This window comes from Hemitrygon akajei, chromosome 11, assembly GCF_048418815.1.
Source record: "Hemitrygon akajei chromosome 11, sHemAka1.3, whole genome shotgun sequence".
NCBI classification, from domain to species: Eukaryota; Metazoa; Chordata; class Chondrichthyes; order Myliobatiformes; family Dasyatidae; genus Hemitrygon; species Hemitrygon akajei.
The window spans coordinates 51,185,622-51,328,733 of NC_133134.1; the positions used below are offsets into that span (position 1 = coordinate 51,185,622).

General features: G+C 41.1%; 3 protein-coding genes across 6 annotated transcripts; 1 reads left to right on the forward strand and 2 right to left on the reverse strand.

Moving 5' to 3' along the window:
* The first annotated feature begins 5,097 nt into the window (after positions 1–5,097).
* Positions 5,098–31,209, forward strand: alg1 (ALG1 chitobiosyldiphosphodolichol beta-mannosyltransferase). 4 transcript variants are annotated; one of them, XR_012100783.1, is made up of 13 exons: positions 5,098–5,714; positions 6,962–7,042; positions 7,603–7,706; positions 7,810–7,958; positions 11,379–11,468; positions 13,490–13,600; positions 13,839–13,960; positions 16,081–16,119; positions 25,797–25,856; positions 26,015–26,125; positions 26,842–26,967; positions 27,732–27,807; positions 30,898–30,929. XR_012100783.1 is itself a non-coding variant. In XM_073060843.1 (13 exons), exons 1-13 carry the CDS (start codon positions 5,174–5,176, stop codon positions 31,027–31,029), a joined length of 1,731 nt encoding a protein of 576 aa, XP_072916944.1. In that variant the 5' UTR covers positions 5,103–5,173; the 3' UTR covers positions 31,030–31,209. The 4 variants fall into 4 exon arrangements, 3 of the variants coding, with proteins under 3 accessions (XP_072916944.1, XP_072916946.1, XP_072916945.1); XM_073060843.1 differs by having other exon boundaries at positions 5,103–5,714; positions 26,842–26,956; positions 30,898–31,209; XM_073060845.1 differs by having other exon boundaries at positions 5,407–5,458; positions 26,842–26,956; positions 30,898–31,209.
* A 149-nt stretch (positions 31,210–31,358) lies between these two features.
* Positions 31,359–71,506, reverse strand: eef2kmt (eukaryotic elongation factor 2 lysine methyltransferase). Its single transcript, XM_073060847.1, has 8 exons — positions 71,337–71,506; positions 61,012–61,074; positions 49,256–49,336; positions 48,800–48,901; positions 45,314–45,447; positions 44,531–44,841; positions 41,564–41,722; positions 31,359–31,513 (listed from the first exon to the last, which is right to left on the reverse strand). The coding sequence occupies exons 1-8, from the start codon at positions 71,472–71,474 to the stop codon at positions 31,407–31,409; spliced, it is 1,095 nt and encodes a 364-aa protein (XP_072916948.1). The 5' UTR covers positions 71,475–71,506; the 3' UTR covers positions 31,359–31,406.
* Positions 71,507–83,779: 12,273 nt separating this feature from the next.
* Positions 83,780–118,123, reverse strand: LOC140735113 (ectonucleotide pyrophosphatase/phosphodiesterase family member 7). Its single transcript, XM_073059906.1, has 6 exons — positions 117,754–118,123; positions 106,641–106,786; positions 95,014–95,637; positions 92,729–92,984; positions 88,416–88,541; positions 83,780–84,199 (listed from the first exon to the last, which is right to left on the reverse strand). The coding sequence occupies exons 1-6, from the start codon at positions 118,019–118,021 to the stop codon at positions 84,150–84,152; spliced, it is 1,470 nt and encodes a 489-aa protein (XP_072916007.1). The 5' UTR covers positions 118,022–118,123; the 3' UTR covers positions 83,780–84,149.
* Between the last annotated feature and the right edge of the window lie 24,989 nt (positions 118,124–143,112).

Genomic DNA, 143,112 nt, shown 5'->3' on the forward strand with positions numbered 1-143,112 from the left:
TTCTTCAAAGAATTCCAAAGATTTGTCTAGCAAGATTATCTCCCAAGGAAACCAAGGTAATTTTGGACTATTTTATCATGAGCCTTCAAGTACCCTGAGACCTCATCCTTTATAAACAACTCCAACATCTTCCCAACTACTGAGGTCAGATTAACTGGCCTATAGTTTTCTCTTTTCTGCCTCTCTCCCGTCTTGAAGAGTGGAGTGACATTTGCAATTTTCCAGTCTTCTGGAACCATTCCGGAAATCCCTCCACAATCTCTTCAGCCACCTCTTCCAGAACCCTGGGGTGTACACCATCTGATTCAGGTGACTTACCTACCTTCAGACCTTTCAGTTTCCCAAGAACCTTCCCTTTAGTAACCGTAACTTCACACACTTCATGGCCTCTGACACCTGGAACTTCCACCATATTGCTGGTGTCTTCCATGGTGAAGACTGATGCAAAATACTTAATCAGTTTGTCTGCAAATTCCTTGTTCCCCCATCACTACCTTTCTAACATCATTTTCCAGTGGTCTGATATCAACTCTTGCATCTCTTTTACACATCATGTAAATGAAGAAACTTTTGGTATCCTCTAATATTATTGGCTAGCTTACTATCCCATCTGCCTGCATATGTTGCATACCCCTCCATTCCCTGAATATTCAGGTGCCTGTTGCTTTTGGATCTCCTTCCACCTCTACCCATTGCAGCACACCCACCACTCTCTATGCAACACCAAAATTTCTCTTGTTACTCTCATTCAAAATTTCTCCCTCTCATCTTAAAGCTATGTCCCCTAGTATTCAAGATTTCCACCCTCAGCCAAAGGCTATATCTACCCTATCTATGCCTCTCATAATTGTATATCTTTCAAAAAGGTCACCCTCAAGTTTCTGATGCTCCAGAGAAAACAATCCAAGATTTACTCCTCCCCACTAAGGAAGTTGACAAGTTGCACTTTTAAACACAAGAGATTCTGAAGATGCTGGAATCCCAAAGCAACGCACACAAAGTGCTGGAGGAACTCAGCAGGTCAGGCAGCATCTATGGAAATAAATAAACAGTCAGCGTTTCAGGCCAAGACCCTTTTTCGGGACTGGGAAGGTGGGGAAAGTTGCTGGAATGAAAAAATGGGGGAGGGGAAGGGGGATAAGCTAGAAAGTGATAGGTGAAGTCAGGTAGATGGGAAAGGTGGAGAACAAGGAATCTGATGGGAGAAGAGATTGGACCATGGGAGAAAGGGAAGAAGGGGCAGCAGGGGCAGGTGAAGAGAAAAGAGGCCAGAATGGGGAATAGAAGAGGGAAGGGGGAGGGATTTTTTTTTAATTACTGGAAGAGAAATCAATGTTTATGCCATCAAGTCAGAGGCTACCTAGATGGAATATGAGGTGGTGATCCTCCATCCTGAGAGTGGTCTCATCATGGCAGAAGAGGAGGCCATGGACCGACATGTTAGAATGGGCATGGGGATAGGAATTTAAAAGGTTGGCAACAAGGAAATTCCACTTTTGACGGACAAAGCGGTCCCCTTATTTATGTTGTATCTTACCAATGTAGAGGAAGCTGCATCAGGAGTACCAGATGCAATAGATGACCCTAACAGATTTGCTGGTGAAGTGTTGCCTCAACTGGAAGGAATGTTTGGGGCCCTGAATGGAGATGAATGGACAAGTGTAGCGCTTCAGTTGCTTGCAGGGAACCTTCCAGGAGGAAGGTTAGTTGGATGGGATGAATGGACAAGGGAATAATGTTGGAAAGACCCCTGCAAAGAGGAAAGTTGGAGGAGGTAAAGATGTGCTTGATGATGCGATCTTGTTGATGGCACCTTTGTAACCTGAATAACTTCTGTATTTCAGAAACATTATCAATGGGAATATAGAACAATATAAAGATTAAATTCAGCGAGTGAGGAGTTATTGCATGAGGCCACACTGCCATCTGCTGCTGACAACCTTATTGGTGCTTATTTTTTAATTGGGTGTCTATGTACTTCATCCATCTGCAATTAAGCAAAAATAAATATTAATAAAACTATGTTTGCTAATAAAAATAAAATAAATATTTAAATATTCACTTTTATTCCTCATTTAATGATAAACATTATAGGCGAAATGATTCACGGGATTAGTAAGAACTGTTGTTCCTGAAAAGTAAGTAAAATGAAAACAGTATGAAAGTATCTGAGTGAGAGGCATATTTTTCATTGTTATTTTCATGTTGGCTAATGAAATGTTCAAATATAAATGTAACTCTAAAAGTTATGGAGATAAGGAGGCTTTTTTTTAGCCAGAGCGTGGTGAATCTGTGGTATTTACTGCCACAGACCACTGTATTTTTTTTTAATAATTTTTTTATTAGTTTTTCAAAACATTTTACAAATTAAAAACCCCAAATCCCAATGAGGAGCATTAATACAGTGCAAAATTAAGCATACAGTAACAATATGCTACAAAGGAAGAGAATTTAACAAAAAAGCACCTAAATTAAAGACAAGTAAGGTTAGTGTCCTCCCCAAGCCCCACAACACAAGAAAAAAAACAACTCCAGACCGACCACACCACAGTATAAAGAGTATAGGTCAGGACAGTCAAACTCCCAGACTGTGAATACAATTAGCAACAGAGGATAGTAATGCCTACTACCAGAAAAAAAAGGGAGCTGAAAGCAAGAAAAGAAGAAAAAAAAGAAAAAGAAAAACCCTAGTCAAGAGGAAGGTTATGAAAGTACTCGATAAAAGGTCCCCAGACCTTATGGAACTTTAGATCCGAATTAAGAACTGAATAATGAATTTTTTCGAGGTCCAAACAGGCCATAATGTCGTTAAGCCATTGTGCATGAGTGGGCGGGGCAACATCTCTCCATCTAAGGAGGATCAAGCGTCTCGCCAGGAGAGAGGCAAAGGATAGTATTCAGCATTTGGTCGGACCCAGACATAGATCTGTCTCGCCCCAAAAACCGAACAGAGCAATTAAGGGGTTTGGTTCTAGGTGTTGATTCAGAATACCCGATAATGTAGTGAAGACATCTTTCCAGAATTTCTCCAAGCTAGGACAGAGCCAGTACATATGGATGAGAGAGGCCACGCCCCTCTTGCATTTATCACAGAGCGGACTAATGCCAGGGTAGAATCGAGATAGTTTAGATTTAGACATATGGGCTCTATGAACAATCTTAAACTGTAAAAGGCAATGGCGAGCACAAAGAGAGGTTGAGTTAACCGATTTGAGAACTGAGTCCCAGCTCTCCTCGGATAAGGAGATATTTAAATCCTGCTCCCAGGCCATTTTAATTTTATCCACAGGGGCCCGTCGTAAGGCTGCTAGTTTATCTCGGATAATTGATATTAAACCTTTACCTAGTGGATTAATGGAAAGAAATAGGTCCATAGCATTTTTCGCAGGCATTTCAGGAAAGTTGGAATTAAAGGAGCAATAAAGTGTCGGATTTGGAGATATCTCAAAAAGTGAGCGTTAGGCAGGTTGAACTTAACAGAGAGCTGCTGAAAAGAAGCGAAGCGATTATCAATGAAAAGATCTTCAAAATGTCTAATGCCCTTCCTATACCAAACATGGAATGCTGAATCGTACGTAGTAGGTAAAAAAAGGTGATTATGTGCGACAGGGCTAGAAACGGAAAACCCCTGGAAACCATAGCATTTCCTAAACTGAGCCCATATACGCAAGGTGTGTCTAACAAGAGGATTAGCTATTGATCTGGGCAGACTGCTAGGGAGTGCAGAGCCAAGAAGTGCAGATATAGATAATTCTTTAGTGGAGCTCAACTCCATTGCCACCCAGTTAGGACACTCGGGTTGGCCGTGGAAGAAAGAGCCACAGACCACTGTAGAGGCCAAGTCATTGGGTATATGTGCTTTAAAGAAGCTGATTGGTACTCAATTAGTAGGGGCATCAAAGGTTATGGGGAGAAAGCAGGAGAATGGGGTTGAGCAGGAAAATAATTCAGCCATGATCAAATGGTGGAGCAGATTTGACAATCTTATGGCTTAATTCTGCTTCAATGTCTTATGGTCCTATGGTTAATCAGATGGTTTATGTGAATTAGCAACACACACAAAATGCTGGAGACTCAGCCGACCAGGCAGGATCTATGGAAAAAAATGCAGTGGACATTTTGTGTATGTTGCTTGGATTTCCAGCATCTGCAGATTTTCTCATTTGTGTTTTATGAGAATTAGTTGTTGCCAAGGTCCTTGTTTGGGGTAATGTAACTCGGAGAAATGTACATCATTCACAACCATAAACATCAAGTTGGGGTTTCACGTTAAGAGGTTGGTTCATCGTGATAAAAGGTGGTAGGGTTTCATTAAATATAATGAAACCCCTAACACCTTTTATTGAACTCCAAAACCTACACAACAAAAGCACGCTAAAACACTTTTACCTAAAACATCACTACGACAGACCAACTTCTTAAAGTGCAACCCCAGCTCAATGTCGATGGGTGTGTATTCTGTACATTTCTCCCTATGTCATCCTACTTGTAACAAGCCTCTAAAATGGAAGTCATGACATATTTTATAGAGCATTTCTTCAACTATAAAAGGTTTATTATGGCTGGCTATGCTGTAACATCCAACTTCAGCACAGTTGGGAAGGCTTTGATGATACATAAATTTACCGAAGTGGAAGGACTTTACTTCCACAGATAACTGAATAATGTGGAATTATTATCCTTGGAACAGAGACTGGGGGAATATAGTAGAGGTATCATGAAAAACAAAGTAGATAGAAACCCAATTCCTTTGTGAACTGGGGAATGTAAAATGAGAATGTTTGCTTGAAGAACTAAAAGTGACAGAACATTTTGTATGGCCAGTGCTTAAGGTCAGGAAAACACTCCGAGTTGAGGTAAATTTAGTTCTAGCATCTAAAAGGGGTCTGCTGAAGTACCTGAAAAAATCTGCAGAAATACATGGAGCTGGGAGGAAGAGAGTGTGCAGGGTTGTACACTAAATGTACAAAGGGTTGGACTCGACAGGTAGAATGGCCTCCTTCCATTCTGGAACAATCAACTTATAACTTTCTTGGCTCTGATGAAAGGTCCTCTGCTCGCAATTTTAACTTTGGATCTCCACAAATCTTGCTTGAACTTTCCGGCAGTTTGCGTTTTTATTTCATATTTCAGGTGTCTCGTTTCCCCTTTTTAACAGAAGTCAGCCTATTTGATGGAAAATCAAACGCTCAAAATACTCAACAGGTCGGTCGCCAGTGATGGAAACGTGACAAAGAAACCGTTTCAGTTCAATGTCCTACTAGATGGTGTCAAGAGGAAACCTTCGGGCCGTGCGCCCCCGACTCTGCCGCCCAGAGCCCGGCCCAGGCTCAAATCCACCCCCAGGCTGCTCGGAGGCCTCGCGAGATTTGCGGCTGCGTTCACGTCAGCGTCAGTCGTGGCACCTCATCCTCCTGCCGCTGGTCGCTCCGTTGCCATGGCGGGGTTATGGTTTCTGGTAGCCGCATTATTCATCTTTGTCCCCGTCTGCAGTTGGACTTTTGCGGACGCGAGCGTGTCTCTGCTGTGCGCGGGGGCGGCGCTGGCGCTGGTGGCGGTGTCGCTGATGTGGGCATCCCGGCGGCGGGGAGGGCACGACCGCAGGGCCGTGTGTGTGCTGGTGATGGGGGACCTGGGCCGTAGCCCCCGCATGTTGTACCACTCGCTGTCTTTGGCCAGACACGGCTTCAGCGTCACCGCTGTCGGCTACCCCGGTGCGTTCAGAAGGCTTCAAATCCGATGCATTCAGTGATGTCTGAGAAAAATAATAAATTAATTCTCCCACTTTTAGACTGATATTTAAGCAACGTCAAATGCAATTAGTCTTTCACTTAATCTTAATCCTTACATTTGAATAACTGGGGATTGTTTTGAACCAATGAAGTCCGTTTTACTTAATTTGACGCACTGATATAAAAACTATATGCAACATATGTCATTTGTAAATCATCAGAAGCAAACGATTTTAGATAATATCTTAAACATCTAATTGTCTATGAAGATGCTTTATAGCCAGTGATTTTAGTAGTCTTTTGTCCTCATGTCTTGTGTGTAATGGATAAAATGATGTGCATTTACTTCACATCTTTCAGGAACTCTGGATGCTTCAAAATCCCCTTATGTCAACTAAAGTACTTTGGAACTGCAATCACTGCTATAAATGTGGCAGCAAATTTGCAACTCAGTCATCTCCCACAGGTGCAATTGTGATAAGGATTGATTTATCTGTTTTGGTTTCGACTATTGTTCTACAAAGAGTTAAGGCATAAGGCAAGACATTCCGCAGGTTTCATCTAAACGGCAGCGTTTCTAACATTTGGACATTGCTAGACACCTACACTTAAACCTCAAATTGATTAGCTTCTCTTTAGCCATTTGTATTGAATGCGTTTTGTTTGCATTTAATTTAAACAAACCATGCCATGGTTCTTGCGTTTGGTATATTTACTCTCCCTCTTTCATTCCCCCCCTCCCACCCCATCTGCTGACTGTTCCTCCATTTACTTTATTGTCACCAAACAATTGATACTAGAGCGTACAATCATCACGGCGATATTTGATTTTGTCCCCCTCTTAATTCCTGATACCATCTACCTAACCAACAGTTCACCCACCGAATCCTTTCCCCTGTCAGGTTCCACTTCTCCCTGCTACTTGTCGGCCTCCAGCACTGATGTTCCTGGTTATTCTTCCCCACCCCCCACCTTTTGGCTCTATCTGTAATCCTTAAGCCCTCCTTGGTCCAGGTATCATCTAATTGTTCCCATCCTTCCCACCCTTTCTCCACTGCCATGCAGTGTCTCAACTGAAATGTTGACGGTTCCTTTCTTACCGACATCGATGAACCTGCTAGTTTCTCCAGTATATTATTGGTTGCTTTTACATATCTTTGTTGCATGTTATCCAAATCTATAATTTTACTAGATTTTTTTTAAAACTCAATTTGAATTATATTTTTCAGGTTCAAAGCCTCATAAAGATGTTCTACATAACGATAAGATTAAAATTGTCTACTTAACAGAGATTACAACAGTAACAAAATGTAAGTATTATCATCTTTGTTACACAAATTACACATTTAAATTTGGAAGTGTACTGCATATAAATGGATTGAATTGTGAGCCACCAGTCTTCAGCCATTCACAGGGAAGCCCAGGATTTAAGCATAACCACTTTGGGAATCATTGAGCTGCCGATTCTATCTCTGCTAGTTGAGGGTGATTTAATACAACAATGGTAGCCATGTTAAATAATTGCAGTAGATTGGTCTTCATGACACCAGACATTTAATAAACAAAATCCAAAAATAAAAGGTAAACAAGGCATCATAAGGATGGCAGAATTTAAAACAGTTCTTATAACTAGAGAAAAACTAATGGGGCTAAAAGCCAACAGGTTCATTGGATTCTTGTACCATATTTTAAAACAAGTGGCTGCAGAGATGGTGAATGCTTAGTTGTAATTGAAAGTTCAAAGTAAATTTTTATCAAAATACATATATTTTATGCCTTAAATTCATAGTTAAAACAAAGTATCTCTGAAATACAGGTATGTTAAATTATTCTGTAATCAATTTACAAATTATTGTTTTATGTTTTGTAGTTGGACCAAAGATTTTTCAATATGGGGTTAAGATCGTAGTGCAGACTTTGCAAATATGTTATGCCCTCCTAAAAATTAATCCACCTTCCTACATGCTGCTGCAGGTAAATGGTTTATTCTAGTTGTTTTGTATTTTTATTCTCTGAACTACTTGAATAAACTGATATGATTAAATTTTCTATGCTCTTTTTTGATAATTCCATACAGAATCCTCCAGGCCTCCCAGCAATTGCAGCTGTGTGGGTAGTATGTTTATTAAGAGGAAGTAAATTTATCATTGACTGGCATAATTACGGTTACACCATTATGGGACTGACTCATGGAGATCATCATCCAGTTGTGCAGATTGCCAAATGGTTAGTATAGAAATATTTTCTATGGTTAGTTTTGATACAACATCTTATTATACCTATTCTGTATTTGTAAAATCAATGAGCTTCATATTTTTGCACAAATACAAATTGCAAACAAATGAACTAAAATGTAAGAACATAGAAGCAGCACAAGCCCCTTACCTTTGCTTCACCATTCAGTAACATCGTGGCTGATCTACCCTAGTAACATCTTCCAGCACTAACTCCATATTCCTTGATACCCTTGCGCATAAAATTTATTCATCTTTACCTAAATTTTATAATGACTGAGCCTCCATAGTTTTCTTGGGCAGATGATTCACTATCACCTGTATGAAGAAATTTCTTCCTGTGTCACTCTTGAAAGAACAACACTTTCACTGATGAGGCAGAAGATGACTGACAAGGCAGGCAAGCAGATGGTTTGTGAGGGGTGATCTCATTTCACTGTTTGTGTAAGACTTCTGTGAGCTCCAACTGTGTGGACTCAAGGTTCTCAACACCATCCTGAATGGAACTTTGAGCAGTCATGGGCCAGAAATTTCCAGAAGTCAACATAAATGTTGCTTTGAGTGCCTCCTTGAATATTTTCCTCTCCCTGTGTGGTACTCCTTTCCCATGACAAAGTTCAGAATGGTTCTGTTTTGGAGTCTGGTGTCAGGCATGTGAATAGCATGGCCGGCCTAATGGATTTGAAAGACTATAACTAGGACCTGAGAGAGGATGCTGATATTGGTTTACTTTTCTTTCCAGTGAATTTGGAGTACTTTGTGGATAGAATAGGTTATATTTTTCCAGTATTTTGAGGTGCCTGCTGCAGAAGGGTTGGGATTACTGGAACCTGGCAAACCACATGTTTTGCTTGCAGCATCTGGATGCTAGCATAGTGGTTTGAGTACTAGGAACTGGGGCTGTATTTGAACCAACATCTTTATTCTCTCACTGTTTAAAAATTAAGTTTTTAATATTAAAATGGAAGGAGGAAACATACATATGATCTATTCCATTTACCATATCTTTGCCTTAATCACTTAACCTTTCTCCCCTGAAACTCTCTGAATCTTCTTTGCAGTTCACTCTGCCTCCTTGCTTTGTGCCCTCTGCAAATTTGGACCCTCTCATTCGGATCACAACATAGGTTGCGAACAGCTGTGACTCCAGCTTTGAGCCCTGCAGCAACCACTGGTCACAGCCTCTCAAATTAAAATGACCATTTATTTCCATTTTTTCTGTCTATTAGTTAACCTCAATTCCAGCTAATATATATTATTTCCAATAGAGTGTGCTTCAATTTTCTTTAATAATCCCAGTTGTGGCATCTTGTTGAAGGCCTTTTGAAGATTCCAAGTCACCTTATCAGCAGTGTTTTCTCCAGTTTGCTTGTTGCAAACTTGGAAAATCTGTTATTGTTAAATATGATAACTTTCACAAATCTGTTCAATCCTGTTTATTATTATTTTCAAATGCTTTGTAATTAATAATAATTCATTTAAAAGGTGCTAGCATTTTTTGATGACTGATGTCAGGGTAACTGGTGTGTTTTCTCTTCCTCTTTCAGAAACAGTTTTGTGCCATTCAGTCATTGTAGTATCTACCTAATTGTAATAAATGACACAATGAAGTGCTTCCATCATCTTAAAAACACATCTAAATCAGAGGACACAAGTCATCAGGCCTGAGATCATTAACACCTTTCAGTCTCATTAATGTCCGAATAATTTATTTTTACTAATACTAATTACTTTGAGCTCCTCATCCACTCTAACTAACAATTTGTAACTGATTTTCTGTGTTTTCCAAAAAGACAGGCACAAAGTATTTGTTTAATTTCTCTGTTATTTCCTTAATCCCCAATAGGATTTCTCTTGTCTCAGTCAAAAAGCAGTTCACATTAATTTTAACTAATCATATTTTTTATTTCTATTGCTTTTTATTGTCCTGCTCTGATATTCGACTTTCTCTTGCAATGCGCAATGCATTATTTCTATTTTACTGAATAATTAGATTTTCCAGGGCATCAGACAATGCAATATTATGTGCATTTTCCTTTGATATTGTTTAACAATATCACATTTTTCTGGGTTTTATTGCATTTTAAAGGGTGATGCATTAATTCTTTAACTGGATTGTAAGTCGTAGTCATACAACAGATGGAGGCCATTGAGCTCATTGAATTTTTGCCAGTTGTTTAGTAGATCTAGTTAGTCCCATCTCCTGCTCTTTTAGTCAGCAAATTTCCCCTTTCCGCTAATCCATTCCTGAACTTCTCAAAATTCCACATTTCCCACTTAGATTTCTTGTTATTTATGTACACACATAATCTTGAATGTTTATGGACCTTCTTGGGCAAATTTTATTTTTAAAAATCGGAAGGTCATCTATATCATTAACAGTGAGAAGTCTGTCAGAAACAGTGAGGGCTATTAATAACAAATATTGGAACAGATCTACTGTTGGGGCCAAAAGATGTGGTTGAGATGCTAAATGAATATTTTACAAAGAGGATTCTTAAAAAAGTGATGGTAAAGAACACAAGGTTCTGTTATCTATCTGAAGTGTTAATTCTGTTTTTCTCTCTACTTGATACTTAGTATTTGCAGTGTCTTCTACCCCTTGACATTGTCAGGTTGCTAGATTAAAGTAAGAAGTGGTAACGTACTTAAAAGTTGCTTAGTAATGTATTCTGGATAGGATACATTATGGTTACTGAGGAAATTATAATTAGAATCTGGAGCTGTGCTAACAGTATTCCTGCACTCCTCCTTGCACACTTGGATAGTTTAAGGGAGATTAAGAACTGCATATTGTACCAACTGAAATATGTAATGTCTGGTTCTTGTGCTGGAAGTTAATTTTGTAAAGAGTCTTAGAAAGAAATGAATTGCCAATTGGACATTCATGAGCCAATGCAGGAGAGCCCACTTTTAAAAAGCAAGTCACTTCAATAATGTCATTGGAGGAGACTGAGGAACATAGAAAATAGAAACAGCAGTAGGCTGTAGAACTTTTTTGGGTATTCTCTGTGATCATGGCAATTTATTATCCTGTTTTAGCATTTTCCCCATATTCCTTAATCTCTTTAGCTATTATTAATATTTTCAGCTGTTCCATGAATACATTTAGCCTCATTTGCCTTCTGTGCTAGAGAATTCCACAAGTTCACTACTCTTGAGAGCAGAAATATTTCTTCCTCTGTCGCCTAAATGGCGTAATGCATATCTTTAAGCTGTGACCCCTGGGTTCTGGGCATTGACATGGCATATTTTAAGTGTTTAATAGCATGAATTTAAAATTCTTTAGATCTGCTCACCAAAAACATCTTTATAACTTAAATATTTATACTGTTTGAAAGTTCAAATTAATGTATCTATCATAGTTGGATGATTTGTTATTAATATTTGCAATTATTTTGTTTTTAATTAGGTATGAACATTTTTTTGGTAAGCTGTCTGATGCAAATTTGTGTGTAACTAAAGCCATGAGAGAAGACTTGAGAGTGAACTGGAGTATCAAGTGAGCCTGCATTCTTTGCTTAATATATTTGACCATAATATATGTAAACGGAATTTCTTAAAGCATGTTCTCTGTTACTCCGTTTTGTAAACCCAGCAGCTAACACATTCTTTAATTGGGTGGCTTTAATTAGATGTATTATTTATTCATATATTGTGTAGATTGGGTGTCAGTGTAGACTGCTTATAATCTGTGGCTGAGTTAAGAAATTTGAAAGTTTCTGGCTAATAATCAGAGCTTTTTGGAAAGTTTCTTGCTACATCAAGTCAAGTTGTGGAGTCAAGTATGAAAAGATATAATTAAAAAAATTAGAGATGAGCAATGCTGAATGTTGGATTTATCTACAACTGATAGTTGTAGATAGTTGATAGTTGATTAAGATAAAATGGAAGAGAATAAATGTCCCATATTGTAAAACAGGTGCAGAACGTACAGCCCACAGACCATATCTGGCCCCTGGAACTGTTTGGTGCAGTCTGTTATAGTAAATAGTGAAATGAACTAAATCTTCACACTTTCATGCTGCCCTCTCTGTTGCCTTGCAAGGAATTATCCTGAGTTCTATTTCTCTGGAGATTTTGTATATCTAAATAAGGATTGAACATGGAGGGGTAGTACCTTGATGTTCACTGTAGTTTTAAGAAGTGCTTTGAGCACTTCCTAATATACTCAGTGATGCCCACTTTAGTTTATGCCAAGACCATTCCAAACTTTCACCAAGGTGCTGAATTCCAGAGGTGAGGTTAATGTGATTGATCAGTATAAAGGTTGCATTTAACCGAGTATGCCATCACGGGGTCTTGGTAAAATTAAAGTTAATGGTATCACATTCCCCAATGCTTGGAATCATACTTTGCACAAACAAGATAGTATGTTTGCCAGAGATCAGTCATAGTAGTTTTAGTTCATCATTACAGGAGTTCTTCAGGGTGGAACTCAATGCACCACTGCTTCATCGGTGACTATCCTTCCATTATAAGGTTAGATGTACAGTTGTTTGCTAATAATTGCACATCATTTAATTCTGTTCACAACCCTTAGCAAATGAAGCAGCCCACACCTACATGGAACAAGACTAGACAAATTCAAGCATGGTTTGATGAATGGGAACTAAAATTGCACCACTTATCAGCCTGTGCCTGAATGTTGTCTGCCTTGCTTCATGCAAGGATGAGATGACAAATACCATATCCAACTAGAGAGCATTTAAAGACCTACTGAGACATTCAATGGCATTACCGCAACAAAGTACCAGCTTCTGTATCTTGATGATCACCATTTACCAAGTATTCAACTGGACCAGATCTCATGAATAAAGTGGATACTAGAGGAGGTCAAAGGCTGGGTATTCCAAGTCAAGTGACTCACTTTGTGACACTCCAATGGCTTTCCAACATCTACATGGCATTAGTCAGGAACATGATGGGTTACTGCAATTGTCTGGATGAGTGCAGCTCCAAAAACTCGCAAGAGACCATCCAGATGCTTGTTTGATTGGCAATCCTTAAATGTTTGTTCCTTCCACTTCCTGCAAAGCATTTATAGTGTTTGCCATCTACAAAATGCTCTCCAGTTACTCACCCAGATTACTTCTGCAGAATCTCCTGAATCAACAACTTGTACCACCAGAAAGAACGAAGGTAGCAGGTACATAGGAACACTAGAACTTGCAAGCTCTCCTCCATCTCGTATAACTTCCTGACTTGGAAGTCCATTGCCTATCCTTCTGGAACCTATACTCAAAGCATTGTCGAGGACCTCTACCCATAGGACTGCATCAGTTCAATAAGGCAGCTCACCACCATCTTCTCAAGTCAATTATAGGTGGGTACTAAACGCTGGCCCTGTCAGGGTCACCCAGATACCAAGTATGAATAGTAAAAAAAACATACTAACATAGTTCAGAGTTTTTAATTACATCCTTTTGTTGACATCTATAAAGACAATTTATCATTGTCCTAATTTTCAGTGGTATGTTGAGTATGCTTCGGCTTTATTTTTTAAGTGTTTTTCTTTTACAGGGCAGTCACACTATATGATTCCCCATCTCCCATTTTCAGAGAAGTTCCTCTAGAATTGCAACATAAGTTATTTAAGAAGCTTGCCAATGATTTTGTCCCATTTAGAGCAAGGTACGTTTTATGTGTGACATTGTTTATTAATTACTTAGAAAAGCTAAACAGTGTTCGATATTTTTATATCAAAAACAGTTGAAATCAGACATAGAAAAGGCTTTCTGGTTCTATCTGCCAAATTCCAAAAGTAGACTTTTTGAGCAAGTAGATCTACTGAATGATGTAGTACACAGTTTTATTTCAGACAAATCTTTTGACGCTATAAGATAAACTACATTTTTTGCTGTGAAATTAGGACCGAATCTGTGCCTTCTAATTTGGAACAGACAGCCTTTACTGAACTGAATACAAATACTGGAAATATTACACATATCCGAGGAAGACCTGCATTATTGCTTAGCAGTACTAGCTGGACAGGTAAGATTTTTCTTTGAGAACGTAGCCAGTTTTACAGTGCTACTTGTTGTGCATACTAATAATTGAATATTTAAATATCTTTATGAACATGAAACAGGATAAGGTGATGGAGGGACATCAATGAAGATTGCAACCAGCCCCAGTTAATGATTTCAAATAGCAATGAACTATGAATAAGTTCCTTCTACTGAGCTGGTTCTTTTAGATGGAAGTACAATGATTTTAAAAGATAGAGAATTTTTAATTATCTAAAATATATGTCAATATAACTAAAAGAACATAGAACAGTACACAGAACAGGAGCTGGCCTTCAGCCCACGATGTCTTTGCTGAATGAATGACAAATTAAACTAATTTGCTTCCTCCTGTACTGCATATGATCCATATTCCTCTATTCCCTTCATATTTATGTGTGTATCCAACAACCTCATAAATGCCACTATAGTTTCTGCCTCCATTACTCCCCGAAGCAGCCTGTTCCAAGCACCTACATCCAGTTCCATAGCCTTTTAACTTAATTTTCAATTTCCAAGAATTAAATTATTCACAAAACGATTAATTGTTATGATTTATTCTCTGAAAACTTGGCCACAAAGAAATTAATTCCATCACCCAAATCATTCACATACAATGTGGAAAAAGAAGGCTGTCCCAAAACCTACCCTGTGGGGAAAAGAAGCGGTCACAAAGCCACCCTGTGGAACACCACTAGTCACCGGCAGGCAACCAGAAAAGGCCCCCTTTATTCCTATTTTTTGCCTCCTGCCAGTCAGCCAATCCATGTATTTTTCATGAAGTACCATGATCAGTCACATGTGTGGCACCTTGTCAAAGGCCTTCTGAAAATTCAAGTAAACAACATCCACTGACTCTCCTTTGTCTATCCTGCCTATAATTTCCACACAAGGAAACCATGCTGACTATTTCATCATGTGCCTTCAAATATCCTAAAACCTCTTCCTTAGTAATGGACTCCAACATCTTTCCAATCACTAATGTCAAGCTAACTGGGCTATAATTACTTGTTTTTTGCCTCCCTCTCTCCCTAAAAATGGCGTGACATCTGCAGTTTTCCAGTCTTCCAGAACCATTCCTGAATATAGCAATTCTTGAATGATCACTATTAATGCTTCCACAATCTATTCAGTTAACTATCAGAACCGTGGGATGTAGTCCATCTGGTCCAGGTGACTCAGCTAACTTCAGTCCTTTCAGCTTCCCAAGAAAAATACTTAATAAGTTTGTCCACCATTTATTTCCTTGTCCTCCATTACTACCTCTCCAGTGTCATTTATCTGTGGTCCGATATCCACTCTCGCCCATCTTTCTCTGTATCTGAAAAAAAGTTTTGCTATCCTCTTTTATATTATTGACTAGTTTACCTTCATATTTTTGTCTTTTCTCTCATTGCTTTCAGTTGGTTTTTAAAGGCTTCCCAATCCTTTAATTTTCCACTAATTTTTGGAGTACTCTTTTGCTTTTATACTGACTTTCACTTCCCTTGTCAGCCACGGTTGCTCACCCTCCCTTTAGAATACTACTTCTTTGGGATGTATTTATCCTGCCCCTTCCGAATTGCTCCCAGAAACTCCAGCCATTGCTGCTGTGCCATCATCCTTGCTAGTGTCCCCAAGGCTGAGTGCCTTTTTTATTTAGAGATGCAATGCAGAACAGTCCCTTGCAGGTCTGCCAGCCATGCCGCCCAGCAACCCACTGATTTAACCCTTGACTAATGACGGGACAATCACCAAAGACCCATTAGCCTACTAATCAGTATGTCTTTGAACTGTGGGAGAAAATTGGAGCACCTGGAGGAAACCCATACGCACACGGGAAGGAACATACAAACTTAATTACACAGGGTGCCAGAATTGAACTCCAAACTCCAGCACCCTGCACAGTAATTTTGTCCTGCTACCATCTTAAAGAAGGCTAAGGTTATATACCAACAGCACTAAAATGCTGTCAAAATAGCCAAATCTGGTTGCACCACTAATTTGAGATTTATACATATTAATTTACAATGTGATAAAATGTGGCTTGTGGGGCCCATGGATTTTTGGCGCGGGAAGGAAGTTCCTCGGCTTCACCATAATGGCTTATCGTTATTTGATTTTCAGAGGATGAAGATTTCTCCATTCTATTAAAAGCATTAGAAGGTAGGTTACTGCTAATTTTTGTTTCCATTTAAATGTGTGGCACATTATTATCCTTATTTTAGAGGATTCAAATACATGCATAAATGAATAACTACAGGAAGTTAAAATCCTTTTTTTGTCGCTCATATGTACAGAAAAACAAAAACAGGCTGAGAAAATCAGCGCTTAATGCACAACACCAAGTTCCCCATGAGAATATGGTGATGACCTGTCCTTTTAAACTACAGCAGTAATTGTAGTCAAGGTACTTTTCTAATACTGCTAGTGGACTATTCTGGAAGCTTGCAAATTATTTTCTAGTTCAGACGACATTTGACTTGCAGATGATAGCTTTCTCATACTTCCTTCCGAACAGTCGGGTCTGCAAGCTAGAGAAGTATTGTCAAGAAGATCTTACCAGATTGCTGCACTTCAGAACAAATACTTGTCAATGCATACAGGGCATAGGAAAAGTGAATTTCAGGCTGTCAGGTGAAGTATATACCAGGTAGGTTGATTTGTCCTGGAGAGTGCACTTGTGCATCACACATTTTAGCTTTTAGGAAAGATGGGTTAGTAGGCAGAGGGAGTGGTGTGGCTCTGTGTATAAGAAATAATATTAAGTCATTGGAAAGAGATGACATAGGATTGGAAGGTGTAGAGTCTCTATGGGTTGAGTTAAGAAATGGCAAGAGTAAAAGGACCCTAATGGCAATTGTATACAGGCCTCCAAACAGCAGCCTGGATGTGGATTATAAATTACAGCAAGAGGTAGAAAAGGCGTGTCAGAAAAGCAATGTCATGATAATCGTTGGGGATTTTAACATGGAAGTGGATTGGGAAAACCAGGTCAGTATTGGATCTCGAGAGAGACTTTGTAGAATGATCTTAAGGGATGGCTTTTTGGAACAGCTTGTTGTTGAGCCCACTAGGGGATTGGCTGTGCTGGATTGGATGTTGTGCAATGATCCGGAGGTAATAAGAGCACTTAAGGTTAAGGAACCCTGAGGGAACAGTGATCACTATATGATCGAGTTCACATTGAAATTTGAGAGGGAAGAAAATTAAATCCAATGTGTCAGTATTTCAGTGGAATAAAAGAAATGGCATGAGAGGGGAACTGGCCAAAGTTGACTGGAAGAGGACATTTGCAGGAAAGACAGCAGAGCAGCAATGGCTGGAGTTTCTGCAAAAAATGAGAGAAGTGCAAGACAGATATATTCCAAATAAGAGGAAATTTTCAAAGGGAAGAAAGATACTACCATGGCTGACAAGGGAAGTCAGAGCCAAAGAAAAAGCAAAAGAGAGGGCATACAGGAAACCAGAGCTAGTGGGAAGATGAAGGATTGGGGAGCTTTTAAAAACTTGCAGAAGGAAACAGAGAAGGTCTTTCAGAAGGAAAAGAAGAATTATGAGAGAAAGCTGGCAACTAATGTCAAAGAAGATACTAAAAGCTTTTATAAGTAAGTAAAGGGTAAAAGAGAGTCAAGGGTAGATATAGGACCAATAGAAATTGACGCTGGAGATATTGTAATGAGAGATGCAGAAATGGCAGAGGAACTGAATACGTATTTTGCATCAGTCTTCACGGTGGAAGACGTCCGCGGTATACCGGACATTCAAGAGTGTCGGGGAAGTGAAGGTTGTGCATTGAAAATTACAACTGAGAAGGTGCTCAGGAAGCTTAATGGTCTGAGGGTGGATAAATCTCCTGGACCGGACGGAACACACCCTTGGGTTCTGAAGAAAGTAGCTGGAGAGATTGCAGAGGCATTAACGATGATCTTTCAAGAATCGCTAGATTCTGGCATTGTGCCAGATGACTGGAAAATTGCAAATGTTACTCTGCTATTTAAGAAGGGTGGGAGGCAGCAGAAAGGAAACTATAGACCTATTATCCTGACATCAGTTGTTGGGAAGTTGTTGGAATCGATTATTAGGGATGACATTATGGAGTACCTGGAAGCACATGACAAGATAGGTCAAAGCCAGCATGGTTTCCTGAAAGGAAAATTCTGCCTGACAAACCTTCTACAATTCTTTGAGAAAATTACAAGCAGGGTAGACAAATGAGATGCAGTAGACGTGGTGTACTTGGATTTTCAGAAGGCCTTTGACAAGGTGCTGTACATGAGGCTGCTTAGCAAGATAAGAGCCCATGGAATTGCAGGGAAGTTCCTAGTGTGGATGGAGCATTGGCTGGTCAGCAGAAAACAGAGAATGGGAATAAAGGGATCCTTTTCTGGCTGGCTGCTGGTTACCAGTGGAGTTCCACAAAGGGTCGGTGTTGGAACCGCTGCTTTTTACAATGTATGTCAACGATTTGGACTATGGGATTAATGGATTTGTGGCTAAATTTGTCGATGGTACAAAGATAGGTGCAGGAGTGGGTAGTGTTGAGGAAACAGAAAGCCCACAGAAAGACTTAGATAGTTTAGGGGAATGTGAAAAGAAGTGGCAAATGAAATGTATGGTCATGCACTTTGGTGAAAGAAATGAAGAGGCAGACTATTATTTTATTATTTTGAGAATTCAAAATGCAGAGGTGCAAAGGGACTTGGGAGTCCTTGTGCAAGATACCCTAAAGGTTAACCTCCAGGTTGAGTTGGTTGTGAAGAAGGCAAATGCAATGTTGGCATTCATTTCTAGAGGTGTAGAATATAAGAGCAGGGATGTGATGTTGAGGCTCTATAAGGCACTCGTGAGACCACACTTGGAGTGTATTGTGTGCAGTTTTGGGCTCCTTATTTTAGAAAGGGTATACTGACATTAGAGAGGGTTCAGGGAAGATGCACAAGAATGATTCTAGGAATGAAAGGGTACCATATGAGCAACATTCTGGAGCTCTTGGGCTGTATTCCCAGAAGTTCAGTAGAATTAGGAGGATCTCATAGAAATATTCCAAATGTTAAAATACCTGAACAGATTAGAAATGGCAAATTATTTCCCATGGTAGGGGATTCTAGGACAAGAGGGCACCACTTCAGGATTGAAGGACGTCCTTTTAGAACTGAGGTGCTGAGAAATTACTTTAGTCAGAGGGTGGTAAATCTGTGGAATTTGTTGCCACGAGTCATTAGGTGTATTTAAGGCAGAGACAGATAGGTTCTTGATTAGCCAGGGCATCAAAGGGTATGGGGTGAAAGCAGGGGAGTGGAGGTGACTGGAAGAACTGGATCAGCCCATGATTGAATGGTGGAGCAGACTCAATGGGCCAAATGGCCTACTTCTGCTCCTATATTTTATGGTCTTATGGTCTTTTACTTTGGAAATGATGGAAAGGCTTTGTGGAATCAAGAAATGAATATTCCATGCAGAATACCATGCCTCTAATGTGGTGATCATACCATTGAGTATCATAGGGAAATGGATATACCCTCCCTTGAACTTGGACATTGTGCTTTACTTGTGTGGCATATACTTTTCTTTTTAAAGTCCAAACAACTGTGATAACTATTTAGTGTTTAGACCTCACACTTATCAGCATTAAACTCCATCTGCCATCGTTCAGCCCACTCTTCTAACTGGCCTAAATCTCTCTGCAAGCTTTGAAAACCTACTTCATTATCCACAACGCCACCTACCTTAGTCTCATCTGCATACTTACTAATCCAATTTACCACCCCATCATCCAGATCATTAATGTATATGACAAACAACATTGGACCCAGTACAGATCCCTGAGGCACACCACTAGTCACCGGCCTCCAACCTGACAAACAGTTATCCACCACTACTCTCTGGCATCTCCCATACAGCCACTGTTGAATCCATTTTACTACTTCAATATTAATACCTAACGATTGAACCTTCCTAACTAACCTTCCGTGCGGAACCTTGTCAAAGGCCTTACTGAAGTCCATACAGCCAACATCCACTGCTTTACCCTTGTCAACTTTCCTCGTAACCTCTTCAAAAAATTCGATAAGATTTGTCAAACATGTCCTTCCACGCACAAATCCATGTTGTCTTCCTAATCAGACCCTGTCTATCCAGATAATTATATATACCATCTCTAAGAATACTTTTCATTAATTTACCCACCACTGACGTCAAACTGACAGGCCTATAATTGCTAGGTTTACTCTTAGAACCCTTTTTAAACAATGGAACCACATGAACAATACGCCAATCCTCTGGCACCATCCCCGTTTCTAATGACGTTTGAAATATTTCTGTCAGAGCCCCTGCTATTTCTACAGTAACCTCCCTCAAGGTCCTAGAGAATATCCTGTCAGGACCTGGAGATTTATCCACTTTTATATTCCTTAAAAGCGCCTGTACTTCCTCCTCTTTAATCATCATAGTTTCCATAACTTCCCTACTTGTTTCCCTTACCTTACACAATTCAATATCCTTCTCCTTAGTGAATACCGAAGAAAAGAAATTGTTCAAAATCTCTCCCATCTCTTATGGCTCCACACACAGCTGTCCACTCTGATTCTCTAAGGGTCCAATTTTATCCCTCACTATCCTTTTGCTTTTAATATAACTGTAGAAACCCTTTGGATTTATTTTCACCTTACTTGCCAAAGCAACCTCGTATCTTCTTTTAGCTTTTCTAATTTCTTTCTTAAGATTCTTCTTACATTCTTTATATTCCTCGAGCACCTCATTTACTCCATGCTGCCTATATTTATTGTAGATATCTCTCTTTTTCCTAACCAAGTTTCCAATATCCCTTGAAAACCATGGCTCTCTCAAACTTTTAACCTTTCCTTTCAACCTAACAGGAACATAAAGATTCATTTTTTTCAATCTTTTTATTGATATTCAAATGAATATACAAATCAGAGGAGGAGTTTAGCAAACAGATAATATAAAAGACATATAAACAGCAATAATAAAAACAAAGTATATAATGTCAAAATCAAATAGGTAAAATATTATGCTGTTATATATACAATGGTCAAAAAAACTACAACTCCTCATAGCAATCATAAAAAAAATTGGAAATTTTATTGATAAAGGAAAAAAAACCACTAACTAAACTGAAACAAAAAAAAGAGAGAGAAAAAAAAGAAAGAAAAAGAAAGATTGGGCAGTCCAATTGAGGATAAAATTTAAAAAAGAGAGAGAGAAAAAAAACATCCTTCCAGTCATCTCCGAACCTTCGATTTTTGATAAGGATTTTCCCCAAAGAGAATAAAGAAAAATAAATAAATAAAAATAAATTAAGTCATGTGAAAATATTGAATAAAGGGTTTCCAGACTTGTTCAAAATTAAAGGATGTATCAAATGTCCGGCTTCTAATTTTCTCCAAGCTTAGACATGACATAATGGAGGAGGGCCAATAGAAAACAGTAGGCAGATTAGATTCTTTCCAGTGTAGCAAAATAGCTCTCCTAGCCAGTAAAGTTGAAAAAGCTATCACATGTTGGGTGGAAGCAGACACTTTGCTTGCTTCCTCTGGAATAATCCCAAAAATTGCTATAAGTGGATTAGGTTGAACATCCACATGTATAACTTTAGATAATATTCCAAACACATCCCTCCAAAAATTGTTTAAACTTACACATGACCAAAACATATGAGTTAGAGTAGCCACTTCTGCATTACATCTGTCACAAATAGGGCTTATATTAGGAAAAATATGCGCCAATTTATCTTTGGACATATGGGCCCTGTGTACTACCTTAAACTGAATTAAGATATGGCGTGCGCAGATAGATGAATTATTAACTAAATAATAAATTTTATTCCATTGATTATCTGAAAGTGAATGTTGAAGTTCTACTTCCCAGGTGCGTTGAACCCTATCATTAGGCGACATGCGAGCATTCATTAACTGTTTATAAATGATAGCTATTAATCGTTTTTGAAAAGGTTTAAACTGAAAAATAGCATAAGCCAAATTTAAAGAGCAGACTGAAGGGTAATTCGGTAAATAATCACGTAAAAAATTCCTAACCTGTAAATATCTGGAAAAATGTGTATTAGAGATATCCTATTTATCCATTAACTGTGAAAAAGACATTAAACAGTCTTGTAAAAACAGATCAAAAAAAGTTTTTATTCCCTTAATTTTCCATGTTAAAAAAGCCTTATCCAAAGTTGATGGTTTAAAAAAGAAATTAGAATAAATATTACTAGAAAGTAGAAAATCATGGTGGTTCTACAAAGTGGTTCTAAAGCCAAATTAAATAATAAAGGACTAAGGGGACAACCCTGACGGGTACCTCTATATAATCTAGATAATTTAGATACACGTCTGTTAAACTCCATTATTGAATGTGCGTATGATATCATTGCGCTCTCATAAAGATTCTGTACCCTCAAAATTTCACCTTTAAATGACTGCCATTTCTCTGTTACATCCTTCCCATAAAACAAATTGTCCCAATCCACTCCTTCTAAATCCTTTTGCATCTCCTCAAAGTTAGCCTTTCTCTAATCAAAAATCTCAACCATAGGTCCAGTCCTATCCTTCCCCATAATTAGATTGAAACTAATGGCATTGCAATCACTGGACCCTAAGTGCTCCCCAACACATACCTCCGTCACCTGACCTATTTCATTCCCTAACAGAAGATCCAACACTGCCCCTTCTCTAGTTGGTACCTCTATGTATTGCTGTAAAAAAACTATCCTGCACACATTTTACAAACTCCAAACCATCCATCCCTTTTACAGTATGGGCTTCCCAGTCTATGTGTGTAAAATTAAAATCTCCCACAATCACAACCCTGTGCTTATTACAAATATCTGCTATCTCCTTGCAAATTTGCTCCTCCAATTCTCGCTCCTCATTAGGTGGTCTATAATACACCCCTATAAGTGTTACTACACCTTTCCCATTCCTCAATTCCACACAAATAGTCTCCCTAGATGAGCCCTCTAATCTATCCTGCCAGAGCACCACTGTAATATTTTCTCTGACAAGCAACACAACACCTCCCCCTCTTGTCCCTCCGATTCTATCACACCTGAAGCAACGAAATCCAGGAATATTTAGTTGCCAATCACACCCCTCCTGCAACCATGTTTCACTAATAGCTACAACATCATATTTCCAGGTATCAATCCATGCTCTAAGCTCATCCACCTTTCTTACAATGCTCCTAGCATTAAAATAAATGCATTTAAGAAATTCTCCACCTCTTCCTCTCTGTTTATCTTTAACAGTGCAAAGAACTTTACTGTCTTCTTTTTGTTCCTTCTCCCATACATCTGTTCCTACACTCTGGTTCCCCTCCCCCCTCATATCTAGTTTAAATCCACTGGAGTCTCTCTAGCAAACCTACCTGCAAGAATATTTGTCCCCCTCTAGTTCAGATGTAAACCATCCCGCTGGAACAAGCCCCACCTTCCCTGGAAAACTGCCCAATTATCTATATATCTGAAGCCCTCCGTCCTGCACCATGTCTTCAGCCACGTGTTGATCTGCACTATCTTACTATTTCTAAACCCACCTGCACTTGGCACTGGTAGCAATCTTGAGATTGCTATCCTGGAGGTCCTGTCCTTTAACTTGGCACCTAGCTCCCTAAACTCACCTTTCAGGACCTCCTCACTCTTCCTACCCATGTCATTGGTCCCTACATGGACCATGACATCCAGCTGCTCACCCTCCCTCATGAGAATACTGAGAACTCGATCCGAGATATCATGGACCCTGGCACCAGGGAGGCAACAGACCATCCGGGATTCTTGATCTCTTCCACAGAACCTTTTATCTGACCCCCTAACTATCAAATCCCCTATCACTACTGCTCTGCTCTTTTCCCTCCTTCCTTTCTGAGCTGAGGGTCCAGTCTCTGTGCTAGAGACGCAACCACTGCAACTTGTCCCTGGTAGGTCACCCCACCAACAGTATCCAAAATGGTATACTTATTGTTGATGGGAACGGTCACAGGGGTGCTCTGCTCTTCCTGTCTATTCCCCTTTCCTCTCCTGACAGTCACCCAACTACCTGTCCCCTGACTCCTAGGGGTGACTATCTCCCTGAAACTCCTATTTCTGCCTCTGCCTCCCGAATGATCCGAAGTTCATCCAGCTCCAGCTCCATTTCCCTAACACGGTTTGTCAGGAGCTGCAGCTGGATGCACCTTTTACAGGTGTAGTCATCAGGGACAGCTGTGCTCGCCCTGACTTCCCACATACTGCAAACGGAGCACTCAACTGCCCTAACTGCTGCCTCCATTACCTACTCCTAATCTAATTAGATTAATTAGGAGCTTACCCGGCCTTTCCTCACCTGGAATGAAGCTCGTACTCAGCCTCTGCTCGCTATTTAAATTCTCCCGCTGCCTCATGGGCCGACTTTCACGCGCTTGCACAGTTGTGCCCCGTTCAAACCTCACCTCTGCCTGTTCTCGCCGAAGCCTGATTGAGCCAAAGCCGACCCACTCTGCCTCAGTCCACTCCGACAATGGCCGCTGTATATGGCGGTCTTTCTTTTTAAACCTTTGGCGCGCTACGTCACGCGCCTGCGCAGTCTAGCCTCTTTGCCACGATCAGTTAAAAAAAACAGCTTCTCTCCGAGCTTCTTTTACCTCTTCCCTCTCCACCTCTTGCTGCGATTTAAAAAAAAAGCCTGGTTATCAACCAGGCTGTTTTATAAAATCTTAAATATGCAAATTCAATGCTGCCTCCTTATTTAAAAAATATTTGTTGCAGTCTCCAGTTTGTCAAATAAATGGTATTTCTACCATTTATTATACATATTATAAACATACATGCATAAAATAGATTTTAAATCTATTTTGTTTCAATGCCCATTATTTCATTTTCAATCTGATCTTCTAAACACTGCAAGGATATGGATTCCAGTGACAATAGAATGAATTACCTGTAGAACCAAATTCTTGGGATGATTGGAAATTATTGCGTCATGGAAATCAATAAAATCTGTGAGCAGTATCCTATTTGCTTGACTGCAAATGCAGGAATTTAAAGTATTATGGTAGCTGCGTCAAAGACCAGGAATTATGTTGTTTGTGGGAATTATGTAGGACAGTTGAAGTTGAGTCTGTTTTTGAGTTAAGTAGCATTATAAGTCCATAAGAATTAACAAGTATTTTTGATAGGTGCTAAACATACATTTAATAATGTTCCAATGTCTACTTCAGCTAGTTTCTGCCAAAATGATCAGTGCATTATGAACTGCAAAGAAACCAACCAGAAATAATGCCTACAAGAGGAAAACGAGAGATTTTTTAAATGCTGGTTGATCTTTTGCTGAATATTGTGTTTTGTTCTGTGTGGGCATAAAACTTTATGAAGGGGATCAAAGCCATGAAGATGCAGAAGACTTATAACAATACCTTCATTTTTACTTTGATATTGGCAAAGCTGTACTGTCCTCCCTGGAGCAAAGATAATTTAAAAAAGATTTGATTGCGATATTCAAAATTTTGAACGTATTTGTAACTAATAAGCAGAAACTGCCTTTTCAGTGGCAAAACCATCTATAACAAAAACATATAATGGTCAAACTGGAGGTACGCTAAAGAAACTTTGACAGCAATTTGCCTGTAGTGTCCCAGTGGTGAAACAGATTCTTTAACAATAAAGTTAAATGTACTTTGATAATAAATTTACTTTGAACTTTGAATAATTCCAATACTTGAGAAGGAAAAAGCATTACATGGTTAGTGTAACAATTTGATTGGATTTTCTTATACCATCTCACTTTTCAAATTATTGTGCATTTTTGCTTTTTTTCCCCAATTTAAGCATTTTTTTTTCTTTTCAGAGTATGAAAGATTTATAACCAGTGGTTCCAAATTGCCATCCCTTGTTTGTGCTATTACAGGTACATTTCTGAACATCCGTTTTCTCATTCGTCCTAAAAATCTCTTGCTTATTTTCTTCCCAATTCCCTACTCCCACCACCTTTCTCACTTCATCCTCTCCTCTCAACTCTTCCTAGTTCACTGAATTAAATATGATTAAATGTATTCTGTTTTTCAGGAAAAGGTCCATTAAAGGAATATTACACCAATCTAATTGAAAAAATGCATTTTAAGTATGTTCACATTTGTACTCCATGGCTGGAAGCAGAGGACTATCCAGTGCTGCTAGGTAAAATGCACACATTTAAATAGCAGTCATTTTAATAGTTATTTGGTTTTATTTTTTACTTCATAATTGAAACTGATTAAGGAATAGCATGGTAAATCTTCCGATCTGTCATAATACTTTCTGAAATACGATTAGATACTCAGATGTGCATAAAGCACGGCTGAGCTTATTGAACAGCTATTTAGGGTGACATTGGTTTCTAAAGGCCGAGAACTTAGTATCCATGCAAGTATTGGCAAAGTCATAGAACTCCACACTTTGATTCTTTGCAATTATATTTTCTTTTAAATACAGGTGTGTGCCGCTTAACATCCATTCGATCACATATACATCCGTAGTCCCGATCGGAGGACGTGACGTAGCAGACATAACCAATCTCGTGTATTGCGTGTCTCGAGTGTAATAATGTTCTCTCTCTGTTTAATTTTCTTTCGAAAATATTACCATAAAGTGCATCATGGCTTCCGAACCCAGCAAAACCACTCCTAGTGATAGCAGCAGCAAGAGTCAAAGTATATAATATGGTGTTCGCACAACGTCCAAATCACATAATGTCCAATTTCACAGAACGTTTCGTGGATGTTAAGCGATGCATACCTGTAGCTGAAGATTTTAAAGAAATATTTTTGCTGGAATATTTTGTACAGATAATTCAATTGGATTAAACATGTAATGTACATTTTCCCCATACCTTATATTTTGTAATCACTTTATAGGATCTGGTGATTTAGGAGTTTGTCTTCATAAATCAAGCAGTGGACTAGACTTGCCAATGAAAGTAGTAGACATGTTTGGTTGTCGTTTGCCCGTGTGTGCACTTGATTTCCAGTGGTACGTATAAGGTAAAATAATAACTTCCTGATTCTTCCTTCTCTCCCTGTTACATTGTCTATTTACAGTTTCTTAATTATGGTTAATCCTGAAATAATTTACTTCAAAAGCAGGATTTAATCAAGCAAGCAAATATGTTGAGTATTGAGGCACTATTGTTTCATTGATTTATTACTTGTATAATATTGAAAAATTGATGAGTTGCAGAAAGTGTTAATTTATATCATGTAAAAAAAAAACACAGCAGTTCATCCATGCTTGCTGTTTGCCTGCTCAATATGCATTTTCTTTAAATATTCAGCTATGATTTTTGTGGTCCCTTAACCAATAAAAGGGGTACCTCTGACACCAAACTATCTTTGAAACCAACATATTCGCACTGCAAAACAGCTTTTACTATTTGTGTTTCAGGCATCCAGTAATGTAAATGCCTCCACAACCGCCCCCCACCCCGAGTCGTTTCAAGTTTATTTTTAAATCGTGCATTTTCATTAGATTTTGGCATTTTATTATTTAAATTTTGGAATTAATTCTCTGCACATTCAAAATATAAGAGATATAAATATCAAAATCAATAGAGTCAGAAATTTCCTTACTTCATCAGTTTCACTCAACTAATTGTGATGTTTGATTACATGTTTGTTGTCAATTACTTCTTTTCACTACCTTCCCAGTCCTATTCTTTTTCAGCTTCTCCTCTTGGTCCTTTCAGCCCTCTTACCTCCTATCTTTGTTATTCAAGATCATTTGTAACATTCTTCCCATTATTTGACAGTCTATCAGAACTTGTGAAACATGAAGAAAATGGTCTGATATTTAAAAATTCTCATGATCTTGCTGAGCAACTAAAGGTAAGATGATATTTGCAATGAAAGTGATTTTTTTTAAAAATTACTTTGGAACCCAAAATGAATTATTTTAATGCCCATGCTGGGGCCTTTATAAAATGGCTTTTGACATTCTATTAATAATTAGGTACAAAAGTTTGAAGTTAATCAGATTAATATTTTATACAGATTAAAAATTTTATGCTATTCCTACATTTGTGCAGGAATCAGTATGTAAATATCATCACTTTAAATCTTTATTAACTTGTATACAACAACCCATGTGTAATTTTGTTTGAAAAGCTGCCTAAACTAGATTTGTCTAGTCTTGTGGTATGCATTAGACTTTACCACTCTGGTATCCAATTTTCAAGATGTAAAGTCAATATGGAGCCTGCTGAACTAACGTAAAACTATGTGCTATTAGTCTTAACTCTTGCCTTTTACAGTTTCTCCTGCAGCCTTTAATTATACCCAGCTATCATTCTATCTGTTACTGCACCAAAATAATTGTGATATTTAAGTTCATTACCCCTTTAACTAATTGTTCTTAATACTCTATCTACGTTGATTATGATGCTCATGAATGGACAAGTTCTGGCATTGTCAAGATTTCTGCATGTAATTCCATCAACTTAAGAATTCAGTGTACCCCGCCTCTGCATCTATAGTATCTCTTTTAAAATAAGACTAAATTTGCACATAGCACAATGATCCTATCAATGTCAAGGAGGAACAACACCTTATATTTTATTTGGATAGCCTCCAGCCTGTTGGCATGAACGTTGATTTCTTAAACTTACAGTAATGCCCCCTACCGTCCTCCCTCACCATTTCCCACATCCCCCTTTCCCTTTTTCACCTCATCTCCTTGTCTGCCCATTGCATTCCTCTGGTGCACATCACCCCTTTTTCTTTCTTTCTTCCATAGTCTTTTCTTTCACCAATCAACTTCCCAGTTCTTTACTTCTTCCCTCCCCCTTCAGGTTTCACCTATCACCTTGTGTTTTTCTCTCTTCCCTTCCCCCATCACTTTTTAAGTTCTCTTCTCAGCTTTTATTCTCCAGACCTGCTGAAGGGTCGCGGCCCAAAACGTCAACTATACTCTTTTCCGTTGATGCTGCCTGGTCTGCTGAGTTCCTCCAGCATTTTGTGTGTGTTGCTTGGATTTCCAGCATATGCAGATTTTCTCATTTAAAATTATCGGATTTATGTTATAATCCTTACTACGCATCCCAAAGTAGAATCTACATTTCTCTACCCATGGAAATCTTTACTACTAAATGATATAATTGACTTATGATGCCTTTGTTAACTTGAATAGTTTCTCTCCAAATAATTTCTAACAGGTATAAATTACTCTTAACCTATTGAGGTTCCACTGGTAATTAGCTGCTAACTAATCAACCTGCCATGATCATCAATCAATAAGTTATATACCAATATTTTTATACTGCTATGCATTCTATGCACTTAACATTAAATCATGTTACATCATTCTAATAAAGAAATTCAGATGAATAACTTTGAACTCTAAATTGCTTTTGAGAATGATGGCTGGTACTGGAAAGACAAATGTGATTTTACAAGTACGTTAGCAGATATGGTTAAGATTTTTCTTGGAACAGAAAGATTAAGAGATGTTCAATGCAAAGTTTCCATAGAATGAACAAGTTTGCTTTCTAGAGGTAAATAGTTTATTTGAGGATGGGTTAATGTTTTTAAAAAAAGAGGTATAGTATTTGTGGGGAAGAAGGGGGAGATAAAAGAATAATCAGATAGACGAGTAGAGAGAGAGCCTGGCAAATTGCAGGCCAAATAAATGCAAATCTTTTTTTTAAACCAACTTACTTATGTGGTGGAAACAGGGAGAGAGGATTATTTTAATCTTGGATGTCAATATTTAGTTATTTGAGGACTCTCACGATACTGATAGACAGTTTTGATGATGACATTATCAAAAATGAGGTTGTTACTCTCTCAAGATAGTACCAAACAGTGTTGACCAGGTCTTATTAATTCCAAGCCATTTGCTTCATTTTCTGAGAGCATGGGAGTGGAACTGAGCACTATGCTTGCAGCTGACCTTAAGTTAGTGAAGATGTGGGCTAGCCAGAATGAAGAGGATAAGTTTGGTAGTATATTCAGGGCATGGCTTTTCAGGAGCCATGGAAATTCTGATCAAGACTGTGGTGATCTGTGGTTTCCATGAAGGTCATGGCACAGACTTAGTTGCTTTTTAGATTTGTAGGGATGATTTTGGGGACAGGTTAGGGTTTAGAGACAGTGGGGGGGTGGTTAGAGATCAGGCAAAAGTTTGGGCCTCTGTTCAAAGGCTAGTGATGTTGAACAAAAGACATCTGTGGTCAGATGTCAGGCTGGTGGACCCCCAAGTTTAAGAGTGACAGTGGATTCTGGGATCAGAGTTCCATGGGGGTGGGGGGGGGGGGTCAGTAATCCCCTAGATATGTGAATCAGGAGGTCAGAGTTCAGGATCCTGTCATCGGGGAGTCTTCAATTCAAAGCCTACCGTTTGGTGAGTCCTGGAGTCGATACCAAAAATCAAAGCCCAATGGTCAATTGGAAGGCAATGCCTAGGGTCTGGAAGTCAACTGGAGGCTTGAAGACTCTGCATGTGTATGTAGGTGGGTGGGAGAGAGGAAGAATGGGGCTTGTTTTGCTGTTGGTAGGCATCTATGCTGGTGCCAGAAATTGTGGCAATACTTGTGGGCTGTCCCCAGCACATCGTTAAGTGTTGGCTGTTAACACAAAGGACACATTTCACTATGTTTTGATGTATATGTGAGAAATAAATGATTCCAAAATCTGAAGTTGGATAATTTGAAAGCTGTGTTCTGACCATGAATTACAAACAACATATCCAAAGTTAGTATTGTAGCAATGGGGTCAATTTGGTTTTAAACACTACTTCACAACTCCTTAAGATTTATTGGATTTTATATATAGTAACAAAACACAACCAACTGCATTTATGAAAACAAGTAGGCCCTGTTACATTCCCTTGCACTTGGCAGACATTTCTCCTTTACCTGTGATATAAATTAAATCTTAAAACATTTCTTTGATCTTTAACCAATAGAGTTGTATTTTCAGCTTCTCTTCACAGATTTCCACAATGAAGGAAACAAACTTGGTGTATTTAAAAGAAACTTGAAAGAAGCCAAGATGGTTCAGTGGGATGAGAACTGGGATGAAATGGTGCTTCCTTTGTTGGCAAGTCATTGAGATCTGACCATTACTGAGACTCTTCAGCAGGTCTGGTTGTGTCTATTGTTGCTTCTGACTGGATCCTGAAATGCCGTTGATAAGAAAAAACCCAGTCTGAAGATGACATGAAAACAGGAATGAAGGCCAAATAATTTTTGGATTACAAAACTGAAATGACTACATTTTACAAAAGTCAACCTTAATGTTTTTACAAGTTAGGTGTTATTTTCAAATGGAATGCCTAGCCATTTTGACAGAAAAACATTGGACACAATAATTAAAGCTACAGCACTACTGTGAGTTTAAAAAAACAACTTGTCCCCTTATGAAAAGCCACGTGCAGTACATTTCTTTTAATATAAAAGAATTTAATTTCGTTTACAGCATTTTGGACATTAAGTTCCATAATGTAATTTAAGCAACTCTATTTTTATACATCTGTTGTATGGAAACACCTCTGTAGCAGGTCCTTTCATCGTTTGATACTCAATTCCAATTTTACCTGTTTTCAAAAGAACAGAAGTATCAGTTATTTTATAATGAATAAAGTCAATAATAAGTTAATAATAAAATCAAGCAGGGAAGGGTTGTAGGGAAAAGGGTATTAGATTAAAATATTTTTCTTTAAATCCTAGGTTACAGAGCTTGTGGCTGAATGCATTTGGGTCAAATGAAGGGAACTATGGTCAGTAAACACCATGGAGATGGGGAAGAATGTTAAATTAAATACCACAATGAGAATTTTGAAATGATGGGGGAGTTGGGACCATTTTATTTCAAGAATGCAAGTTAAGTTTGCACAGGTTGAAGAATGGATCAACCAAGAGAAAATAGGTTAGATTTGGAAGGAAAAATTGTATTCATATACTTGAAAATAGAGGTTGGGAATCATGTAACAATTTGGAAGAGTGCATTTTTGTATAGGGCGTTAAAGAGGGAATTATTCACAGGCAGAAAGCACAATGAAAAAGGGAGGGCCACTGAGGCAGTTAATACAAATGTAGAGGATACAAATCCGCATGAGCACCATGTCAGAGCAATAATAGAAAGAAGATTCATCAAGGCTGAGTAAGACAACTCAGTAGGACACTGCTAAGTTGGCTTTATTTATTCACTTATGTGTAGATGGGAAAATTGACAGATGGTTCTTAAACTAGACTAATTAGTACCAACGAAAAAGCAAACAAGTCAGTGTGTATAAAAGGCAGCATGCAACTATTTTGCTTTTATGAATGGAATTTGTTTTACCTGTTTCTCTATTCATTGAACTTCAAAAATAAAACAGTTTGATTTGTATTTTGCTTCATAAATGGTTCCAGCTAAGCTGGTAAAGATTGAGAAAGTAAATGAGGGCATGTGAAATACAGTATAATTATGTTAGGAGGGAATTGCACAATACTTAAAAATAGTTAAGTATTGAGCTGACCTAATTTTAAAGCCCTTAACAGACTACAATGCTTTTGTTTTACTCATTTCATTTTGGCTGTTCATATACAGGCGTCCCCCGCTTTACGAATGTTCACTTTACGTCGCTTCGCTTTTACAAAAGACCTACATTAGTAACCTGTTTTCACATTACAAATATCTTTCCCATATAAATTAATGGCTCTTCGCTTTACGCCATTTCGGCTTAAGAAATGTTTCATAGGAACACTCTACCTTTGTAAAGGGGGGGACACCTGTAACTCATGAGCCAAAACAGTTCCAATTAACAATAAAAATACACTGAAGACTAACAAAGAATTGGAACTCATTTTTTGTATTTTAATGCTAATTTTGTAAAATAATGTGCTAGTTCCAAAATGTTTCATGACCTCTTTTCAACTTGCTTTCATATACAGTAAAAATTATAATCCAACACTTTTGGAACTTGCAGACATTTTGCAGATTACAAAACACATTGTTAATATCCCACCTACTTCTGATTTTTTTAAATATTACTCAGTAGTATATTTTTTCAAATAATCAAGCAAGTTTAAAGACTTTGGAAAGCATCTAGCGAGCCAGATGTCAAATCATTGGGATTTTGAACGATCAGGTAACAGACTACCAGAAGAACAAGCCACAATGTTACAAGACCAAAAACCAAAACAGACATTGGGCCAAAAGGAGTAGTAACTGAGAAACCAGTCAGAACTAAATTTTAAAGAGCACTCTTCCAGATTATGGCAGAATAAATTCCGGAGGAAGAATTGTTTTATCAGGTTAAAGAAGTTAGTATACCTGAGCTGACTGAACAGTACTGAGGGTTTATAGTATCTAGAAAGTGAAACAGAAATTTCAACACGATGAATATTTTGAGTGAGGAGAAGCAGTCAATGTAGTTAAGTAAATGTAGCAGGGATAGAAGAAATTTAGTGCATATTAAGATAAACTGACGTTTGTGCAGCAGAGAGAAGAAAAATCAAAACGTCTGCACTTGCTGAAAATAGGAGAGAGAAACAGTAAAGATTTCAGGTCAAAAGCGGGAAAGAATTAAAAACTAGATGTAGAAGGGAGAAGGGGTGGTTAGAAGGGACAGAATTATCTCCAATAGGGCAATAATGATCTCATTGGTAAGCTGACCAATGAGGGCAAAAAGAAAAAGTACAAAAATATAGGCATTCCTAAATATTCAGACTATGCTGAGAAAGGAAAACTCTCAATATTACAGTTGAATGACCCATGGCAGAATGTGGCCATTCTGATGTAAACTGAGTATCTTATCTGAAACCATTGAATTCACTCTCAAGTTTGGAAAGCTTCAATGTATCCAAATACATTGGATAAGGTGCTGTTACTCAGCCTTACATGGGGCCGTGTTATAGTGGTGCAGGAATCCACAGACAGACAAATCAATGTAAGATGAATAATTGCAACAGCAGGAAACAGGAAGTTCTGGGTCAGCCTACGGTGGAACATACCTGCTCCATGAGGCAGTAATCCACATATGTATTTGGTTTTTCCAACGTGGAGCAGATCACATTCTGACCAAATGCAATACGCCAAAATAGAGGTAACTTAAAACACAATTTCACATGAAAGATATGTTTTGGCCCCTGGATAATGGAAAGGGTAGAAATAAAAGGACTACTAATGTGATTGTAAAAATAAGTGGAATAAATGTGTCTACAATTCACAAAATATATGGAGCAGAGCTTTCGCAAAAGCTTGGCTAAGATGGGATGTTATAAATGTTATCCCAAGTTGCTGGTCCTTGAGGATACCAGTTCAGGGTCAAAGAACCTATATTTATGAAGGTGGGGGGTGGGAATGTTGCTGGGAAGGTAGGGAGGTGGGGGTGAGGAGAAAGAGGAAGGTAGAGTGGGGGGGGGAGATAAGAGATGACAGCTGGCTAAAAATAATTGAGAGACAAGAAGGGAAAACAGATCACACAGTGATTTGCAAATAAAAAGTGAATTTTTAAATCAGATAATGAATCAACCAGTTGACAATGCAAGTCAACAAGGAAAGGGTTGATTACCTGCACAGAGTTTTGGGGGACCGCAACTATACAGAAAGAAACGGGATATTTTGGTTGAGTATGTCAGAACAGATTCTAGAGATTTGCAAAACATTAACAGATTAGGTAGCATTAACAGGCTTAATATAGCAGTTGAAGGCCCTTTCAGTTCAGATGTTGGTAGCATTTTCTGCTTTTTAGAATTATCAAATATAAAGGTACAGGTATGTGTTTCTACATATCAGCTTGGCGTGGAACAGTTACAAAGGTGGAAATAGTCAAGTGAAGAAGTGCAGACACAAGGACATTTGAAGATACTGGAAATTCAAGCAACACACAAAATGCTGGTGGAACGCAGCAGGCCAGGCAGCATCTATAGGAAGAAGTACGGTCGATGTTTTGGGCCGAGATCCTTCAGCGGGATTGTACTTCTTCCTATAAGTGAAAAAGTGGTCTGGGTGTGTTTTGGACCTTAAGGAAAAAATTAATACTTAAAACAATCTAGTTCAACTTCAGAAGTACCAGGAAAAAGGATGTAGTCAAAACTGGGGAACTTGGTTGACGAAGAACAAGGAGTATAACTTTAGTCTAAAGTTTTAGTTGCAGGAAGTTTATCTTCATCCAGTACTGCTCTTGTGTTGAAATTATCAAAGCTGTTGATGAGGCCTAATTTGGAGTGTTGTGTGCAGTTTTGGTCACCTATGTACAGGAAAGATTTAAATAAGCTTCAAAGAGTTCATAGGAAATTTACAAGGATGTTGCCAGGCCTTAAGGACCTGAGTTAGAGGGAAAGGCTGAATAGGTTAGGACTTTATTCCCTAGAACAAAGAAGACTGGGGGGGTATTTGATAAGAGCTATACAAAATTATGAGGGGTATACCTGTGGTAAATGCAAGAAGGCATTTTCCACTGATATTGGGTGAGACTACAACTAGAAGTAATGGGTTAAGAGTGAAAGGTGAATGAGGGGGAACAATCACAATGTGTGAAACGAGCTGCAGTGCATGTGGTGGATACACATTCGATTTCAGCATTTCAGAGAAATTTAGATTGGTACACGGATGGGAGAGGTGGAGAGGGCCGTGCAGGTAGGACTATGCAAATTAATTTTCGGTATGGACTAGATAGCCCGAAGGGCTGTTTCTAAGCTATAGTGTTCTATGACTCTACATTGGACGTGCAGCCTAGTGATTTAAAGATAGTGGAGGGGTTTAGAAAGGTGGTCATGTCATCAATGTACACATGAAACCTAATGTTGATGTGACCAAGTGGTAACATAAATAAGTAGGTAAGACATTAGAAAAAGTGATTCCAGTAAAACTCCAATAATGTGCTGTCTAATTAACCAAAAATCACAATACAGTAACTGGATCACAGGTGATAATTCCCATGAACCCTTGTATAGACCAGATTACCAGTTCCCTCAGCCTCTTTCATACACGGGGGCATTAGTTTTTACATTTCCTTTCACTTCTTGTGGCCAAGGCTCTCCTCCACTTCCAGGAATCTCACCTGGTGGTTCTCCACCCCAAACTTTGAGTTCATCTGGTATTGTTTCCCCAAACTCCCCTTACTCAGACCTTGTTTCCCAAACTCCCTTTAAAGTTAGTCAACTGGAAAATTTATTTTATTGTGTAACATCTTAAAAAGTAAATTGAATGTGCATGGGAGAATAACATCCCATTGTATTTTCACCTTATGTTATTTTTTTTGAACAATGGTTGTTGTCCATCCTGTTGGATACAGTCTTTCATTGATTCTATTGTGTTTCTTGGATTTACTGAGAAAGCCCAGAAGAAATCAAATCTCAGGGTTGTAAAGGTGACATATACAGCACCTATAAAAAGTATTCAACCCCCACCCCAGGAAGTTTTCATGTTTTATTGTCTTACAACATTGAATCACAGTGGATTTAATTGGGCTTTTTTTTGTGACACTGATCAACAGAAAAAGACATGTCAAAGCGAAGTGATCTAAATTAATTACAAATATAAAACACAAAATAATTGACTGCATAAGTATTCACCCCCTTCAAGTCAGTATTTAATAAATGCACTTTTGGCAGCAATTACAGCTTTGAGTCTGTGTAGATAGGTCTCTATCAGTTTTGCACATCTAGACACTACAATTTTTCCCCATTTTTTTTTTACAAAACTGCTCAAGTTCTGTCAGATTGCATGGGGATCATGAGTGAACAGCCCTTTTCAAGTCCAGCCACAAATTCCCAACTGGACTGATTCGGCCACTCCAGGACATTAACTTTGTTTTTAAGCCATTCCTGTGTAGCATTAGCTTTATGCTTGGGGTCATTGTCTTGCTGGAAAACAAATCTTCGCCCAAGTCATGGTTCTCTTGCACAGTGCAACAGGTTTTCTTCCAGGAGTTCCCTGTAGTTTGCTGCATTCATTTCACCCTCTACCTTCACAAGCCTTCCAGGGCCTGCTGCAGTGAAACATCCCCACAGCATGATGCAGCCATCACCACGCTTCACAGTAGGGATGGTGTGTTTTTGATTATGTGCAGTGTTTGGCTTGTGCCGAATCTAGCATTTAGTCTGATGGCTAAAAAGCTCAATTTTGGTTTCATCAGACTACTTCAGTCTCCCACATGCCTTCTGGCAAACTCCAGCCGAGATTTCATGTTAGTTTTTTTTTCAACAGTGGCTTTCTCTTTGCCACTCTCACATAAAGCTGCGACTGGTGAAGCACCCGGGCAGCTGTCGTTGTATGCGCAGTCTCCCATTTCAGCCACTGAAGCTTGTAACTCCTCCAGAGCTGTCATAAGTCTCTTGGTAGCCTACCTCACTAGTCCCCTTCTTGCACTGTCACTCAGTTTTGAGGATGGCCTGCACTAGGCAGACTTACGGCTGTGCCATGTTCTTTCCATTTCTTGATGATTGACTTCACTGTACTCCAATATTCAGTAACTTGGAAATTTTCTTGTATCCATCTCCTGACTTGTGCTTTTCAATTACCCTTTTGCGGAGTTGCTGGGAGTTCTTCTGTCTACATGGTGTAGATTTTGCCAGGATACTGACTCACCAGCAGCTGGACCTTCTAGATACAGGTGCATTTTTACTACAGTCAATTGAAACACCTTAACTGCACACAGGTCTCCAAAAACAGATCTCCATTTAACTGATCATGTGACTTCTAAAACTAATTGGTTGCACCAGTGAGGATTTGGTGTGTCATAAAAAGGAAGGGTGTGAGTACATATGCACTCAATTATTTTGTTTTTTTATATTTGTAATTGATTTAGATCACTTTGTAGAGATCTGTTTTCACTTTGACACAAGAGTCTTTTTCTGTTGATCAGTGTCAAGAAAGCCAAATTAAATCCACTGATTCAATGTTGTAAAACAATAAAACATTAAAATCTCCAGAAGGGTTGATTACTTTTTATAGGCACTCTACGTACTTTGATAATAAATTTACTTTGAACTTTGAAGCCTGTACCTTGGGTGTGAACACCCCAGTTTAAGTTTTACCTATGAAGATCTCAGTCTTCTTGATGGTTCCAAGTACATCCATCTCCAGCTCCAGTCCCTTGACCTGGTCTGTCAGGAGCTACAGCTGTGTACACTTCCCACAGATGCAGTCATCAGGGATACCTTGAGGTTCCCTTACTTCCCACACCTTGCAGGAGAGCATGCCACTATCCCAACTGCTGTCCTGCTTATGCTTTGCCAAGCATTAGGGATGAACAGCAGAATTTGGCTGAGTACTGTAATAACAACCACCTCTCACTCAGTGTCAATAAGACCAAGGAACTGATTGTAGACGTCAGGAGAGGGAAACCAGAGGTCCATGAGCTAGTAAGCATAAGAGGATCAGAAACTTTAAATTCCTACGTATCACTATCTCAGAGGACCTGTCCTGGACCCATCGTATAAATATAATTGCAAAGAAAGCACGACAGCACCTCTACCTCCTCGGCATGTCATCAAAAACCTTGGTAAACTTCTATAGATGTATGATCAAAAGTGTGCTGACTAGCTGCATTATGGTCTGGTATGGGAACACCAATGCCTTTCAGCACAAATCCACTACATCACGGGTAAAGCCCTCCCAACCATTGAGCACATCTACATGAAAATTGCCATAGAAAAGATCCTCACTACCCAGGCCATGCTGTTTTCTTGCTGCTACCATAAGTTAGAAGATACAAGTGCCTCAGGATTTGCACCACCAGGTTCATGAACAGTCACTACCCCTCAACCTTAAGGCTCTTAAACACTTATCCTATTTCTGGTGTTCCCACAACCGATGGTCTCACTTTAAGGACTCTTTTTATCTTGTTATTTCATGCTCGTTACTTATTGCTTTTTATTTATATTTTCATTTGCACAGCTTGTTGTTCATTGATCCTGTTTACAGTTACTGTTCTATAGATTTGCTAAGTATGCCCTCAGGGAAAAGAATCTCAAGAGTTGTATGTGGTGACGTGTGTACTCTAATAATAAATTTTACCTTGAACTTTGAAATAAAACCTTATCTGTGCTCCGTCACCAAGATCTCTTGAACTAAGGCCTGAGCTCTCCAATCTCACAATTTCTATTCCAAAAGCCCACTCCACTTAACCTTCCTTTTATTGGATAAAGTGCCCTCAATCAGTGAGACTTGCTTTTTCAAAGTTCCTGCTCTCAGTCCAAGCACCTTGGCCACTTAATCAACCTCTGCAGCCAAAATCCTTCCCCTTCTACACTGGCCCACCCTCACAATCTGAAGAGATGGGGATTGTTCCCAAGCATGAATATTAACAGCAGCATAAGATAATAATGGAAGGGAAAATGTACATTCATTACTTTAATGGAAATAGGATTAGAAGATGACAGGTACACAAGAGAAACTCAAAAGAAGGCATAAAGGAAATAGGATGAACTTGGCAATGTTGCAAATCTATGACCAGGGTACAGTCCATGGGCTAGGGGAAAGTGGGATCCTGATCAGATCTTTGCAATAAATAAGTTCATTAGCTCTTTACACTTTCCAGGGCAAGGGTGGAGGGGGCAACCACTTCTCTAAAAGGGCAGTGAATCTCTGCAATTATCTGTACCTCAAGGGTGATAGAAGCCCCAAAGTAGTGGGGATTATTATCAAATGGAGACAGATACCTGTTTAAAAGATTGACAAATTGAGGGTTATGGAGTGTTACAAACCCACAGGTTTCGTTTACTGTGGACTGTCGCTTTAAGCGCCTGAGTGAGGCGGGACTATGATGTCAGTCACAGGCTGAAGCAGTTTGCTTCAGACTTTTACACAGACAGAGAGAGACCTTCAGTCGTAGTAGAGAGAGAGAAGACCGGCTTCCGGAACTTCGGCTGGTCACTGCGATGGTTTGTAACTCTTTTAAGCTCAAAAGATTGGGTTAAACATTGGCATAGTGCACAACGAATGAGTGACTGTCACTTCATATAATCCATAGGAGTGGATTTAGGGGATATCTTGTGGGACCACTTGTGTAGCCCTTGCCTGGGTATGCTGTGTGGTAACCACTGGAAGACAATATTCCTGTGACAGATCACTTTCGGTGATAATTCATATGTGGATGGATTCTACGGACAAGATCTTCGGTGTATTACTTTGTTTACCTGATGTGGAGCCTGTGGAATACTTACCATCTCTCTCCATTACCACGTGGATTACAAATAGCTCTCTCAATCATTTATTACGTGGATCACTGAACTTTCCTACTTTACCATCTCGACTCTAAGCCTCGTTTCCCCCAATCTCAATAGTTTGGGAGTTATATTTACACACATAACACTAATAACTTTTGTTTATCTTGGTTGAGTTACTATATTATAAGTAGATACTAATAAAGATAGTGGTTTTAACATCAAAACCAGACTCCATGTGTAATCTATTGCTGCTGGTTCGTTTCTAAAACATTACAGTATGTAAACAGGGGAACTAGCACAGAAGGGGAATTGAGGAGCCCAGCATCAATTGGCCATTATCATACTGAACGGCAGGGAAAATTTGAGGGGCCTGGTGTCTTACTCCTATTCTGATAAAAGAGATGTGTTTAAGATAATCATCTGTATGGAAGATATTTGAACTTGAAACTTCCGAATGCTCCCAGAATAGCAAATGGAACCAGTCATGCTTCAGAAAGATCATACAGATCTGGCTAAATAGCTGCACCACGAATTGTTATTCTGGAGTGAAATGTGGAGAAGTGGTAATGGTTGAACTACTGGCAAAATCCAAAAGCCAGGGCTACAAAGGCAGAGTTGGACAGAAAAACTGGCTGCATTATAGCAGCAAGAGTCCTGGGTAAAAAGAATGACAAAATTGTGAATGAGCAGCCAAAGTTCTTTATATGGGGTTTAGTGGGATCCGGGATCAGCCATGATGGAATGGTGGAGCAAACTCGATGGGCTGAATGGCTTAATTCTGCTCCTATGTCTTATGGTCTTTCTCATTAGAAGGCAGCAAGTAATATATTGCTTGCTATTCACAGGACAGCACAGCTATAATGTTGATCATTCACTATAAGAAGTCTCTGATTTGTCTGCAACAGATCAGGCCTGCATTGGGAGAAAAGCCAACAACTTTACAATCACAGATATAAAAATCAGATGTTTCCCATAATCCAAATATATGTATTAAAGTATTTGTCGAAGATCACAAGCACTGCTGACAAATATCTCCACACTTCTCAAGACCAAACAGCATGCCAGAAATTGAGTAAACAAGCCTATGTGCCTGAGTTTGCTGTCATGCCAACTTAGAAATATAACAAAAAAATTAAATTAAATTAGTGTTGATGCTTCCTATTTACCCAAATCAGACACGTTTCTGTACTGATGTTGTAAATATAGTGATGGATTAGAGAAACTTATGATGAGTGATAATGATAGCAAGGAGCCCTTTTATCAGCCTTCTCACCATCTCGCTGCCCACCCCACACCCACCAAAACTTGTGGGAGTTCCGATGTGATTGTTGCCACAATATCTGAATTTAGCAGCTTCAGCAATTTGAATCCTGTTTTGCATTTTTAATGATCCGAGCCCCAAGAACTGGTATCAGCTGGAACTCTAATGGAAACAACTACAGGGAGAATCTGAACAATTCCCTCTTTAGAAATTACCAGCAACTTACCTAGTTCCACTTTGAATTGGTGATATGTCTCTGGATTACGTATGGTGGATGCCAAATACACAACAGAACTTGTTTTCATCTTTCCACTAGCTGTAGCAACAAGAAGTTTCTCCAGTGCAGAAACTAAGCAGAGGGCGACCTCAGGATCATAAATTATATCTATTTATTAAGAGAATAAAAAGTAACATACACTTTCAATTGGACTCTTTAATATTAAAACTACAGCCTCTTGATTTAACATCTATACACATATTTTACTGAAGTATGGATTTCTACATTTCCAATTCAGACAACGCAGTGCTTTTACAGTATGGTGTTCAATACTCAAATGCTTACTATTTTAGTCATAACCAAGCAAAGCTGACTTACTTAATTTTATAAAAGAATAGCTATAGTACATATATATTGTGTTTCTCTATAAAGTGGACCTCAAATCATCTGTTCTCTGACTCACTACATAGCTCAATCACATACTATGATCTGTGAAACAATGATTGAAGTGTGTCTTAAACGTGTCCTCAAAGTGCAGTGATCATTCTGAAACTGGAAAGGGAAAAGGCTGATGAACACATACACAGAACATTCTAAACAATGAAACAGTGAGTCACGTAGCTCCACTAGCCTGATCCACCTTTTAATAAGATCATAACTGATCTAACCCAATGCCATCCTTACAAAACAAAAGCTTGCATTTACACCTTTCATTTTAGACTCCCAAGTCATCCCAAAATTCTTTACTGCCAACAAAGAACAATAAGATAATTTCTGATGAACTTTGGCCAAGGCAACTCTTCTTCATGTCCATAACAACAGGACTTAAAGTTTAATTCTCATACAAAAGACAGCATTACTTCCAAAGTACAACTCAGAAGACAGCCTAAATTTTGGGTTCCAGCCTGTGGAATAGATCTTGAATCTGCAACATTCTGATGGAATAGATGTTTACAAATGAGGCTGGTTCACACACCTTTGGTTTACAAAAATCCAACAGACTCAGATATGTCTATGAAGGTTCTAAGTCATCCAAGTCATTGTATATCAGGTGGTATTTCAGAACACCTGTCCTCCCTGTCCAAACAACTCCCAGAGTTTAAAAGCTGGAAAACTAACCAGCATAGATCAGAACTGAAGAAGTCTCTCAGATGAGTGGCAAAACATCTTCTAGACAGCACAGCAAGTCCAGTTGCATTGATTTACCACTCTTGATGAACAAGCTCAGATACAATAGTGACTTTGCAAAAGGATCCCAAACATTTGCCATCCTTTGCAAGTAAATTCCTAACTTTACTTCCAAAAGGTCTTCACACCAATTTTTTTTAGATATGAATACTGATTCAAGACCTCAACTAACTGGAAGAGGTAGTTGAGGTCTGGAACCATCTATCCATCCTTGATTTGCTGAAGTATTTTAATAACACTCACTTTAACAGAAATCACTTAAGTTCTAGGGAATTCAACTGTAGGTTTGTAAATTCAGTAACTGCTTGTAATTTAGAATGTGGGTCCAAGTATAATTTCAATAGGTCTATGTTGCTCTTCATTCAAGGTCACTATATGGCTAGAACTATTCACAATACTGAAAGCTTTTAGTATGATTTAGAACATTTCATTAACTGGGTTGTTAGGCTTACAACCTTCTCTCCATGTTAATATTATTCAGCTTGGACTCCTTCCTTAAATTACCAAGATATTCTTACTTTCACTGAGTCCACTGATTTGCAGTTACCTTGACTACATTTCCCATAGCCCTACATGGACCAAATTCCATTCTCGAATTTTCTTTACCTCTGTGGCGTTTTTACTGACAAGCCAATTTTCCATACTCTTTCAACTATGGATTCCCTCTGCCATTCAAATATGTTTGTTACATTGCCCATACTTCTGAAATAACCCCTGCTCTTCTCAGCTGGAATAAGGACAGGGTTCTACCTTCCACATTCAACTCTTATCACTTATGACACCTTCAATGTAATACCACAGGCAAAAATTACTGCTGCCCAACACTCTCCCAGCCCAAAAGGAGCACACAGCCTCTAGAATCCTCTTGTTGAAACCTCTACCTATGTGCTACATCTAGATGCAAATAAGATCTGGGATCAGCCAATGATGAAATGGCAGTGCAGTCTCGACGGGCTGAATGGTCTAATTCTGCTCCTACATCTTATGGCAGTTGCAAGCTCCAGTCACAGACTATCTTGAAGTGGAAATCTATCACCGTGTCCAAATGCTGGAATCCCTACCTAATGGCAGAGCAATACACTTTGACTGCAAAGATCACCATTAAACATATCACTATCATCCTCTCGAGGACTCTGCCAGCTGTATCCATATCCCATAACTGAATAAAAATATAATTGTATGTTATACTTATAAATTCTGATAAATACCTCCCAGCTGGAGAATTGTGCCCCAGATGCCAGTTTATCTGCCACTTCACCTCTGTACCTTTTCTATTGAGACCAATTCTCCCTTCCAGCGGGCATGTCAAACCCTCATTAATACTCCTCCTCTTTGATAATTATAATTATACCAGAAGCTAGAATAACACCCTCTACTGCTTCACTGGTATCATATGATGCCAATCAAATACAAAGATTTCAGGGCCAGAGATGACGAGCAAGCAAGCAATACATTGAGACTGATTCCGTCATAAAGTCAGCCCAGACACTGTAGGTAAAATGTCTTCATTCATGTGGCTCATTCAAAGCTTTATGTAACTGATGTGTCTGAAAGGAACTACATGCCATCCACCTTTTGGCTCCGGACAAGGACCCGTGAAACAATCATACCCTTACATCATAACACCAACAATACCAAACTTTTCTCATTCTCATTTTTATTTTCTCAAGAATAACTAAAATGAAATGGATTAAACAAACTTTCAGCTCCTCAGGATCTGTGTAGTTAGGAAGTCAGCTGATGTGTAAGCACAATTAAGAAAGTATTAGCGTGCAAGGCTTAACCTACCTGTTGCAATAATAATATCTGACTGAAGCTCTGAGGCCTGTTCTTGTGTAATTGCTCCCCAATCCAACTGAACAATGGCAACTTTTGGTCTTCGAATTTCTTCAGATCCATTGTTACTCTCGACTTCCACTTCACAGTCTTTTATATTCCGGATGCCAGAAGCTATTTGCAGATTGTTTCTAATAATATTCTTCCTCAGTTGCTTAAGTACATTAGAATGGCAGTCACTGAAGGTGTACCGTTTCAGGTTGCAAGTCTTGCAAATGGCAATTCCTGTGAGACCAATTCCACTACCCAACTCCAAAACGGTCCTGTTACAAAGTTAATAATTAGATGCTTCATAAGTGGGTCATTAACAACTTGTTGAAGGCTCATAATTACGCAATCAAATAATTTTATTTGCTTCTAAGAATAGCTTTCCAAGCAATTTCTACTTCATATGTAGCCTTAAACCCAGTTAGATTTGCAAAGATAAGAAGTTTAGTTGAAGAGTACGTTTACAATATTTAAAAGTAGAACATATGTAATTCAACATTGCTGAATCAGTGTGGGAGCGGCATTATATAAGGAATGACTCAGCTATTTGGTGAAGTCTTAAAAAACAAAGTCTAGGTTATACCTAGACACATCCTAATAAAACATGCAGTAGCATTAAAAGGTATATTAATTTAAAAGAGAGAATATAATTTAAACTGATCAAACTTACTTTAAATAGAAGACGAGAAGATATTAATTTCTCTTTCCACGGGAATAAAATTGATTCCTAATTCTACTAATTCTGACCTGCAATTAAACACTTCAGGGTTTTCCATGGCCCATTCTGCAAAGTACAGTGCAGCTTCCCATGTGACCAGACCAGTAGTTCCTTCAGAGATTATTGCCACGTTTTCAGCAAGTGTAATGTTCTCTCCTGACAACTGAATAATGATATATGTAAAAAAACTTGAAGACACTTGAGTATCTTTCCCACTGCTCATTTCTGAGCAATTAAATCAATAGACAATAGAAAATTATTCCTGATGAGATTATAACAAGTATGCATACGCATGCATACACTCATTCACATACACACACACACTCACTCTCTCTCTCTAAACCAATAACAATATGAATGAGCAAGCAGCATTGACAAAAACAAATCTGGTGCAAGGTTCAAAATGATGTTCTCCAGTGATCAGCTCTGGGACCAATGTTTGTTCAACATTTACACGGCTATTTGTTGTTAATGGAATAGAAAATCAGTAGATGCAAAACAGCTGGAGACCAGACATAATAAGAACATAAAAATAAGAGCAGGAATAGGCCATCCGGCCCATTGAGCCTGCCCTGTCATTCAATAAGGTCATGGCTGATCTGTCTGTAAACTCAGCTCCATCTACCTGCCTTTTCCCCATAACCCTTAATTCCTGTACTATGTAAAAACCTATCTAACTGTTTCTTAAATATAGTTAGTGAAGAAGCCTCAATTGCTTCCCTGGGCAGAGAATTCCACAGATTCACCACTCTCTGGGAAAAACAGTTTCTCCTCATCTCCATCCTAAATCTTGAGGCAATGTCCCCTGGTTCTAGTCTCACCTACCAATGGAAACAACTTTCCTACTTCTATCTTATCTATCCCTTTCAAAATTTTGTATGTTTCTATAAGATCCCCTCTCATTCTTCTGAGCTCCAGAGAGTATTAGTAACAGGCGACTCAATCGCTCCTCAAAGGTTAACCCCTTCATCCCTGGAATCAACCTAGTGAACCTCCTCTGCATTGCCTCCAAAGCCGTATATCCTTCCTCAAGTATGGAGACCAGAACTGCATTCAGTACTCCAGGTGCAGCCTCACCAGTACCCTATATAGTTGCAGCATGACCTCCCTGCTCTTGAGTTCAATCCCTCTAGCAATGAAGGCCAACATTCCGTTTGCCTTCTTAATAACCTGCTGTACCTGCAAGCCAACCTTTTGCAATTCATGCACAAGCACTCCCAAGTCCTTCTGCACAACACCATGCTACAATCTTTCACCATTTAAATAATAATCTGCTCTTCTATTATTCCTTCCAAAGTGCATGATCTCACATTTACCAACCTTGTATTCCATCTGCCAGACCTTAGCCCACTCACTTAACCTATCTATATCCCTCTGCAGACTCTCCACATCCTCTGTACAATTTGCTTTTCCACTCAGTTTAATAATAAAGAATTTGTAACAAATTAAATGGTATTAACAAACAGATGGTTTTTATAGAGATAAATGTGCTTTTGATAGAAGGAATAAAAATTCCGTATGATCATCAGGAAATTAGTGTGTAAGTAAAATATAGGACAAAAGTGACTAAGACGAATGGATACAAAATCAATAAACATTGTAGTCAAGAATAAGGTGGTCATATTTGCAACAAAGTATTAATGCTCATTCTTAAGAGGAAAAGAATTGAAAAAAAATCGGAGAAATCATGTTATAACTGATAGCTGTACCACAGTGTAATACTGTGCACCAATCTAATCTACCAATTACAAATAACATACCGAAGTGATTAAAGTGCAAACAAAGATATCAAAGGGTTGTACGTAGGGAAGATATTTCTGCTTCTCGTGAACTATGGCTTCACTGAGAGTTAAATGTGAACTTGGAGTAGTTGAACAGAATAACAAGATGCAAGGTATTGCAATGTATGACTGCTGCAAAACAACAAATTTCTCAACATATGCCAGTAATATTAAATCTGATTCTGACTTCAGTTTAATGTCTTATTCAAATATCAAAATTAAATTAATATGCCCAGCTTAGCTGTTTGTTTTTTAAAGACTCCTGTGTCAAGAGTAGGGGTTAAGTCCCAGATTTCTCACTTGTAGAGAACAAAGTTACTAACTGATCCATGGCTGATAAATGCAATAATTTTATTCTTGATCACCAGTTGTAGACACACAATGTGATAGTGGCTGCACATTCTCTCTAGAACTGGGTTTGCTGGTGTGGATGTTCTGTTCCTCAAAGGGTTGCTGGTACTCTCAGCTGGAGTTTCCAAGATGATTTTTGTTCATCACGTATTTCGAGGCATATAAAGGATTGCTCTGGTACATATTCTAAATAACTCTGCTGCAGTGCACATTCCAATTAAGTGGTAGGGGAGCTGAATGTCTTACCCCGTTCAATGGAACTAAATTCCCATCAACTTTAAACTCTGAAAGATTTTGTTGGTCAGTTTCAAGGCTACACAGGTCAATAAGGTGGTTAAGAAGGCTTATGGAATACTTGCTTTTATTAGTTGAAGCACTGAGTTCAAAAGTCAAGAGGTAATGTAACTTTATAAAACTCTGGTTAGGCCACATTAGTAGTATTGTAGAGAGTTCTGGTCGCCACACTATAGGAAAGATGTTGAGGCTTTGGAGGGAGTGCAGAAGAGGTTTACCAGGATGCTGCCTGGCTTAGAGGGCATGTGCCATCATGCGAGGTTGGATAATCCTGGATTGTTTTCTCCAGAACGGCGGATGAGTGGAGATCTGATAGAAGGTTTATATGATAATGAGAAAGCATAGAAGAGTCGACAGGGAGTATCTATTTCCCAGGGTTGAAATGTCTAGTACCAGAGGGCATGCATCAAAGGTGAGAGGCAGTAGGTTCAAGGGCGATGTGGGGGGAGCAAGTTTTTTTTACTCAGAGAATGGTGGATGCCTGGAATGCGCTGTCTGGTGCAGTGGTAGAGACAAATACATTTAAGGCTTTTAAGAGACGTTTGGATAGACATGTAGATGTGAGGAAGATGGGGGGATATGAACCACAAACACGAGAAAATCTGTAAATACTGGAAATGCAAGCAACAAACACAGAAAGCTGGAGGAACTTCGCAGACCAGGCAGCATCCATGGAAAAGAGAAACAGTCAACGTCTCTGGCCGAGACCTTTCCTCAGGGATATGGAAATTGTATGGGTAGGAGGGATTAGTGTTTGGGTGTTTTTGATTTGCCTTTAGCCGGTTCGGCACAATATTATGGACCGAATGGCCTGCCTTGTGCTGTACTGTTCTATCTTCTAATATCCACTGGAGATAACTGGTATTTTCTTCCTTCCCAGATATACTACAGCAGCAATACTGGGGAAACTGAATAATATTGCTGCTTGTTTATGGAATGGAGACAGTAACAAGCAAATCTGAAAACTCATAATTTTAACCTCTAATAAATCACATGTAATGTTTATACACTATTAACTGTACAATAATTTGAATGTTTTTATTCTTGTAGAATTGAATATGAAATAATTAAGTTGTACTGTATACTGACCAAAAAGTAGTTCTTGTAACATATTGGTGAATCTTCTGACCTCAGTACTTCACCCAGTGCATTATACAAATCATCTACAGACTCAGCACCTGTTGCTTCATGCTAGATTTGGGAAGAAACATTTTACTGGATATAAATGTGCTGGGAAAAAAACATGAATAGTATTTTACATGTCACATGTAACTCAGCAGGAGTGGCATGAAATAAAAGTGATATGCACAGTGAATGCCTTCACACAAACTACCATTTGGATATCAACTAGCATGCTAGTCATTTCAAGGATAATACTGTATCTATATTTTACAGTCAGAAATAATACTTAAATTTACAGCGCTATACAGCGCTATACAAATTTACATGGGCTTTTAACCGGAAACAATAATGAAGTACAACCTGTTGTAAAGTTTTTTCCTGCAATTCTTCAAACGATGATTTCTGTCATTCAAAAGAATTTACCTTTTTAATCAGCTCAGATAGAAAAAATCTTCTGTACTTCACCGCTGGAGGGTATTTTTTGCAAAGAGGATGCAGTACTGTCTGACAAATAATAAGAAATGCAAATAAGTTGTAGTTCCTACAAATTTACTTCATCACTCTTTTTGTATCTTGGTTACCACAGGGGCAAAAAACAGGCTTTCCTTTGATCTTCTGATCCAATAATTACATTGACAAAAATTTATTAACTTCAATATAATAAGTGAAAACAGATGCTTGAGTGTAACTATAAGACAACAGAACCAAAGGTTCTACATAAGAATATTCACACTGATATGAATTAACTACCAATCCCTCGATGTGTATATAGCTTGTGACCACTGACGTGCATATATTGCAGCATGCAAATGCCTGTCAGTGTGTTTAATTTAGTCATTTATACTATGTTCGGGTGAGGACTCAGTGAGTGGAGAACAATCAGCTCCTTTGCCTACTGGTTACTTTCACATTCCTACAGAATGTAAAAGGAGCAGCAGTTTCTGTATTGAGTTGGACACCACTCTCAAATGGAAATACATTCCAACTGTTATAAACTCATTTTAACTGAGAAACGTTAAACTATTGAGGGAATTTAAAGAATTTTGTAGTGTTTCATTGCAATGCTACATTTAAACTATTAACCTGAAAATATTTCAATTTTTTAATACTGTAGCGATGTGCTACACACAGCACTGAAATAACGACACGCAGTCAGTAAGTCGTTTCGAGACTAGTTTATTCAAACTTCCTGGCGCTGGCATTTAATCCCTAGCGCCCGCCCTCTCCGGGCGGAAACGACGTCAGAGGTGCATTACCAAAGTCTCCCCCCACACGCTGGCTATTTGTGAGCCGGTTCGCCTGCGCAGGAAGTGGGTCGCCACATAACCCCCCCCCCAGAACCGGCGATACACCCCCCAATGTCCACAGTCTGGATCAGCCTCTGTTTGGGAGGTCTGCCTCTGCGCCACGGTGCCTGAACCTCGACCGGCTGCACCAAGTCCACATGGGCTGGTTTGAGTCGGTCCACCGTGAAAACCTCCTCTCTCCCCCCAATGTCCAGAACGTACGTGGACCCGTTGTTGTTGATCACCTTGAACGGCCCCTCGTACGGCCGCTGTAGCGGTGCCCGGTGTCCGCCCCTTCGTACAAACTCAAACTTACAGTTCTGCAGGTCTTTGGGTCCATGGGTCGGGGTCCGTCCGTGCTGTGAAGTTGGTACGGGGGCCAGGTTGCCCCCTTTCACGTAGTCTGTCCAGGACTGCTGCGGGTTCTTCCTCTTGCCCCCTTGGGGCTGGTATGAACTCTCCTGGGACAGCCAGGGGTGTGCTGTACACCAACTCAGCCGACGAGACGTGCAGATCCTCTTTGGGCGCTGTGCAAATTCCAAGCAGGACCTAGTGAAGCTCGTCCACCCAGTTAGGTCCTCTCAGGCGGGCCATGAGAGCCGACTTCAAGTGACAGTGGAAGCGTTCCACTAGTCCGTTCGACTGTGGGTGGTAGGCAGTAGTGTGGTGTAGCTGGGTTCACAACAGGCTGGCCACAGCCGACCACTGGCTGGAGGTGAACTGGGCGCCTCTGTCAGAGGTAATGTGGGCCGGTACCCCGAAGCATGCTACCCAGGTTGCAATCAGTGCTCGGGCGCAGGAATCGGCAGATGTGTTGGTGAGCGGGACCGCCTCTGGCCACCTCGTGAACTGGTCTACCATAGTTAGGAGGTACCGTGCTCCTTGGGACACTGGTAGGGGGTCCACGATATCCACATGAATGTGGTCGAACCTCCGGTGGGTGGGTTCGAACTGCTGCAGCAGGGCTTTAGTGTGCCGCTGCACCTTGGCTGTTTGGCACTGCGCGCACGTTCTGGCCCATTCACTGACCTGCTTGCGAAGTCCGTGCCACACGAACTTGCTGGAGACCAGCCGGACGGTTGTCCTGATAGATGGGTGCGCCAAACCGTGTATGGAGTCGAAAACTCGCCGCCTCCAGGATGCCGGGACGATGGGGCGAGGTTGGCCAGTAGCCATGTCGCACAGGAGGGTCCTCTCACCTGGGCCTACAAGAAAGTCCTGCAGCTGCAAACCCAAGACTGCGGTCCTGTAGCTGGGCACCTCGTCGTCTGCCTGCTGTGCCTCCGCCAGTGCTGCATAGTCCACCCCCAGGGACAGGGCCTGGACAGCTGGTCTGGAGAGTGCATCCACCACGACGTTGTCCTTTCCCGAGACAGGCTGGATGTCCATCGTGTACTCGGAAATATAGGACAGATGTCGCTGCTGGTGAGCCGACCAGGGATTGGACACCTTCATGAACGCAAAGGTCAACGGTTTGTGGTCCGTGAACGCGGTGAACGGCCTGCCTTCTAAGAAGTACCTGAAATGCCGTATTGCCAGATACAGTGCCAACAGCTCCCGGTCGAAAGCACTGTACTTGAGTTCGGGTGGTCGTAGGTGCTTGCTGAAGAACGCCAGGGGTTGCCAGCGCCCCTCGATGAGCTGCTCCAGCAGCCCACCGACTGCTGTGTCGGATGCATCCACCGTGAGTGCAGTAGGAACGTCCGTTCTGGGGTGCACCAGCATCGCGGCATCTGCCAAGGCTTCCTTGGTTTTAACGAAAGCGGCCGCGGCCTCCTCGTCCCACGTAATGTCCTTGCCTTTACCCGACATCAGGGTGTACAAAGGGCGCATGATATGGACTGCTGAGGGGAGGAAACAGTGGTAGAAGTTCACCATACCAATGAATTCCTGTAGGCCTTTGACCGTGTTGGGCTGGGCAAAGTGGCGGATCGCATCTACGTTGGCGGGCAGAGGTGTTGCCCCGTCTTTGGTAATCCTGTGGGAGGTCTCAAGATGGCGCTTATGGAGTGAAGCGGTTTTAGGCTTTGCTCCACACCTTTTACTCTTTTTTAATCTACAAACACCCCCTAATTGATCTTTTTATACCTATTCTAAAGGGGTTTAAACATATGAAATTTTTTTTTTAACTTTGAATCACTTTCAACTCGCTGAAATGTCTAAAGCAAAGGAATCGAAACAGACAAAAGAACCGGTAACTTTAGAAGCAATTGCGAATCTTATGGACGACAGACTTGGAAAACTGGAGAGTAAATTAACCGCAAAGCTTTCTACGTTTGATGAAATTTTAAAGTCATTTGATGTAAAACTTCAAGCACTTACACTGGAATCACAAAAACAACAAGCAAGTATTTTAGTTCTTGAAGAAGCCGCTCACCAGAGAGATCGTATAATTGAAACTTTGCAACAACAGCAAACTTCGACTTCTCAACAGATGGATCGTTATAAATCTAAAATCACCGATCTTGAAAACCGCTCTCGAAGACAAAATCTTCGGCTAATTGGGATTCCGGAAAAATTTGAGAATGGCGATCTTACTGTTTTCTTTTCCAAATTTTTAATGGACGTCTTTGGCTCAGAAGTACTGGATTCCCCTCTAATAATCGACCGTGCACATCGCATTTCTCGTTTTCATTCAGATTCAAGTTTGAAACCATGACAAGTAATTCTCCGGATCCATTACCCTCACACCAAAGAGCGTTTGATTCGGGCTGCACGGAAAAAGGGTATGACCAGCTTTCAAGATTTTAAATTCCGTATTCTGGAAGATTACAGTCCCGAAGTCTTAAGGGCAAGAATGGCTTTTAAATCGGTTATGTCGGAAGTTCATCAGAAAGGCTACAAGCAAGCACTGTTATTTCCAGCTCATCTGAGAGTTTCTCTCGAAGACGGAACTTATCAGCTGTTCAAATCTCCAACGGATGCTCAAAGATTTCTGGAAGAATAACATTTTACCGGGTTGACTAATGTAATAATTAGTCTATAAATTTGGATCTTTTATAAAATGATGTTTTTTTTTTACTATGTATGGCTTACATGTATTTTTTATACATGGTAAAAGTTCATTTTTGGTTTATTCTGAGTTTGTTATTTTTTCATATTATTAATCTGTTAGTTTTGATAGTAATTTACTAGGATATTCTTCTAAGTTCGTATATACTTTTTATATTTTTAACATTTAAATATTAAGATTTTTTAAAAAATAAAATGTCATTTCTTCTTCCCGAAAGGCTTTAGTGCTTGGAATGTCACATCCGTTTTGATGTGTTTGAATAAGTTTTAAACTTTCTTTTAAAACACTAATTCAGTATAATTCACCTATGGGTTTTATCATTTTAATTTATATCTTTAAAAGTCCTTTTGTTTTATATATATAATACTAACTTTATATTTTAATTTTTGTCATACCAACCCTTTCTTATAATATGGGTGGTTTGTATCTTTTATTCAACTTTTTTTTGTTTGAGTTGCCGTCTTGAGACATGGGGGTAATTTTAGTGTTAGATTGCTTGCTTGCCTCTTTTTGGCTTTTTTCCTGGGGTTTTGAGGGTGGAGGGAGGGGGATTTTTCTTCTTTCTTTTCTTTATGCTTGCTTTATGCTTAGTTTTACTACATGGGCTCATATGAAACTACAAAAATGGTTGCAGTGTCGTGACTTCCGGTTCCTCCTTGAACTTACTTCCCTCTTCCGGATTCATGAGTTCATCTTTTTTTTTAACCTTATGTGTTAATTGTAATAAATATTGTCAATATGGATAGGGTTATTAATTTTGTTTCTTGGAATACTAATGGTTTAAATCATCCGATTAAACGGAAAAAAATATTCAAAGTATTCCATAGAATGAATGCTAATGTTATCTTTGTACAAGAGACTCATGTAAGGAAGGTGGATAGTCAACGCTTTTTTAGGTTTTGGAAAAGACAACAATATTACTCGAATTCTCAAGCCAAAGTAAGAGGCGTTTCCATTTTTATAGATTCTTCAACCTCCTTTATACTTCATGAAACAATTTCAGACCCACAAGGTAGATTTTTGATTATTACTGGTTTACTTTTTAATCAAAAAGTTGTTTTAGTTAATGTTTATGCTCCAAATACTGATTGTCCTGAATTTTTTAAGTGTCTATTTACATCCTTTCCTAATTTGAATCAGTACAGACTGATAATGGGTGGGGATTTTAACTGTTGTTTAAACCCTTCGATGGATAGATCCAAGCCCATACAAGTTCTTCCGAATAAATCGGCCTCTCTTATCAATTCCTTTATGACTGATTCAGCAATTTGCGAAATTTGGCTTTTTCTACACCCCAATGACAAAGAGTTTTCATACTTTTCTCATGTTTATCATAATTATTCAAGAATTGATTACTTTTTCATTGATCAATGTTTACTTACAGATGTTATCGATTGTAAATATGACTCTATTACCATTTCTGATCATGCACCTTTGAAGTTATCTATTAAGATAATGGATTCATCTATTAATGCTAAATCCTGGAGGTTCAACTCTATTTTATTGCAGGACTTAGACTTTGTTAATTTTATTAAACAACAAATTGATTTGTTTTTCTCAACAAATTCTACAGCAGAGATCTCTAGTGGAATTTTATGGGACACTTTTAAAGCATTTATTCGTGGACAGATTATTTCATACTCTGCTGGAGTTAGGAAACGAACTAATTCTAAAATACTAACATTGGTTGATAAAATCAAAGCAATTGATAAGATTTATTCAGTGACCCCCAGCAAAGAACTTTATAAAGAAAGAGTGGAACTTCAAAATGGAGCATAGTTTGTTATTATCCTCTTCGATTGAAAATCAGTTAATTAAGTCTAGAACCTAGTTTTATGTATATGGAGATAAGTCTGGTAAATTATTCACTAATCAATTGAAAACTGCTTCAGTTAAACGACAGATTACTAGGATTCGTAAACAAGATGGCACTCTGACGATCGACCATAAAGAGATAAATAAAGCCTTTCAAGATTTTTATAATTCCTTATATCAATCAGAATTTGCTAAGGATTCTTCTATAATAGATGAATTTTTAAGGAAATTGAATATTCCAAAATTAACAGTAGAGGATAGTGTATTCTTAGATATACCTATCACAGAAATTGAAATAAAAAAGGCTATTTTTTCAATGAATTCCGGTAAAGCTTCTGGTCCAAATGGTTACTCTGCAGAATTTTTAAAATCTTTTTCCTCTATACTTTCTCCTTGGCTTTGTAAAATTTTTAAAGATGCGTTAATTATAGGCAAATTGCCACAATCTTTTTATGAAGCTTCTATTTCTTTAATTCTTAAAAAAGATAAAGACCCTATTGAATGTGCATCCTATCGGCCTATATCCTTGTTGAATACGGATTTTAAGATTTTTAGTAAAATTTTGGCTACTAGATTAGAAAATATATTACCTCGAATCATTTCTGAAGATCAGACTGGATTTATTAAAAATCGCTATTCATCTTTTAACATTAGAAAATTAATTAATATTATCTATACTCCTTCATCCAAATTACCAGAATGTGTCATTTCTTTAGATGCTGAAAAAGCATTTGATAGAGTTGAATGGCCATATTTATTTAATACGATGCAGCATTTTAATTTTAGTTCAAAATTTATATCATGGATTAAATTAATATATTATAAACCCTTGGCTTCCGTTTTTACCAATAATCAAAGGTCTCCTTTTTTTCAGTTATTCCGTGGTACAAGGCAAGGATATCCTTTAAGTCCTTTACTATTTGACATTGCTTTGGAACCTTTGGCTATAGCCATTCGTGAATCACCTAATATTTTAGGTATTACTCGTGGGGAGGGGATGTATAAGTTATCATTGTATGCTGATGATTTGTTACTATACATATCCGACCCTGAAAGATCTATTCCTGCTATTTCGTCCTTGCTGGCTCAGTTTAGTAACTTTTCTGGTTATAAATTGAATTTTAGTAAGAGTAAATTATTTCCATTAAATATGCAAGTTCCAATTTATAAACATTTACCATTTAAAGTTGTTACAGATTATTTTACTTATTTAGGTATTAAAATTACTAAAAAACATAAAGATTTATTTAAAGTTAACTTTTTACCCTTAATTGACCAAATTAAGCAACTTGCTATCAGGTGGTCTCCGCTATCTTTGTCATTGGTTGGTAGAATTAATGCTATTAAGATGATGGTATTACCCAAATTCTTATATCTATTTCAAGCATTACCAATTTTTATTCCTAAATCTTTTTTTGATATTATTGACTCCAAAATATCTTCCTATCTGTGGCAGAATAAAAATCCTAGACTAGGCAAAAAATATTTACAGAAGCCTAAGAACGAGGGCGGTTTGGCTTTGCCAAACTTGAGATTTTACTATTGGGCAGTTAATATACGATATTTAATATTTTGGACACAAGAATTGACTACAGCTGCTTGCCCACAATGGGTAAATTTGGAATGTAAATCTGTACAAGGCTTCTCATTGTTTTCAATCTTAGGATTTTCACTTCCTTTTTCTTTATCTAATTTGAATAAACAAATAACTAATCCTATAGTCAAATATACATTACGAATTTGGTTTCAATTTCGTAAATTTTTTGGTTTGAATAAGTTTATTTTATCATGCCCTATAATATCTAACTATTCTTTTCGGCCCTCTCTTATGGATCAAGCTTTTCTTTTATGGAAAACAAGAGGTATAACATGTTTTCCTGATCTGTTTTTGGATGATAGCGTTATGTCCTTTGAACAGCTATCTAATAAATATAATTTACCTAAAACCCATTTTTTTAGATATTTGCAAGTCAGACATTTTTTGTACAATGAATTAGTCCTTTCCGAAACTATGTCCATTGGACATTACGGAAAGGATTTTAGCTCTGAACCCTTGTCAAAAGGGTTTAGTAGCAGTTATTTATAATATGATCATGAAAATACAGCCAGAAATATCAGAAAAAATTAAGAAAGAATGGGAAGAAGAACTTCATTGTCTTTTATCCACTGAGCAGTGGGAGAAAATTTTACTATATATATTAGTCAATTCGTCCTCTATTTGTGCTAAACATACCCTAATACAATTTAAGGTTGTACATAGAGCTCATATGTCTAAGGATAAACTTGCTCGCTTTTACTCTCATGTTAATCCAACCTGTGACAGATGTCATTCTGATGTTGCTTCATTGACCCACATGTTTTGGTCTTGCCCTTGTTTGCAAAACTACTGGAAAGATATTTTCAGTATTATTTTAAGAGTTTTGAATATCAATCTCCAACCACATCCTTTTACTGCAATTTTTGGTTTACCAATGGTGGATAATAGTCATTTATCCTCTTCATCTCGACGAATGATTGCATTTGTTACATTAATGGCTAGAAGATCTATTTTATTGAATTGGAAAGAAATTAATCCTCCAACTATATTTCAGTGGTTTTCTCAAACTATCTCTTGTTTGAGCTTAGAAAAAATTAGAAGTGTTGTTTTTGATCCTTCAGTTAAATTTGAAGAAACTTGGAGACCATTTATTCAACATTTTCATATGAGTTAAATTGTCTTTTCCTAAACCTCACTTTGATTATCCTTAATTATTTGGATGGAGGTTCGGAGTTATTGGCACTACTGTATGTATTTAACATTATGCAATGACCCATGTTGGTTAATGTTTTTTTTTCTCTTTTTTGGGTTTTTTTTTTTCTTTTTGTCTCTTTTGTTCATAAATACCATGAGTTTGGGAGGCTATATGTATTATTATATACTTGAACATCTACTTAAAATATTAGTTATGTACTCTCAAACTCTTTGTATTCATGTTTCATTTATGTTTGTTTAAAAAATTAATAAAAAGATTTTAAAAGAAAGAAAGAAAAGTAATCCTGTGGCCCAGGAAGTCGATGGTATCGAGACCGAACTGGCATTTGGTCGGGTTGATCGTGAGGCCGAAATCACTCAGGCGGGAGTAGAGCTGGCGGAGGTGGGACAGATGCTCCTGGCGACTACTGCTGGCTATAAGGATGTCGTCCAAATAGATGAACACAAAGTCCAGGTCGCGTCCCACCGCATCCATTAGCCGCTGGAACATCTGTGCGGCATTCTTCAGGCCAAACGGCATTCGGAGGAACTCGAAAAGGCCAAACGGAGTGATAAGTGCTGTTTTGGGGATGTCTTCAGGGTGCACCGGGATTTGATGGTATCCCCGGACGAGGTCTACTTTGGAAAAGATTCTTGCCCTGTGTAGGTTTGCTGCAAAGTCCTGTATGTGCAGCACGGGGTAGCAGTCTGAAGTTGTAGCCTCGTTCAGTCTGCGGTAGTCGCCGCATGGCCTCCAACCCCTAGCTGCTTTGGGCACCATGTGCAGGGGGGAGGCCCATGGGCTGTAGGACCTCCGTACGATCCCCAATTCCTCCATCCTCTTGAGCTCCTCCTTCGCCAGGCGGAGCTTTTCCGGGGGGAGCCTTCGTGCGCGGGCGTGGAGGGGTGGTCCCTTGGTCGGGATGTGGTGCTGAACCCCATGTCTGGGCATGGCTGCCGTGAACTGCGGTGCCAGAATCGATGGAAAGTCCGCCAGGATTCTGGTGAATGCATTGTCCGACAGCGTGATGGGAGTCCAGGTGTGGGGCCGGCAACTTGGCTTCACCCACGGAGAACGTCTGGAAAGTCTCGGCATGTACTAGTCTTTTCCCTTGCAAGTCAACCAGCAGGCTGTGAGCTCTCAAGAAGTCCGCCCCCAGGAGTGGTTGGGCCACGGCGGCCAGTGTGAAGTCCCACATGAACCGGCTGGCGCCAAACTGCAGCTGCACTGTGCGGGTGCTGTAGGTCCATATCATGCTGCCGTTTGCGGCCCTCAGGGTGGGTCCTGGCTTCCTGTTGTGGGTGTCATACCCTGTCGGGGGCAAGACGCTGATTTCCACTCCAGTGTCGACCAAGAAGCGGCATCCCGACTGTTTGTCCCAGACGTACAAGAGGCTGTCCTGGTGGCCAGCCACCATAGTCATTAGCGGCAGCTGGCCCTGGCCCTGGCCCTTGCAGGGCGGGCGAGTGCCCCACCGCTGGTGGTAGAAACACCACTGTTCACTGGCCTCCTCACTCCTGCCTCTGTGTTGTGTGCGCCCCCCTGCCGGGCCTGGTCTGGTCCGCTGTTGGGCGTGTGGCCCGGTAATCTGACCGACGGACGCCACGCTCTCCCTCTTGGCTTTCCACAGCACGTCTACCTGGGCCGCCACCTTCCGGGGGTCGCTGAAATCTGCGTCGGCCAGCAGCAAATGTATGTCCTCGGGCAGTTGTTCTAGGAACGCTTGCTCAAACATGAGGCAGGGCTTGTGTCCGTCAGCCAGGGCCAGCATCTCGTTCATCAATGCTGACGGCAGTCTGTCTCCCAAACCGTCCAGGTGAAGCAGGCGGGCACCCCGCTCACGCCGTGAGAGGCCAAAGGTCCCAATGAGCAGCACTTTGAATGCTTCATATTTGCCTTCTTCCGGGGGCGACTGTATGAAATCCGCAACCTGGGCGGCCATCTCCTGGTCAAGGGTGCTCACCACGTGGTAGTAACGCGTGGGATCAGAGGATATCTGCCGAATCTGGAACATGGCTTCTGCTTGGCTAAACCACACGCGTGGTCGCAGCGTCCAGAAAGTCGGCAGTTTTAGCAAAACTGCGTGAACAGATGAAGAGTCGGTCATCTTTGGTCCAAATCCCGTCTGGACCGTCAGGGTCACCAATGTAGCGATGTGCTACACACAGCGCTGAAATAACGACACGCAGTCGGTAAATCGTTTAATCCCTAGCGCCCGCCCTCTCCGGGCGGAAATGACGTCAGAGGCACATTACCAAAGTCTCCCCCCGCGCGCTGGCTATTTGTGAGCCGGTTCACCTGCGCAGAAAGTGGGTTGCCACAATACTGCAAAATCTGGAAAACTGAGTTCAAAAGACATTTTATGCAACAACTACAACTTGAGGATAACACACTTCAGCCCTGAAACAAACTGGTGTTCAGCAGCACTGATAGCAGAAAATGACCAACAGACAACTTTCCAGTCAGACAGGCAGGTCAAGTTTTTTTTAATATATAAGGATAAAGCCAGCACTTATTGCCTATCACTTGCTGTCCTTGAGAACTTTATGGTAAACCACCTCTTCAACTGTCATGTCAGAGAGACACAGCAGGTCCTGCGCATCTTCTAGGCAGGTTCTCCAGTGAAACACTGAACCTGTAGATCACATGAAGTGGGGGGGGGGGGGCAGGAACTGCTCTATTTCATTCAGGAAGGCAAGTTGTTAAAAACACTCATCCCGTGAGACATTTGAAATGTAATAAATAGCTGTGAAAGTGTATAAGGCACTTCACTAATGCAGATTTTTTTTTTGCAGAGGATGAAGAACTGTCTAACTAAATAAAGAAATGCAAATAAGTTTAGTTCCTTCAAAAATACTTTATTAGCATTTTTGTAACTTAGTTACCAGAGGCAAAAACTGCCCTTGCTTTGACTTTCTGATTTCTACAATAATATCCAATAATTACATTCACAAAAAGTATTAACTTCAAATTAGCAAGAGTAAACAGATACTTGTGTAATAGATGCTTCTGCTGTACAAGACAGTAGAACCAAAGCTTCTCCCTAAGAATATTCAAGCTGACAAGTAAAAACTCAATATGCTCATAATTTGTGACCACTAGTTCTCACTAAAGCAGTATAATAAATAATGCAAAATAATCTTTGAGCAAAGTTGTGTATTGGTTATTTACAAACTTTACTCAGTACCTTATAGCTTCATTGGTTGTTTGCTCCAATACTGGATAATTGTACGGATGTATGCCCATCTGAAAATGAGGGGGATACACAAGTTGGCTCAATATTTCCCCATCTCAAATCACACAAGACAATGAAAATGCAGCTCTACTGTATACCTGCCGCAAAATCTGGTGCAATAAAGTAGGATTTCGGTTGTTCCTCAACCTGTCTTCAAGCTCCTAAAAAGAATACAAACAGTCAAGAATTGATTTTAAAAGCAACAGTTGGATTCAAAATGGATGGAACTATAAACTTTCAAAGGTGAACATCAAGAGCTTCAAGTCTGTGCATCTACGTCTGGCTCTGATGCACAGAGATGAGGAGAATTATGATTACTGAAAACTCAATAGTTAGGAGGGCAGACAGGAAATTAGGAGGCGGCAAGTGAGGTATGTTGCCTCCCTGGTACCAGGGTCAAAGCTGTCTTCGAATGGCTGCAGAACATTTTCGAGGGGGAGGAGGAACAGCCAGAGGTCACTGTACACATTGGTATTATGACATAGTGAGAAAAAGAGATGTGGTCCAAAAAGTAAATACAAGGTGTGAAGCAGAAGGCTAAAGAGCAGGTCCTCTGCGGTTGTAATCTCTGGGTTATTTCCCGTGCCACCTCAGGAGGGAATAGGACAATACGGAAATTAATGCCTGAAAGAGCTGACGCCGGGATTCAATTTCTTGTACTATTGGGACTGTTTCCATGGCAGAGGTGACCTCAAAAAAGGGGTAGGGTGCATCTGAAGTGGAGGGAGACCAATACCTTGGTGGGGATTTCCACTACTGTAGGTTTAAACTATAGCCGGCTGGTGGTGCAGTGGCATCCACACCAGACTTCCAAGGAAAGTGATCCCAGGTTCAAATCCGGCATGTTTTCCATCCATGCTGGGTTGAGCATCCAACTACCAATTTGGCCTTATAAAAAAACGGACAAAAATACTAAAGAAATGGCAAGGTTGCTGTCCAATACGCCACAGCCGCAGAAAGGAACAACAAGGTTTAAACAAGTCTGATGGGGTAAGTAGTGCATAATAGTAGTGTAATAGTTGAGAAAACAGAAGTAAATAAAGAATGTGAACACGTCTTGTAGCCAGGGCAGGCAGGGAAAGGTCACTGAACAAGGAAGGACTGATAAGCTAAATACCAACACAGGTCATGATCATGATAAGACATCTATTAAAGAAACATAATTAACACTGAGAGCCCAGTGTTCCAAGGTATAAATGCAAGACAAGGGGGGAGGTAAGAGGAGGGAAAAGTTGCAGTACTGAAGAGGGAGTTGCAGTACTCTCCAGGTAGAATGTGCAGCAAGGTCATGTGTGTAGAATTTAGAAACTTAAAAAAAGTTGATACCTTTAATGGGATTATTCTCTGCACAAGCTGTAAGATGGTAAAAAGGTGCATGGCATGCTTGCTTTTATTATTTAAGGCACTGAATTCAAGGGTCAGGAAGTTTGGTTGGGAGTTTCAGGCTTGTTTGTGAGTCACTTTACAGGACTTGGGACTTGAAGTGAAGCCAACAGAGACGTGTCTTAGGAATTATTTCCACTTTACAAGAATTCACTTTCACTTCACATCATCATTTCACTTTAAAAGAGCTAAACTAATTAGCTGATTAATGACAGCCAAAAAAAAGACAAGGTCAAGCAGAATTTCAGAAGACATTTGACAAGGTGCCACACGCAAGGCTGCTTAACAAGATAAAATCCTATGGCGTTACAGGAAAGATACTGGCATGGATAGAGGAATTACTGACAGGCAGAAGGCAGCAAGTGGGAGTAAAGGGGGCCTTTTCTGGTTGGCTGCCAATGATTAGTGGAGTTCCTCAGGGATCAGCATTGGGACCGCTACTTTTCACATTGTTTGTCAATAATTTAGTTCGTGGAATTGACATCTTTGTGGCAAAGCTTATGGATGATATGAAGATAGGTGAAGAAGCAATGCGATTGCAGAAGGACTTAGACAAGTTGGAAGAATGGGCGGAACCAGTGGCAAATGGAATACGGTGTTGGGAAATGTATGGTAATGCATTTTGGTAAAAGGAACAACAATGCGGACTATTATCAAAACAGGGAGAAGGTTCAAACATCAGAGGGGCAGAGGGACTTAGGAGTCCTCGTGAAAGATTTCCATAAGGTTAATTTACTGGTTGAGTTTGTGGTAAAGAAGACAAATGCAATGTTGGTATTTATTTCAAGGGGAATATAATATAAAAGCAAGGAGATAATGCTGAGCCTTTATAAGACACTAGTCAGGTTGTCAACAGTTTTGGGCCCCACATTACAGGAATGATGTATTGTCATTGGAGAGAGTCCAGAGGAGGTTCACAAGGATGATTCCAGGAATGATGGGGTTAATATGTGAGGAGTGTTTGGCAGCTCTGGGTCTGTACTCACTGGAATTTAGAAGAATGCATGGGGATCTCATTGAAACCCACCAACTGTTGAAAGGACTAGATAAGGTGGATGTGGAGAGGATGTTTCCTATGGTGGGGTTATCCAAAGGGCATAGCCTCAAAATTCGTCAAGTCACTTTTATTGTCATTTTGACCATAACTGCTGGTACAGTGCATAGTAAAAATGAGACAATGTTTTTCAGGACCATGATGTTACATGACACAGTACAAAAACTAGACTGAACTACATAAAAAACAACACAAATTGATGGGTGACCTTTAGAACAGAGGTAAGGAGGAATTTTTTTAACCTAAGTGTGGTGAATCTGGAATGCTCTACCACAGACTGCAGTGGAGGCCAAGTCCATGGTTATATTTAAGGCAGAAGTTGACAGTTTCCTGATCGGCCAGAGCAACAAAGGATATGGCAAGAAGGCAGGTGTATGGCGTTGAGTGGGATCTGGGATCAGCCATGATGGAATGGCGGAACAGACTCAATGGGCTGAATGGCCTAATTCTGCTCCAATGTCTTATGGTCCATTGTAGCAGTAGGGAGCTGAGGCTTTGGTGTGTGGAGGCTGAGCAAGTAGCTCTAGGTGTTGAGAGTGACTCCTTAAAAGAAGTTTTTTTTAAATTAGTATTTCTGTTCATTGAGGAGAATATCATGGTTACTCAGGAGATCAGGGAAACAAGTGATGTTTTGGCCAACATTCACATTACAGGAAGGAGGGATTTACAGCCTTACAGTACACTCATCATCATTATGTGTTGTGTCGTATAACATGGGTGATCATACATGGGTGATCTGTTGACCATAATTGTTCTTGGCTAATTTTTCTACAGAAGTGGTTTAGATAGATAGATAGATAGATAGATAGATAGATAGATAGATACTTTATTCATCCCCATGGGGAAATTCAACATTTTTTCCAATGTCCCATACACTTGTTGTAGCAAAAACTCATTACATACAATACTTAACTCAGTAATAATATGATATGCATCTAAATCACTAACTCAAAAAGCATTAATAATAGCTTTAAAAAAAAAGTTCTTAAGTCCTGGCATTTCATTGTCAGCAAGACAAAAGAGATACTCATTCCACTTTTTAAGAAGTGAGCGAGGCAAACAACAGGAAATTGTTAGCCTGACTTCAGTGGTTGGTAAGATGTTGGAGTCCAGTACTAAGGATGATTTTTCAGATTCTTGAGGACACTTGATAAAATAGGACAAAGTCAGCATGGTTTCCTTAAGGGAAAATCTTGCCTGATGAATCTGCTGGAGTTCTTTGAGGAAATAACAGACAGGATAGACAAAGGATAATTAGTAGATCTTATACGAGGAAATCTGCAGATGCTGGAAATTCAAACAACAACACACACAAAATGCTGGTGGAACACAGCAGGCCAGGCAGCATCTATAGTGAGAAGCGCTGTCGACGTTTCGGGCCGAAACCCTTCGTCAGGACGAACCGAAAGGAAAGATAGTAAGAGATTTGAAAGTAGTGGGGGGAGGGGGAAATGCGAAATGATAGGAGAAGACCGGAGGGGGTGGGATGAAGCTAAGAGCTGGAAAGGTGATTGGCGAAAGTGATACAGAGCTGGAGAAGGGAAAGGATCATGGGACGGGAGGCCTCAGGAGAAAGAAAGGAGGAGGGGGGAGCACCAGAGGGAGATGGAGAACAGGCAAACAACTAAATATGTCAGGGATGGGGTAAGAAGGGGAGGAGGGGCATTAACGGAAGTTAGAGAAGTCAATGTTCATGCCATCAGGTTGGAGGCTACCCAGCCGGTATATAAGGTGTTGTTCCTCCAACCTGAGTTTGGATTCATTTTGACAGTAGAGGAGGCCATGGATAGACATATCAGACTGGGAATGGGACGTGGAATTAAAATGTGTGGCCACTGGGAGATCCTGTTTTTTCTGGCGGACTGAGCGTAGGTGTTCAGCGAAACGGTCTCCCAGTCTGCGTCGGGTCTCACCAATGTATAAAAGGCCACACCAGGAGCACCGGACACAGTATACCACACCAGCCGACTCACAGGTGAAGTGTCGCCTCACCTGGAAGGACTGTCTGGAGCCCTGAATGGTGGTGAGGGAGGAAGTGTAAGGGCAGGTGTAGCACTTGTTCCGCTTACAAGGATAAGTGCCAGGAGGGAGATCGGTGGGAAGGGATGGGGGGGACGAGTGGACAAGGGAGTCGCATAGGGAGCGATCCCTGTGAAAAGCAGAAAGGGGGGGTAGGAAAAAAAGTGTTTGGTAGTAGGATCCCTTTGGAGGTGGCGGAAGTTTTCTTTGGCAAGGACTCTCCTACACCCACCGGTGACCCCTTCTCCCATCTTCAACCCTCCTGCTCTTCATGGACACCCCGCTCTGGTCTTCTAACTGCTCTGGATCTCTTTATTGCTAATTGCCAACGGGACATCAACTGTCTTGACTTCACCACACCCTGTTCCAATTCCAACCTCACTCCTTCCGAACGCTCTGCTCTCCACTCCCCCCGCACCAATCCCAACCTCACTATAAAACTTGCTGATAAAGGGGGAGCTGTTGTTGTCTGGCATACTGACCTCTACCTGGCCGAGGCACAGCGACAACTCTCTGATACCTCTTCTTATTTACCCCTTGATCATGACCCCACTGAGGAGCACCAGGCCATTGTCTCCTATACCATCACCAACCTTATCAGCTCTGGGGATCTCCCATCCACTGCCACCAACCTCATAGTTCCCACACCCCGCACTTCCCGTTTCTACCTCCTACCCAAGATCCACAAACCTGCCTGTCCAGGTAGACCCATTGTCTCAGCTTGCTCCTGCCCCACTGAACTCATTTCTGCATACCTTGACACTGTCTTCTCCCCCCTTGTTCAATCTCTTCCCACCTATGTTCGTGACACTTCTCATGCTTTGAATTTTTTCAATGATTTTAAGTTCCCTGGCCCCCACCGTCTTATTTTCACCATGGACGTCCAGTCCCTATATACCTCCATCCCCCACCGAGATGGTCTCAAAGCTCTTCGCTTTTTTTTGGATTTCAGACCTAACCAATTCCTCTCTACCACCACTCTCCTCCGTCTAGCGGAATTGGTTCTTACTCTCAATAATTTCTCCTTTGGCTCCTCCCACTTCCTCCAAACCAAGGGTGTAGCCATGGGCACCCGTATGGGTCCCAGTTATGCCTGCCTTTTTGTTGGGTTTGTGGAACAGTCCATGTTCCAAGTCTATACCGGTATCCATCCCCCACTTTTCCTTCGCTACATCGACATCTGCATTGGTGCTGCCTCTTGCATGCATGCTGAGCTCATCGACTTCATTAACTTTGCCTCTAACTTTCACCCTGCCCTCAAATTTACCCGGTCCATTTCCGACACCTCCCTCCCCTTTCTTGATCTTTCTGTCTCCATCTCTGGAGACAGCCTATCTACTGATATCTACTATAAGCCTACAGACTCTCACAGCTACCTGGACTATTCCTCTTCCCACCCTGTCTTTTGCAAAAAGGCTATCCCATATAACCATATAACAATCACAGCACGGAAACAGGACATCTCGGCCCTCCTAGTCCGTGCCGAACTCTTAATCTCACCTAGTCCCACCTACCCGCACTCAGCCCATAACCCTCCACTCCTTTCCTGTCCATATACCTATCCAATTTTACCTTAAATGACACAACTGAACTGGCCTCTACTACTTCTACAGGAAGCTCATTCCACACAGCTATCACTCTCTGAGTAAAGAAATACCCCCTCGTGTTTCCCTTAAACTTTTGCCCCCTAACTCCCAAATCATGTCCTCTCGTTTGAATCTCCCCTACTCTCAATGGAAACAGCCTATTCACGTCAACTCTATCTATCCCTCTCAAAATTTTAAATACCTCGATCAAATCCCCCCTCAACCTTCTACGCTCCAATGAATAGAGACCTAACTTGTTCAACCTTTCTCTGTAACTTAAGTGCTGAAACCCAGGTAACATCCTAGTAAATCGTCTCTGCACTCTCTCTAATTTATTGATATCTTTCCTATAATTCGGTGACCAGAACTGTACACAATATTCCAAATTTGGCCTTACCAATGCCTTGTACAATTTTAACATTACATCCCAACTTCTGTACTCAATGCTCTGAGTTATAAAGGCCAGCATTCCAAAAGCCTTCTTCACCACCCTATCTACATGAGACTCCACCTTCAGGGAACTATGCACTGTTATTCCTAGATCTCTCTGTTCCACTGCATTCCTCAACGCCCTACCATTTACCCTGTATGTTCTATTTGGATTATTCCTGCCAAAATGTAGAACCTCACACTTCTCAGCATTAAACTCCATCTGCCAACGTTCAGCCCATTCTTCTAACCGGCATAAGTCTCCCTGCAAGCTTTGAAAACCCACCTCATTATCCACAACACCTCCTACCTTAGTATCATTGGCATACTTACTAATCCAATTTACCACCCCATCATCCAGATCATTTATGTATATTACAAACAACTTTGGGCCCAAAACAGATCCCTGAGGCACCCCGCTAGTCACCGGCCTCCATCCCAATAAACAATTATCCACCACTACTCTCTGGCATCTCCCATCTAGCCACTGTTGAATCCATTTTATTACTCCAGCATTAATACCTAACAAGTGAACCTTCTTAACTAACCTTCCATGTGGAACTTTGTCAAAGGCCTTGCTGAAGTCCATATAGACTACATCCACTGCCTTACCCTCGTCAACATTCCTCGTAACTTCTTCAAAAAATTCAATAAGGTTTGTCAAACATGACCTTCCACGCACAAATCCATGCTGGCTACTCCTAATCAGATCCTGTCTATCCAGATAATTATAAATACAATCTCTAAGAATACTTTCCATTAATTTACCCACCACTGATGTCAAACTGACAGGTCTATAATTGCTAGGCTTACTTCTAGAACCCTTTTTAAACAATGGAACCACATGAGCAATACGCCAATCCTCCGGCACAATCCCCGTTTCTAATGACATCTGAAAGATCTCCGTCAGAGCTCCTGCTATCTCTACACAAACTTCCCTCAAGGTCCTGGGGAATATCCTATCAGGACCCGGAGATTTATCCACTTTTAAATTTCTTAAAAGCGCCAGTACTTCCACCTCTTTAATTATCATAGGTTCCATAACTTCCTTACTTGTTTCCCACACCTTACACCATATATGTCAAACTCAAGGCCCGCGGGCCAAATCCGGCCCGCGGTGGAATTATCTTTGGCCCGCGAGATAATATCTAATTACTATTAAAGCTGGCCCCAGTAATCGAAGCGCCTATGGCGTATGATATGGCTAATGCTGAGTTTATTCAGGTACCAGGTTTTCAGGGTTTTTAGTGTTTATTCGGCAGTCTTGCTCAGCAGTCTTCTTCATAAGAAACGGAATTTGTAAAGTGAAACACTTTGTAGTTATAGCAGAGACTGAGACACATGACAGCAGGCTGAAAAAACGGAGGCAACGAAAGCTGCGTTCGCACACGTCCGACTGATCCGGCCCGCATGAAGCTGCATTTTGCTCAATCCGGCCCGTGACCTAAAATGGGTTTGACACCCCTGCCTTACACAATTCAATATCCTTCTCCTTAGTGAATACCGAAGAGAAGAAATCGTTCAAAATCTCTCCTTCTACCAATTCCTCTGTCTCTGCCGCATCTGCTCTCAAGATGAGGCTTTTCATTCCAGGACGAAGGATATGTCTTCGTTTTTTAAACAAAGGGGCTTCCCTTCGTCCACCATCAACTCTGCTCTCAAACGCATCTCTCCCATTTCCCGCACATCTGCCCTCACCCCATCCACCCGCCACCCCACTCGGGATAGGGTTCCCCTTGTCCTTACCTACCACCCCACCAGCCTCCAGGTCCAACATATAATTCTCCGTAACTTCCGCCACCTCCAACGGGATCCCACTACCAAACACATTTTTCCCTCCCCCCCTCTTTCTGCTTTTCGCAGGGATCGCTCCCTACGTGACTCCCTTGCCCACTCGTCCCCCCCATCCCTTCCCACTGATCTCCCTCCTGGCACTTATCCTTGTAAACGGAACAAGTGCTACACCTGCCCTTACACTTCCTCCCTCACCACCATTCAGGGGCCCCAGACAGTCCTTCCAGGTGAGGCGACATTTCACCTGTGAGTCGGCTGGTGTGGTATACTGTGTCCGGTGCTCCCAGTGTGGCCTTTTATATATTGGTGAGACCCGACGCAGACTGGGAGACCGTTTCGCTGAGCACCTACGCTCGGTCCACCAGAAAAAGCAGGATCTCCCAGTGGCCACACATTTTAATTCTACATCCCATTCCCAGTCTAATATGTCTATCCATGGCCTCCTCTACTGTCAAAGTGAATCCAAACTCAGGTTGGAGGAACAACACCTTATATACCGGCTGGGTAGCCTCCAACCTGATGGCATGAACATTGACTTCTCTAACTTCCGTTAATGCCCCTCCTCCCCTTCTTACCCCATCCCTGACATATTTAGTTGTTTGCCTGATCTCCATCTCCCTCTGGTGCTCCCCCCCTCCTTTCTTTCTCCTGTGGCCTCCCGTCCCATGATCCTTTCCCTTCTCCAGCTCTGTATCACTTTCGCCAATCACCTTTCCAGCTCTTAGCTTCATCCCACCCCCTCCGGTCTTCTCCTATCATTTCGCATTTCCCCCTCCCCCCACTACTTTCAAATCTCTTACTATCTTTCCTTTCAGTTAGTCCTGACAAAGGGTCTCGGCCCGAAACGTCGACAGCGCTTCTCACTATAGATGCTGCCTGGCCTGCTGTGTTCCACCAGCATTTTGTGTGTGTTGTTGTTGGTAGATCTTGTTTCCTTGGATTTTCTCAAGGCCTTGAACAAGGTGCCACATGAGGCTGCTAAACAAATGAGCCCATGATATTACAGGAAAGATTCTAGCCTGGACAGAAGATTGGCTGAGTGGCAGGAGGCAAAGTACGGGAATAAAAGGGGCCTTTTCTGGCTGGCTGCTGGTGACTAGTGATGTTCTGCAGGGGTCAGTGTTGAGACAGTGTCGAGGTTCATCCCCAGCAGCTGTGTAACAGATGACTCTCTGATCTACGGGCTGTTCCCGGGGACGCACACGGAGACCAACATCCGGTGCTGCTGGCAGATCATCAACTCGGTCAAAGACGCTCTTGGGTCGGCCCGAAACTTGATGGTCTACCAACACATGGAGATGTCCGTGGGGGAATGCTGCCGACTAGCACATTCTCGGCTGCAGGAGTACGTGCTGAGGGACGCACTCAAACTTGGTGCAGCCACCGCAAGGGCCCGGTGGGGAAGGACCACAGTCTAGGGTTCTTCTCCTGAGGGAGTTGGGGGGTAGGGGGGTGGGGTGTATACACCTGAACAAGGGAATGTAAATATGGAATAACAGAGTGCCATGTGGGTGGTGAAAAGTGTGAAAATGTAAAGACCGTAATGGAAACATTTGTAAAGGATTGAGAGTCATTGAATGGTTTATTGTATATAATTTTATTTTTGAATAAAGTATTTTTTTTTTAAAAAAAGAAAATATAAAACGTACTTCACCCCAGACTACACTAAAGTGTACTCCTGCCTAATAGGGGTCAAAAATAATGACAGCGTTGCTCGCTGCACTGTTTACAACAGTGACGTTTCTATTGCCCATGGAGGGTTAAATGACTGTAAAAGACATGTTGAAGCGAGTTCGTTCAGGTGTCATTCGTTCATTAGCATAACTAACGTTATTTAAACTAGCTGCTAAGGAGCTACTCTATTGATGTCCTACGAGATGAGGCCAAACTCCCTGTAGACTTGCTTAAAGCTGTAATAGAATTTTAAAAAAACGACTCCATAATATAAGTACATATTTTAATATCACAGTTTCTGCATATAGCAAATTTGGTTTACAGATTAAACAGAATCACTAAACAAAGTATTACATACACCCTTGGAGGTTGACCGGGGGGGTGGGGAATATGGGGGGGGGGGGGTGGTGTTACCTCCCTGAAATGATTTTTTGCAGGGTGGGCTGTCTGCAAGGGCAATGGCGGAAACTTGTCTATTACCTACCTCCATGGGGAAGCTGTCCGGCCGACACATAGCGAAAAACAACCGCTGGAAACGTAGAAGGAAACATCCCTCCTCCTGCTCCCGCCACTCGGGACCATCATCACTGACCACCAGACACCAGGGGCCACTGGACACCATCGTCCACCCGCAGTGTCACCTGCCGGTCCCGGCGTGCTTCCGGGTCATGTAGTTGACCGGCAGCGCTTCCGGGTCACCCTCCGTCGGGGGGAGCTGCCGGCGACTCGGTTTGTGGTTTCACGGGTCGCGTTTAGGACACGGTCCCGGTGAAGGGTCTCGGCCTGAAATGTCAACTCTTCATTTCCCTCCGTCTGACCTACTGAGCTCCTCTACAATGTTGTGTGTGTGCGTTGATATTAACTGACCGCCCATTTTCCACTGAAACTTCGCACACAACACCAGACATCCCACCTCTGCCGGATGACTCCCGCAAATTGATGGTGCTACCTCCCTGAAATGAGTTTTTTAAGTTGAGGCATTGACTTCAAGAGTCGGGAGGTTATTTGGCAGCTTTTAAAACTGCGGGCTACATTCGGAGTATTGCATTCGATTCTGATCACTCAATATTCAAGACTGGTTATTGTAGTTGTTCAGTAAACAGGTGTTAACTAGAGTGATTGCCTCGGATCCGATGCAGCATAAACAAAAAAATATGACAGCAATTCTACAAAACATAATGTACAAGTAACTGTATTTACTTAAGATTAGTTTATACGCATCGACTAATTGTATCTACATAAAGTGACGCTAGGTGCAGGGGTATCTGAACATGAGGCAACTCACATTATCCTCCGCAACTTACGCCATCCACCGAAGGGTTTCTTATCTTGAAACATATCTTTACCCCCTCCCTCCTCTCCTCACCCATCCCCTTTCCGCAGGGATCGCTCCCTCTGCGATTCCCTTGTCCATTCAACCCTCCCAGCAAGCAGACTACCTGCCCATTCAGGAACCCAAACAGTCCCTCCAGGAGAGGCAACACTTCACCCGCGAATCTGATGGGGTAGCCTATTGTGTCTGCCGTTCCCGAGCTCTACTACGTTGGTGAGACCCTTCGTCGAGTATACCCGGACCATCCGCTGCAAGCGGGATTTCCCAGACGCCAAACTTTTTAATTCCTAACCCCATTCCCATTCCGACATGTCGGTACATGGCCTCTTTTGCCACAATGAGGCCCCTCAGGATGCGGGAACACCACCTCATTTTCCGTCTCGGTAGCGTCCAACCTGACGGCGTGAACAAAGATATTACAGTAATGCCAGGAATTTGTAAGCCTGAGTTCCGTGGGAAGAAACCATCTCCTGGTGCATACTGACAATAGAATCTGAGATGTAATTATTAGACTTGTAATAATGTTGAGATTTGTTGGGTATATTCATGTTGGGAGGAAATCTGATAATTGAGATTGTGTGTAAATCAGTTGCATGAAGCAGAGGTTGGTGAGGTTTGTGGAAGATGAGTTTTGAAGATATCTTAATTTAACTTGACTTCACACACAAGATCATTAAACTTCTCACAGAACTATCTTTAAGACTTATTTTCCGCCCTACTTGACTTCTGAAGAACCTCCTGGGGCCCCAAGGGTACAGAACTTCTCTCCGATTCTTCAACCAAGGCCTTGGAGCTACAGTGTCTATAAAAAGTATTCACCCCTCCTTGGTAGTTTTCATCGTTTATTGTTTTACAACATTGAATCACAATGGATTTAATTTGGCTTTTTTGACACTGATCAACAGAAACATGAAAGAGCTGTTTTCTGTTGATCAGTGTCAAAAAAGCCAAATTAAATCTATTGTGATTCAATGTAGTAAAACAATAAACCACAAAAACTACCAAGGAGGGGTGAATACTTTTTATAGGCACTGTATGTCTGAAAGTAAGAATGTCCACTCTTGCCCTTGATTTGCTTTTAGACAACTCCAAGGAATGATTTCCACCACCACTAAACACCTCTCCTTTGGAGTTACAGGCATGGTTTCTTTCGGCATGAGCGAGCCCAGTTGGTACTGGTTGTTCATGAAGCATACTTAGCAAACATGAACTGAACGGATGCTGCAATCAAAGTAATGAGATGAAATTATCTGTACCTTCAATATCAGGTCAAATAGATGTGCTGTAATTGTGAGACCCAGGGTATATACAGGCATCTCAAAACACTGTAAAGATACAACCCGCACTCATCTGAAAAATCCTCAAAATTTACTACAGGAATAAAGGAATTAATGTCACTGACCCACCCAAACCAACATCTTCATCATTAAGGCTTTAGTTACACTCATTCAGCTATGCAGGGCAGACCACATCATTCAAATGCTCAGCACAAGACTCCAGAAACAGATACTCTATTCTGAGTTCTATCATTGGAAGACATCGCTAGGCAAACAGAGGAAACAATTGAAGAATAATGTATAGTCAAAGCTGTAAGAGTGATTTTTGGATTCAGGACATAAAGTACTGATTTTAGTAATCAACCTTCAGATTTGAATAGGCATTGACGAGAAAATTTAAAATGCAGCTCAAAAATGCAGACCAGAAAACAAACGAGAAAATCTGCGTTGCTGAAAATCCAAGCAACACACACACACACACACACACACACAATGCTGGAGGGACTCAGCAGGCCAGACTGCATCTATGGAAAAGAGTACAGTTAACGTTTTGGGCTGAGACCCTTCATCAGGACTGGAGAAAATAAAGATGAGGAGTCAGAGTAAGAAGTGGGGAAGGGGGGAAGAAACACAAAGTGATTGTTGAAGTAAAGAGCTGGGAAGTTGATTGATGAAAGAGGTACAAGGCTGGAGAAGGGAGAATCTGATAAGAGAGAACAGAAGGCCATGGAAGAAAGAAAAGGGGGAGGAGTTTCAGAGGGAGGTGATGGGCAGGTAAAGAGATATGGTAAGAATGGGAATGGGGAATGGTGGGGGGGGGCATTACTGGAAGTTCGAGAAATCAATGTTCGTGCCATCAGGTTGGAGGCTACCCAGATGGAATATAAGGAGTGTATGGCCTCACCGCAACGGTAGACATGTCAGAATAGAAGTGAAATGGAATTTAAATGGAAAGATGTGCGTGATGGTGGGACCCCATTGGAGATGGTGGAAGTTACGCAGAGTTATGTGCTGGACGCGGAGGCTGGTGGGATAGTAGGTGAGGACAAGAGGAACCCTATCTCTGGTGGGTTGGTGGGACAATGGAAGGAGGGTGGACTTGCATGAAATGATGAAATGGAAGAAATGTGGTTGAGCTCACCGTTGATAGTGGAGGAAGGGAAGCCCCTTTCTTTGAAGAAGGAAGACACTCCTTTGTTCTGGAATGAAGAGCCTCATCCTGAGAGCAGATGCGGCAGAGATGGGGAAATTGAGAGAAGGAGATGGTGTTTTTACAGGTAACAGGGTGGAAAAAGGTATAGTCCAGGTAACTGTGGGAGTTAATGGTTTATAATAGACATCAGTAGATAAGCTGTCTCCAGAGATAGACAAAAAGATCAAGAAAGGGGAGGAAACGGACAAGGTAAATTTGAGGGCAGGGTGGAAGTTGAAGGCAAAGTTGATGAAATTGACGAGCTCTGCATGGGTGCAGGAAGCAGCACCAATGCAATAGACAATAGGTGCAGAAGTAGACCATTCGGCCCCTCGAGCCTGCACCACCATTTTGAGATCATGGATGATCAACTACTATCAATACCTGGTTCCTGCCTTGTCCCCATATCCCTTGATTCCCCTATCCATAAGATACCTATCCAGCTCCTTCTTGAAAGCATCCAGAGAATTGGCCTCCACTACCTTCCGAGGCTGTGCATTCCAGACCCCCACAACTCTCTGGGAGAAGAAGTTCTTCCTTAACTCTGTCCTAAATGACCTACCCCTTATTCTCAAACCATGCCCTCTGGTACTGGACTCTCCCAGCATCTGGAACATATTTCCTGCCTCTATCTTGTCCAATCCCTTAATAATCTTATATGTTTCAATCAGATCCCCTCTCAATCTCCTTAATTCCAGCGTGTACAAGCCCAGTCTCTCTAACCTCTCTGCGTAAGACAGTCCAGACATCCCAGGAATTAACCTTGTGAATCTACACTGCACTTCCTCTACAGCCAGGATGTCCTTCCTTAACCCTGGAGACCAAAACTGTACACAGTACTCCAGGTGTGGTCTCACCAGGGCTCTGTACAAATGCAAGAGGATTTCCTTGCTCTTGTACTCAATTCCCTTTGTAATAAAGGCCAACATTCCATTAGCCTTCTTCACTGCCTGCTGCACTTGCTCATTCACCTTCAGTGACTGATGAACAAGGACTCCAAGATCTCGTTGTATTTCCCCCTTACCTAACTCTACGCCGTTCAGATAATAATCTGTCTTCCTGTTCTTACTCCCAAAGTGGATAACCTCACACTTATTCACATTAAACGTCATCTGCCAAGTATCTGCCCACTCACCCAGCCTATCCAAGTCACCCTGAATTCTCCCAACATCCTCATCACATCACACTGCCACCCAGCTTAGTATCATCAGCAAATTTGCTGATGTCATTTTCAATGCCTTCATCCAAATCGTTGACGTAAATTGTAAACAGCTGTGGTTTCAATACCGAGCCCTGTGGCACCCCACTAGTCACCACCTGCCATTCTGAGAAACACCCATTCACCGGTACCCTTTGCTTTCTATCTGCCAACCAGTTTTCTATCCATGTCAATGTCTTCCCCCCGATGCCCTGAGCTTTGATTTTACCCACCAATCTCCTATGTGGGACCTTATCAAATGCCTTCTGAAAATCGAGGTACACTACATCCACTGGATCTCCCCCGTCTAACTTCTTGGTTACATCCTCAAAAAACTCCAACAGATTAGTCAAGCATGATTTACCCTTGGTAAATCCATGCTGGCTCAGCCCAATCCTATCACTGCTATCTAGATATGCCACTATTTCATCCTTAATAATGGACTCTAGCATCTTCCCCACCACCGATGTCAGGCTGACAGGTCGATAGTTCTCTGTTTTCTCCCTCCCTCCTTTCTTAAAAAGTGGGATAACATTAGCCATTCTCCAATCCTCAGGAACTGATCTTGAATCTAAGGAACATTGGAAAATTATTACCAATGCATCCGCAATTTCCAGGGCCACCTCCTTTAGTACCCTAGGATGAAGACCATCTGGACCTGGGGATTTGTCAGCCTTCAGTCCCATCAGTCTTCTCATCACCATTTCCTTCCTAATGTCAATCTGTTTCATTTCCTCTGTTACCCTATGTCCTTGGCCCATCCATACATCTGGGAGATTGCTTGTGTCTTCCTTAGTGAAAACAGATCTAAAGATCTAAACTCATTAAATTCTTCTGCCATTTCTCTGTTTCCCATAACAATTTCACCCAATTCATTCTTCAAGGGCCCAACATTGTTCTTAACTATCTTCTTTCTCTTCACATACCTAAAAAAGCTTTTGCTATCTTCCTTTATATTCCTGGCTAGCTTGCTTTCATACCTCATTTTTTCTCCCCATATTGTCTTTTTAGTTAAGTTCTGTTGTTCCTTAAAAACTTCCCAATCATCTGTCCTCCCACTCACCTTAGCTCTGTCATACTTCCTTTTTTTTTAGTGCTATGCAATCTCTGACTCACCAACAGGGCCACCCCACCCCCTCTGCCCACATTTCTGTCCCTACGATAGCACGTATACCCTTGTACATTCATTTCCCAGGTCTGATCTCCCTGCAGCCATGTCTCCGTTATCCCAACAACATCATAGTTACCCATTCGCACCTGGGCTTCAAGCTCATCCGCCTTATTTCTGACACTTCGTGCATTCAGATATAGAATTTTTAGCCCATTTCCCCTCTCTCTGTTTGAATCGCTGCCTATTGTGCTTAACCCAGCTCCCCGAACTCCCATCGGGCTATACGCCCCTAGAATTTTGTTGTCCTTCCTAAATTTACTTATTCTTTCAACACATTTAACTCCATGTTCCATCAGACCATCCCTCTGTACATGTGTCCTCCTCATCACTTGTTCCGCCTCACCTTTCTCTACTACACCCTTAATATTCCGGAACCGTGTCGTCCCCACCTGTCCTTTATTCTTCCTCTCGCTATCCTCTCTCAAATTCTGGATCCCCACCCCCTGCAAATTTAGTTTAAACCCCCCCAAGAAGCACTAGCAAACTTCCCTGCAAGAATGTTATTGATATAGTGCGAGGAAAGAGGCACTTAGCTGATTGTCTACATATGCATGAGTCAGGACGGTCTGCACCTGGGCTGGACTGGAACCAATGTCCTAGGGGGAGCATTTGCTGCTGCTGTTCAGGAGGCTTTAAACTAATGTGGCAGGGGGATGGGAACAAGTGCAGAGAGATAGAGGGGTGTAAAATGAGGGTAGAAGCAAAAAGTAGTGATGCACCATCAATAACTCTCGGAGACGTGAGGCGAGAGAAAGGCTTTTATTAGCTGGAAGAGAGCAGTCAGCAGCAAGAGACCATCACACAACATCCTGGAGACTGAGGGAGGAGCAGTGCCTCCAATCGCCTTTATGCAGGGGTCAGTGGGAGGAGCCACAGGGGCAGTCAGCGGTGGGGGTGGGTGGTGTCCAGACAGGTATATGTAGTTCACCACAAGTAGTAAGGTGAAAAGTAAAAGTGGCAGGCAGGCAAATCCAGGGCAAAAAGCAAAAAGGGCCACTTTTCAACATAATTGTATAAGGGCTAAGAGTGTTGTAAAAACAAGCCTGAAGGCTTTTTGTGTCAATGCGAGGAGCATTCGTAACAAGGTGGATGAATTGAATGTGCAGATAGTTATTAATGAATATGATATAGTTGGGATCACAGAGACATGGCTCCAGAGTGACCAAGGATGGGAGCTCAACATCCAGGGATATTCAACATTCAGGAGGGATAGATAGGAAAGAAAAGGAGGTGGGGTAGCATTGCTGGTTAGAGAGGAGATTAACGCAATAGAAAGGAAGGACATTAGCCTGGAGGATGTGGAATCGATATGGGGAGAGCTGCATAACACTAAGGGGCAGAAAACGCTAGTGGGAGTTGTGTACATGCCACCTAACAGTAGTAGTGAGGTTGGGGATGGCATTAAACAGGAAATTAGAAATGCATGCAAATAAAGGAACAGAAGTTATAATGGGTGACTTCAATCTACATATAGATTGGGTGAACCAAATTGGTAAGGGTGCTGAGGAAGAGGATTTCCTGGAATGTATGTGGGATGGTTTTCTGAACCAACATGTCGAGGAACCAACTAGAGAGCAGGCCATTCTAGATTGGGTATTGAGCAATGAGGAAGGGTTAGTTAGCAACCTTGCCGTGCGAGGCCCCTTGGGTAAGAGTGACCATAATATGGTGGAATTCTTCATTAAGATGGAGAGTGACATAGTTAATTCAGAAACAAATGTTCTGAACTTAAAGAAGGGTAACTTTGAAGGTATGAGACGTGAATTAGCTAAGATAGACTAGCAAATGATACTTAAAGGGTTGACAGTGGAATATGCAATGGCAAGCATTTAAAGATCGCATGGATGAACTACAACAATTGTTCATCCCAGTTTAGCAAAAGAATAAACCAGAGAAGGTAGTGCACTCGTGGCTGACAAGGGAAATTAGGGATAGCATCAAGTCCAAAGAAGAAACACATAAATTAGCAAAAAAAAAGCGGCACACCTGAGGACTGGGAGAAATTCAGAGACCAGCAGAGGAGGACAAAGGGCTTAATTAGGAAAGGGAAAAAAGATTATGAGAGAAAGCTGGCAGGGAACATAAATACTGACTGTAAAAGCTTTTATAGATATGTGAAAAGAAAAAGATTGGTCAAGACAAATGTAGGTCCCTTACAGTCAGAAACAGGTGAATTGATCATAGGGAACAAAGACATGGCAGACCAATTGAAAAACTACTTTGGTTCTGTCTTCACTAAGGAGGGCATAAATAATCTTCCGGAAATAGTAAGGGACCGAGGGTCTAGTGAGATGGAGGAACTGAGGGAAATACATGTTAGTAGGGAAGTGGTGTTAGGTAAATTGAAGGGATTAAAGGCAGATAAATCCCCAGGGCCAGATGGTCTGCATCCCAGAGTGCTTAAGGAAGTAGCCCAAGAAATAGTGGATGCATTAGTGATAATCTTTCAAAACTCCTTAGATTCTGGATTAGTTCCTGAGGATTGGAGGGTGGCTAATGTAACCCCACTTTTTAAAAAAGGAGGGAGAGAAAAACCAGGGAATTATAGACCTGTTAGTCTGACATCGGTGGTGGGGAAAATGCTAGAGTCAGTTATCAAAGATGTGATAACAGCACATTTGGAAAGAGGTGAAATCATCGGACAAAGTCAGCATGGATTTGTGAAAGGAAAATCATGTCTGATGAATCTTATAGAATTTTTTGAAGATGTAACTAGTAGAGTGGATAGGGGAGAGCCAGTGGATGTGGTATATTTAGATTTTCAAAAGGCTTTTGACAAGGTCCCACACAGGAGATTAGTGTGCAAACTTAAAGCACACGGTATTGGGGGTATGGTATTGATGTGGATAGAGAATTGGTTGGCAGACAGGAAGCAAAGAGTGGGAGTAAACGGGACCTTTTCAGAATGGCAGGCAGTGACTAGTGGGGTACCGTAAAGCTCAGTGCTGGGACCCCAGTTGTTTACAATATATATTAATGATTTAGATGAGGGAATTAAATGCAGCATCTCCAAGTTTGCGGATGACACAAAGCTGGGCGGCGGTGTTAGCTGTGAGGAGGATGCTAAGAGGATGCAGGGTGACTTGGATAGGTTAGGTGAGTGGACTAATTCATGGCAGATGCAATTTAATGTGGATAAATGTGAGGTTATCCACTTTGGTTGCAAAAACAGTAAAATAGATTATTATCTGAATGGTGGCCGATTAGGAAAAGCAGAGGTGCAACGAGACCTGGGTGTCATTGTACACCAGTCATTGAAGGTGGGCATGCAGGTAGAGCAGGTGGTGAAAAAGGCGAATGGTATGTTGGCATTCGTAGCAAGAGGATTCGAGTATGGAGCAGGGATTTCTACTGCAGTTGTATAAGGCCTTGGTGAGACCGCATCTAGAGTATTGTGTGCAGTTTTGGTCCCCTAATCTGAGGAAAGACATTCTTGCCATAGAGGGAGTACAAAGAAGGTTCACCAGATTGATTCCTGGGATGGCAGGACTTTCATATGAACAAGACTGGAACCACTAGGCTTATACTCACTGGAATTTGGAAGATTGAGGGGGGATCTTATTGAAACGTATAAAATTCTAAAGGGATTGGACAAGCTAGATGCAGGAAAATTGTTTCCGATGTTGGGGAAGTCCAGAACGAGGGGTCACAGTTTAAGGATAAAGGGGAAGCCTTTTAGGACCGAGATGAGGAAAAACTTCTTCACACAGAGTGGTGAATCTGTGAAATTCTCTGCCACAGGAAGCAGTTGAGGCTGGTTCATTGGCTATGCTTAAGAGGAAGTTAGATATGGCCCTTGTGGCTAAAGGGATCAGGGGGTATGGAGAGAAAGCAGGAACAGGGTTCTGAGTTGGATGATCAGCCATGATCATACTGAATGGCGGTGCAGGCTCGAAGGGCCGAAGGGCCTACCCCTGCACCTATTTTCTATGTTTCTAATCAACATCCCATTGCATGGATACACCAGTAATTAACACTTATTATGAGTGTGATGGAGTGAAGAGCCAGAGATTTGAAACGTTTACATGTGGTTCAAAAGAAGCATTACAGATTTGGATTTGTCTGAATTGTCCTGAATTCTTCTTTGATCTTTAGCATATAAGGTGTTGTGGAGTCCTTGACCAAGCAGAACATGAAAGGGTATCTCTCTTTCTTCCGTCTCGTGACTTCAAAGGCTGTCAGCTTATTTGTGATATTTTGCAGAATAAAGACACTGCTTCATGTCTACCAGTACTTCTTTCACGCAACAATAAAAGCCTTCTTGAGGAAATGCAATACAGTCTTAGATCCTCGGAAACCTCTGATCCATGGCTATTCAAAGACGAGGAGCATTCAGAATGGTACTCAGAAATTCAAGATCATAAATACAGAGCACACAGTGGCCCTTGGTACGTGTACCTGTCACTTGCCCCTCCCATGGGAGAATCTGTGGTTCTGACATTGATCACATTAACTCTCTCAGAACCTAGAAGACAGAAGTGAAAGCAAGTCGTCCTCAATCCTGAGGGACTGAAGAAGAGGTATGATTTAGTAGCAATTGCTTATACCCCACTTTGAAATTTAGTTCCTTTAGCTTGGGGTATGTGGTTTGGTCCATGCACCAAACAAAATTTGCCAAAAACAGACCCAAAAATTTGAAATTTCTTTTGTTATGTTTTCTTGTAGATCAGAAAGCACATTTCTTCTGGGCTCATAAGAAAGATACAACTACCCCTGCAGAAACAATTAAATAAACAAACTTTTTTAAAAATCATGTTGGTTAAAAGATTAAAATTGGCCAAGGTACCAGAGAAATATCCTTACATTTCTTTGAACAGTGCATAAGTACACTAGACTGGTACTTCAACTGCAACTTAGAAGAAAAAAGAAAAAATAATTATCCACTGATCATATCCTGCTGGCCAATTATATGAAATACAAGTTGTATTGTGTGTAGCATATTATGTTTAAATGAGCTTCATAGTAAATAAATATTTTCAAATCAGCCATTATGTATAATTCTCAGCATTAGGTTTACTTTCTCTACCTTCTGTTGATGTACACTACAATGTGTTGATTAAAAATTTACATTTGTTTTCTTTTAAGCTATTTAAAGCTTTGAGAAGACAAGGGCTGTGGATTTTGAGTGTGACATTTGAAAAATCAAGCGGGGTTTGAGATTGTTGGGTATTAGGTACTTGGCAAAGGCCAATAAAAAGAGATTAGTTTTAAGCAACCATTGTGTGAGTGGGACAGTGTTAGAGTGGCTTTGGCGAGGAGAGTGTAAGCTAAGATAGGTTTCTGGTGAGTTTCCTTCTTTCTTTGTCTAATTGTGCCTAGCTAGCGTAGTGAGAATGGGTCCAGAGTCAGTGGTATGTTCTTCATGTCAGATGTGGGAGTACTGGAAAACCTTCAGTCTCCTTGATAACTACACCTGCATAAAGTTCATCCAGCTGCAGTTCATTTCAAACCGGGTTAAGAAACTGGAGCTGCAGCTGGATGATCATGGCTTGTAAGGGAGAATGAGGAGATGATAGGGAGGTAGTGACCCCTAAACTGCAGGAGGCAGGTAGCTGGGTGACTGGCAAGAAGGAAAGGGAATAGACAGACAATGTAGAGTACCCAATAACAGATAGATTGTTTTGGATACTGTTGGTTGGGGTGCTGAACAATAAGCCATGGTGACCAGGTTTCTGGCACTGTGATTCAGAAGGGAAGGGGGAGAAGAGGAGTGCAGTGGTGATGGGGAATTCCATAGATTATCTACTGAGTCATTGCATGTGGAAGTCATAAATAGGAAAAGACCAATCACTCTGTTGGAGCTATTCTATAGACACACCCTCCCCCCCCCCCCCCCAATAACAACAGAGACACTGAAGAATAGATCAGGAGACAGAATTTGGAAATCTACACTAGTTGCGACCTAACCTAAGAAAAGTTTCCCACTTCCACATAGAAATTGCCTTTTTAAATCCTTTTAAGACCCTTTACTCTACACAGGGGTTCCCAACCTGGGGTCTACATACCCCTTGCTTAATGGTATTGGTGCATGGCATAAAAATGGACTGGTTTCCTTGAATTTTCCCATGTTCCAGACTAACACTGTTTTATCTTACAAGCTTCCATTTTGTGTTACACATTTTATCACTTACCAAGGAAGAATCAGCTTTAACTCTGAGCCTTACAATGCTCCAATATTGTTTGGACACTGTAGCAGTCAGAAAGCAAGTGTTCTGCTATTATATAACTGAAGCCAAAACTCTATATTCATTATTTTAACCAAGCCCAATATCCTACAGATGAATGAATGCCATATGAATAAGCTTGCTGATAATACTGCAAAGCCCAACTTCAAACTACAAAATCTTTCCATTGTAACAATTCTGGCGGTGCACTGGTCTGGCAGTATTTATGTAGAAACAGAACCCAAGTGATACATTGTTGACCTATCATCAGAGCCCTTTTCCTCTCGCTCTTCGAGTCTCCATGAGTACTGCCTGAGCTGCTGAACATTTCCAATATTGTTTACATGGTATTCAGTTTTCCAGCAGTAGCAGTATTTTACTTTGGTAAAAATCTCGAATTATGCTGGACAATCTGATACGTTGCACACAGAATGGGTAGATGATGTGTTAGTCACTGTTAAGCTTAATATATTATTTCAGTTTCATGAGAATTACTGAAGTCCACAACAAGCAGTTTTAACACCTCTCCTGTCCACCCCTCTCCCCTCCCAGACCCTACAACTGAAGAATAATGTTGCATTTCACACCTTAGTATCGAGACTCTTGTCACTTTAATCTTAGCATTTTGTCCTAAAGAGTCCTCTGCAGACAGTGTAATTGGTAGCTACTGATGCTATTACATTGCTTCTAAAATATGAACTGCTACCCTGCTTTTAGATAATAACAGCATGAGGGGTAGATTTTGTCTTGCTTTAATGTACAGAAAAAAAATTAAAAGAACTTTTTCATTGTTAGGGATGGATAACACTATACTCCTCAGTAGAAGTAGAGATCACCACCTACAGTTTCACAAGGAAGGAAAACTCGCCAATATTTCAAGCTTGAGTTAATTGAACAGCATTACAATTTTTTTGAAATTTAGTGTAATTGATAGACTGGTTCCTATGATAATCTTTTCAGAATCAAAATGACGTTGTTGGATAAATATTACCATCGGCTTCTATGCTTGGATCTGGAAAAACAAAATACAAATATTATATAAGCTGGAAATTCTTCAGACAAAAATCAAAAGATATTGGTTGCATGTTTTAGACAAATGTTAACTAACATTTTAATCTAATTACAAAAATCATTTACATGCCAATCTAACAAGAAGTTTACAGAATTTCACATACATTTCTTTCATAATCTATTTCTGTACTTAAAAGTTAATGGAAACACAATTCTTCATATCTCCAATAACATATCACTTTTAAACTACTATCATCAGTCTCCCCCAGTCCAGAGCAGGTGGCAAGTTGTGAGGAAGACATAAAGAGCCTACAAGGGACTATAGATAGATTCAAAAAGGCAACAATTATACCAGTGCCTAAGAAGAATAATGTGAGCTGCCTTAATGACTATCGCCCGGTAGCACTCACATCGACAGTGATGAAATGCTTTGAGAGGTTGGTCATGACTAGACTGAACTCCTGCCTCAGCAATTTGCCTATCACCACAACAGGTCAATGGCAGATGCAATCTCAATGGCTCTTCACATGACTTTAGACCACCTGGACAATATAAACACCTATGTCAGGATGCTTACACAATGCTGGAAGAACTCAGCAGGTCAGGCAGCATCCGTGAGAAAAGAGTAGCCAACGTTTCGGGCCGAGACCCTTCATCAGGAATGGTGAAAAAACCACACTGGGCTTCGGCCCTCTCTTCCCCCCCATTCCTGATGAAGGGTCTCGGCCCGAAACGTTGGCTACTCTTTTCTCACGGATGCTGCCTGACCTGCTGAGTTCTTCCGGCGCTGTGTACGTATTCTTTGAACCACAGCATCTGCAGTTGTATTTTTGTGTTTTTATGTCAGGATGCTGTTCATCGACTATAGCTCAGCATTTAATACCATCATTCCCACAATCCTGATTGAGAAGTTGCAGAACCTGGGCCTCTGTACCTCCCTCTGCAAATGGATCCTCAACTTTCTAACTGGAAGACCACAATCTGTGCAGATTGGTGATAATATCTGCTCCTCGCTGATGATCAACACTGGTGACCTCAAGGTGTGTGCTTAGCCCACTACTCTACTCTCTCTGTACCCATGACTGTGTGGCTAGGAATAGCTCAAATACCATCTATAAATTTGCTGATGATTCAACCATTGTTGGTAGAATTTCAGATGGAAACGAGAGGGCGTACAGGAGTGAGATATGCCAACTAGTGGAGTGGTGTTGCAGCAACAACCTTGCACTCTATGTCAGTAAGAGTGCAGGAAGAATAATGTTGAATTTCACACCTTAATATCAAGACTTTTATCACTTTAATCTTAGCATTTTGTCCTAAAGAATCCTCTTAAGACAGTGTAAGACGAAAGAACACATAGAGGGATCAGAAGTGGTGAGAGTGAGCAGTTCCTGGGTGTCAAGATCTCTGAGGACCTAACCTGGTCCCAACATATTGATGCAGTCATAAAGAAGGTAAGACAGCATTTATACTTAATTAGAAGTTTGAAGAGATTTGTTATGTCAACAAACACACTCAAAGACTTCTTTAGATGTACCGTGGAGAGCATTCTGACAGGTTACATTACTGTTTGGTATGGAGGGGCTACTGCACAGGACTGAAAGAAGCTGCTTAGGGTTGTAAATTTATTCAGTTCTATCTTGGGTACTAGCCTACGAAGTACCCAGGACATCTTCAAGGAGTGGTGTCTCAGAAAGGCAGCGTCCATTATTAAGGACCTCCAGCACCCAGAGCATGCCCTTTACTCACTGTTACCATCAGGCAGGAGGTACAGAAGCCTGAAGGCACACACTCAGCAATTCAGGAACAGCTTCTTCCCCTCTGCCATCAAATTCCTAAATGGACATTGAACCCATGAACACTACCTCACTTTTTTAATATATATTACTTCTGCTTTTTGCACAATTTTTAATCTATTGTACACTGTAATTGATTTACTTATTTATTATTATGTTTTTCTTCTTCTTCATCTTCTATATTATGTATTGCATTGAACTACTGTTGCTAAGTTAACAAATTTCACGACACATGCTGGTGATAATAAACCTGATTCTGATTCTGATTCTGATTCTGATTAAACAGGTGAACATGAAATTGATAGATGGACCATAACAAGGGAAAATGTGAGGGTACCACTTTGGAAAAAAGGGAATGAAAAAGCAGATTATTGAAGCAAGCAAATGGAGTGCAACCACAAAACACTGCAGTACAAGGGGACCTGAGAGTCCTAGAGCATGAAGCACAAAGGACAACACACGTAATTACAAAGGCTAAAGGAATGTTGGCCTTGATTGCAAAGGACATGGTATAAAAGTAGGTAATTTTTGTCACAACTTCACAGCAAGAATGCAACTGGAGAACTAAATTTGGTCCTTTTTTTAAAAAAAAACAAATGATATACATGCGGTAAAGACAGTACAGAGAAGGTTCTGTAGGTTGGTTCCTCGAAGGAAAAGGTTGATTTATACAGAAAGGTTGACCAGGTTAGGCCTATCCTCATTGGAATTTAAAAGATCAAGAGGTAATCTTATTGAAATGTGTAAGATTCCAAGAGAATTTGACAGGGAGAAGGCTGAAAGAATATTTCTACAAATGGAGTTAGCTAGAATGAGTGGGCATGGTATCAGAATAAAGAGTAATCCATTTAGCCAGAGATAAGGTGAAATTTGTTCTATCAGATGATCTTGAATCTTTGGAATTCTCTACCACAGATAAATGCAGAGGCAAAATCATTTAAAACTGAGATTAACAGAAAACCTACAAGAGAGTTACTGAAACTGAAATGTGTAAGATTCTGAGAGGAACAATGTTTCTCCATATAGAGTTAGCTAGAATTAGTGGACATGGTAGCAGAATAAAAAGTCATCCATTTAGACAGAGATAAGGTACTTTGAATCTTTGATTTGGCTGCAATTTTTCTTGCACTGAGCTGGTAAGGCTCAGAAGGTCTCTGCATCCTTGGTCTAGACTGTTTGCCATTGTATAATTTGGGCATGCAGACTGAAATCATACATGCATGCAAGTCATAGACATTCAGGCAGGCTGAATATGTTCAAGCAAATCTAGACACATAGACACAGTTCAACACATCCTAATGAGAATAACATTTTGATGCGATGCACAGACCTATTCAAAAATTCCTACTTTTGCATCAGCGAGGCCTATAACATAAACATAAACCAGTACCCTGTTCTCCCAAGACCTAAGTAAAGGCAGAGCTAAAGAAGATGAAACACTAACGGATCACTTGTTAAGATATGAAGGAGGTGAATGAGCGACACCAAGATTTGTCCCTTCAAAGTTCACAAAGTCTACCTCAGTGGCAACCATGAAACCCTAGTGAACAGAGCAGTGAATGATGAATAGTATTCCCTGTATATAATCCAAGGAGTGGTGACAGAGGCAAAAATTTTCACAATATAGTATTATATATTCCAGCTCAAGGTAAAGCTACTCAATGGCGAGGAGACTTGTATACAAACATAAAATTAGGTAAAATTGGCCCCTGAGATTCTGCTGTCAACACAAGTCATTTCATATTGTCTCTATAAACAATACAAAATCTGACTGCCAGAGCAATTGAGGAAGAGCACTTTGGAATGTGAGTTGAGACTTTCTGGAGGCACAAAGTCCAAGTGAAGCAGAGCAGGTATGCTTTCCTGCAAAAAGGGGTCATACAACCAGGACTAAAAGTGGCTATGAATGACTGTATCATCTTAGACAGAAGGCAACAGAAATTCTGAATGCCTGCAGGTCTGAAACATCACAGACCTGTTTACTTTTAAGCTGAAATGTACAATTTGCCATAAAAATATATGCATCACTGTGCTACAATATTTCATTTGCTGGAGTGAGTACTCTCTTACACATTATCACCAATCTGCACAGATTGTGGTCTTCCAGTTAGAAAGTTGAGGATCCATTTGCAGAGGGAGGTACAGAGGTCCAGGTTCTGCAACTTCTCAATCAGGATTGTGGGAATGATGGTATTAAATGCTGAGCTATAGTCGATGAACAGCATCCTGACATAAAAACACAAAAATACAATTGCAGATGCTGTGGTTCAAAGAATACGTACACGTACAATATGTGCCCTACCCTGATGTGTGTTTTGTTTAAATCCTGTTAAATAAGTTACGTTTCAGTATAATTTCCAGTTATGTTGGTATATTGACAAGGGAGCTGCATCACAGTTGGCTGCTTCAAAATCTCCTTACCTTTTACTTTTTTGAATGGCAACTGTATCAAATTAATTATAAATACTATAACCAGAAAGCCAAGGACTGCACCTAATCCTATGACTGCAGAGGTGCGATCTGATCTCCCCTGGTACTTCTGAGGACCTAAAAGAAAATCATATGAACTTAGTTTACTGCTTTGTTGGAGTATTTCAACCTGTTTACTTTTAAGCTGAAATGTACAATTTGCCATAAAAATATATACATCACTGTGCTACAATATTTCATTTGCTGGAGTGAGTACTCTCTTACACATGTATGTTTCTAGAAAATACAACATTATTTAGGTTGTGTTTTATCTAAAGCCTCAGATTGGCAAGTACGATGGCCATCTCTGAAACTGGGCTAAAGGATGGTTGCCATTGGGAGCTGAACGTCCAAAGATATACAGTGTATCAGAAAAATAGGTTAGTAGGCAGAAGGGGTGGTGTGGCCCTGTGTATAAGAAATAATATTAAATCATTAGAAAGGGATGACATAGGATTGGAAGGTGTAGAGTCTCTATGGGTTGAGTTAAGAAATGACAAGGGTAAAAGGACCCTAATGGGAGTTGTATACAGGCTTCCAAACAGCAGCTGGGATGTGGATTACAAATTACAGCAGGAGATAGAAAAGGCGTGTCAGAAAGGCAATGTCATGATAATTGTTGGGGATTTAAACATGAAAATGGATTGGGAAAACCAGGTCAGTACTGGACTTAAAGAGATAGAATTTGTAGAATGTCTTAGGGATGGCTTTTTAGAACAGCTTGTAGTTGAGCCCACTAGGGGATCAGCTGTGCTGGACTGGGTGTTGTGCAATGATCTGGAGGTGATAAGAAAGCTTAAGGTTAAGGAACCCTTGGGGAACAATGATCACAATATGATCGAGTTCACATTGAAATTTGAGAAGGAGAAACTAAATTCCAATGTGTCGGTATTTCAGTGGAATAAAGGAAATTACAATGGCGTGAGGGGGAACTGGCCAAGGTTGACTAGAAAGAGACACTAGCAGGAAGGACAGCAGAGCAGCAATGGCTGGAGTTTCTGTGAAAAATGAGGGAACTGTAAGATAGATATATTACAAGTAAGAAGAAATTTTCAAATGGAATTAGAACACTATCATGGCTGACAAGTGAAGTCAGAGCCAAAGTAAAAGCAAAAGTCAGAGCATACAAGGAAGCCAAAGCTAATGGGAAGATAGAGGATTGGGAAGCTTTTAAAAACTTGCAGAAGGAAACTAAGAAGGTCATTAAGAAGGAAAAGATGAATTATAAAAGGAAGCTGGCGATTAATATTAAAGAAGATACTAAAAGCTTTTTTAAGTATATAAAGGGTAAAAGAGAGTTGAGGGTAGATATAGGACCAATAGAAAATGACACTGGAGATATTGTAATGAGGGATGCAGAGATGGCAGAGGAACTGAATGTGTATTTTGCATCAGGCTTCACAGTGGAAGACATCTGCAGTATACCGGACATTCAAGAGTGTCAGGGAAATAAAGTATGTGCAGTGAAAATTACGACTGAGAAGGTGCTCAGGAAGCTTAATGGTCTGAGGTTGGATAAATCTCCTAGACCTAATGGAATGCACCCTCGGGTTCTGAAGGAAGTAGCTGGAGAGGTTGTGGAGGCATTAACAATGATCTTTCAAGAATCAATAGGTACTGGCATTGTACCGAATGACTGGAAAATTACAAATGTTACTCCACTATTTAAGAAGGATGGGACGCAGCAGAAAGGAAACTATAGACCTGTTAGCCTGACATCAGTGGTTTGGAAGTTGTTGGAATCGATTGTTAGGGATGAGATTATGGAGTACCTGGAGGCACATGACAAGATAGGCCAAAGCCAGCATGGTTTCCTGAAAGGAATATCCTGTCTGACTAAACTACTGCAATTTTTTGAGGAAATTACAGGCAGGGTAGACAAAGGAGATGGAGTAGATCTGATGTACCTGGATTTTCAGAAGGCCTTTGACAAGTTGCCGCAAATGAGGCTGCTTAGCAAGGTAAGAGCCCATGGAATTACAGGAGAGTTACTAGCATGGGTGGAGCATTGGCTGGTCGGCAGAAAACAGAGAGTGGGAATAAAGGGATCCTATTCTGGCTGGCTGCCGGTTACCAGTAGAGTTCCACAGGGGTCAGTGTTGGGACCCACTGCTTTTTACAATGTATGTCAGTGATTTGAACTATGGGATTAATGGATTTGTGGCTAAATTTGTCAATAATACAAAGGTATGTGGAGGAGTGGGTAGTGTTGAGGAAACAGAGAGCCCACAAAAAGACTTAGATAATTTAGGGGAATGGGCAAAGAAGTGGCAATGTTGCAAAGTGTATGATCATGCTCTTTGGTAGAAGAAATAAACAGACAGACTATTATTTAGATGGGGAGAGAATTCAAAATACAGAGATGCAAAGGGACTTGGGAGTCCTTGTGCAGGATACCCTAAAGGTTAACCTCCAGGCTGAGTCAGTGGTGAAGAAGGCGAATACAATGTTGGCATTCATTTCTAGAGGTATAGAATAGAAGAGCAGGGATGTGATGTTGAGGCTCTATAAGACACTCGTGTGACCACACTTGGAGTGTATTGTGTGCAGTTTTGGGCTCCCTATTTTAGAAAGGATATACTGACATTGGAGAGGATTCAGAAAAGATTCATGAGAATGATTCCAAGAATAAGGAACATCTGGCAGCTCTTTGGCTGCATTCCCTGGAGTTCAGGAGAATGATGGGGGATCTCATAGAAACATTCCAAATGTTAAAAGGCCTGAACAGATTAGATATGGCAAAGTTATTTCCCATGGTAGGGGAGTCTAGGACATGAGGGCACAATTCAGGATTTAAGGATGTACATTTAGAACAGAGACTTGCAGAAATTACTTTAGTCAGATGGTGGTAAATCTGTGGAATTTGTTGTCAGTGCGGCTGTGGAGGCGAAGTCATTGGTTGCATTTAAGGCAGAGATAGATAGGTTCTTGATTAGCCAGGGCATCAAAGGGTATGGGGAGAAGGCAGGGGAGTGGGGATGACTGTAAGAATTGGATCAGCCCATGATTGAATGGTGGAGCAGTCTCGATGGGCCGAATAGCCTGCTTCTGCTCCTATATCCTATGGTCTTAGAGAATGCAACCTCCCTTAGATTCATTTTTGAACACTGGTTAAAATGGAAAATGAAAGAAGGTGGTACACACTGGGGTGGGGGGCAGAATCTCTGTTTGAACTTATAAAACTTCCTGAGCTACTGTAGTTTTCAATGATTCATGCAGACAACTGCACTGCCATTTCAACAACAAAATCTGGACCTCTATTGGCAAGCCTGAGATTCAGCATCAGGAAACGTCCAATGCTTTGCATGTATCACTTTAGGCCCAAATATAAACCAAAGGAAATTACATCCTGTGGATATCACTATGTCTTATTGCAGAGATGAATTTTGGCCAAATACTCTGTTGTAATAACAGAATGTTCTGGAAACACTCATTGGATCAGGCAGCAACTATTCTCCATTGCTTTCTTGTCTATAAATTCCCTCTCCACTTTTAATATAATCTTCACATCTTCTGTGTCCACTGTTAATGACAGAGGAAACAGAAGCATTTAATATTCCCTGCCTCAACATGAAGGATACCCTTGGGTTCCTAATTTGCATTACTTTTTTCCCCAGCTAACATTTTCCCCTAGCTCTCTCCACTTTGGCAACAGAAACACAAAATCACCTCAGTCAATCTGGAGTATGCTGCTATGGTTTGGAACTCCCCTCCCGCAACAAAACTCAAGCACCTCTCCTTCAGTGCAGAGCAGAAGAATGGGATCTTTGAGGCAGTTGATCTCCAACCTTGGAGTTCAATTCGGAAGAGGTAATCTGGACAGAATGGTAGTTCTTGATAGGTTCTACCCAGTTTTGGGGTCATAACAGAACAGGCTCATTTTGTGTTCTGGTGTCCCCCTGTGATCATCAATTTTTAAAAGCCAAGACACAAACCATCTTCCCAGTGCCCTTCACAAGTATCCATTGGAAAGACAACTAGAAGTAACTTCAAATTCTCGAAATTAGTCCTCATCAGCCACCTCGCCTCCCCCCCCCCCCCATGGCAAGCAGACAGTTTCCTCAAAAGTTTCCCAAAGCTTGCCATTATTAGCAGTTTCCTGGTTGCTATGAAGTTCTATAATTACTGATCAATTAAGTTTTCAACTGACATTTTCACATGCATTAGTTTCCACACACTGAACATAAACAATGTAACTTTCTCTTAAAGTGATGTGTCTATGTCATAAAATGTATAGATGTATGAAGAAGGGGCTCTTTCAATACCTGGAGTATTGATTATTCTGTCAGATGTATCTACAAACGGTACAAGCATTTCATTAGTGAATGCCAATGATCCATTGTTTGGTTCAGGTTTCACTCCCAATAACTTGCACATCAAAGGGTATATGTGAATACTGTCAAAGGGCTCTGCCAGGTAAGAGTTCTTAAAATCTGGGCCAAAAGCTCGGAAAATCATCTTCATATCCATTTCTCCATTGTCAAATCCATGATCTCCTTTGTTGAAGTATATGATGATTCTCTGAAATGATAAATGGTCAGTCTTAAATAGTTCAGTCAATTTTACTATTGTGTTTTGTATCCAGAAATCTGTAGCCATTGTCTTATAAATAATGAAATCTGTAAATCACTTTACTGAATTTAAAACAATAACAAAGCTAATGTCAATGAGTCTACCAGTTTTTGTAAATGTGAAAATCAGTCAACAACTTAAAAGAAATGCAGTTGCATTCATAACCAGAAGCTAAGTAAGAGAATTGTGTGATGAGAAACAGCTATGAGAGGGAAGAAAAGGCAGAAATGAATACTGCAAGTAATAAGTGTTTCAGTAATTAGTGTGTAAAAGAATTAGTAAAATGCAACAGTACCTCTTTCACTTCAAGGGGCTGAAGAAGTTCAGCATGAGTCCCCAAATCCTCAGGACTTTCTATAGGGGCCCCATAGAGAGCATCCTGACTGGCTGTGTCACTGCCTGGTACAGGAACTCTACCTCCCTCAATCGCAGGACACTGCAGAGAGTAGTATGGACAGCCCAGCAAATCTGTGGATGTGAACTTCCCTCTATTCAGGACATTTACAACAGCAGGTGCATAAAAAGGGCCCGGAGGATCACCAGGGACTCCAGCCACCCCAGCCACAAACTATTTCAGCTGTTTCCATCTGGCAAATTGTACTGCAGCATTAAGGACAGGACCAATAGGCTCTGGGACAGCTTCATTCATCGAGCCATCAGATTTATCAATACACATTGTATCTGATTGTGTATCTGACTGTACATAGATGCATACAAAACAATTATGTACACAGTCTGAGTGTTTGGGCTATATCCTCCCACATTTCCCTTTCTTATCGCTTGTACATAGCGACAGAGATGCAACATAAAGATTTTTACTCCCTCATATTGTGAGATGGATGTAAGAAATAAAATAAATTCTAAATTCTAGTGACCAGTTAGTTTAAATATCTTGATAAAGTACAAGGCAGTGGAGTTGGAACCTGTACTTTTCTGCACATATACGCCCAATCTCCGTGTGTTCTTCCTGAGAATGGTACGCTAAACTGATTCTACTTCAAGACATCCTACAGTACTGAGGATTCCTCTCTTCAGTCTGGGAATAACAATCTGCCAGAAGAACTCAGCAATTTCAGGCAGCTTCTGTGGGAGGAAAGGAAATGTTTCAGGTTAAAGCCCTGCATCAGAATTTGAACCAAATCGTTGACAATTCCTTTCCTCCCACAGATACTGCTTGACCTGCTGAGTTTCTTCGAAAGATTGTTTGTTGCTCCAGTTTCCAACATCTGCAGATTCTTATGCCTTCAATCTGGCAACGCTGTGTAGCAAGAACTGGCTTGTTTAAGTAAGAATATAGAATTAAAGAATAAGAAGGGCTGCACTACATCACAGCTCATAGCTCCGATGACTTGGGTTCAGTTCAGATCTCTGGTGCTGTCAGTGTGGATGTTCTCCCTGTGACAACTCAGGTTTCCTCCTAGCGCTCTGGTTTCCTCCCACATCCCAAAGGTCTGTTGGTTGGTAGGTTAATTGGTCACTGTAAATTACCACCAGTATGGATCTGAAGGTTCGAAGGGGAAAGTTAGGAGAATAAAATGGGATTAGTAGGATTAGTGCAAATGGGTGCTTAATGGTTGACATGAGCTTGGTAGGCTAAGGGTCCCATTTTCATGTAGTACAACACCATGACTACACTATCACTATGAGCTAAATAGCCCTTGTTTTTGTATTTTGCTGCTGCCTGAAAGTTTGACAAAAAAGGGTCTAAAAGTATGAATGAAACTCACAGGCAAAATAGAAAGAACTGAAGGTGGAATCAGCAACTCATCATTTGAGAAGTTGTTCGTTGACAAGGCACTAGAGAAATAAATATTTCTAAAGGAAAACATTCATATTATTTTGCTATTCATAATTTCAATTAGATCAATGTTGAACATATAAAGAATATACAGATTCATAAACTCACAGCTACCAAAGAAATAGCTCTCCTTTTCACCCCTTAAATAATTAAAAGGAAACAAATCCAGATGCCACTTACCCCATTTACATTATAGCCATTGTCTGCATAAACAAGGATGGGCAAAATACGATCGTTTTTGCTATAGTGAAATCTTTCAGGAAATTCTTCCTTTTTATATACTTTTAGATGAGGATGTGCATTCTTCAGTGCCTGGTAGACTTCTTCAATTTTTCCATTCTTTGGAAGAATCATCCCGAGTCCTCCATAGTCTAATAATTCAAACTGAATATTTTTAAAACTGACAAAATTTGACAGCTTGATTTCATCAACTTCAGGGAATTTCTTTACTGTCGTCATTCCATGGTCCGAGGTTATTATAACGTTTAGTATGTCTTTCAGGTTGTGCCTATCAATACTCGATATTAAGTAACCAATGGTTCTGTCAATCTGTCGGATTATTTCCCGCCTCTGAGGTGTTTCTGGTCCCGCTTTGTGCCCGATGCTATCAGGTTCTCCGTAGTAAAGAGTTACAAAATCAAAGTCTTCCTTTTCAAACCAATCCAGGACCATATCAATATTAATTCTCCATTCTGTTTCATTAGAGTCTGGGTGATTCAGTGATTCCCCCAGAGACCTGTACACTGCTTGTCCGCCATAGGTCACATTTCCTCCTGGGTAATGGAATGATGCAACTTTTTTTCCCTGTACACAGAATTCAAAATATTTGTTACTTTTTTTCCACTCTTAATGGTGGAAGTTAACTTGCAAAAGAACTTTGGAATGACTCTTCTAATAATTCATTGGGAAATGTTCCTGCTATTATTTTCTGTATCCAGGGAAATTGCTGGTGTTGTTTTACAAATTAATCAAATTTGTAATTAATGAATGAAAGAATGCCCGAGAAAATTCATTCAACTGTATTATCAATCTCCCTAACATTGTTTCAAAAAACACAGAATTGATTGTCATTTTCAAAACACCACTGGCAAGCATTCTTGTATAACACAACTCAGATTCTGAAACAATGGAGTAAAATGTCCCTTATGAATATCATCTTTCTTCCAAGGCTTTGCATTAAAGGGTCATAAAACGATACTACTTCTTCAGTACTGGCAATGTTGACAGGAAATTAGGTAATTCTCTATACAGAATTCCTTGACAGGAATTAGGAAGACAGGAAGCAGTGCAAGAGCTAATTTCCAAGGTTTTTGACCTTACAAATAGAGTTTTACTAAGAGAGAGGAAGCAGATATATCTTCATAGCTTTCTGAAAAAGAGTATGCACAAATTGGTAAATGCCTTTATTTTCCATTTTAATTTAAAAGTAGGCCAGTGGTGAGAGTAGGAGCATCAAGCTTTGACTCAAGAGGCTTTGACAAGAAGAGGCTGAGGCCAGAGACACAGGTTAGAAAATTTGGTCTTGGTTGCCCATTGTACACTGCAGGCAGGATGGCAGATATGGCAGTGGAATGCTCCTCCTGTGGAATGTGGGAATTCATGGAGCCTGATGGTCTCCCTGATGACTACACCTGCAGCCAACTCCAGATCATGAAAGACTGCGTTAAGGAGCTGGAGCTGGAGTAGGATGAAGTTAGGATCATCTGGGAGGCAGAGCAATTGATAGATATGACTTTTGAGCAGCTGGTTACACCCAGAGTGCAGAATTCAGGCAGTAGATGGGTGAACACTGAGAGAGGTAAAGGGAGAAGGAAGTCAGTGCAGGGTCCCCCTGTGGCCATTCCCCTCAGCAACAGATATACCCCTTTGGATACTGCTGAGGGGGATGACCTATCTGGGCAAGGCAGCAGCAGCCTGATCTATAGCACTGCAGTCGGCTCTGAACCTTAGAAGGGTAGGATGAAGTCAAGTGGAGCAACAGTCATAGGGGACTCAGCAGTTAGGGGGACAGATAGGAGATTCTGCGGCAACAAAAGGGACACCAGAATAGTCTGTTGTCTCCCGGGTGCTAGGGTCCAGGATGCCTCTGAGTGGTTGCAGAATATTCTTGAAGGGGAGGGTGGAAGCTGGAGGCTGTGGTATACATTAGTACCAATGACATAGGCAGGAGAGGGGTAGAGGTCCTGCACAGTAAGTTTCGGGAGTTAGGAAGGAGCCTAAAAAGCAGGACCTCCAGGGTGTTGATCTCCAGATTACTCTCAATGCCATGAGCTAGTGAAGGTCAGAATAAGAAGATAGTGCAGATGAATGAGTGGCTGAGGAGATGGTGCAGGGGGCAGGGTTTCAAGTATTTGGATCATTGGAACCTTTTCTGGAGAAGGGGTGACCTGTGCAAGTGGGATGGGTTGCACCTGAACTGGAAGGGAACCAATATCCTGGGAGGGAGGTTTTGCTAATGCTGTTGGGGAGGGTTTAAACTAGATTTGCAGGGGGGTGGGAACCGAAGTGAAGAGGCAGAAGATGGGGCGGTTAGCGCACAAGTAGAGTCAGCATTTAGGGAGTTTGTGAGGAAGGATAGGCAGATGATAGAGTAAGGATGCACTCAGACAGATGGTTTGAGATGTGTCTATTTTAATGCAAGGAATATCATAAGCAAGGCAGATTATGATACATGGATCAATATGTGGAACTATGATGATTTGGCCATTACAGACACTTGGATGGCCATTACAGAGACTTGGATGACTCAGGAGTAGGAATAGATGCTGAGTGTGCTGGGCTTTAGATGTTTCAAAAAAGGACAGGGAGGGAGGCAAAAGGGGTGGGTGTGGCACTGCTAATCATGGATAGTATTACAACTGCAGAAAAGGAGGAAATCATGGAGGGATTGTCTACTGAGTCATTGTAGGTGGAAGTCAGAAACAGGAAGAGGGCAATAACTCTATTGGGTGTTTTTATAGACCCCCCCCCCTCATAGTAACAGAGGCATTGAGACACAGATAGGGAGACAGATTCTGGAATGATGCAATAATAATCGGGTTGTTGTGACGGGTGATTTTTAACTTTCTTAATATGGACTGGCATCTCCTTAGAGCAAGGGGTTTAGATGGGGTGGAGTTTGTTAGATAGATAGATAGATAGATAGATAGATAGATACTTTATTCATCCCCATGGGGAAATTCAACTTTTTTCCAATGTCCCATACTCTTGTTGTAGCAAAACTAATTACATACAATACTTAACTCAGTAAAAAATATGATATGCATCTAAATCATTATCTCAAAAAGCATTAATAATAGCTTTTAAAAAGTTCTTAAGTCCTGGCGGTAGAATTGTAAAGCCTAATGGCATTGGGGAGTATTGACCTCTTCATCCTGTCTGAGGAGCATTGCATCGATAGTAACCTGTCGCTGAAACTGCTTCTCTGTCTCTGGATGGTGCTATGTAGAGGATGTTCAGAGTTATCCATAATTGACCGTAGCCTACTCAGCGCCCTTCGCTCAGCTACCGATGTTAAACTCTCCAGTACTTTGCCCACGACAGAGCCCGCCTTCCTTACCAGCTTATTAAGACGTGAGGCGTCCCTCTTCTTAATGCTTCCTCCCCAACACGCCACCACAAAGAAGAGGGCGCTCTCCACAACTGACCTATAGAACATCTTCAGCATCTCACTACAGACATTGAATGACGCCAACCTTCTTAGGAAGTACAGTCGACTCTGTGCCTTCCTGCACAAGGCATCTGTGTTGGCAGTCCAGTCTAGCTTCTCGTCTAACTGTACTCCCAGATACTTGTAGGTCTTAACCTGCTCCACACATTCTCCATTAATGATCACTGGCTCCATATGAGGCCTAGATCTCCTAAAGTCCACCACCATCTCCTTGATCTTGGTGATATTGAGATGCAGGTAGTTTGAGTTGCACCATATCACAAAGTCCTGTATCAGTTTCCTATACTCCTCCTCCTGTCCATTCCTGACACACCCCACTATGGCCGCGTCATCAGCGAACTTCTGCACATGGCAGGACTCCGAGTTATATTGGAAGTCTGATGTGTACAGGGTGAACAGGACCGGAGAGAGTACGGTTCCCTGCGGCGCTCCTGTGCTGCTGACCACCGTGTTCAGGAAGATTTCCTGACATAATATGTAGATAAGCCAACCAGAGGAGTGGCTGTACTTGATCTGGTATTGGGAAATGAACCTGTTCAAGTGTCAAATCTCTTGGTCTGAGAGTATTTTGGAAGTAGTGATCACAACTCTATCTCCTTTACTAGGAACTTGGGAACATAAATTGGGAGCAGATGTTCTCAGGGAAATGCACAGAAAAATGTGGCAAATGTTCAGGGAACATTTGCATGGTGTTCTGCATAAGTACATTCCAATGAGACAGGGAAAGGATGGTAGGCTGTTGAAAATCTAGTCAAGAAGAAAAGAAAAGCTTACAAAAGGTTCACAAAACTAGTTACTGTTAGAGCTCTAGAAAATTACAAGGGTGCAAGAAAGGAGCTCAAGAATGAAATTAGGAGAGCTAGAAGGGGCCATGAAAGGGCCTTGGCGAGCTGGATTAAGGAAACACCCAAGGCATTCTACAAGTATGTGAAGAGCAAGAGGATGGGCCTTGTGAGAATAGGACCAATCAGGAATGAGAGTGGAAATGTGTGCTCAGAGCCGGAGGAGGTAGCGGAAGTACTTAATGAATACTTTGCTTCAGTATTCACCAGTGAAAAGGATCTTGGCAATTGTGGGGATGACTTAAGGTAGACTGAAACACGAGTGTATAGACATTAAGAAAGAGGATGTGCTGGAGCTTTTGAAAGGTATTAAGTTAGATAAGTCAACAGGACCAGGAGAGATATGCCCCAGGCTAATGTGAGAGGTGAGGGAGGAGATTGCTGAGCCTCTGGCAATGATCTTTGCATCATCAATAGGGACAGGAGAAGTACCAGAGGATTGGAAGGTTGCAAACATTGTTCCCTTGTTCAAGAAAGGGAGTAGAGATAACCCAGGAAATTAGAGACCCGTGAGTCTTACTTCTGTGGTGGGCAAGTTGTTTGAGAAGATCCATAGAGGCAGAATTTATGAGCATTTGGAGAGACATAATCTAATTAGGGATGGTCAGCATGGCTTGTCAAGGGCAGGTAATGATTTGTGAACCTAACTGAATTCTTTGAGGATGTAACAAAACACATCGATGAAGGTAGAACAGTGGATATAATGTATATGGATTTCAGTAAGGCATTTGATAAGATTCCCCATGCAAGACTCATTCAGAAAGTAATGAGGCATGGGATCCAGAATTGGCCTGACCACAGAAGGCAGTTATGGATGATTCGTTCAATCCAGATAAGCGTGAAGTGGTTCAGTTAGATAGGTCAAATTTGAAGACAGAATATAATATTAATGGTAAGACTCTTGGCAATGTAGAGGATCAGTGAGATCTTGGGGTCCATGTCCATAGGACACTCAAAGCTGCTGCGCAGGTTGACAGTGTTGTTAAGAAGGCGGATGATGTGTTGGCCTTCATCAATTGTGGGATTGAGTTCAAGACCCATGAGGTAATGTTACAGCTATATAAGACCTTAGTTAGACCCCACCTGGAGTACTGTGTTCAGTTCTGGTCACCTTATTACTGGAAAGATGTGGATACTATAGAGAGAGTGCAGGGGAGATCTACAAGGATGCCGCCTGGATTGGAAAGCATGCCTTATGAGAATAGGTTGGGTGAACTTGGCCTTTTCTCCTTGGAGTGACGGAGGATGAGAAGAGAACTGATAGAGGTGTATAAGATGATGGGAGGCACTGATTGTGTGGATAGCCAAAGTTTTCCCAGGGCTGAAATGAGGGTATGGTTTTAAGCTGCTTGGAAGTAGGTACAAACAACATGTCATAAGTAGGTTTTTCCATACAGGTAGTGGTGGGTGCGTGGAATACACTGCTAGAGATGGTGGTGGAGGCAGATACAATAGGGTCTTTTAAGAGATTCTTAGATAGGTACATCGAACTTAGAAAAATAGAGGGCTATGAGATAGGGCAATTCCAGGGAGTTTCTTGAGTAGGTTACATGGATGGCACAACATTGTGGGCCGAAGGGCTTGTAATGTGCTGTAGATTTCTAGATTTCTATGTTCATCATCCCATTCCCACTCTGACCCTTTTGCCTCTTTCACTGCTACAAGAACAGCATCTTATCTTTCCTCTGGGCACTTTGCAGCCTCTGAACTCAATATCAAACTCCCCCAACTTCGGGGTAACTCTTCTTTCTGTCAGTATCAGAACTGGCTATTTCAGCCTATTATCATTTTATCTCTGTTAGCTCTTTCTATGCTCGCCAGGGTTTCCAGCAGCATTCTGTTCCTGTAAACAGTTCAGAACCCGGACAGTTTGCATATCAGCAATGCAGCCGCAAACTGAGGTCTCAGGTGGCAGAAGATGCTTACAGCCCCACAGCAAATCCATCCTGCAGGTTCCCTAATCCTCATCTGTATGTGCAGGTTGTACACAAGTCAAGTATTTGTAACCCAGAGAAGACCAGTAGTATAGTTTGGTTGTTGGGCATGTTTCACAACCTGGCTATTAGCAATACATAACACAAACAAAACATAACATGCTTCAGATTGCCACATTAATTCATTTAGAATCAGAATCAGGTTCATTATCACTTTAAGTGTCATAGAATTTGTTAACTTAGCAGGAACAGTTCAATGCAATACAGATAACACAGAAAGAAAAAAATAAATAAGTTAATACATTCAGTAAGTATAAATATGTATATTAAATAGTTAGATTAAAAATAGTGCAAAACAGAAATAATATAAAAAAGCAAGGTAGTGTTCAAGGGATCAATGTCCATTTAGGAATTGTATGACAAAGGGGAAGAAGCTGTTCCTAAATCACTGAGTGTGTGCCTTCAGACTTCTGTACCTCCTTCCTGACAGTAACAATGAGAAGAAGGCATGTCCTGGGTGATGGGGTCTTTAATAATGGACACCACCCTTTCTGAGGCACTGCTTCTTGAAAATGTCTTGGATACTATGGAGGCTGGTACCCAGGATGGAGCTGACTAATTTTACAACTTTCTGTAGCTTCTTTAGGTCCTGTGCAATAGCAACCCCCCCCCCCCCCACCATTCCATTACGGGATGGTGATTCAGCCCATCAGAATGCTCACCACTGTACATCTATAGACATTTTCAAGTGTCTTAGGTGACAAACCAAATCTCTTCCATCTCCTAATGAAATAGAGCTGCTGTCTTGCCTTCTTTATAGATGCATCAATGTGTTGGGACCAGTTAGGTCCTCAGAGATCTTGACACCCAGGAACATGAAATTGCCCACTCTTTCCACTTCTGGCCCCTCTATGAGGATTGGTTCATGTTCCTTAGTCTTACCCTTCCTGAAGTCCACAATCATGATGAAAATCAAAAATGGAGCTATTGTTTCAGGCCCCAGGCACTTTGTCAATATCTTTTTCCATGTATTCTGCCTGATCTGCTGAGTGTTCCTAGCATTTTCCATTTTTTTTTATCTTTGTGGACTTCATGATTTTAGTTTCACATCGTCAGAAGTATCCTCTTTATTTTCAACCTATCGCTGCTATTAAAAACCAACTTTTTTTTTACTCTCTTTTCCACTTCTCATGAAGGACTTAAAATGTTAACTGTTCTCTTTCCATTGATTCTACCTGACCCATGTTTCCAGCATTTTGTTCTTATTTTAAATATTCAGCAGCTGTACTTTAAAAACATGTCCTCCTATTTTTGCTAAATGTGACATACCATTTTTATTGGAGCATGCATTTGGCTGCATTGCAGGATTCCCTAACATGTATTTATAGAGGGCATTCATGCATTTACAAATTTCCTGACAACTTCCTTCCATGATTGGCACATCTTTTATCAGAGGTCTGTTTCAGTTTTTTAAATCATTTATAATCTGATGAACATGGGACTTCTTTTGCAGGATTTGTTAGTCATTTCTGACAAGTTAATTTAGATGGGGTGGTATTTGGAAGCCTGTTGAAAACATCTGATGGTGTGGTGACTACAGTCCTAGTTTGGATCCATCCACAAGAGGTTTGTATAGCAGAGCTGTGAAGTACAGTGCCAAGAACTGCAAGGGAAATGTGTCTTAACATTTCAATAATGCTCAGTTTGATCTTCAAGCATTATTAAAAATTGCTATTTTTGAGAGAGAGTTGTCCATGTCACAATTTAGATTGCCAGAGCAGAGGAAAATTTCTTCAAGGTTGGCGTTCCTGGAAGGGAAGAGGCAATGAATTCAACTGTAAATGGAAATCAAAACCAGAGCTATTGTTTCAAACCCTAGGCTGTCAATATTTCTTTCCAGGTATGCTGCCTATTTTTCCTGAGTGTTTCCAGCTTTTTCTGTTTTTCATCAGATTTACAGCTTATGTAGTGATTTTGGCATTAATTTTGATTAAAAACTAATTTTAATTTTGATGAGAAACTAACTTTGGGTGATGCATTGATGTTGACCTTATCTGAGGGAACTGGATGTGAGAAAAACCTTGCCAGATTGTGTGACTTCAAAATAAAAAGTCCATTCTCTTTCAAGACTGCTGTCAGCTCAAATAGAAACATGTGGAAAAAGTCATTAATACCATATTAATGGGATTCTCATCTCCACAATATTATTATTTTTGGACATTGTACAGACTAATTTCTAGGTCTTTTTAATCAAAGTGTTTTTAAAATGTATGAAAATATTGTTATTTGGTAGTTAACTGTTTAACAGTATATAAGTAGAAAGTAGAGAACATAGGAAATGCTCAGCAGGTCAGGCAGCATCTTTGGAGAGATATACAGAATTAACATGAACACAGAATTAATCCTTCCTCATCCATCCCTCCATACAAGGATCTAAACAGTCCTTTAAGGTAAGGCAGCATTCACCTCCTCCAACCTCTACTACACATTTGGCAAGACCAACCCACAACTGCTTTGCGATCTATCTAACCTACGTATCCCTTTCCCACTCCTACTGGAGACCTGGGTTCTGTCTCTATTAGTGGATCCATTTTATTCTGCCCACCAAGCCCCTCAACCCACTGTTGCCTAGATTCATTACTCTTCACCTCCGGGTTCTACCTGCCCATCACCCACACACTTCTTCATCTTCAGTTTTTTTTCTCCCTAGATCTAGTTTTCCTGTCCCAGCAGCCATCTGCCCATCATCTCTCCTTTGTTTAGTTCCATATTTCTTTCCAGTCTATATCTCTACCTTAGTCCTCTTCTCTCCCTGACTATCTCAAAACTCCCTCCTCCACTCCTCCTCCTGCTCTAACTGCCCATTATCCCCCACCTCACCTGGGTTGACCCACCATCTATTAGCCTATCTCACCCCTCCCTTTCACCTCTTTAAATGAGCTGTCTTCTGTCTCCACTCTAAATCCTGAAGCAGAGTGTCAACTCAAAGTGTTAACCATTCCTTTGTACTCCAGAAATGCCGAGTGACCCACTGAGTGCCCCAGTCTCCAGCATCTGCAAGCTCTTATGTCAGCAGAATTAGCATCACAGGCCGACGAATTGGAAAACTGAGAAGGTAACTGTGCTAGGGAGGAGAAAACACAGGGTAACACACACAGACTGCTGGAGGGACTCAGCAGGTCAGGCAGCATCTATGGAGGTGAAAGGTCCTGGCCCGAAATGTAAACTCTTTATTCATTTCCATCAATTCCGCCAGCAATCTGTGTGTGTTGCTCTGGATTTCCAGCATCTGCTGAATCTCTGTGCTTAGTAAATATGGGGAATGCCTGTGCTAGGGTGAAGATCAGATTATCTGGATAACATGAATGTTGCTGGTACCACTTATGAGAAAGTGATAAGTATTTGTTAATCATAACTGATCAACCTGCAGAAGTGCAAAAGGAGAGAGATGACTAAGGATAATACGGAGAATAAAAGACAATATTGGAACTGTGAGAAGCAGTTGCCGGAAACCTGGAATAAAAGAGATTGTTGGAAAATGAAGACCAGGTAGCATCTATGGAGAAAAATTCAGTTAATTTTGAGGGTGATTGCCTTTCACTAGAACTAGCCGCAATTACACTACATGCTGTATATCACTGATCAGCTGTTAATGGTTATCTAGATGGCAGATGACTAACTAGGCAACACACACACAATGCTGGAGGAACTCAGCAAGCCAGGAAGCATCTATGGAAAAGAGTACAGTCAATGTTTTGGGCCGAGTTTATAGGCCATTTATAACAAGTATTCTTGCAAGATCATAACAGTGTACAGTAAATTGCAAATAGGCTATAAATATTTAAATTTATAAATAAACTTCCTGAAGAAATTCCTGATGAAGGGTCTTGACCAGAAATGTCAACTGTTTATTAATTTCCATAGATGCTACCTGACCCACTGAATTCCTCCAGCATTTTATGTGTGTTGCTCTAAATTTCCAGTATCTGCAGGGTCTCTTATGCTTATAAGTATTTAATAGAAGTTTGTTTAGACTGAGAATTAGGTAGAGACTGTAGAAATTGTGGGTCACTAAACCATTGGGTGTAGAAAAGAAAAATGGGGGAAAGAGTATAAAACCTAAAGTAATTGAACATCAGATCAATATTGAATTAATTTCAATCAAGTAATTTGACAGTCCTAGGATAGTAATGGGTATGGGGCTAGGGTGGGGTGGAAATAGGAGTAATTATTGCTACAGGATGGACAAATTTTACATCCTATTCATTGTAGGATGTGTCCTGTATGGCGTAGGAGCCCATTGATGAGGTTTAATTTAGATTATTCTAAATTTAATCTAGCACCACATCCTTATACACCCAATAGGATGGCATCTACTGGACTTTTGGACAGAAAATCAAGTAAAAATTTTCAAATTTAACATTCCCAGAATCACGTACTCTAACTAGACATGAATAGTAAGATCTATCTTTTTGAACAGAAATATTGTGGTCAAAATGTTTCTATCAGTGTTGCTATCAATCATAGATAGTGAAGAATGGTGTCAGGTTAGCTAGAAAATCGTGTGAGTGGAATTACCAGGCAAATGTGCGGTAGTGTACTTCGAGAAGTCTGCTAGGACATATAGAGTAAATGACAGGCACATTCAGAGCATTGATGTACAGAGAGACTTTAGACCACTCTCTGAAAGTGATGACACAGGTGGGCAGGGTCGTGAAAAGGGGATGGTATGATTGTCTTCATAGGCCAAGGCATTAAGCATAAGAGTTGTGATATCACGTCGCAACTGTAGACAGCACTTAAGAATATTGCATACAGTTTGGTTGCTATATTACAGGAAAGATGTGATAGCAACAGGGAGAGTGCAGAAGAGATTCAATGTGTTATTGCCTGGAATGAAAGCCTATTATGAGGACATATTGGTTAGGCTAGCTTTATTCTCACTGCAGCATAGGAAGCTGAGGAACCTTCTGCAGGTTTATAAAACTATGAGGGGCCTTGATAGGATAGATAGCCTGGAATTTATCCTACAGGAGAGAAGTCTAGAATGGGAGAGCACAGGTCTAAAGGTGAGAGGTGAGAAATTTATAGGAGATCTGAGAGGAGTGTTTTTCAAGCAGAGGATGCCATAGGAGGGGGGTAGGCACAGTTACCATTACAATGTTTGAAAGACATTGGATGGGTACTTGAATAGGAAGGGCCTAGAGGGATATGGGCCTAATGCAGGCATCATAGTCAGCATAGAGGAGGTGGGCCAAGGGGCCCATTTCTGTGCTGTACAGTTCTACAATTTGACTTAATTTGATTAATAGACAATTTGCTCTTAGCTCTATAATTAGGTAAATCAAAGTATGAAAAAACCTGGTTTTGTGCTGTGATCCATAAAGGAAGTACTCCATTATCCCACCACACGGTTTTCCCCAGTGTGAGTTTGTGTGGTAATTTAAGCATGGTTTTCGTATTGTAAAACATATTGTGAACAACTCCGTGTTCTTCAATCCACCGTCCTGTGAAAGAAAACAAATGTAACTGCAGCTACAAAACCAACACCGTGCAAAGAGTAGCTGGTCAAGGCGAGATATATTCAATCAACTAAATAAATTGCAAACCACTGCTTTATAATCTGCCCTATTCTGAAGTTATTAATACTTTTTAATAGTTGAAAGCTGAAAACTCCATATCAAGTCTTAAATCTGTGGATTTATTCTGCTATTCCTTGCATTCTGGAGAAATTTCAGGGGCAGCATGTTAGGACAGTCATTAGCATTTTTTCCCACATTGCAAGACGTGTGCATTAATTGGTTAATTAGTCACTGCAAGATGCCCATGGGATGAAGGTGAATGGTATTATCTAGGGGGAGTTGAAGGGAATGTGGGGAAATAAAAATGGGATTAGGATAAAAAGATACTAAATGGTTGGCAAAAACTCAGTGGGCAGAATGGACTGTTTCTGCACTGTATTACTCTATATCAGTGAGTCCCAGCAGGGGTAATACCACCCTCCAAGAGGGTGCTTACATGTCCTCAGGGGGCATTTGGGGAAATAGAAGTCATCAGGAGATATTTAAGATTCATGGGGAGAATAGTAAGTACCACCCTAACTTCAGACATGAGACCTGACCAACCATTGGTGGAGCAGGCACTTCCAATAAAAAGGGTTAGGCACTGGAACACAGGAAGAGCTATAGCTCTGTAGACAGTGAAACAGAGCCAATCAGTGAACCTGCCAACCCCAAGGATTCCTCTTGAGGTGTTCAAAGCGTCCTCAGCTTCATATATGCAGGTGAAGAACCATCTTCGGGGATTATGAGACCTTAGGTGATTGGTCAATCATGCCAACTAGAATAATATAAAGGTAGCTTGCCAAACACCGGCTCTATCCCAACTAACATTCAGATTCCAAACTGAATCCTTGTCAACATAATTTCCACTATTGTGATTGTCTTCATCTTCACCTTGCCGTTCCTTTAAGTGCCGCTACCATCATTCCATCCATGTCAACTCACTGCTGTCACCAGCATCCCATAGGCATTCACAGCTTGTGTTAATTTTTAATTTTAATTTAGCCCTGCTAATGATGGATAAGTATGTACGATGCGATCTCTATGAGTCTGAAGGAGGTGAAGCCTTGAATTCTAATTCTGCTTGGAAACAAAAGCTACAAAAAGTGCGTCAATACAATGTTACATACCTGGAATATGGTTTTATTCCATTTCCATCAGATCAGCAACACCCCATAAGTTTTTTTTTGTAATACTGTATTGTCTAATGAAACCATGAAAGCATCAAGATTGCAGGAACGCTTCCATAAAAGACACCCAGAAAAGGCTACTAATGTTATTTTTCAGTTCCAGAAGATGAAAGAAACATTTGAAAAGTGTTGCACACTGGAGTCATTTACCAAGAAAGCTAAAAATGACCTTGATAGTGGTCTCATTGCTTCTTACAATATTTCCAAAATGACAGCGAAGTGTGGAAAGTATCATACAACTGGTGAAACATTAATAATGCCTGTTGTATCAGAAGTGTTCACCACTGTTCTCAAAATGGATACCAGTATTTTAAAATCAATTCCTCTGAGTAATAACTCTGTAGCTTGTCGTATTGACAAAATGAGTGAAGACATCGAGTATCAACTATGCACAGAGCTACAAAAATTAGAATTCGGGATGCAACTGGATGAGTCAACTGTACGAGACAATGAGACCTTGCTAATGGCGTATGTATGGTTTATCAAAAATGGAAAAGTTTATGAAGAAATTCTCTTTTGTAAAAAGTTCAAAACAAATATCAATGAAGAATCAATCTATGATGAGCTCAAAATGTATATTGAGGATAAAATTATTTCAACTAGGAATACAATTTCTTGTGCAACAGATAGAGCACCATATATGACAGGTTGTCATTCTGGTTTAGTGGCATTTATGCAAAAAGAAATTCCAAGTCTGTTTTCAATCCATTGTGTAATTCATCGTCACCATCTTGCAGCCAAAAACCTCAGCCATCAATTTTTTCAAGGATGACTCTTGTAATGTCTGCTATCGACAAAATTAAAGCTCATCCATTAAATAGCAGAATATTTCACCATGCCGAGATAACAGTGAAGAGTTTGAACATTTGCTTCTTCACATTGAGGTGCATTGGCTCTCGAAAGGCTGTTGCTTAAAACTTTTCTTTGATCTTTTTGACACTGTGGTTGAATTTTTGCTCAAAGTTGACTAGAGTTTGAGAAATAAGTTTGAACTTCTACATGGAAGTGTGGTATACCCAGCCGATCTGTTTGATGAAATAAACATTCTAAATATGAAACTGAAGGGTGAGAATTTCAATTTAATCCAGACAAAAAGTGCCGTGTCCACTTTTATCAAAAAATTGGAAATATATAAGCGAAATATTGGGAGAAGAATGTTCTCACAGTTTCCCTGCAAATCACAGACAATGATTTGCAGAGTACTGGTTACACCTGCAGTCACTGAAGAAGGATGTTCAGAATTGATTCAAGCATTGGAATGATCTAGAAATTCCAGACTGAGAAATTAACCTACTTTTTGCAAGGTGAATGAACAGGAAGAGAGCTTGCAAGAAGAAATGATCAAAATTCAAAATGATGAAGGAGCAAAATTGCTTTTCAAAAATATCAGCTTTTGTGGTATGTGGCTACACTGTCATACAAAGTTTCCTGGTCTTTGGAGAAGAGCCAAACTGCATTTCCATCCTCCTACCTTGTTGAAAGAGGCTTCAGTGCAGTGAACCACATACTCACAAAAAACAGAAACCGCTTGGACATTGTTACACATGGGGACTTAAGGCTTTTGCTGTCACAACTTGAAAAAGATATTTCAACTCTTGCCAAAATCCATCAAACTCTAGGATCACATTGATATCGAAACTGCTGTGCTAGGTACTGTGTAAGCTAGAATTAAAGACAAATAAGAATTTAAAGCAGAATAATTTTTCTCATGTTAGCATATGGTAGACATATTTTTACACAATGGGGATGCCTGAAGGTATATTGTGCCTACGAGTGGCATTGGCAAGTATGAAGGTGGTTTTATGTACTTAGGATAAAGTATCAACAATTCCTCCCACCTGTAATATCTTATACTACTAATATCAATCTCATATACTCAGTGTAAACTTGAATCAGCATTGATTTCCTGCGTCTATTTAGATGCTGGCAAAATTATTGCAGCTCCAGTTGAATTATTTGTAGAGCTCCTGAAATCCTAAAAATATTATCAATAGCTCTTCAGTTTTATGGGTACAGTTGTGTAATCTATGATACAGTGCTTGGGTTTACTTCTTACTTCGGTTTCAAAGGAAAGGTTTTCACCAGCTGGGAAAATGAAATAATGGTGGGTGCTGGTATAGGTTTCTGCAAATAAAATGAAGAGAGGTGGTTTATGTCTAATGGAACCTGTAACACATTTTATTAAACTCCAAAATTTAAACACACAAGCGTGCTAAAAACATTTTACGTAATAACGTCATCATGTCAGGCCAGCCTCTTAAAACAAAACCCCAATTCGATGTTGGTGGTTGTGAGTTATGTACATTTCTCCCAATTAAATTACCCTACACAGGTCCCCACAGAATTCACTAAAACGAGCATTGTGAGCCCGTCTGGAGCTCAGATGAGCCGTCTGGGTTGGGTCCTGTGTTCCATAGGTGGAGGAGCAACTGCAGGTGCCTCTGGATCATCCAGAGGTGTGTTGACATGCTCATGGTTATGTTGTGATGCCAAGGGCTTGGCAATGGAATATTCCAAACCTTGGTGAACTGGTTTAAGGTGATTCACTGAAATACACTCAGTTTTACCCCTCTTATCTATGATTTTAAAAAAATCCTTCCTCCCTGTTCCAGAACGTGGAATGGGCCATCGTAAGGGGTCCTAAGGGGATGTAGATATGCATCATGGCGGATGAGAACAAACGAGGGGGAATGTAGGTCAACAGGTATCCATGATGCTGTACGCCATGATGGGAGATAGGAATAGATGAAAAGGAATTGAATTTACTGGGGAGAGTGGGGAATGCTGTTGAGAGGCCAACCAGGTGATTTTGCTGTCAGGAATGAATTCACCTGGCACTCCTAATGTCTGCCCGTAAACCAGCTCAGCTGTGGACGACTGCAGGTCCTCCTTTGGAGCAGCTCTGAGCCGCTGCAGGACCCATGGGAGCCAATCATACCAATGCTCATCAGTCAGGGAAGCCCTCAGAGCAGCCTTTAAGGAGCGGTGAAACCCCTCGCATAGCCCATTGGACTGTGAAGTGATAAGCCGAGGTGTTCTATATCCTAACACCAAGGTTCTAGACCATCACAGCCCAGAGGTCTGACGAAATATCAGATGGGGTGCCAAACCAAGGAACCCAGGTGATGATGAATGCCTGAGCCACATCTGCGGCTGTCGTTGATGCTAGAGGGACAACCTCTGGCCACTTGCTGGTATGATCCATCATGGTAAGGAAGTGCCTGAAACTGCGGGAGGGAGAAAGAGGACTATCAAGGTCCACATTGACATGATCAAACCACTGCTCAGGGACATCAAAAGGTGCCATGGCACCTGAACATGACAGATAATTTTTGTCCTCTGGCACGCCACACGAGCTGCCGTCCACTCACACACGTCATTTCTGAGGCTGTGCCAAACAAACTGTAGTGCAACCAGTGTCTGTGAGGCCTTCTGGCCCAGATGCAAGAAGCCATATATGGAATTGAAAATAGTCTGTCTCCAGTTGGCGGGCATGATGGAGCGAGGGTGACCAGTTGAGGTATCACACAGGAGAGGAACCCCAGCTTCCCAAACCTGATGTCAGCCAAGCGCAGGACCGTGACTTCTGTTTAGTAAGCCTGGGCCTCTGGGTTGGGAACTTGGTCAGCTGCTATGCTGGCATTATCAGTCCTTATGTGTATGCCTTCAATGGCTGGCCATAAGAGGCAATCGGCCACAGCATTATTTTTCCCCTTGATAAGTTGTATATCAGTTGTGAACTGATATGAAGGCCAGGTGGCTTAGCTGCCATGCAGAACAAGGGTCTGTTATTTTGTCCATGGCGTGCCTGAGGTGTTTGTGGTCAATGAACGCTGTGAAATGGTGACCCTCTAGAAGAAAACAAAAATGGCTGTCAGCCATATAGAGACCAAGAAGCACACGGTCAAACATGCTGTACTTCCTTTTGGAGGGACTAAAAATACACTAAAAACCTTTTAGGTAATAACATCATCATGTCAGACCAGCCTCTTAAAGAGAAACACCAACTCAGTGTTGGTGGTTGTGAGTTATGTACATTTCTCCCAATTACATCACCTGACACAGGCAATGTGAATTGTATTGAATTGGTTTACTATTGTCATGTATAATGAAATACAGTGAAAAGCTTGTCTTGTATACTGTTCATACCGATCAGATCATTAAACAGTGTATTGAAACAGAACAAGGTGGAACAATAGCAATGCAGAACAAAGTGTAATAGCTACAGAGAAACTGCAGTGTGGGTAAACAGTAAGGTGCATGATCATAATGAGAAAGATTGTGAGGTCAAGACCAACCTATTGTTCTAGGTAACTATTGAATGGACTTTTAACAGTGGGATAAAAACTGTCCATGAACCTGGTGGGATGTGCTTTCAAGCTTTTGTATCTTCTGCCCAATGGAAAAGGGAAGAAGTGAGAATGTCTGGGGTAGGAGGGGCCCTTGATTATGCTGGCGACTTTATTGAGGCAGTGAGAAGTATAGACAGAGTCCATCGAGGGGATGCTGGTTTCTGTGATAAGACCACAAGACATAGGGACAGAATTAGGCCACTCAGTCCATCCATCATGGCTGATTTATTAGCCCTCTCAACTTCATTCTCCTGCCTTCTTCCAGTAATCTTCAGCACCCTTATTAATCAAGAACCTATCAACCTCTGCTTTAAACAAATGTGATTTCACAGATTCACCACTCTCTGGCTAAAGAAATATCTCCTCATATCTGCTCTAAAGGGATATTCTTCTATTCTGACACTTTGCCCTCTGGTCCTAGACCCTTCCACCATAGGAAACATCCTCCCCTAAACATCACTCAATCTAAACTCCAGCAAATTAAGACCCAGAGCCATCAAACACTCTTCATATGTTAACCCTTTTATTCACAGGATCATTCTCATGAACCCCTTTTGGTGCCTCTCCAAATCCAACGCATCTTTTCTTATAAAGAGCCCAAAACTGTTCACAATGCTCCAAGTACACTCTGACCATCACCTTATAAAGCCTCAGCATTACATCCCTGCTTCTATATTCTACTCCTTTCAAAATCATCTCCCTCTAGTGACCCTCATCATGCTGAGCTGTGTCCAAAGTGTACACCCTTTACCACAATTAGAAACTGTAAGGAATTTTCTTAATCAGAATAAAGAGATAATAATGATGAAGGGAACACAAGAGAGACTACAGATGCTGGAAATCTGGTTCAACACACACAAAATACTGAAGGAATTCACTGGATCAGGCAGCATCTATAGCGGGAAATGAACAATCGATGTTTTGGGTCCTGGTGAAGGGTTTCAGCCTGAAAGATCAACTTTCATTTCACTCTATACAGGCTGTCTGACCTTCTGAGTTCCTCCAGTATTTTGTAAGTGTTGAAAATGAACAATGAGCAATAATCAGATCAATTTGTTCTTGGCAGAATCTCCATCTTAATTCAGGGAGTCAGTTAAGATGGGGCAGAGAAGAGAAATGCAGTGGTAATTGGGGATAGTATAGTCAGTGGAATAGGCAAAGTTCTCTGTCACAGGGATAGAGCATTCCGAAGGCTGTATTGCCTGCCTGGTGCCCAGGCTTGGGACATCTTATCTGACCTGCAGAGGAATTTGAAGTGGGAGGGGAACGATCTAGTTTTCATCATCACGTGAGTATCAATGACATAGATAGAACAAGGGAAGAGGTTCGCCTAAGGGAATTTGAGCAACTAGAGACCAACTTAAAAAGCAGAACCAAAAAGGTCGTAATGTCTGGATTACTATCTGAGCCATGTGCAAATTGGCACAGGGTAAAGAAGATTAGAGAGTTAAATGTGAACTCAAAGTCAGTGAAGCTCTGGCACAAATCAGTATAAAAGGGGTATGATTTAGGGGGCATTACAGAAACATGGTTGCAGGGTGGAGAGGATTGAGAATTAAATATCCAAGGATAACAAGTAAAACAGAAAGATAGGCAGGAAGGTAAGGGGTGGGGTAGCACTCTTAATTAAGGATGAGATCAGGAAGATAATAAGAAACGATATAAGCTCTAAAGAGCAGATTGTTGAATCCATCTGGGTGGAGATTAGGAATAGTAAAGGGGAAAAATTTATTTGTAGGAGTTGTCTATCGGCCACCGGATAATAATATTACAGTGGCACAGGCAATAAACTGAGAAATATCAGAGGCATGTAAGAATGGAACAGCAGTTATCATGGGGGATTTTAACTTGCACATAGACTGGGTGAATCAAGTTGATCGAGACAGTCTTGAGGAGGATTTTATAGAATGCATACATTCATGGTTTTCTTGAACAGCATGTTACCGAACCTACAAGGGAACATGCTTTCTTGAATCTGGTCCTGTGCAATGAGACAGGTAAAATTAGCAATCTTGTAGTTAGGGATCCTCTTGGAATCCACAGCATAATTGAGTTTCTCATACAAATGGAGGGTGCAATAGTTCAATCTGAAACCAGTGTATTATGCCTAAACGGGGGAGTCTACAATGGGATGAGGGAGGAGTTGGGTAGGGTAGGCTGGGAACACAGGCTATTTGGTGGGTTGGTTGAGGAACAGTGGAAGACTTCCAAAGAGACTTTTCACGGTGCTCAACAAAAGCATATTCTGGTTAAGAGCAAGGACAGTAAGGGTGGGGTAGCCAGCCATGGATAACTGAGGAAATAAAGGAAAGCATCAAACTGAACGCTTGTGCATACAGTCACCAAGAGTAGTGGGAAACTGGAAGATTGGGAAAACTTTAAAAAGCAACGAAGAACCACTAAGCGAGCAATAAGGAAAGGGAAGATTGATTATGAAAATAAACTAGCACAGAATATAAAACCAGATAATAAATGTTTTTATTATTATATAAAGTGGAAAAGGGTGGCCAAAGTGAATGTAGGTCCCTTGGAGGGCAAGAAGAGGGAATTGATATTGGATAATGGGAAAATGACCGAGGCTTTGAATGATTATCTTGTGTCGGGTTTCATGCTGGAGGACACATCTAACATGCCGAAGAGAGATGATATTGATGTGTTGGGAGGTGAGGGCCTCGATACAATAGCTATCACAAAAGAGGTAGTGCTGCACAAACTTGTGGACCTAAAGACAGACAAGTCTCCTGGTCCTGATGGATTAATCCCAGGGTACTGAAAGTTGCAGTAGAGGCTTTGGTGATAATTTCAGACACTGGGCAGGACCTGGTGGATTTGAAGATGATGAATGTCACGTCACTGTTGAAAAAGGTTGAAGGCAAAAGGCAGGAAACTATAAGCCAGTTAGTTTAACACTTGTAGTTGGGAAAACGCTTAAAGCTATCCTTAAAGAAGAAATAGCGAGGCATCTGGAAAGAAATGGATCCATCAGGAAGGCGCAACATGGATTCAGCAAAGGCAGGTCCTGTTTGACAAACTTACTGGAGTTCTTTGCAGATTTAATGAGCGCAGTGGATAGAGGAGAACAGATGGACTACATTTACTTGGATTTCCAGAAGGCACTTGATAAGGTGCCACATAAAAGACTTCTCCATATGATAGGGATGCTTAGAGTTGGGAATGATGTATTAGTATGGCTTGGCTAACCAATAGAAAGCAGAAAGTTGGGATACTTGGGTGTTACTCTGGTTGGCAATCAGTGATAAGCGGTGTGCCGTAGGGGTCAGTGCTGGGCCCGCAACAATTAAGTGTGGAAGAGGGGAACTTGTGTAGTGTATCTAAGTTTACTGATGAAACTAAATTGAGTGGAAAAGCAAATTGTGCAGAGGATACAGAGAGTCTGCAGAGCGATATAGATAGGTTAAATGAGTGGGCAAGGATCTGGCAGATGGAATGCTATGTTGGTAAATGCGAGGACATCCACTTAGGAAGGAAAAATGGAAGATCTGATTACTATATAAATGGTAAGGTGTGCAGAAGGACTTGGGAGTGCTTGTGCATGAATTGCAAAAGGTTGGTTTGCAGGTGCAGCAGGCTATCAAGAAGGCAAATAGAATAATGGCCTTTATTGCTAGAGGAATTGAATTTAGGTGCAGGGAGGTTATGCTGCAACTATATAGGGTACTAGTGAGGCCACATCTGGAGTACCGCGTGCAATTCTGGTCTCCTTACTCGAGGAAGATATACTGGCTTTGGAGGCGGTGCATAGGAGCCTCACCAGGTTGATTCCAGAGTTGAGGGGGTTAGAATATGAGAAGTGATTTGAGTTGCCTGGGACTGTACTCACTGGAAATCAGAAGGATGAGATGAGATCTTACAGAAGCATATAAAATTATGAAAGGGATAAATAAGATAGAGGCAGGAAAGTTGTTTCCACTGGTAGGTGAGACTAGAACTAGGGGACATAGCCTCAAGATTCGAGGGAGTAAATTTAGGATGGAGATGAGGAGGAACTGCATTTCCCAAAGAGTGGTGAATCTGTGGAATTCTCTGCCCAATGAAGCTGTGGAGGCCACCTCAGTAAATATATTGCAGACAAGGTTTGATAGATTTTTACATTGTAGGGGAATTAAGGGTTATGGGGAGAAGGCAGGTAGGTGGAGATGAGTCCATGGTCAGATCAGCCATGATCTTATTGAATGGCGGAGGAGGCTCGATGGGCCAGGTGGCCTATGCCTGCTCCTATTTCTTATGCTCTTCTGTCAATGAAATCACTCCTGTGTTTCACAATGATAATCATTAAAGAAAGTGCTGACAAGCCACTTGGCCTGTTTGGAAAAACAAATGATGAAATATGCCCTTTCATCTCAGTTTACTGCTTGGAGATCAGAGATTAAAAGCATAATAATGTAAAGAATTTATGGTATAAAATAAATTTATTTGACTATTTGCTTACCTAATTTGTTTGAGGGTAATTAAAAAGGGCTTTTAACCATTCTCAGTCCGCCACTGCATACTGTGGCTGCTGAGTACTACTAACAGAGCATACTATCTACTGATTTCCCTGCATCACCTTAATAAAACTCCTTTACAAAGCCACATTACATCTCCAAAATAAGCTCAGTGCAATGTTGACCAGAAGGGAAGCACCAATGCTTCCAAGATCCTACTATCCGGAAACAAAATTAGAAAATGCTGTACACATTCTGCAAGTCGGGCAGTAATTATGGAAAGAGAAACAATGTTAATGCTTCAGGCTTAAGACCATTCTGGCATAATACCTTGTTAAATAATTGAACATACTGAAGAAAATACAAATAATTTAAAGTAACATAAATTAACATAAATCTATTTCAAATATACAGCCTCATAGATCCTGGATGCGAAGTTCAGTGATAAAACAGTGTTACAAATTCAACAGCAAGATCTATCAACAAGTTCTACATTTTGATGCTCAACTGCTACAATTTAAGAGCAAGTTTCATTCTTGTCTAAATTTATTTATTTATTGAGAGACAGCACAGAATAGGTCCTTCTGACCCTTCGGGTCGTGCTGCCCAGCAACCCCTGATTTAACCCTAGCCTAATCACAGTACAATTTACCATGACCAATTAACCTATCAAACAGTATGATGTCTTTGGAATGTTTGAGGAAACCGCAGCATTCGGAGGAAACCAACATAGTCACAGGAAGAATGCACAAACTTTGAACAGACAGCGGCAGGAACTGAACCCCGGTCGGCGGTACTGTAAAGCACTGTGCTAACCACTAGGCTACTGTGGCACCATAATAGTCATGAATAAAACAGTACATTAGTAACATGGAGCAAGTTCAATCAACACTGAGAAAGATTGTTATCTTACTCTGAAGTCCCACCTGTGATGGTTGTAAAATGTGAAGGCGATGTCATGGTTACAAAAGGTGGATTAATATATTTTGCCTTCACTCCTTTGGTCACCAAGTAATCCAGAAAAGGCGTCTCGACATCCTGATCATAATCCCAACGAAATCCATCGAAAGAAATCAACAAGAGTTTATTTGGCTTCTTGCTACTGTGAGCCTGGTGTATTGGCACACATCTCACCTCAATTACCAAGAAGGATATCAGTGCTGCAAACATGAGAGTCTTCTTGCCAGTTCCCATGTTGAGTTAAAACAGATACTTCTAGAATTTCAGATGAGGTTGTTCAACAATTGAAAGGGAATAACAAAATGACTGCTGGCAACTTTAAACAGCACTGTTCTTAATGTGATTGCCTGCGTGTTATCTTTTATCTTGATCTAAAAAGACAAAGTTCAAGTTTGGTTTTATATTGAGTCAACATATTTCTCTGATAAATAACTTGCTCAATTGTACTCCACTAAAATGTTTTTTTTACTTTCACTACACAGAGGTCTGTATTTAAACCTGCATTGAAGGATAACGTTCCTCCAATCTGGGTATGGCCTCCTCTACTGCCACAATAAAGCCATATTCAGGCTGAAGGAACAATACTGCATATTCTGTCTAGTTAACCTCCAATCTGATGCTATGAACATCGATTTCTCCAACTTCCAGTAATTTCTTCCCCCTCCCTTCTTCTATTTCCATTCCCAATTCTGGTTACCCTCTCACCCCTTCTCTTCTCACCGGCCCATCACTCCCTATGGTTCTCCTCCTTCCCTTTTTTCCATGGTCCAATGCCCTCTCCTGTTAGATTCCTTCCTTTTGAGCCTGTTATCTCTTCCATCTATCACTTCCCAGCTTCTCATATTACTCCCCCATGCCTGGTTTGACCTACCACCATCTAATTTGTAATCCTTCCCCTCCTGCCTCCTTCTCATTCTGGCTTCTGTCCCCTTCCTTTAAAGTCCTAATGAAGGGTCTCAGCCCAAAATGTCGACTGTGTATTCTCCTCCATATATACAACCTGACTTACTGAGTTCCTCCAGCATTTTGTGTGAAGCCGTGACAAGGATTGTACCGTCATTAACAGTCTTGTTTCTCATCTGAAGCATCCACACATACATACATCTAGCCTTTAATGAGAATCAGCAATGTCAAAAGTCAGTTTACTGAATAAGCTGATGGCATTCTACTTGCTTATAAAAGAGAGCTTACAGATACGATTGAACCATGGTATTAAGATCTCTGGGCCCAGAAGACTTATCATGAGTGGCAGTAGTCTGAACTGGTTAGTAGTAAGGAAATTGGGAACGCTGTCATCCTGAGATAGTGGGGAGAGGGGTAGCATCAGGTCAATCTCCAAATCAGAGATCTCAGTATCACTGTCACATTCAGGCATTCATTCATAGCATAAGCTGAGACATTGGCATAAAAGCTTCATAATAGCTGGATCTACAAATGTTGAAGTAGTGTTCCATACTAGGAAGGATGGACTGTTGACTTCATGGACAGCCTTGTCCTTGCTGCCTGCCATTGGACACATATTTTCTAACAAGCCAATGTACAAAATTCCACTGTACACAGACAAAGCCTTCTTTTGTAACCTTCCCCATCAATGTCTTCATCTGAATCCTCTGCGATAAAGTACCTGTGCAATGTCACTTTCTTGAGGGTAAGCATTTGGAATTATTTTGACTCATCTTATGCTGACTTCTGCAGTGAACAATTTTAGTATCTACTGGCTGTAAGAGTTAGATCAAACAATGGGGCACCTTCATCTTTGCTGCCTTGTTGCTGACGGGTCTTCGGCTGTTCAAAAGAAAAAGAGCACATGGTAAAGCCATTGTGAGTGGAAGAGAGTGAATTTGATGTTAAAGCCACTCACAGCTCATTATCAGCAGAAATTCTGCTTGCAAGCAGGGAAATAAAATACCAGGAGAATCAAACTGAATACACCATTTTCAGTGGTCGAAGCACCACTGGTCACAGGCTCCATGAAGGCTGTAGCCATCATGACCAGCATTCTTTCCAATAGCTGTGCATGTCCTCAGCCAATATTTTGTTGCTGGTGTTAATTCTGTTCCAAGAGAGAGTGAGTACTTTAGCTATTATGAATAGCAGGACAGGTCATCTAAACTAACTTTACACGTAGCAGATTGCTCGGTTGCTCCAGGTTTCATTTCTATCGACTCACTTTCATTCTGAACCTGTTTGCTTGCTTTTATTGTCTGCACGATTTGTGTCTTGTTTCTCATTCTCTACACACATTGGGTGTTTGTTGGAAATTTTAAAAAATAGGTTCTTTTTGGATTTCTTGTTTTGTGGCTGCTTGTAAGGAGACAAATCTCAAGGTTGTATAATATATTCATACTTTGATAATCAATGTACTTTGAACTTTAAGACAAATCCAATATGTAGTAACTCAGCATGACTGCAACATGTATTCAGTATTATAAAATAATGACAATACAGGTACAGTATAACTCAAAATTAACACTAAATAAGATCCGGTATCAGAAAATTGTGGTCAATTAAGTCAAAATGGGCCAAATGCAGAGAAAGACTAAAGAAGGAATGGTTTTAAAACCTGTAGATTGTGAAGGTCAGAGTGTTCTAAGATTGGATGAGATGGACCATTCTTTGTATCACCCTAAGGTAATAGAACTAAAAAAGAGGTTGGGCAATTAACATAAACTTGTGACAGCAATAAAAATAACATTCATTAATGCATAATAAGATACTGTAAATCAATTTATGGACTGACTCCTATCACACAACTAAATGACAGTAAGGAATTATACTTGTTTGGTAAAGAAAGATATTAATCAACATAAATAAGAGAAATAAAGAATGAGATAAAAAACAAGATTTCATTTCTTTTTTAGCCTGTAAGTCAATCCATCTAGAAAGAGGACAAAAAAATAGGATCTGTTCTCCAATAAATGTCACTGTGACCTATTAGAAATAGGGTTTTATTTAGAAATAGAGAGAAGAACAAAGGCACAATAAATTGGACCAATTCTTGGATTAAGATAATCAAAAAAGTCTGTGTTCATAACTGAGTATTTTAATCATTTAAGGACATACTGTATTAGTACATTTTTCCTGGGCGACTGAATACAATGGAAAAACTATACAATCTTATTTTGGCTGTTGACTGGCATGTGAGAGTAAGTTTCAGAGTTACAAGGAAGTAGGAGATGCGCATAGTATTGATGAAATTGCTGTGTGCAGACCCAAAATGACTTCATAGGCCAAATATCCTCCTTTCCAGTATGTATATTCTCAATTACAAAAGGGGCAGTTACTCTACCAATGGAAAACTTCCAATACTGTATTTTTTTGAATAGGATTAAAGTACCTGGATGTAATTTTTAAGTTAGAAAATGTATCGTTACTCATCATAGCTGAGTATAGAAACACCAATGCCCAAAAATGGAAAAGCCTACAAAAAGTGGTCGATCCACAAACATGAGAAAATCTGTAGATGCTGGAAATTCAAGCAACACCCACAAAATGCTGGAAGAACTCAGCAGGCCAGACAGCATCTATGGAAAAAAGTACAGTTGATGTTTCAGGCTGAAACCCTACAACCTAGTCCATCAAAGTTCAAAGTAAATTGATTATCTAAGTATATATCACAATATACTTTCCTGAGATTTGTTTTCTTGCAGGCATTCATACTAGAAAAAAGAAATACAATAAAATCAATAAAAATCCATACACAAAGAAAGACTGACAACCAATGTGCAAAAGAAGAGACATTGTGCAAATACAAAAAAATGAAATTAATAGTAAATGAATAAAACTGAGAACATGAGTTATAGAATGCTTGAAATTGAGTCCATCAATCGTGGAATCAGTTCAGTGTTGAGATGACTGAAGTTATCCATGCTGGTTCAGGAACCTGATGGTTGAAGGTAATAACTGTTCCTTAACCCGGATGTGTGGGACCGAAGGCTCCTGTACCTTCTTCTGGATAGCAGCAGCAAGAAGAGACCATGGCCCGATGGTGGAGGGTCCTTGACGATGGACGTTGCTTTCTTGTGGCAACATTCCTTGTAGATATGCTCAGTGATGGGGAGGGATTTTCCTGTGACGAACTTGGCTGGATCTACCATTTTTTTGTAGGCTTTTGTTCTTGGGCATTCATGTTTCCATACCAGGCCATGATGCAACCAGTCAGAATACTCTCCCCTGTGCATCAATAGAAGTTTGTTAAAGCTTTAGATGACATGAAAATGTGCACAAGCTTCTAAGAAAGGTGCTGCCATGACTTCTTAATGGTGGCACTTATGTGCTGGTCCCAAGACAGCTCCTCTGATGTGACGTTGCCAAGGAATTTAAAATTACTGACCCTCTCCACCTCTTATTCCCTAATGTGGACTGGCTCATGGTCCTTCAGTTTCTTTCTCCTGTAGTCAATAATTAGCACTTTGGTTTTGTTGACTTTGAATGAGAGGTTGTTTTTACGGCACCATTCAATCAGATTTTCAATCTCCCTTCTACATGCTGATTCATCACACCTCTGAGTCAGCCATCAGCGAACTTAAATCTGGCATTGAAGCTGTATGTAACATCACAGTTGTAACTGTAAAGCAAGTAGAATGGGGGCTAATCATACAGCCTTGTGCTACACCGGTGCTGACAGTAAGACCATAAGACAGAGGAGCAAAATGAGGCCATTCATCCCATCAAGGCTGTCTGCTATTTCATCATAGCTAATCCTGGATCCCACATCCCAGTCAACCCCATACACCTGCCTTCTTGCCATATCCTTTGATGCCCTGACCAATCAGGAAACTATCAACTTCTGCCTTAAATACACCCATGGACTTGGCCTCTACTGCAGTTTGTGGTAGAGCATTCCAGATTCACTACTCTCTGGCTAAAAAAATTCCTCCTTACCTCTGTTCTACAAGGTCACCCCTCAATTTTGAGGCTGTGCCCTCTAGTTCTGGATACCCCCACCAGAAGAAACATCCTCTCCAGATCCACCCTATTTAGTCCTTCTGTAGGTTTCAATGAGATCCCCATACTTTCTTCTAAATTCCTGTAAGTACAGACCCAAATCTGCCAAACGTTCCTCATATGTTAACCCCTTCATTCCTGGAATCATCCTTGTGAACCTCCTCTGGACCCTCTCCAATGACAACATATCCCTTCTGAGATATGGGGCCCAAAACTGTTGACAATACAGCAAGTGCGGCCTGCCTAGTGTCTTATAAAGCCTCAGCATTATCTCTTTGCTTTTATATTCTATTCCCCTTGAAATAAATGCCAACATTGCATTTGCCTTCTTTACCACAGACTCAACCTGTATATTAACCTTCTGGGAGTTTTGCACGAGGACTCCCAAGTTCCTCTGCACCTCTGGTGTTTGAACCTTGTCACCTTTTAGATAATAGTCTGCACTATTGTTCCTTTTACCAAAAGCATTATTATGCATTTCCCAACACTGTCTTCCATTTGCCACTGTTTTGCCCTTTCTTCCAATTTGTCTTAAGTCCTGCTGCAATCGCAGTGCTTCCTCAGCATTACCTACCCCTCCACCTATCTTTGTATCATCCGCAAATTTTGCCACAAAGTCCTCAATTCCATTATCCAAATCATAAACAATGTGCAAAGTAGCAGTCCCAATACTGACCCCTGAAGAACACCACTAGTCACTGGCAGCCAACCAGAAAAGGCCCCTTTATTCCTACTTGCTGCCTCCTACCTGTCAGGCATTCCTCTATCCATGCCAGTATCTTTCCTGTAATGTCTTGGGATTTTATCTTGTTGAACAACCTCATGTGTGGCATCTTATCAAATGCCTTCTGAAAATCCAAGTAAATGACATTCACTGCCTCTCCTTTGTCCACCCTGCTTGTTACTTCCTCAAAGAACTCCAGCAGATTTGTCAGCCATGATCTTCCTTTATAGAAACCATGCTGACTTGGATTCACTTTATCATTAGTCTCCAAATAACCTGGAACCTGATCCTTAATAATAGACTCCCAACAATTTCCCAACCACTGAGGTTAAGCTAACTGGCCTATAATTTCTTTTCTTTTGTGACTAGTGACTAGTGGGGTACCGCAAGGCTCAGTGCTGGGACCCCAGTTGTTTACAATATATATTAATGATTTAGAAGAGGGAATTAAATGCAGCATCTCCAAGTTTGCGGATGACACGAAGCTGGGCGGCGGTGTTAGCTGTGAGGAGGATACTAAGAGGATGCAGGGTGACTTGGATAGGTTAGGTGAGTGGGCAAATTCATGGCAGATGCAATTTAATGTGGATAAATGTGAGGTTATCCACTTTGGTTGCAAGAACAGGAAAACAGATTATTATCTGAATGGTGGCCGATTAGGAAAAGGGGAGGTGCAACGAGACCTGGGTGTCATTGTACACCAGTCATTGAAGGTGGGCATGCAGGTACAGCAGGCGGTGAAAAAGGCAAATGGTATGTTGGCATTCATAGCAAAAGGATTTGAGTACAGGAGCAGGGAGGTTCTACTGCAGTTGTACAAGGCCTTGGTGAGACCGCACCTAGAGTATTGTGTGCAGTTTTGGTCCCCTAATCTGAGGAAAGACATTCTTGCCATAGAGGGAGTACAAAGAAGGTTCACCAGATTGATTCCTGGGATGGCAGGACTTTCATATGAAGAAAGACTGGATCGACTAGGCTTATAATCGCTGGAATTTAGAAGATTGAGGGGGGATCTTATTGAAACGTATAAAATTCTAAAGGGATTGGACAGGCTAGATGCAGGAAGATTGTTTCCGATGTTGGGGAAGTCCAGAATGAGGGGTCACAGTTTAAGGATAAAGGGGAAGCCTTTTAGGACCGAGATGAGGAAAAACTTCTTCACACAGAGAGTGGTGAATCTGTGGAATTCTCTGCCACAGGAAACAGTTGAGGTTGGTTCATTGGCTATATTTAAGAGGAAGTTAGATATGGCCCTTGTGGCTAAAGGGATCAGGGGGTATAGAGAGAAAGCAGGTACAGGGTTCTGAGTTGGATGATCAGCCATGATCATACTGAATAGCGGTGCAGGCTCGAAGGGCCGAATGACCTACTCCTGCACCTATTTTCTATGTTTACCTTCCTCCCTTCTTAAAGAGTGCAGTGATATTTGCAACCTTCCAGTACTCCTGGACCATGCCAGAATCAAGTGATTCTTGAAAGGTTGTGACCAATGCATCCATTATCTCTTCAGCAACCTCTCTCAGGACTCTGGGATGTAGTCCATCTGGTCCAGGTTACTTATCCAACTTAAGACCTTTGAGTTTGCCTAACACTTTTTCCTTTGTAATAGCAATGGCACTCACTCCTGCTCCCTGACATTCACGGACCACTGGCACACTGCTAGTGTCTTCCACAGTGAAGACTGATGCAAAGATGCAAGGTAATTTTGGAGGAGATGTTGTTGCCAATCGATACTGATGTACTAGCGTATGGAAGTGAGGAAATCAAGTATCCAATTGCACGAGGCAGTATTGAGGCCAAGGTCTTGGAGTAAATTGATTGATTAGTTTAAAGGGAATAATAGTGTTGAATGTGAACTGTAGTCATTGAAGAGCATCCTGATGTATGTATCTTCACCATCCAGATGTTCCAGAGCTTATGGAAGAGCCAATGAAATGGCATCAACTATTGTCCTGTTGTGACTGTAAGCAAATTGGAGTTGGTCCAAGTCACTCCTCAGGTAAGCATTGATATGCTTCATGACCAACCTCTAAAAGCACTTCATCACAGTGGATGTAAGTGCTATTGGATGCCAGTTACAGGCAATACCTTCCCCACCACTGAGCTGATCTACAATGATGTTGCCACAAGAAAGCAGCATCCATCATCAAGGACTACCACCATCTAAGCCATGCTCTCTTCTTGCTACTACCATCAGGAAGGAGGTACAGGAGCCTTAGGTCCCACATCATTGTGGTGAACTACATATACCTGTCTGGACACGCCCCCTGCTGACTGCTCCTGTGGCTCCTCCCACAAGCCCCGGTATAAAGGTGATTGAGGCCTGAGCCCAGCCCTCATTCTCCAGGATGTAGTATGGTGGTCAACTACTGCTTGTTCTTTCTTCCAGTCAATAAAAGCCGTTATCTCGACTTCACATCTCAGAGAGAGTTATTGATGGTGCATCAATTTTATTGACTGGAAGTTTTAAAACATGGAAAGCGTTTTACGTCCAGAAAGATTGGATTTGGACCCCCAAGACCCTGAAGCAGCTCTTGCCTTTGAACTCTGGCTTGCATGCTTCCAATCATATTTGGAGGTTAGTGCAACTGAACCCGCTGTTAGGCACCGAATTCTCCTCTTGAGGGTCACCCCGAAAGTTTACTCACTTATCAGAGGCCTGCTGACCTACGAAGGGGCACTGGACGCCCTCAAAAGACAGTACCTGTGGCCGGTGAACACCGTCTACGCAAGACATCACTTAGCTACGTGACGACAGCAGCCTGCAGAGTCGAGCGCCCAGTTTCTCCAAGCCCTACAGACACTCATGCGAACTTGCGACTGCAAAACTCTCACGGCGGAACAGCATGCGGAGCTGCTAGTACGAGACGCCTTTGTTACAGGAATCAGGTCAGTGTACGTACGCCAGCGGCTGCTGGAAAATGTCGATCTTACCTTACGCTTGGCAATCGAGACGGCCGACATGCTGGAGGCTGCTCTGCACAACGCTGACACTGTCCAGCCGCGCGATCCCCCACTGGTTCCGTGGACACCTCAGACCCTGCCGCCGCCGGTTCCCGCGAGCGAATTCGCCAACACCGCTGCCAGTCACGATTCCACGAACTCCCCGAACCCGACCACAGCTGCTGCCAGTCACAAACCCGCGCAGTGTTACTTCTGCGGACTTGAAAAGCACCCCCGAAAACGCTGCCCGGCCCGAGAAGCGACCTGCTCCAGTTGCGGGAAGAAGGGCCATTTCGCCAAGGTCTGTAAGTCTAAACCACAAGCGGGGTCGGGCAGCACTGCGTGTGAGGCATGGGGGCCGCCATCTTGCCTGCCCGCCTCATGCGAAGCATGGGGGCCGCCATCTTGCATGCCCGGATGGGGGTGGCCATCTTTGTCGGCGCCAACATGCCCCGCCCCCTACCCACCAGTGCTTACCGGGCACCAAGATGGCAGTTCAACTCTGGCCACCGTAACCCTCAACCAAAGCGCCCCACACCAGCTTGCAAGGTCAATGATGGACATCCTGGTGGAGGGGCACTGGACTAGCTGCCTGTTTGACACGGGCAGCACTGAGAGTTTTATTGACCTGGACACAGTGCAACGCTGCGGACTCGTGACACGGCCGGTAAGCCAAAGGGTCACCTTGGCTTCTGGGTTGTATTCCACAGACATCCGGGTGGGTTGTGTAGCGACATTGGTGGTGCAGGGCACAGAATATCGGAACTTTGCGCTACTGGTCATGCCTCAACTGTGCGCACCTGTGCTATTGGGGCTGAACTTCCAGAGCCAGCTCGAAAGTGTGACTATGGCATATGACGGGCCCCTCCCACCACTCACTGTCAGGAATCCTCAGTTTTGTGGGACTTCGCCATATACCCCGCTACTGACCACACACACACACCGACCCACACATCCCACCCAGCACCATGCCGACAGCTGCGCTACTGACACCACTTGCAGCCTCTCCACCCTCAAGATCCCTCCCCCACCGCTGTTCGCCAACCTGACCCCCGACTGTAAACCTGTGGCAACTAAAAGCAGGAGGTACAGCGTGGGGGACAGGGCCTTCATTCAGTCAGAGGTGCAGCGGCTGCTCAGGGAGGGGATCATTGAGCCAAGCACAAGCCCTTGGAGGGCCCAGGTGGTTGTTGTTCAGACCAGGCAGAAAAATAGGATGGTCGTAGACTATAGTCAAACCATCAATAGGTTCACACAGCTTGACGCGTACCCCCTACCCCGCATCGCGGATATGGTCAACCAGATAGCTCAGTACAAGGTGTACTCGACAATAGATCTGAAATCCACTTATCACCAGCTCCCCATCCGCCCAGAGGACCGCCCCTACACCGCCTTCAAGGCGGGCGGCAGGCTCTATCACTTCCTGTGCGTCCCCTTCGGTGTCACAAATGGTGTCTCGGTCTTCCAGAGGGAAATGGACCGGATGGTGGACCAGTGCCAACTGAAGGCCACATTTCCCTATCTGGATAACATCACCATCTGTGGTCACGACTGGCCAGATCACAACGCCAACCTCCAACGATATTTCCAAGTGGCCAAAGCCCTGAACCTTACTTATAATAGGGACAAGTGTGTGTTCGGAACCACCCGACTCGCTATCCTTGGGTATGTCGTGGAAAACGGGGTCATTGGCCCTGATCCCGACCGTATGCACCCCGTTAGAGCTCCCTCTTCCCACCACTCTCAAAGCCCTCAGACGGTGCCTGGGCTTCTTTCCCTATTACGCCCAATGGGTCCCCCATTACGCAGACAAGGCCCGCCCCCTGACTTTTCCCCTCTCTGCTGAGGCCTGCGCGGCCTTCAGCTGCATTAAAGGGGACATTGCCAAAGCAACGATGCATGCGGTGGACGAGACCATTCCCTTCCAAGTAGAGAGTGACGCCTCTGATTTCGCGCTTGCTGCTACCCTCAATCAGGCAGGCAGGCCAGTAGCATTCTTTTCTCGTACCCTTCAAGGCTCTGAAATTCGGCACTCCGCGGTGGAGAAAGAAGCCCAGGCCATAGTGGAAGCTATTAGGCACTGGAGGCACTATCTCGCCGGCAAAAGGTTCACCTTGCTGACCAACCAGCGCTCAGTTGCGTTCATGTTCAGCAACCAACAGCAGAGCAAAATCAAAAATGATAAAATTTTGCGGTGGAGAAAAGAACTCTCACCTACAACTATGATATCCTGTACCGGCCTGGAAGGCTCAATGAGCCCCCTGATGCCCTATCCCGGGGAGCGTGTGCCAGCGCACAGCTCGACCAGCTATACGCCCTCCATGCACATCTTTGCCATCCGGGGGTCACCCGATTTTACCATTTCGTGAAAGCCCAGAACCTGCCATACTCTCTTGAGGACATCAGGACGATGACCAGGGACTGCCAAGTCTGCGCTGAGTGCAAACCGCACTTCTACTGTCCTGAAAAGGCGCAACTTATCAAGGCCACCCGCCCCTTTGAGCGACTGAGTGTTGACTTTAAGGGCCCCCTTCCCTCCACCAACCGCAATGTCTACTTCCTCAACATTATCGACGAGTACTCGCGGTTCCCCTTTGCCATCCCCTGTCCCAACACCGCTACCACGTCCGTCATAAAAGCCCTGCGCCAGCTCTTCACTCTGTTCGGATATCCCTGCTATATCCACAGTGATAGAGGGTCCTCCTTTATGAGTGACGAGCTGCGCCAGTACCTGCTGGGTAGGGGCATTGCTACTAGTCGGACCACGAGTTATAATCCCCGGGGAAATGGACAGGTGGAGAGGGAGAATGCCACAGTGTGGAAGGCCACACTTTTAGCCCTTAAGTCAAAAGGGTTGCCGGTCTCTCGATGGCAGGAAGTCCTCCCTGAGGCACTCCACTCTATCCGCTCCCTGTTATGTACATCCACCAATGCCACCCCTCACGAGCGCCTATTCTCTTTTCCCAGGAAGTCTGCCACTGGGACCACCCTACCGGTTTGGCTGACATCCCCAGGGCCAGTGCTGCTCCGGAAACATGTGAGGAGCAATAACTACTCCCCGCTGGTTGAGAGGATTCACCTTCTACATGCGAACCCCCAGTATGCTTACGTGGTCTTACCTGATGGGCGGGAGGACACGGTCTCCGTCCGCGACCTGGCGCCCGCAGGAGCAGCAGACCACTACCCCGAACACTCCACGGTAACTATGAATCCTGTACCCGAGGTGACACCGCGCACACCGAGCCCTACACAGACTCCTCACGACACTCCTATACCGGGCGTCTGGCACAAGCATATACCAGGCGCCTCGCACACGCATGAGGGATCACTGACGCCTAGTGGGCTGACACCTCCAGTTAGGCCGGAACCAGCACAACCACCGTCTCCGGTGCAATCACCACCGGCACCTGTGCAATCACAGCCGGTGCTACATAGATCGCAGCGACAGATTCGACCACCTGATAGACTTAACCTGTAAATATACTTGTAAGAAACTTCGCCCCATGGGGACTCTCTTTTAAAACAAAGGGGGGGTGAATGTGATGAACTACATATACCTGTCTGGACACGCCCCCTGCTGACTGCTCCTGTGGCTCCTCCCACAGACCCCGGTATAAAGGCGATTGAGGCCTGAGCCCGGCCCTCATTCTCCAGGATGAAGTATGGTGGTCAACTACTGCTTGTTCTTTCTTCCAGTCAATAAAAGCCGATATCTCGACTTCACGTCTCAGAGAGAGTTATTGATGGTGCATCAATCATCAAGTTCAGAAAGTTATTACCCTTCAACCATCAGTTTCCTGAACGAGTGTGGGTAACTTCACTTGCCTCTACTCTGAACTGGTTCCACAAACTGTGGACTGACTTTCAACGACTTTATAACTCATGTTGTGTATTAATTCATTGTTTGTTTGTTTATTTATTTATTATTACCATTTTATTTACACAGTTTGTCTTATTTTGCACAATGGTTGTTAGTCTGTGTGTGTAGTTTTTCATTGATTCTACTGATTCATACTGAGTATGCCTGCAAGAAAATGAATTTCAAGGTTGTATATAGTGACATATACATACTTTGATAGTAAATTCGCTTTGGCCTTTACATAGTTATTTACTTTTAATTAAATTTATGCCTTTACCTATGAATATTTCAAGGGAAAAAAATTTGATAACTTGTTTACTACTTGAAACATGGAGGGACAAGCTTCTCCAGATTTCCTGATGTCTTTTTTGAGGAGTACCTGAAAGCCAAAAGATTCTTGTGGCATGTGATATGGGAAATCTGCTGTGAAAATGCAAAATGATTTATTGAAAGTGAGGCAACAAATCTGAGAAAGCATGCAAATTCAGTATCAGACAAACAGTTCATTAACAAAATGGTTACTGTGGTTCACGGTAAAGAAAGAGAGATGTGTTTAAATTATCAAGGCACTGACATAATCCACTGAGAAAATGATTTAATTTAGATAACTGAGCTAAGTTAGAGCACACAAATTACATTGAGACAAAACAATAATAAAGTTTTAGAAGGCTGAAGAGAGATTATATTTTGCAATACAGTGTGAAATATTTGATAGGAACACAGAAAAATCTTTAGTCTATTTTTATCATGAAATAATTGTATATGCTTGTGTGTGTATATATATATATAAAAAATACAGAGACAGAGAGAGAGAACGAACTCTATTGAGAAATTAAAAATGTGAGCATGTGTCCCAGAAATGGTTAAGCCTGTATGCAAACTACTGAAGGGAATAAGAAGACAGCCACACAGACTAAATGCTTTGAAGCAGCCAACAATGCCGGTGGTTATAGTCATAGAGAACTATAGCACAGAAAAAGCTCACCTAGTCTGTGCCAAACTATTATCCTGTCTTTTCCCGTTGACCTGCACCTGGACAATGGCTCTCCATACCCCTCACGTCCGTGTACTTATCCAAACTTCTCCTAACTGTTGAAATCAGTGAACCCACCACTTCCGCTGGCAACTTGTTCCACACTATCACCACCTTGTGTGTGAAAACGCTCTCTTTCACATGCCCCTTAAATATTTCACCTTTCACCCTTAACCCATGACCTTTAGTTCTAGTCTCACCCAACCTCAGTGAAAAAGCCTGCTTGCATTTACCCTATCTACATTCCTCATAATTTTGGATATCCTTATCATATCTCCCTTGATTTTCCTATGCTCCTATGCTCCAGGGAATAAGGTCCTAACCTTTTTAAACTTACAACGCAACTTGGGTTCTCAAGACATGGCAACATCCTTGTAAATTTTCTCTGTACTCTTTCAGTCCTATTGATATCTTTCCTGTAGATAGGTGACCAGAACTGTACACAATACTCCAAATAAGGCCTCACCAGCATCTTATACTATTTCAACATAACACCCCAACTCCTGTACTCAGAATTTTGATTTATGAAGGCCAATGTGCCAAAAGCATTCTTTATGACCCTATTTACCTGTGACACCAATTACGAGCAATTATAGATCTTTATTTCCTCAGATCCCTGTGTTCTACTACACTCTTTGGTACCCTACCATTCTCTGTGCAAGTCCTACCTAAATCTGTCCTTCCAAAGTGCAACACCTTACACTTGTCTGCATTAAATTATCTCTAAATAAATGCATTATTGACAATACTGCTCTGCCAGCACTAACACAAACCCCTGTTCACTTTGCTGCTGCTGAGTGCTGTGGAAGGAACCTGAATACTGAGAACCTGACATGAATCTCTGTCATCCCCTGCTGGTGATAAATTCTCAATATACATGTCCCCAGCATTGCTGCATGTTGCCCAAGCAGATGTATTATAAATCTAGGAGAGTATGCGTATCTGTGCGTATTCAGAATCCAGGACCAAGGGAGCCTCACAGCTTTGGTCAGATGTAAGTCAGTTGAAAAAATCATTTTAGGAAGTTAAAGTTGTAAAGTTAAAATAACACTGTATCAAACATTAGTCCTGTGAAATATTTGAGAATTCATATTGCTTGTGCATTTTCTGAAATCTGCATGCTAATATGAGGAGCTCACCCACTTGGTATGCACTGAATTATAATAAATTGTCAAAAATATATCAGGTCTAATTTTAATAATTTTCTCATTTGATTGTCTTATCCACTATATGGTCATATTTAACTATAACATCTTACTAAAAATACTAAACTCATACTACTCTAAATTTGAATGAGACTATCATCCTTCTACTATAGGAATACATTAAATATATTTCTAGAATTCTTGTGCACCCACAAAAGAATCTGATAAAAACATGAAGAATGTTTTTTTAAAAATTTAAATAACTCTATAGCTGAATGAGTATGTCACTCAGTCCCAGACTTCATTAGCACATTTGTTGAGATCTGAATACCAAAGAAGTCAACCCAGGCATTACCCAATTGGAAAGCACACCCTACTGAAGTCTAGGTCTGCAGCATTCAAACTGGATGACTCAGACCCATACAATCAAAGTACAACCTTTGTAAAGCTATCATGGATAGCAAGAGCAAATACTAAGCCAAAACAGAGCAGTCATCAGCATGGCAGGGATTCTTTTTTGTTGATTTTATCTTCAGACCCTTAACATGCGATGATACACACACCATCATAGGCACGTATTACTCTGCATGATTAACGTCAACTGCCAATACGACTGAGGATGTCAAGTGGCTACCATTCTTCCTTGTCTCTGCTCCTCAAGCTACTTAATTCAAAGTTTTGGCCAGCTGCTCTTCTTGAGTTTGACACAGGAACATTGCTTTGCAAAGGTTCGAGGATTAACATAAGGTCTCATCTCTCTCCAGTCTCGTAGTTCGTTGCTGTATGACTATTTCCAGTTAAACAGCACAGCTTCACAGCTATTCACTCTGCCCAGATTTAGCAGTCACAGTTCTCCAGGTTCGACTAGAACTCAGTCAGACATCTGTATCTATGGTATTCCGTAATATCTATTTGGACCTTTAGTGAAATTATTGGATGGTGACCCTGGATATGTTAATCAATCTACAGGAGCACAGTTGCTGATAATGATGTTCTCTGTGATGCCAGGCAGAGAACCTTTTTGAAGATCAGACAGTGATCATTCCTCCCACCCATCCCCCCCAGGTTTTGTCGCTACTGCGTCCACGGAAAGGATGTCCATTGTCATAGTCAGCTTATTCCTGCAGGCAAGTCTGAACACACTGTAGATGAGGTCTGCAGCAGTTGGAGTGTAGAGTGGGTTGCACAGTAGTGTCAAGACATGGTATCTTGGCAATTGAACTACATTGGGCAATTATTCATAGATAGATAGATAGATAGATAGATAGATACTTTATTCATCCCCATGGGGAAATTCAACTTTTTTCCAATGTCCCATACACTTGTTGTAGCAAAACTAATTACATACAATACTTAACTCAGTAAAAAATATCCCACCTACTATCTGGAGCTCAAAGAGTTAAGTGCCAAAGACAATTTCTGTCCAATGAAATTGATCTTGACAAGCCCAGAGAGGACATCCCTTTGATGTCAACTGCAGAGGTCCTCCTCCTCCTCTATTACCTGCTTCATCTGCTTATTCTCCTCCTATGTAACCTTCTTTTCTGGCAAAAGCAGAGCCACCCTGATGGCAGGATTTTGTGGGCCTCAGCACATAGTAGTATTCAGTCCGCTGTAGAGAATACTGTAGGGTGCATCTAGAGCAATTCAAACAATAGAAATTGCACCTTGGGGACCTTGATACATTGTCTTTAATCTGCAATGCCATTGTGACAATGGCACTCAACTGCACTAGTTGAACGGTGGGTAGGAGTCAAATGCTGATGAAGCATTTGACAAATCTTTGTCTTCTTGATAATCCTTACAGCATGTAACATAGGTCAAATTTGAATCAAAATGATCACACAAATGCTCCAAACACCCCAACTGAACCCACTGTAAACATGAAGAACTGTCGTTCATCTTTTCTCTAGACAAATTTCAGCCTTCAGCTTGATACAAAAATTTCAGAAATTTGTACTCTACTTTTGTATTTGACTGGCCAGATCTGCTATATGTTGTACTAAAGCCTCACACATAAACAACTTTACAGTTCAAACAGAGATCCAAATTCTGAATGGGAAACAGAAACACTATGAGTAGAGTCTATTACCACTTGAACTTTCAAGCTTTCAGTTCAACGTGTCTGAACTTTGCTCAAGGTGAAAAATACACTTTTCCTTAAGTCAAGAGCACCAATCAATTTTTTAATGCTATTTTGTAACACATATTGGAAAATGGGGCACAGATTGAATAATGAGCTGTACAACAGAAACAGATCCTTTGGCCACCAACCATTGTATCTATCTATACATGTACCATTTACTCTCATAGCCTTCTATACCTTAACAATTAATAATTTAAGTGCTTAAAATGCTGTGGGAGTATCTGCTTCCACACCTTCTCAAATAGCTCATTTCAGATTCCAAACACTTTGTGAAAAAGTTCTCCTCAGACCACCTCAGAATCCCTACTTTTCACTTAAACCCAAGTCTTCTTGTCTTAGGCATTCCCACTCAGGGAACAACATTTTTTATTACTGTCTACCCCTCTCGTAATTTTGTATACTTCTGTCAGGTTACCACTCAGCCCCCTCTGCTCCAGGAATGATGTGATTGTACTGGAAAGAGTGCAGAGATATACCAGGATATTGCTTATCAAATACAGCCTGTCCAATAATTGTGACTCCATGTCTCATGCCTTTTGATCTTGCTACCAGGAAGCATAATGACATGGTTTACTACATTAAGAGGTATGTAAATGCAAGTTAACATTGTTGGCTGCCTCTGCTGTATCCTGATCTTTTATCTTGCTCAGAAAAATTAACTTTCCCCAAGGATTTCTTTCATTTTGGCCTTGATTCTCTGCATTTTAGCTTCTTTCCCATCTCCCTTCTTGACCTCTTTTGAGGGGAGATAGAGGAGAAGCTGAAGGCCGAGATTAGGAAATTACCATTAGAGAAATGTCTAATGGTCATTTCTTCAACTCAGTTTCAATAAACTGCTGATTGTGTAACTCACACAAAATGCTGGAGGAACTCAGCAGATCAGGCAGCATCTATGGAAAGGAATTGTATCAATGTTTCAGGGCAAGACTCTTCATCCTGATTGTTTAACTTGAAAGGCCTAAATAGAGTGGATGTGGATTGGATGTGTCCTATAGTGGGGGAGTTTAGAACACAGCCTCTGAGTAGAGGTACATCTCTTCAGAATAGAGACGAGCAGGAACTTCTTTAGCTAGAGGGTGGTGAATCTGTGGAATTCATTGCCACAGACAGCTGTGGAGGCCAAGGCATTTGGGTATATTTAAAGTGGAGGTTGGTAAGTTCTCAATTAGTAAGGGCATTCTAATAATTATGGGGAGAAGGCAGGAGAATGGGGTTGAGAGGGATAATAAATCAGCCATGATGAAGCAGACTTGATGAACCGAATGTCCTAATTCTGTTCCTTTGTCTTGTGATTTTATCATCTAAATGCTCCAATCCAAACAATATCTCAGCCCCCTATCCAGTGCAATCACGCCATTCCAATTGTGGTGACTGGAATTATACATAATACCCCAACTCCTAACTAAAACTTGAAATAACCTATAGGTCAAGAAGTTCAAGGTGACAATTGTCACCATTCATAAGATCAGTGAGCATTACCAGAGAATAAGAAAAACCATTCTCTATGCATTGAATAAGAGAGAGCACTATTTCTGCGAAGTCTCCATGTGACCTTGTAGCAGCCTCCCTGAGTTGTAGGAAACCTCCAGAGTGTTCTGCAGCTGATTGCCAAACAACTAAATAGCACTGTTGAAATGAGTGATGAAATCTCTATAAAAACATGCTCCTTGAGGAGATATTAACATTAAAAAATGTGACTAACTTCAACATAAATTGAAAATGTGAAAAATAACCAGCAGACCAGTCAACATCTGTTGACAGAGAAATAGAGTTAATACTTCAGATTAATGACCTTTCATCAGAAAGGGTCAATGAGGAAAAAGACCAATGCAAAGCTAGCAGATGAAATGGCCAACTTTTGAGAAAATGCATCAAAGTTCAACTGACAATACTCTAAGTAGGCTTAATGATGGATGTTAATCCCTCACCATACGAGACATTCCTTCTTCACATTACTGCCATTAAGGATAAGATACAAGACTCCAAAGATCCAGACTCATTGTTTCAGGAACAGCTTCTTCCCTTATACCATCAGATTTCTGATCAGTCCATGAAGACATCTTCCCTATTCCTCTTTTGCACCTTTATTTATTTTTTTATTGGAAGTTATAGTAATTTGTTATGCTTGGAACTGTACTGCTGCCACAACAAATTTCACGATTAAGCTCAGTGACAATGAACCTGATTATGATTATTAATGAAATAACATGCAAACATTCTATATGCAAAATGCTGATGTTGCCAGGTAACATAACCAGAATGCCAGGCCAAATTTTGTGACCTTGCAATTCTAGCAACATACTCACAAAAACATCAAAATTCTGATGCGTAACATTTTAAAATGCAATATTACCTAATTACTAGGCACCAGTAATTCTTAAAAGATTTATAAACAACCAAAAAGTCTTGTCTTAAGGAAAATTGGTCAGACTTAGATTATTTTTCCTAAAGCATACTAAGCATTAATGTGCCCTAATAGTTTTTACTACTGATGAAAAAATTTAAAAAGTTAGCTGAAGGTAAACAATTTCCACTTGAAGGGATGATCAAAATTAAGGACTATAAATAATCATTAATAGATCCTATTGTAAACTTAGGAGACACTTATTTATCTGTGTTATAATATCACACATTTCATAATTAATACCGATAATATTTACAATGAAAATTGTAGAGCACAATGAGGACAAAGAAAAAGAGATTACACTGAAAAGTGTTAGATAAAGCTACATGAGAGAAGTCTAATGAGTAACATTAAGTACTAAAGCTAAATAGCTATATATTCTGTCTAATTTTATACCTGTTATGAATAATACTTCAATATAGGACAAGCAAAAAGTTGTAAAGGTGCATGTCTTGTTTACTATTAGCATTATTGAAAAAGAGAAATCCTGGAGGTGTTAGATAATAATATTAATGGGAACACAGGAAAATGGCAAATGTGACACCAATATTCAAAACGTTTTACAAGATTGTGCCCAGGAGTGATAAGCTGATCAATTTGGTCATAACATCTGTGGGAGAGGGGGGTGGCAGGAACTTTTAGAAACCACAGTCAGGGAAAATTTTTACAGCATTTGGTGATGTTTAAGTTTATAAAATAGACCCATCACAGATCTGTTCCTCCTGCAGACTGAGCAGCATGTTCAGGGAGGAGTCAGAATTAGCAATAGTTGAAGTCTATACTAGACACTGCATCTTCCATTACCACAGTCTGCTGTGTCTCCCTTTGTTAAAGGCAAACTGTATTTGAATAACATGACTAGATATTTTAATAACAAGGCAAAGGAGACTAAAGAGCAGAATGTGACAGATATCTTCTATATGGATTTTCCGAAGACGTTTGATAACGTTGACAAAGGATATGGTGGCAGAGTGGCGTAGCCTGTTAGTATAATGCTTTACAGCACCAGTGATATGAAGATTGGATTCAATTTCTGCTGCTGTCTGTAAGGAGTTTGTATGTTTTCCCCGTGACCGCATGGGTTTCCTCCGGGTGCTCCAGTTTCCTCCCACATTCTAAAGGTGTAGGATCACTAAGTTGTGGGCATGCTGTATTGGTACCAGAAGTACAGCAACACTTCAGGGATGCCTCCCAGTACATCCTCTGTGTTGCTTTTTGATGCAAAATTATCATAGGAACATAGAAATCTTCAGCACATTACAGGCCTTTCTGCCCACAATGTTGTGCCAACCATGTAACCTATTCTAGAAGCTCCTTAGAATTTCCCTACCACGTAGTCTTCTATTTTTCAAAGCTCCATGTACCTATCTAAGACTCTCTTAAAAGACTCTATTTGATCTGCCTCTACCACCTTCGCTGGCAGAACATCCCACGCACCCACCACTCTCTGTGTGAAAAACTTAACTCTGACATCCCCCTTGTACCTACTTCCAAGCACCTGAAAACTATGCCCCATTGTATTAGCCACTTCAGTCCTGGGAAAAAGCTTCTGGCTATCCACACGATCAATGCCTCTCATCATCTTATACACCTCTATCAGGTCATCTCTCATCCTCCTTTACTCCAAGGAGAAAAGGTGAAGTTCACTCACCCTATTCTCATAAAACATGCTCTCCAATCCGGGCAGCATCCTTGTAAATCTCCTCTGCACTCTCTCTATAGCATCCACATCCTTCCCGTAATGAGGTGATCAGAACTGAACACAGTTCTCCAAGTGGGGTCTAAGGTCTGTAACATTACCACACGGCTCCATGACTTACTTAGTCCTATAGTTGATGAAGGCCAACACACCTTCACCCTTCTTAACAACATTGTCAACCTTTGCAGCAGCTTTGAGTGTCCTATGGACATGGACTCCAAGATCTTGCTGATCCTCCACACTGCCAAGAGTCTTACCATTAATATTATACTCTGTCTTCAAATTTGACCTACCAAAATGAACCACTTCACACTTATCTAGGTTGAATTCCATCTGCAACTTCTCAGCCCAGTTCTGCATCCTATCAATGTCCTACTGTAACCTCTTGACAACCCTCCAGACAATCCACAACACCCTCAACTTTTGTGTCATTAGCAAACTTACCAAACCCATCCTTCCACTTCCTTATCCAGATCATTTATAAAAATCACAAAGAGGAAGGGTTCTAGAATAGATCCCTGCAAAATACCACTGGTCACTGTGAAATGATTGTTGGTTTCAGTTAGGGTGGCTTGAATATGTCAGAAACTGCTGACCTCCTGGGCTTTTCACACACAGCAGTCTCTAGAGTTTACAGAGAATGACACAGAAAACATATAACATCCGGTGAGTGGCAGTTCTGTAGGTGAAGATGCCTTGTTAATGAGAGAGGTTACAGGAGAACGGCCAGACTGATTCAAGCTGACAGGAAGTCGGCAGTAACTCAAATAACCACACATTATAACAATGGCGTGCAGAAGACCATCTCTGAATGGACAACAAATTGAAACTTGAAGTGGATAGGTTGCTACAGTAAAAGACCATAATAGGTTCTACTACCATCAGCTAAGAACAGGAAACTGTGGGCACAAGCTCACCAAAACTGGACAGCTAAAAATAGGGAAACATCATCTGGTCTGATGAATCTTGAATTCTGCTACAACCTGCGGATGGCAGTCAGAATTTGGCATTATCGATATGAATCCATGGGATCTATCCTGCCTATGTCAATGGTTCAGGCTGCTGGAGGTGGTGTCTACAGCAAATGCCTAATGCTATCATGTCAAATGGCTCAAAAACTCTAAGGAATGCTTCCAGCATCTTGTTGAATTCATGTCATGGAGAATTCAGGCTGTTCTGGAGACAAAGGGAGCTTCCTACCGAGTACTAGAAAGGTGTTCCTAATTAAGTGGCCAGTGTGTGTACATTACTGCCTGGAGGACAAAATTTTACAATTTCCAAATCACGTCAACCTGGAGCCCTGATAAACAGCAAGGTGGATAGAAATGGGCTTCAAAACAAAGATAGATCAGCAGAAAGGACTGGAGCTGGCAGATGAAGTTTGATACAAATACAAAGAGTTTTGCAGAAACAGTGAGACAGAAGAATATACACTAATGCAGGAACACAGGGAATGCTACAAACATCCATAAAATCTCAAGGTGGAAGGATATAATGAAAAAACAGTGATCAAAGCATATGGGATTTTGCAATTCACAAACAGAGGCTCACAATACTAAACTATGGATGTTATGTGAAACCTTTTATAGAATACTGGTTAGGCTACAATAGTCCAATTCTGATCACAAAACCTCGGGGAGGCTATTAAAATCATAGAGAGGATACATTAAAGACTTTCTAGAATGGTTCCTGAAATGAGCAATTTGAACTACAAGGTTACACTGAAGCCAGAGTTGTTCTCCTTACAACAAAAAAAAATGTTAAGAAGAAATTTGACTTAAGCGTATAAAACTTAAATGGATTTAGACAGGGTGAAGTTATCCCAGACTAGGGGATGATTCAAAGACCTAAAGATGCAGATTCCAAAACACATGTGGAGGGTGGTAGAAACAGATTTGGTATTTTCAGAAAGGGATATTTACCTGAGTGAAGATAATTTGCTGGATTTCAGGGAAAGAGCAGGAAAATATGAATGACAAGGTTGATTTGCAACGGAAATGCATAAATTCATTGGGACAAATGATTTTCTTCCACATCATTACAATTCTATAAGTCTATTCTGTGATTGTGGACATCAAAATAACTAGAAACAAATTCAATCAAGCAGAAAATAATGGTCATCAAAGAGAAGCACTCCAGCAGTTGAAGTCATGCCTTACACAGATGTAGATTGCTATGGTCGTTGTGTGTCTACCTTCCTAACCCTTGGCCATCCCTGCAGGAGTTCCTCAAGGCAGTGCCCTACAACCAACCATCTGTGGTTTCTTAATGAATGACATTCCTGCCATCCCAACATCAGAGATGCGGAAGTTCAGAAACAATTGCAGAATGTTAATTCCATTTGGAACTTCTCGGTAAATGGAGCAATCTACACTCAGTGGCCACTTTATTAGCTACACCTTCCTAGTACATGGTAGGACCCCCCCTTTTCCCCCAGAACAGCTTGAATTCTTTGTGGCACGTTTTCAACAAGGTGCTGGAAACATAGAGGATCTGGTCCATGTTGACATGATAGCATCGGCATTTGCTGCAGACACCACCACTACCAGCCTGAACCATTGACACAAGGTAGGATGGATCCATGGATTCATGTTGTTTTCACCAACTTCTGATATTACTATTTGCATGTCGCAGGAGAAATTGAGATTCTTCCAACCGGGCAATATTTTTCCAATCTTCAGCTGTCCAGATTTGGTGAGCCTCAGTAGTTGCACCTCAGGGTTGGATGTTTAGCCCCTTGCTCTACTCTCTATAAGCACACGACTGTGCGGCTAAGCACAGCACAACGGCATCTTCAAATTCACCAATGTGGTGTTGGACAAATGACATGCAGTGATGAGTCAGCTTATCAGAGCAAGACAAACAATCTCAGCAAAAACAACCTCTTGCTCAACATCAGCAAAACTAAAGAGCTGATTGTTTTCTTCAGGAAAGGGAAGGAGGTTGAAAACGCGGCGATCTACATCCGGTGAAATCAGCGAGTCAGCAGCTTTAAATTCCTAGATGTTAAAATGTCAGATACCTCACCCAGGGATTAACACAAGTGCATCAGATCTTTAACTTCTAAGGTTAAGGAGGGCCATCTCGCCATTGAACACTCTCTAACAAACCTCTGCACATATACTGTTGAAAGTATACTGAACAGTTTCATCATGGTCTGGAACAGCAATTCAAATACATAAAGATGTAAGAAGCCGCAGAGAGCACTGGACCCTGCACACTTCACAATTGGTAGCATCCATGGGAGGCATACAACAAGGCAACATCTATGATCAAGCATCCCCTACATCTGAACCATGCCACTTTCTTGCAGCAACCATTGGGCAGGAGGTGCCAATGTCCACACAACCAAAATTTCAAATACAATGACTTCTTTGTAAATATCAAAACCCTAATCACAACAGTTTAGTAGTTCATTCACACTAAAATGGACTTCCTTTGTGTTTTGTTTTCTTGTAAAATTGTTGCATAATTTATGTTGTTTTTTTCTAGTGAATCTTGCTTTTATGATGCTATGTGCCTGTGAAGCTACACACCTATACATACATGTACTAATTGCATAGCTCCAGAACCTGGGCCTCTGTACCTCCCTCTGCAACTGGATCCTCGCCTTCCTAACCAGTAGACCTCAATCCATTTCCACTTCACTGACAATCAACACTACACCTCAGGGATGTGTGCTTAGTCCACTGCTCTACTCTCTCAACACCCACGACTGTGTGGCTAGGCACAGCTCATATGCCATCTATCAATTTACTAATGATACAAACATTGTGGGCAGAATTTCAGATGATGAAGAGAGAGTGTATAGGAGCAAGAAATATCAGCTAGTTGAGAAGCGTCGCAGGAACAACCTTGCATTCTACATCACCAAGACCAAAGAACTGATTGTGGATTTCAGAAGGGTGAGACAAGGGAACACACATGATCCTAGCATGATCAGAAGTGGAGAGAGTGAGCAATTTCAAACTCCTGGGTGTCAATACCCAGGAGGATCTATCCTGGACCCAACATATCAATGGAGCTACAAAGAAGGCACAAGAGTGGATATATTTCATTAGGAGTTTGATAAGGTTTGGTACGTCAGCAAATCACTTGAAAATTTCTACAGATGTACTGTGGAGAGCATTCTAACTGGCTGCATAGTATGGGGGGGGGGGAGCTATCACACAGGATCAAAGTAAGCTGCAGAGAGTTGTAAACTTAGTCAGCTCCATCATGGGCACTAGCTTCTGTAGTTTCCAGGACATCTTAAAAGAGCAATGCCTCAAAAAGGTGGTGTCCATCATTAAGGACCCCAATCACCCAGGTCATACTTGTTCTCATTGCTACCATCAGGAGGGAGGTACAGAAGCCTGAAGCCACACACTGAGCAATTCATAGGGTTTTTACTATTATATATTGCATTGTACTGCTGCCACTAAG

Coding starts and splice junctions, on each gene's coding strand:
- alg1 (XM_073060843.1), top strand. CDS start 5,174: ATGGAAAATCAAACGCTCAAAATACTCAACAGGTCGGTCGCCAGTGAT. Junction 7,707..7,809: donor CTTCCTACATGCTGCTGCAG/GTAAATGGTTTA, acceptor AATTCCATACAG/AATCCTCCAGGCCTCCCAGC. Junction 26,957..27,731: donor TGTGCACTTGATTTCCAGTG/GTACGTATAAGG, acceptor ATTATTTGACAG/TCTATCAGAACTTGTGAAAC.
- eef2kmt (XM_073060847.1), bottom strand. CDS start 71,474: ATGGTGTCCAGTGGCCCCTGGTGTCTGGTGGTCAGTGATGATGGTCCC. Junction 61,075..71,336: donor CGGACAGCTTCCCCATGGAG/GTAGGTAATAGA, acceptor TATTCTTTTTAG/GAGCTTGAAGACAGGTTGAG. Junction 48,902..49,255: donor TATCTGAGCTGATTAAAAAG/GTAAATTCTTTT, acceptor TCCCAAATCTAG/CATGAAGCAACAGGTGCTGA.
- LOC140735113 (XM_073059906.1), bottom strand. CDS start 118,021: ATGGGAACTGGCAAGAAGACTCTCATGTTTGCAGCACTGATATCCTTC. Junction 92,985..95,013: donor ATGGCTATAATGTAAATGGG/GTAAGTGGCATC, acceptor TTATCATTTCAG/AGAATCATCATATACTTCAA. Junction 88,542..92,728: donor CAGAATAATCAATACTCCAG/GTATTGAAAGAG, acceptor ATTTTCTTTTAG/GTCCTCAGAAGTACCAGGGG.